Source organism: Prionailurus viverrinus, chromosome B4 (assembly GCF_022837055.1).
Source record: "Prionailurus viverrinus isolate Anna chromosome B4, UM_Priviv_1.0, whole genome shotgun sequence".
Taxonomy (NCBI): Eukaryota; Metazoa; Chordata; class Mammalia; order Carnivora; family Felidae; genus Prionailurus; species Prionailurus viverrinus.
In genome coordinates this window covers 34,873,214-35,016,814 of record NC_062567.1, presented here as the reverse complement: position 1 = coordinate 35,016,814, position 143,601 = coordinate 34,873,214, and the positions used below count along the sequence as shown (strand labels likewise).

The 143,601-nt window shown below is 43.6% G+C and overlaps 5 protein-coding genes and 1 non-coding gene across 20 annotated transcripts in view; 3 read left to right on the top strand and 3 right to left on the bottom strand.

Annotated features, from left to right (window-relative positions):
• TEAD4 (TEA domain transcription factor 4) overlaps positions 1-37,095 on the bottom strand; it is a 69,917-nt gene extending 32,822 nt beyond the window's left edge. For 2 of the 8 annotated variants that reach the window (XM_047865922.1, XM_047865925.1), the window contains exons 1-2: positions 36,950-37,095; positions 9,508-9,762 (exon numbers count right to left, since the gene is read on the bottom strand). In XM_047865922.1, coding sequence (XP_047721878.1) covers positions 9,508-9,514 — 7 coding nt within the window. In that variant the 5' untranslated portion in view covers positions 9,515-9,762; positions 36,950-37,095. Of the gene's footprint in view, positions 1-9,507; positions 9,763-14,430; positions 14,560-32,945; positions 33,055-33,372; positions 33,578-36,146; positions 36,316-36,949 lie in introns of those variants that run through there. The other 6 variants (XM_047865927.1, XM_047865928.1, XM_047865926.1 and 3 more) reach the window with 6 other exon arrangements.
• Positions 37,096-48,548: 11,453 nt separating this feature from the next.
• On the top strand, positions 48,549-48,621 carry TRNAK-UUU (transfer RNA lysine (anticodon UUU)). The gene has a single exon. It is a non-coding gene; the product is annotated as a tRNA-Lys (tRNA).
• Positions 48,622-49,414: 793 nt separating this feature from the next.
• On the bottom strand, positions 49,415-114,791 carry TULP3 (TUB like protein 3). 3 transcript variants are annotated; one of them, XM_047868062.1, is made up of 11 exons: positions 114,661-114,791; positions 80,816-80,867; positions 71,415-71,574; positions 70,576-70,752; positions 57,618-57,745; positions 56,815-57,012; positions 54,344-54,456; positions 53,706-53,820; positions 51,072-51,170; positions 50,500-50,671; positions 49,415-49,582 (listed from the first exon to the last, which is right to left on the bottom strand). In XM_047868062.1, exons 1-11 carry the CDS (start codon positions 114,699-114,701, stop codon positions 49,449-49,451), a joined length of 1,389 nt encoding a protein of 462 aa, XP_047724018.1. In that variant the 5' UTR covers positions 114,702-114,791; the 3' UTR covers positions 49,415-49,448. The 3 variants fall into 3 exon arrangements, with proteins under 3 accessions (XP_047724018.1, XP_047724019.1, XP_047724020.1); XM_047868063.1 differs by having other exon boundaries at positions 71,478-71,574; XM_047868064.1 differs by lacking the exon at positions 56,815-57,012.
• Positions 114,792-115,893: 1,102 nt separating this feature from the next.
• On the bottom strand, positions 115,894-123,340 carry RHNO1 (RAD9-HUS1-RAD1 interacting nuclear orphan 1). Of its 2 annotated transcripts, none has more exons than XM_047867490.1 (3): positions 123,240-123,340; positions 118,507-118,758; positions 115,894-117,237 (listed from the first exon to the last, which is right to left on the bottom strand). In XM_047867490.1, the coding sequence occupies exons 2-3, from the start codon at positions 118,672-118,674 to the stop codon at positions 116,641-116,643; spliced, it is 765 nt and encodes a 254-aa protein (XP_047723446.1). In that variant the 5' UTR covers positions 118,675-118,758; positions 123,240-123,340; the 3' UTR covers positions 115,894-116,640. The 2 variants fall into 2 exon arrangements, with proteins under 2 accessions (XP_047723446.1, XP_047723447.1); XM_047867491.1 differs by having other exon boundaries at positions 118,507-118,778; positions 123,240-123,283.
• Positions 123,341-123,372: 32 nt separating this feature from the next.
• FOXM1 (forkhead box M1) lies at positions 123,373-135,693 on the top strand. Of its 4 annotated transcripts, none has more exons than XM_047867485.1 (9): positions 123,374-123,605; positions 125,635-126,183; positions 126,779-126,924; positions 128,259-128,450; positions 129,343-129,471; positions 130,148-130,192; positions 130,834-130,906; positions 131,054-131,229; positions 133,660-135,693. In XM_047867485.1, exons 2-9 carry the CDS (start codon positions 125,682-125,684, stop codon positions 134,683-134,685), a joined length of 2,289 nt encoding a protein of 762 aa, XP_047723441.1. In that variant the 5' UTR covers positions 123,374-123,605; positions 125,635-125,681; the 3' UTR covers positions 134,686-135,693. The 4 variants fall into 4 exon arrangements, with proteins under 4 accessions (XP_047723445.1, XP_047723441.1, XP_047723444.1 ...); XM_047867486.1 differs by having other exon boundaries at positions 123,375-123,605; positions 130,837-130,906; XM_047867489.1 differs by lacking the exon at positions 128,259-128,450 and having other exon boundaries at positions 123,373-123,605.
• A 613-nt stretch (positions 135,694-136,306) lies between these two features.
• Positions 136,307-143,079, top strand: TEX52 (testis expressed 52). 2 transcript variants are annotated; one of them, XM_047867492.1, is made up of 3 exons: positions 136,307-136,393; positions 137,470-138,017; positions 141,456-143,079. In XM_047867492.1, the coding sequence occupies exons 1-3, from the start codon at positions 136,322-136,324 to the stop codon at positions 141,748-141,750; spliced, it is 915 nt and encodes a 304-aa protein (XP_047723448.1). In that variant the 5' UTR covers positions 136,307-136,321; the 3' UTR covers positions 141,751-143,079. The 2 variants fall into 2 exon arrangements, 1 of the variants encoding a protein (XP_047723448.1); XR_007154085.1 differs by lacking the exons at positions 137,470-138,017; positions 141,456-143,079 and adding an exon at positions 137,159-137,264 and having other exon boundaries at positions 136,316-136,393.
• Positions 143,080-143,601: the final 522 nt, after the last annotated feature.

The following is a 143,601-nucleotide window of genomic DNA, read 5'->3' as shown; positions in this document are numbered from 1 at the left end:
CTCTCTCTCTCACCCTCAAAAATGAATAAACGTTAGGGGCGCCTGGGTGGCGCAGTCGGTTAAGCGTCCGACTTCAGCCAGGTCACGATCTCGCGGTCCGTGAGTTCGAGCCCCGCGTCAGGCTCTGGGCTGATGGCTCAGAGCCTGGAGCCTGTTTCCGATTCTGTGTCTCCCTCTCTCTCTGCCCCTCCCCCGTTCATGCTCTGTCTCTCTCTGTCCCAAAAATAAATAAAAAATGTTGAAAAAAATTTAAAAAAAAAATGAATAAACGTTAAAAAAAGAATAATAAAAGGTTTAGGGACACCACATTACTAGTGATGGTCTTGAAGCGTTAGCCCCATCAACTTCACGGTAAACCTCCCTACTGCCTGTAGAAAGGACAGCAATTACACCTATTACCAAAGGAGAAAACTGAAGTCAGAAAATCTCACCCAGATTGTCTACCAGCAGATCTAGGACCAGCTGCCTGGGTTTGAGCACTGGTGCAGCCACTGTGGGCGGTACAGTGAACACCTGGCACCAAGAAGGTGCTGCTCAGTTAATGGGAACTCGCCTCCAACACCGGGCCAGCGTCCTGGCCCTTTACGCAGCGGCACATCCTCTACAGTACATGTCAAGCAGCAGCAGCAGCTAGGGAGGAGGCCTGTGTCCTCCATTGGCCAAGACCCTTACTCCAGACATTATAGATGGCTCGCCTCCTGTCAGAGCCCCAGGTCACGAAGACAGAGCCCCTCCTAGCCCCACAACTGCCTCTGCCCTCGTCTACAGAGTTCAGGAACGAGACAGGCCATCCTGGCCCTGGGCTAAGCAGTGGGGGCCATGGGAGCCAAACCCAAGGGGTCTGGGCTGGCTCAGCTGTCTTTTACCAACTTGTGCATCTTCCCTCTCTTTCTGTGGAACAGCATCCTCCCCTCCCTTACCAGCCCATCTCAGACCATTATTCCACCCAGCCTTGTTCTGCTTATCAGAGGCAATGCCAGGAGTCGAGAGCACTCCCTGGGTGGGAGTGAAGTGCTGGGCTTCTGTGGGTGTGTTGAGCCAAGAGGGGTCAAACAGCTTCCTTCCTGCCACTGGGGTGCTTTGGAGGTCACCCTGGCCATTCTGCCTCCAGGCCAGCTGGCATCTAATCCAGGCTCTACACATACATGGAGAGTTTCTACAGCTTCTTTCCCTCTTGTAACAAGAGCTACGATAATGAACATTTATTTACTGAGCACTTATATGAGCTAGTACCTGTGCAAATACATGATGTGTACTGGGAGTTTTATTTGCATGCTCCTTGTCAATCCTCATGTCAACTCTATGCAGCTGCTACTACTGTCACATTTAACAGACAGGGAAATCGAGGTACAGAGAGGTTTGGAAAGCTGTTCAGGGTCACAGGCCAACAGGTAGTTAAGACTGAAATCCATGCAATCTGGTTCTATAGTCTGTCTCTTCAGTATTGCACAGAATTACTTCTATTCACATGGGATTGAGGGCCGTCTCTCTGAAGGGTTGGACCTGGAGATCCCACAGGTCCAGTGTAGCCTAAGGAAGACAACTCTGTGGCCCAAGCAAGGGAAGTGATTTACTGAAAGTCACATAGTTTGTTAGTGTTCCAGGTGCCATGAGAACATACATTTCTAAGGCTTCATGACTATGATACAATGACTGCCCTCCCTTCGCCAAGCTGGGAGCTTCCTCTACAAGACCACTGTGCTCCTCCCTCTGGATTGATCCCCCGATTCTCTGGGGCTCTGCATGAAATAAGTCCTTGATGATGTCTGACTGCCCCTCACCTGACCCAGGTGCTGGAGGAAGAGCCGACTATTTGAACCCAAAAGCCTGCCCACCTGTTTTCATTCTCTTATGGACAGTGGTACCCACAGCTGATAGAAACCAATGTGCTTTGGGTGATGTAGACGTCAGGAAGCCACAGAGTCAAAGGCAGAAGAGGAGAGAAGTAGGGAGCATGTGTTCAGAGGCAGAGCCCTGAAACTATAGCCAAGGTCAGCAAAGAGCAAGGGCCGAAAGAAACTAGTACAAAATCCAGATGAGTTAGTGGGAGAGAAAGAGACCTGCATCCTTGTCCCAGCTCTGCCACTTGCTGCTAAAACCCAGGCCTTTCTTCTCCCCTCCAGTTCAGAGACCACATGCTGGGGCAGCGGGAGGCCAGCCTGGAACTCGGTGGGGGCAGCTGGGCATTACAGTGTGGCAGGTGGCCTTGGCCAACCCAAGAGAGGGCCTGGGTGGGGCTGGAAAGGACACCTCCGCCAGACTGTGGCCCATCTGTCAGGGGACATGTGTCCAACAGCCCCCACCTCATGTCCACAGCCCCATCCCACCAGGGGTGAGGACAGCCGATGGACAAAGGTCAGCCTTGGCCTAACTACAGGCTGAGGGTGGGGCGTTCTCGATGCAGGGTCCACATATCACCACCACTTCCTCCCAACCCCACATACCAGGTCACACGTACCTGCCAGCCACCCCAGGCTTTTCCTTGAACACACACTACCACTGAAATCGTTATCCCGTTTGCACAACCCTGTATGGAACAGGCCATTTCTGCATCTCATTTCCTCTGTATTGCCTCCTCTCTCTGCACCAGCCCTCTGTCTGGGTCATAAGGGTATTAAATGGCACAAAGGAAGTGAAGCACCTACCACCTAGCAGAAGGTCAGTAAGGTCAGCTGTTGTTGTTCAGGTTGTTCATAAGGCCCATTATACTGAAAGCTATTAGTTTTCAAAATTGGAAAAGTTGAGAACCTGGGCAAAGAGCCTCCCACCCAAGAGGAGACAGATCTGCACGTGTAGTGTTTTGGTTCACCAGAGGCCTCTCAAGGGAGGGAGCCTCTTATGAGCTCTCCATTTCACCCTGGCAGCTTGGGACTGGCGGGGGGGAGGGGGGGGGGGGGCGGGGAGGCCAACCTTCCTCCACAACCAGCCCTAATCCCGATGGCCTGGGGGCCTCTCTGTCCAGGGATCGGCTGAAGCTATAAACACCTGCAGCTGGAGGAGGAGGCTATTTGTGGAGAAGAAACTTCTGCCCGAAGCCTGGAAGCCTGAGAAGGCAGTGATTAGGCCTGACATCGGAGCTATTACCACCGTTGTCCCTGGAGGGCTCTGAGGCTTCTGGTGAAATCCTACTCGGCCTTCAAGGCTGCCGCCCCAAGAAGCCTTCCCTGATCCTCACCCAAGTGGGTGTGCCCACTCCCACCTCCAAGTCCGGGTGCACAGGGGTCTGTGCCTTTCTCTAAAGTCACTGGAGCGCCTGTCTTCCTCCCTCACTAACATCCAAGCTCCTTGAGGACAGAGAACATGTACCATTCAGCTCTACACCCCACTGCTGCTCTCTGGGCACCTCCATGGGCTCCCATCCCTGCGGTAACACTAAAAGGTGATGTCTTCTTCCAAAGAGCACACGAAAAGATGCTCAACATCACTAATCATTAGGGAAATGTAAATTAGAACAAGATGCCATTTCACACCCACAAGGATGACCATTAAAAAAACAAACAAACGGAAAGTAACAAGTGTTGGCAAAGACGTGAAGAAATTGGAGACCCTGTGTACCACTGGAACGACATAAAATGGTGCAGCCACTGGAAGACAGTTTGGCGCTTCCTCAACAAGTGACCTCCAATTACCATTCAATCCAGCAATTCCATCTCTAGGTCTATACCCACAAGAATTGCAAGTAGGGACTCAGATACCTGCACACCCATGTTCAGAGCAGCACTACTCACAACAGCTGAAAGGTGGAAACAACTTACTGTCCATCAAGAGGTAAATGGATATATAAAATGTGGTGTATCTGTGCAACGGAGTATCATTCAGCTATAAAAAAAATAATAGAGCTATGACACAGGCTACAACAAGGGTGAACCCTAAAGACACTGTGCTAAGCAGAATATGCCAGTCACAACAGGACAAATATTGTATGATTGATTCTACTTCCATGAGGTACCAAGAATAGGCAAATTCATATGGACAGAAAACAGAACAGAGGTTACCTACGGCTGGGGGAGGGGGTTGGGGAGTTAGTGTTTAATGGCTATAGTTTCAGTTTGGGATGGATGAGAAGGTTCTAGAGACAGATGACAGGGATGGCAGCAACAATGTGAACGAATTTAATGCCACTGAACTGTACCTTAAAATGATCACAATGGTAAATTTTATGTGATGTATATCTTCCCACAATAAAATAAATGAATGTAACCAAAACCAAACAAAAAGGTGGCTTTACTGTCATCACTCCTCGGTTGTACAAAATGAAGAACTGAGGCTGAGAAAGGTTAGACCACCAGTCCAAGGCCACACCAGTGCAAGTTTGAACTGAGGGTCATGTCATCAGGCCTCCAAAAGCATGAAGTTAGCATTGTAAACCAGAGGTGGGGGGGGGGGGGGGGGGGCGGGGAACACATGGAAGGAGCCAGAAACCACAGAGCAACAGAGCAAAGGGCAGTGGAGGATCCAAGGAAATGGTGGTGGCAGGGGGCAGAAGCTCGGATGAGGGCACTGACTGCTGTCCCATCACCTCAGTGACCAGAGCCTTGACCTGGGCCTAGTCCCTACTCTGCCTCTCCTTAGCTGTGTGAGTTATCCAAAACAGGGTCTCTTCACCTCTGACAGTGGTCATCGCAGCACCTGCCTACAACGCCCATTAAAACCACCACACAGAGTCCCTCCTCTGGGTGGGTGCTCATTGTCTTCCCCCTTCCCTGAGCACCTCCCTCCTCTACCCTGCTCACGCTACACTTCCTTCCAGAAAACTTCTAAGATAGCCTAGCCCCCTGAGTAACACTATACACAACATAAGTGCCATGAGATTACTTTCTAAAGATGTTTCTCCTGACCCTCCACTGTCCCATACAGTTGTGGACAACAGAGGCTGCAGCCCTCAGCCCAGGCCTGGCTCAGGGCAGTGGGAGCTTGTTCAAGAGGAGATGCCCAGGTAGTAACAAGAACAAGAAGCCTGGGCCACAGGGCACCCAGTGAGACAATGGAGAAAGCAAGGAGAGGAGAAGCAGAAAGAGGGAAGAGAGGCCAGGAGAGCTCGGAGATTCAAGAGCATGGTGGGCAGGAAGGAATGGACACACAGAGAAGACACAGCTGGCAAGCCAGCCCTCTTGCAGGCAAGGCAGAGACGGCAAGACAGCGGGGACCAAGGCAGAGCTGCGAGGGGGGAAAGACAGAGTGTGCGGGCAGATGGGGATGACAAGTTGCCCCACGCTCACCTCCCCACCACCTGCCCACGGGGCCAGAGGCCAGGCTGGCCAAAGGAGGTCAGAGTGACCAGCATGGGGATGCCAGGGCGAGGGTCACACAGTGACGGGGCACAAATGAAGGCAGTCATGAGCGAAGATGGCTAGCGGCCCCGGGAGCCTGTCTGCAAATGTGGGAGGCTCAGCTCAGAAGTCACAGGCGCTAATCTGTGCTGCAGCTCTGCATGCTATCCACATGTCTGCCTGGCCCTCTTCTGTGTCCTGCTCGGCTGCACTGGGGCCAGAGCTGGGAGCAGGCCTAATTCCTGTCCTCAGAGCCTCCAGCTCTAGATTCCTCCTCTGGGCGCCCTGGAATCACTCTGATGATCCTCAGCTCCCACCCTGTGCCCCACTGGGCTGGCCCACCTGGAAAACAACTGATGGCCTCTGAATGTGGGAAGCGGGGTGTGTATGCAGTGGGGCTCTCAGGGGCTCAGGCACTGGGGGATGGCAAGAGAGGGTCCCCAAGGGAAGATGAGAAGATGCAGGAGAGCAGCCAGAGTAAGGTGACGTCTGAATCAGCTTAGCAGCCTGTCCCTCTTCCTCCACCTCCCGGGTCCCATCACACACACACACACACACACACACACACACACACACACACACACACACACGGGGCTGAGCTCAGAGCTATATATACCTCCCAGCTGGACGGCAGCCCCTGCTGAGTGAGGGCCCCTTCATCGACTCCCTGCGAGGTCCTGCCCTGGCTCAGCCCCCATGCCTGGTAAGAGGAGATGTGGATAAGCCAGCATCTGGACCCCAGCAGGATCTGTAGTCAGGGAGGACAGGTGCTGTGGGGGCTGAGTGAGTCATCAGATTCATAGTGCCCCTGCCCAGGGCCTGACCCACCTGGAGCCCGGGCCAAGTAGAAGGGGGAGGTGGTGCAGGGAGGAGAGGAGCAGGCGGGGCAGGCTTCACAGAGCACACAAAGGCCGTTCAGGGTGATGGGGGAGCACTACGCTTGGGGGTAGGGGAACTGGTTCTACCCGTGGCTCTCGCACTTACTACCTGAGAGACTCTGGGAGAAACTCTTGGCCTCTCTGAGGTTCTATCTATCTCTGCATCTGCAACCAGAGATTATAATTCCTCCCTCCTCTCCTTGAAAAGATTGAAGCGATAAAGGGTATCAGAGACCACTGAGAGCCTCTATCTTCCTTGGCACAACTAAGAGGCTCTGGGACCCTGCACCCCTCCCCTCCCTCCCTCCCAGGTCCTCCCCTGTGTGATCCCCCTCCTGGTCTCTCTGCACAGGAGGAAAACCACAAAAGGGACACCAACATGGCCAGGGCAGTTTGCCAAACACCATTTTCAGCCTGTTTCCCCACCACTTAACAGCTCCCCTCCAGCCAAACAATTCCAACCCAAGGCCTGCCAGAGGCCCGCAGGCTTGCACTTCCCAAACTGGCTCAGTCACACAATCTCAGGCTTGCACTTCCCAAACTGGCTCAGTTACAATCATCTGCTGACTGATAACAAAGTTTCTTAACCCAATTCCTTTACATGTGAAATGGGGAGAGAAATATCTACCCACAACCACTAAATAAAACTAAGCATCCCTCCCCAGACATCCACCACCAAGTGAACAGATAAACGAACTGTGGTCTATCCATACGGTGGAACGTTATCTGGCCTTGAAAAGGAAGTTCTGACATAGGCTGCAACGTGGAGGAGCCTTGAGGACATTACGCTGACTGAACTAAGGCAGTCACAAAAGGGCAAACAAACAACACCATATGATTCCACTTCTCAGAGGTGCCCAGAGCAGTAACATCCATAGAGACAGAGAGCAGAATGGTGGTTGTCAGGGGCTGGGGGGAGGAAGGGATGGGATGTAGTGTTTAGTGGGTACGAAGCTTCAGTTAGGAAGATGAAGTTCTGGGGATGGATGGGGCTGGTGGCCGCACCACAATGTGAATCCACTTTCTGCCACTGAACTGTACACTTACAAATGGTTAAAAGAATATACTTTATGTTATATATATTTTACCATACATGCACACACACACACACACACAAAGAAACATCTCAGCATTCAAAGTCTGGTCCACAGTGGCCCCCAAATAAATGTCTGCTGATTCTTCCACATTCTGCCATCTCCACAGGTACCCTCAGCTCTTGCCCTTTCCTGAATGCCTCTTAGCCGCTTGTGTTTGCCAGAAAACTTGTGCTTGTCCCGGGCACACATCACGGCTTCCCCACAAGAGACCCTGACAACTCTCAAGCTAAACAGTTTGCCCTCCCCTTCCCCCCAACCCCTTCATACCTTCACACCTCAGCTCTTGATCAATACCCATCCCATTCTCCACTAAAGTAGTAGAAAGAGCCTAGAACATCAGTTCTCCATTCCTCTCCAGCTCTATGGGAAGAAACTATGTAAAGTGCTTGATCCCACATCTAGCACCCAACAGGTGTTCCATACACATCCACCGTCTTCTCCATGAGGCTTCCCAAGGGGCCAAAAATAAGAAGCAACTACTAGAGCAGAAAGTGGTTACAGCAGGGGTGGTACGGGGTGTGGGGAGGATGATGCAGGGCATGGACACCTACAGAGAAGTAAGACAGACTCTGTAGGGATCCAGCAAAGCCACAGCGGTGGGGCTGGTGAGGAGAGATGAGCAGTTAGAACTTGTAACTGGTGCCCGAGGACAAGATCCAGGGTCCACCTTGCCCACCTTGCTTTCCCAACAAGTTAAAGAAAGAGAGGAATCACTCTGGCTTTGTAGGTAAAGCTGCAGGTAAAGAGTGAGTACCAGGTGCTGTGAGAGCCCTATACTCCCCAAGGCAGTAACACACAGGACCCATGTTCAGTCCAGTTGAGCTCAGTTGAATAGTGTCCCCCCAGAATTCTTGTTCACCCAGAACCTCAGAATGTGACCTTATTTGGAAACAGGATCTTTACAGATGTACTAAGATGTACACTGGATTAGGTGTGACTAGTATCCTTACAAGAGGTCAGGACACACAGGGAAGACAGTCGTGGGACAACAGAGTCACGGACTGGAGTGATGCAGCTACAAGCTAAGGAAGGCCATGGATTGTGAGCAACCCAGGAGCTAAGAGAGAGGCTGGAACAGATCCTGCCTCAGAGCCTCCAAGAGGAACCAACCCTACAGACACCTTGACTTCAGACCTCTGGACCCCGTAACTGTGAGAGAATACATTTCTGCTGTGTTAAACCACCAATTTGTGGTCACTTTTCACAGCAGCCCTCTGAGGTGAATACAGCTAGCTCCCACGAACCCCTCACAGAGCGCCCTTTACTGTGTTGGAGGGAGGGGCACCAGCGTTGGATGGGGGAGAGAGAACCTGAATGTAAACTTCTGGGGGTGGGTACCTGGCCTGGAACCATTTTGTTGGGAGCCAGGGCAGGGCCCTCTGTTGTCAAGGGTGCCAACCAGTTACAGAAATCCTCCCACCACCTGCCCAAGACCAGTGTTTCAAGCTGGGGGTCCTGGGAGACTTTCCACTGGGAATGAAAGCCTGACCTGGGCCTTCCAACAGCTATTCAGTTTTTGGTTTTGTTTTACTTTTCCACATAACCTCTCTTCCATCCAAAAGTCAGCACAGCCCCAGGCAGACTGCTTGGTCCTTCCCACAGGGCTACTGGACATAAAGTATCTCTGAATGTTCTGAATCCTCAGCCACTCACAAAGATCAAGCCTTTCCAGATCACTCTGAGCTCAATGGGACCTTTCCTGAGGGAAAGGTCTACAGCACTCTGCTTGACTCTCTCCTGGAACACTCCACATCTGTCGTGTTGCACAGACATGTGTGTGCTCACCTCACCTACCCCCACCATATTGTGAGCAGGGTCCAGATCTTCCCCACTTAGGCTTGACACACAGAAGCCTCACGACTGAGTGCATGAATGAGGGAATGAGTGAGTCCAGTAACCACCTTCCTAACCTCCCTTCACAGTCAAGGTAGGGAGCTGGGAGCTCATGAAGCATTTGCCTGGGGAACAGCTTATGGGATTTTCCCAGCCTGCTCTGGCGGGAGGGGGTTATTCTTCTCCTTTCCCAAGCCTTCTACCACAGCTTCCCTCCCACTCTAAGGCTTCTTCTCACACACCCTCCCACACTTTGGGAACCCAGGTCAGTGGAAGCAGCGTCCACCTGATAAATGCCCTAGCGGTCATTCCCCCGTGCATTACTTGAAGAACCCCAAGGTTGCTGTGCCTGGGCCCTTGCCGGGCCCTGTTTCCAGAGCTGGATCACGAGGGCAGGGGACCACCACCCCACCCCAACAGGCTCCTTACCGTACATCTTGCCCTCATCCGAGAGGATGATTTTGCGGCGGCCGCAAGGCGGGTAGATGGCCAGGGCCTCCTGGAAGCTCTGCTCGATGTCCGGACTCCATACACCCTCCGCATCATTGTCGATGGGCTTGTCCAATGCCTGGCTGCCCCCAGAGACGTTGCTCCCCTCAGGGGAGTTAGGAGGGCTCCACTCGTTGGAGGTAATGGTGCCGGCCTTGCCCTCCAAGGCTCCGCTTGGAGGAGCGCCCGTTGGACCTGTTTAGGCAGAAACCTCCGCTTTGGTGGAAGAACACATGTCCGTGGGATGGGGCACCCAGGGGAGTGCCAAGCCCCAGGATCAGTTGCCCTTCCTTGCTTGGCCACCCACAGCACAGGAGCTCAGAGGGAATAAGGCCAGGGACCCAGGGGATAAGGAATGAACTGAAAGATCTGGGAGCATCGAGAGACCTGGAATCTGGGGCAGGTCATGTCCCCTCTGTAGACCTAACCTTCCCACCCTGTTAAGCGAGCACAAACATCCCAGGCACCTGGGATGACCTGACAGATACAGGGAGGTTGGAACTCAGAACTAAATCTCAATCTTCAGCAAAAAGACAGAATACTGACAAAATATGACAAGACTGTCTGTCTGCCTAAACCCTAGGTTAAAAAGACAGTCTTAACCCACACTGCAGAAAATTCCCAAAGATAAAATCTTGCTAAAGAGGTTCTCAAAATCTAAAATTACAACATAGAAGAAAGAGGAAACAATCTACCATGATCAAAATTCAATAGAATTAGAGCCCCAAGAACTAGAGATAACTGGACTATCAGATAAAAACTATTATATAATGGTATTTCAAATAATTATCGACTTAAATAAGGAATTGGAAACATGAGAAAGAATTAGACACTATCAAAAAACACAAAGCAGACTGGAAAAAGAACCAAATAAATATTTTAGTCACTGAAGTTAAAACTCAATCGTTTGGGGCACCAGGATGGCTCAGTCGATTAATTGTCCTGCTACGGCTCAGGTCATGGTCTCACAGTTCGTAAGTTCAAGCCCCGCGTCAGGCTCTGTGCTGACAGCTCAGAGCCTGGATCCTGCTTTGGATTCTGTGCACCGCCCCCCGCCCCTTCCCCACTCATGTCTGTCTCAGTCTGTCTCTCAAAAATAAATAAATGTTAAAAAATATATATTAAAAAAACTCAATGGTTTAACTGAGATTAACAGCACATTAGATACAGCCGGAGAAAGAAGAACCTGGAAAAAATATCTTAAGATATTACTGGGAAATGTATTTTTGTAATGATGATAAAGAGCAAAGGAGAACAAAATAAGGCACTTCAACATACCTCCAATTAGCATTCCAGAAAGAGAGAATACAGAAAGTGAGGTAGAACAACATTTGAAAAGATAATGGCAAGAAAATTTTTCAGAAATAATGAAATACATGAATCCTCCAATTAAGGAACCATACTGAATCCTAACCAGGATAAATTAAAATAAAATGAACACATACTGTAAGGACACTGCAGAATACCAAAAACAAAGAATAGATCTTAAAAGCATCCAGAGTGAAAAAAGACAAATCACCTACAAAGGAAGGACTATGATGTTAATTGTATATACAGATAGTGGACTTCTCAACAGTAGCACAGGAGGACCCAAGTTAATGTCTCTAAACTGTTGACAGAAAAATAACTGTTAACCCAGAATTAAAAGCCCAACCAAAATATCATTCGAGAGTAAACATTTAAAAAAAAAAAAGCATTTTTAGACAAAGATGGAGAGAATTTACTACTAACAGACCCTCACTTTAAAAAAAAAAAAAAAAACAGTAAAGGAGGTATTTTTTTAAAGGGAGCTTCTAGGAAAAGAAGGCATGACACACATGGAAGAGGTGAGCAAAGTTATGGTAAAATAAAAATGAATCTAAACAATATTAACTATATAAAAACAATAACAATGACGGTGGCTACATTTGGTCATGCAATACACACACGTGTATACATGTACATGCAAGAAAAACCATGTTTCTGAACCATACATTCTGAAGATGCATTTGCTAAAATTCCAGACCCAGTCACAATAAAAAATACTTATTAGCAAACTCTATAAACAAGGAAACTTCCTTAAATGTGACAAATGGCACCTTCCAAAACCCTACTGTGATGTTGTGATTTATAATAAGAAATGTGTATCTGGTCTTTGTCCCAGTTTCTAGCACAGAGCTTCTAAAACCCCTGGAATTTCCAAAGAGATGAGAATGATAAAGGTGTCTTATTATGTGAATGTGGTGACTTTTGGAATGCATCTATCTAAGAATGAAGGCTGGTGGTCAGGAGAACTAACCATGTAATTAGAGGGTTGGAACCTTCAGTCCCACACCACCACCCCTTTTGCAAAGTACAGGGAAGGGAAAGGGACTAGAGGTTGTATTAATTGCCAATGGCCAATAATTTAATCAATTGTGCCTATGTAATGAAGCCTCCATAAAAACAAAAAAGGAGGGGCTTCCGAGAGTTTGAGTTGGTGAACACATGGAGATTTGGGGAGAATGGCACATACTGTAGAGGTTATGGAAGTTCTATGCCTTCCCCCCGACCTTGCCCTATGTATCTGTTTCACTTGACTCTTCCTGAGTTACATATTTTTTGTAATAAACCAGTAATCTAGTAAGTAAAGTGTTTCTCTGAATTCTATGAGCCACGCTAGCAAATCAGTTGAACTCAAGGAGGGGTTACTAGAACTTCCAATGTATAACTAGTGATAACCTGGGCTTGCCACTGGTATCTGGGGTTGGGGGGGCAGTCTTATGAGATAAGCCATTAACCTGTGGGATATGATGCTACCTCCAGGTAGACAGTGTCAGAATTGAATTGTAGGACACCCAACTGGTGCTAGAGACTTGTTGATTAGTGTAGGAATGTCCTCACCCCCCAACCCCACTCACACACATGCACATTGGAACTGGTGACCAGAACTTTAACGTGCACAACACTTACTGATTAAACACTAGAAGCATTACCTTAAATTCAGAAATAAGATATCACTTTCAACATTTATACTCACACTGTACTAGAGTCCTAGCCAACACAGTAGGACAAGACAGATCTCAAGATTGGAAAAAAGGAAGTAAACTGTCGTTATTATAAGGAATTACAATAGAAGACTGAAGGGATTTCACAAATTACAATTACATTCTTTGATACCAGAAGTAAGATGGCATATCTTACTAATTTCTAAAAATATTCCGTCTAGAGGGGAGCCTGGGTGGCTCAGTCGGTTAAGCGTCTGACTTTGGCTCAGGTCATGATCTCACAGTTCGTGAGTTCAAGCCCCACATGGGGCTCTGTGCTGACAGCTCAGAGCCCAGAGCCTGCTTTGGATTCTGTGTATGTCTCGCTCTCTGCCCCTCCCCAGCTTGTACTCTGTCTCTCTCTCTCTCTCTCTCAAAAATAATTTTAAAATTTTTTTAAGAAAAATAAATAAATATTCCATTTAGAAACCAAAGTAGTAATTTACCTACTGATAAATCTAACAATAGGTGAGACAAAGGAAATCATAATGGTTTTGAAAGACATAAAATGCCTAAATAAATGGAGAGGAAAATTGTGCTCCTGGATGGGAAAATATCATAAAGATGTTGAATCTTTACCAAAAAAATAATTTCAATGAAATTATGATTAAAAATTCCACAAGGTCTCAGGGCACCTGGGTGGCTCAGTCGGTTGAGCATCCGACTTCAGCTCAGGTCATGATCTCACAGCTCGTGGGTTCAAGCCCCGTGTCGGGCTCTGTACTGACAGCTCAGAACCAGAGGCTTGCTTCGGATTCTGTGTCTCCCTCTCTCTTTACCCCTCCCCGCTTGTACTCTGCCTCTCTCTCTCTCTCTCTCTCAAAAGCAAATAAAACATTAAAAAAAAAAAAAATTCCACAAGGTCTTCCACAAAACTTAACAAGCTGATCTCAAAATACATGGAAGAACAAAGACCATTCTCAAGTTGTCTTAACTCACTGTCTTCACCCTTCCTTTCTTCTCTTTGGTCTCATATTTTGCCAGACCCATTCCCTACATGTTTTCCTCAGGGTTCTAACCTGACCTCTCCTTTCAAAACCCCATACATACCCCCCTGGGGGATCCCCACCCACAGCTTACATTCCCACTGTATATTTTTGATTCCCAAATCTGTACGTCCTTCCTGAGTTTGGGCATATATGGTAACTGCTTACCAGGCAGTCCTAATCAGCCTTCTCTGAAGCTCCTCAAACTCAGCATGTCCAAAACCAAATTTTCAGCTTGCCAGTGAGTCCTGGTCCTCCTCCTCCTCCTCCTCTGTGTCTCTCAAGAAATGACACCGCCATCCACCCAGAGGCCAGAAATCTAAGAATGTATTGACTTTTCCCTCTTATCTCCATAAATAATTAACAACCACATCCTATCTCCTAAAAGTCTTCTTGAAGCCACATCTCTTTCTATCTCAAGCCCTAATCCAAGCTTCCGCTAGTGCTCACCTGGATGACTGTGCCAACCCCATGTAGACTCCATAATCCGTCACTGCAGCCACAGTGATTTTTCTACAATACAAATCTGATCATGTGATTCCTCTACTTAAAATCTTTCAATGGCTTTCCCATAATCTTACATAAAATGATATGTTCCACAATAGGATTTTATAAGGCCCTTCATCAACTGATTCCTGCTCTCCTGCCATACCTTCCATGCACCTACACGGTCCTCTATACTCTCTTCTTTGCACCCAGCCCTAACCCCCACACTCAATTAACATAATAAGCTCTTTATACCTGGAAGGGCTGCCTGCAGCCTTCCTCCCCATCCCTCCCTCACCTAACTCCTCCGCATCTTTAAGGTCCAGCGAAAATGTCATTTCCTCTGGGAGGATGACCCAGACCTCAAGTCTGGATTAGGCACCCACCTCTGAGCTCCAACAGGTCCCCGTGCTTTACATATCTGACCCCTCCATCTCCCATGAATGATCGGCCTCCACCATACGTCAGACTCCACGAGGGTGGGGATGGTTGTCTTTCTCTAAGTCCTCAGCACACTGCACAATGCGGAGAACAAAACAATGAATAAATGAGTAGAGATTTGCTAAGTGTTTTTTGTGAAGTAATGATTTCCCTGTGGGGAAAATGAACTGTTCTGTGTTTAGTGTCAGGAAACCAAAAAAATATCAGTAAATGTCCGGACTTTGGCACACCAGGGGGAGAGCTTCAGTTGTAGGTTAATCCCTTTGGGATTTATTTTGGAGGTTTGTAAAATGAAAGTGTGATGTCTGGGCATCAAGAGACTGGTTCTAGTTCCAGTGTTATAAGCAACCGTGAGACCATTGTCAAATTCGTCCATTTCTTAGATTGGGATCTAAGGTCCTTTCTGTCCTACAGTGCCTGTGGCTCACATTCACTGCCCAGGTCCTCCACTTCTTCTGGGACTGCTCCTACCATGCAGACTTTCACCTGTGGCTTTGCTCAGAGAAGGCTGGAGAACTGACCTGCCACGGAGAGATATCCCATATGCTGGTCAACAAGATCTGATGCTAACTAGCATGGGGCATGACGTAGAGTCAGTGCTCAGTAAGAGCTATATTAATTGTCACCATCATTATCTAAGCTACAAATAATGCCTTACGTGGAAGGTCTAAAGTCCTAAATGGACCTAACAGATACATATACCTTCAGCTAGTATTGATTAATGTTAATAAATAAATAATATTAATACTTAAAGTCTTGTATGTCCTAACTTCAGCCTGGATTCTCTTCTGGGACCTGGCACTAAACCCAAATGGTTACCCCAAGCCAGATGGAGGGTGCTATGAAGTCCAGAAAGGAGAGAAGGAAGGGAGGGAGGCCCAATCTCCCTGATACTATGTAAACCTTTCTGAGGAGTAGAGACCAGGGTCTCTGGGCCCTCTTTCACCACAGCTGAGCTAGACCAGCCAGGTGAAGTAAGCACGTTCAGCCCCTATATTAGTTGGGCCCAGGGCAGCCCAGTGGACCACCAGACCTGGGGAAAACCAGAGAGTCCTGTCAGATACTGCCCCACAAGTGAGGTTTCTGAGGACCTGCGCTTTGTGTTCCCAAGATTGGATCCATCCCAGGGGAAGCAAGGCAAGGGGTCACCCAAAGCCCCAAGCCCCGGGATTTGTGACTGAAATGGAGTTGCTCCCAGCCCTGTGTGGCCCTGCTGCCCCCAGGCCATAGCTCTCACTGGCTGGCCTCTCCCAGCCTCACCGCCCACAGCCCCAGGCCTGGCAGCTGCCTTCCCTCACCAGGCAAACCTCCCACACAGCCTAGGCCCTGCAGCTAGTAGAATGGAGGGTAAGCCAACACCAGTCCAGAGAAGGAGCCCCACTCCCCCTCCTTCCCCAAACCCTCCACAATGACCCCATGGGCCTGCCAGGACGAGAGCAGGAGGGGAGGACAGATGGCACAGTTATGCCTGGGCCATGTGCCATGAACAGAGGAATAAAAATAATCCTTGGCTTAGCTTCCAGGGCCCGGCCTGGAGGCCTCTGGTTCTGCCCCCAGCCCCACCCAAAAGCCCACCAGATGGCCCACCCAATGCCAGCTCCAGGCCCAAACAACACTCAGCTCCACCCTAGGGACCACAGATGCCAGTTACACAGGAATTTTCAGGAGAATTATAACTCACAGGCTTTTATTAAGATCTTTTTAATAATGAGAAGAATAAACTCCCCAAAAACACTTTCAGGAGAAGAAGGGGATCAGGATCCCCAGGTTATAAATGGAGAAACGAAGCCTCAGGGAGGGCAAATGGCTTGCCCTGAGAAAGTTGAAGAACCGGACCTCATCCCCTTTGGTCCTGTCCCCTGCCTGCTCCAGGGCCATATCCTCAATCAAAATCTCCATCTCCTGCTCAAAAGCCCACCCCTTCAGTACCCTTCCATGGCCATCAGGGACCACTAAGCTCTACCCTTCTCCCCCTAGCCTGCAGAACCCCCAAGATGCAACTCAACACAGGACAGTGCCTGATCTGTGTTCACCTACTTCCCCACTGGTCTGTGAGCTACCTGAGCACATAATTATTTCTTATACGTTAGCACCTCCCCCAACTCTCCTGGCTCAGTGTTGGGAATTTAGATAGATGTCACCCTACTTTAGGTAGTACCAGTTATCCCACTGATTCCCTTTCCTCAGTCAAGAACAAATCTCCCACTCATTTCCTTTTATCATAGTATCTCTAACTTGTTGAGGGTCAATGCATGTTATAACCTCCTCCCTGTGCTCCCGACCCCAAATCGGAAGTAATGGAGACTGAAACTCAAAGTTTATGACACTTGCCTGGTATCATCCAGAGTAAAGGAGAAACAATTCAGATGGCCCCTGAGTTCCCTGCCCAATTATGAGGGTAGAAACGGTTCTCTCTGCCCCTTGTCTCCCGACTCAGATTCCAAGAGCTCTGGGATCCAGGCTAACGGCTCCAGCTCCATCAGGGTCCTCATGACCCGTGGGCCCTGACATCCAGCACACCTGCCTCAGCTCTTACTCTGATGCTCTCCTGGGGCCCCTGGAAAGAATGGCCACCTTTATCCCAATGACTCTTTAAATAAGCTGAGAGGAAAGAGAAAATGGGATTTCTTTCCAGGAGAACCATCCCATCTCCCACTATATGAGTCTCAGAAGTATAAAGTTAGAGTAAGCAGAGGGAGCTGCTAAAGTAGTTAGCAGCTTCTGCCTCAATCTGAGAGCATGAGACCTTCTGCAGGCTGGTGGGCTTATCTGCAAGGCTTGGTAACCGAGGCCAGTGGAGTTATGTCTCTGAACCTCAGGTGCTTTGTTCAATCCACCATAGTTGTGGTTATAGAACATCTACGTTGGATGCAGTGTGGATCCTTTGTATCAATACATTTCAGAGCAGAGACAAGAATGAGCCCTCCCATCATTACGTTGGCTATTCCCACTGGACTAGACTCTGGAGACTGGGCCCAACCGTACGAGTGCCAAACAGTGCTACACACACTGAACCACAAGTACAAGATGCAGAGCTCTGTGCAAGCTCCCTGATTTGGGGGGTTGCAGTAGATCTCTAAGTCTTCACTGCCCTGACCTCATTTCTTAGTAAGAACAGGAAGGGAAATCAGGAACAGCGGATGCCAGACTCATCCCCTCTCTCCCCTCTAGCCCCCTTGGTCTCCTCAGCAACCCCTGAACCCCAAGTTTACTCACAATGACTTCCTGCTTAGGGTGGGCCTCCTTCCTGACACCAGTCCATTAACAACCATCTGCTGAGGGTAGAAGTGGGGGGAGGTGGTTCAACTACAAGCTGAATAAGGTCTGAGGATCTAGTGTAGAATGGAGTGAATACTGCCTATAACACTGTATCGTATCATTGAAAATTGCTGAGAATACAGCTTAAATGTTCTCACCAAAAAGAAAGACATGAGGTGACAGATGTGATAATTAAGCAGATGAGGGGGGATCCTTTCACAATGTGTATGAATGTCAGGTCACCACAATGCACACTTAACATATCTTACAATTTTAAGTCACTTATACCTCAACAAAGGTGAATTTTTTAAAAAGAAAAATACATTTTTTAAAAACCACCTGCGTACCTATTTTGGGGACTCAACTCTGGAGAAATGGGTTCGGGCCCTCAGGGAACTTAGATGGGGGAGGGAGGCTGAGTGCTACAGAGGGTGAGTGGCTTCGGAGGAATCAGGTACAAGGCACACAGCTCAAGCCAGGGCCTGCCTTGGCCCCGGGCCCCACCCACAAAGTAGTTCAGGTCCGAACTACTCACTGGGCCTCCTCAGAGGTCTCTGTCCTGATTCTAGTTGATGTCTTCTTTACCAGTCAGCGATGTCTGAGGAGCAGGGCAAATTTACAGCCCCCAAGGTGCCTAGAAGACTGGCTGCTTAGTTGTAACTGCAGAGGCTGAGAGATGGAAGAAGAGAGAACCCAGCCTCCAGGCAGGGCTAGGCCATAGCGGGGAGGCCCACTTCCCCAACACACAATGCTGCCTCCTCCCCTAGTGCACGGCCCCCATGCACTGAGCAGATAAACTGCAGGACAGGTTCAGGTGGCCCAACACTCGTGGCAGAGAGGGCAAGCAGTCAAGGAAGCACCGGGACACTGAGGGACTGACATTCTGCTCACCGAAGAGAGAATTATTTTCATATTAAGACTAGAAGGTACCATTTTTACATACCCATTTTGTGCTTGGCACGGGGCTAAGCACTTGACTATAATATCTCCTCCAATCTTCCCAACACCCCTTTGAGGAGGCTAGTACTGCTCATTTCAGATGATGATGCTGGGGCCCCCCAGGTGCAGTGCTATGCCCAAACCCCAAAGCTCCAAGTGGCAAGGCTCAGTCCCTTCCTCTCAGCAAACTGCCTCTTGCCCACTGCAATGCTGCTTGAACCTCTTTGCCAACAGTTCTGTGAACAACGGGATGCTGATTCTACACCATGCGGGATTTAAGTTAGTTGTAAAGCGTAACAGGGACAGGTACCAGCTCCAGGACTGACCAGGTAAGGGGAGCTGGAGGCATACGGGCCCCACAGCCCCCACAGCCTCTGGCAAAGGTCCCAGGTGGGAGATGCAGGCATCCCAAGGTTTGTGTGTGTGAGAAAAACCCCAAAAGAGAAAGTTGCCCTCCATCTTACAGATTCAGGGACTAAGGCCCTACGAGGTAAAACAACTTGCCAAAAGGCCCCATGGCTCATTAAAACCGGGACTAGAACCAAGCCTCAGCCCCATGCTTTCTTGCCACACAAGTAAAACTGCCATGCCCATCATCTGGATGCCTCTCAAAGAGGAGAGAAAGTTGGTTCCTAGGAAGGAGGGCAGCAGGTGACCCACATGTGGATAAGCAGGTTCCCCAGCCAAAAAGATCATTCCCTCCTATTTTCATGCCCAACACCTCCCCATAAGGGATTTAGTCCTTTGAGTCTTTCATTCATTCATTTAAAACTATATATTGAACAACTACTATATGCCAGGCCTTGAGTACAAGGTCACAACTGACATGGTCCTGCCCTCGACATCCTTCAGCCTAGTGGGTGCAGGGGCCCAGAGTTCCCTGTGAAGCTCCTGATTATTCACAGAACATTCACAAATTCTGTATTGCAAATCCACCTACCTACTAAAATCTATAACTCCTACATCAATACTTGCAGCGCTTCTGTGGTTACTTGGAGAAATGTACACACTCTGCACAGCCAAAAATGTGAGTTACCATCATGCACACTCCCACCTGAGGTCGACCAAGGCTGTACTGTGCTTTCCGGCTCCAGCTCTCACAGTGTACTCAAGTGTCCTTTTCAACATCTATTCAGTGCCACTTTTTTCGCAATTTTATGCTTTTTGTTACTGATTTCGCAGTTTAAAATGGCCCCAAGAGCAGTGCTGCAGCACTGGCTAGCGTTCCTATGTACAAGAAGGCTGCCATGTGCCCTACGGAGAAGACATGTGAGTCTGATAAGCTTCGTTCAGGTTGACTAATAATGCTGTTGGCTGTGACTTCAATGGTAGTAAATTGGTAACATATATTTTTTTATTGTTTATTTATTTTTGAGAAAGACAGCATGAGAAGGAGAGGGGCAGAAAGAAAGGGACACACAGAATCTGAAGCAGGCTCCAGCTCTGAGCTGTCAGTACAGAGCCCGACACCAGGCTCAAACTCACGAACCATGAGATCATGACCTGGGCTAAAGTCAGACACTTAACTGACTGAGCCACCCAGGCATCCCAAATCAGTGACACATATTCAATAAGGTGTCTTTGAACAGAAACACACATAAAACAAGGGTTATGAATTCATCAGTTGAAAACATTGCACTAGATGCTCATAGGGACCTAATAAGAATCAGGTGTACCCATGGAGGGTAACAGATTAAACAATTATAGATGAATATCTTAGGGGGTGGGGATAGGATTTTAATAGATGCTGAGCTCAAGGCCTTGGGAATACCACATCTAGTGGAGACAGAAACATCAAAAGGTAGAAACCACCCAAATGAGCATCAAAAGACAAAGGGACAAACAAAATGTGGCATATCCATACAATGGAATATTATTCAGCCTAAAAAGAGGAATGAAGTACTGACACAGGCTACAACATGGATGAACCCTGACATTATGTTAAGTCAAATAAGCCAGTCACAGAATGACAATTCTACGCTTCCACTGATTTTACAACAATCCTTTTAAGCGCACCAGGAGACAGAAGGGAAAAAGATGAGGACAGGGAAGGGGATCAGGAGACACTTCAGGAGACGTGGGCCTAAAATATAGGAAACACAGGAAAAGGGCCTAGTTATAGCTAGAAATGAAAGAGACAAAGACAGCAGTGTTTGGGTCATGGGTGGGGAGTCCCTGCGGATGAAAAGAAGGAGAAGGAACAGAAGAGGAGAAAACAATCCAGTGGACAAATGGGCCTACATGGCCTGAACTGAGCCATATACTCAGCTGAAAAAAACTGGCCCCAATGTGACTTTAGAAGGCTGGCTAGGGCTTACTGGATGTCCGAAGTAATACATACATATAATATTTTTATCATAATATTTTAATATTAATTTTAATTTTAATATTAATAATAAAATAATATTTTTATCATAAAAATAATAAAACTGCACAAAACCTGGGTGTCCCAATTGCACCCCAGGAGCAGCCTCCCTAGCTCTAAGGAGTTCCTCTTCCTCTGCTGACACACACAAGCATGACACGAGCCTGGTCCACTGTGAGCAGCTTCAGAGTGGTACAAGCTGAATGAAAATCCTACCAGCTGTGCAGCCGATCAGGAACTTCTTTAACCTCCCCAAAGCTTCTGTTTCCTGATCTCTCAAACAGGGATGAGAAGACTGGCCTGGCAGAGATGAAGGACTGAGACATAACAGGTAAAGAAGCTGAAACACAGCACACTGTGTGTGAACCACCACCACCCCCACTGACCTTTCAGTGTGAAGCTAACTGATCACACCTTGTTCCCTGACAGGACAGGAGTGGGGAGAGGTGAGAAAAAGGACAAAGGAGGACCCCACCACCCCAGCAGTGTAAGCATGCATCGGAAGGAACCAGTCACTGAGAGCCAACCCACCAGGCCAGGAGAGGGGTGCCTGCTTGGGCTCTGGAGTCAGAGGCCCAGCTCAGATCCTGGCTGGGCCTTGAGCAGGCTACTCAACCTCTCTGAGTCCGTCCCCCTGAATACATGCCAGAGGTAATAATGTCATCTCCTCATGGGACTGTTGTGAGGATTAAGTTCAATTATATCCACAATGTGCAGGCACAGAATTTGCTCTCGACAGGGCTCCTCAAACATTCGGGGTTCTTGGCAGGATGGTGGAGGGGGGCAAGAACCAGGGAGAAGGAATTTTCTCTGGGACACAGTGGACAGGAGAGAAGCAGGAGGAATGAGGGGTACAAGAAGAGGTAAGGGTGAAGAGAGAGCAGGTCGGTGGGAGGAGCCTCAACAGGGAGGGGCAGCAGTAAATATACGGATGTAGCCCCAAGCCATCAGCCCCACTGGGCAGCACAGAGTCTGTGCTCAGAACCCTCAACCTCAGGAGGGGCAAGCAGGGTAAATGAGAACACGGATCCAGCTTCCCAGGAACTCAACCTGGGACATTGCCCCATCCATCCCTTCCAAGCAGCCAGGAACATGGGTGTCTATGGACCTGGCCCTAACACATCCACATCACAGCAAGTGGGTGTCCACGGCCCTCCACTCCCCACCCCACTCCACCCCAGCGCTGGCCCCAGAGCCACTAAAGACTCTGATGATGCGGTGATGGGGCTTTCGGTCCCGGCAACAGTGCCTGCACAGAAGGCCCTCCCGCCAAACAGGTCTCAAAGGAAGGTAAACCAACCTCGCTCCGAGCTCAGCCTTGCCACAGATTCGCTTCCCCTATCTGGACCTCGGTGTCCCCACTCACACAAAGAAAAGGTGGGGAAAGAAAGTGGAATATCATTCAGCGATAAAAAGAAATGAACTATCAAGTGACTAAAAGACATGGAGGAACCTTAAAGGCGTATTGCTAAGCAAAAGTCAATCTGAAAAGGCTACACACATACTGCATGATCACAACCACATGACATTCTGGAAAAGGCAACACTGAGGGATATGCAGAGCACTGAAGTTTTTAGGGCAGTGAAACTCTTCTGTAGAATTCTATAATAGTGGAGAGAGGACATTCACCTGTCAAAACCCAGAGAAAGTACAACACAAACAGTGAGCCCCAATGTAAACTATGGACTTGAGTTAATAATAACATATCAGTACCGGTTCATCAATGTAAAAAATATGTTGCACCAGTGCAAGATGTCAATAATAGGAGTAAGTAGGCGAGAAGGGAAGAAACTGTACTTTCTGCTCAATTTTTCTGTAATCCTGAAACTGCTCAAAAAAAAAAAAAAAAATACAGGGGCGCCTGTGTGGCTCAGTCGGTTGAGCATCTGACTCTTGGTTTCAGTTCATGTTATGATCTTGTCATTGGCAAGTTCAAGCTCCGCACTGGGCTCTGTGCTGACAGCATGGAGCCTGCTTGGGATTCTCTCTCTCTGCCCCTCCCCTACTCTCTCTCTCTCTCTCAAAATAAATAAACTTAAAAATTTTTTTAAATAATAATAATAATACTAATAAAGGAATGGGAGAGGTCAGGCTATTAATTTATTTTTTATTGTTTTCAGTATATTTATTTGAGAGAGAGAGAACGAGCAAGCAGAAGTGGGGCACACAGAGAGAGGGAGAGAGAGAATCCCAAGCAGGCTCAGCGCGGAGCCTGACAAAGGGCTCAAACTCTCACAAACCATAAGATCGTGACCTGAGCCAAAATTAGGTTGGACCCTTAACCAACTGAGCCACCCAGGCACCCCCCCCCCCCTTTTTTTTTTTTAAAGATAAGGAGAGTAAGGCTTGCACTTTTTTCTCCTTGGGGCCTTTCTTCAGGATTTTTTTTTTTTTTTAACGTTTATTTATTATTAAGAGACAGAGAAAGTCAGAGCATGAGCATGGGAGGGGCAGAGAGAGGAGGAGACACAGAATCCGAAGCGGGCTCCAGGCTCCAAGCTGTCAGCCCAGAGCCCGACACGGGGCTCAAACTCACAAACCGCGAGATCATGACCTGAACCGTTAAGTGGGACGCTTAACTGACTGAGCCACCCAGGCACCCCTTCTGGATTCTAAAATAAAGCAAAGGTTATGAAAGTTCTGGAGAGGCAAAAGTACTGAACCAAACTAGCTGACTTCACCTTAGATAGGCCTACGAAAATTCAGATCAGGGTGCCTGGGTGGCTCAGTCGGTTAAGGGTCCAGCTTCAGCTTAGGTCATGATCTCGCAGTTCATGAGTTTGAGCCCCGCGTTGGGCTCTGTGCTGACTGACAGCTCAGAGTCTGGAGCCTGCTTCAGATTCTGTGTCTCCCTCTCTCTCTGCCCCTCCTCTGTTCATGCCCTATCTTTTTCTCTCTTTCTCTCTCAAAAATAAGTAAACAAGAAAGAAAGAAAGAAAGAAAGAAAGAAAGAAAGAAAGAAAGAAAGAAAGGAAGGAAGGAAGGAAGGATAGATTCAGATCTCAAAGTAGATCCCAGAGCTGGAGAGTCTTTGCCTAACAGACTGGCCACTGAATCCCATCAAACAGTGACTCTCCCTGGGCACCGACAGAACCAATGTCTTTACATGAGCCCAGTGTGCTGCTCAACAAATGCTTGCTTTCCCCAGCTTTGGGTGGGTTTGCCCCAATCAGCTGCTTTGCCAAAGACAGACATGCCATACCTCACCCTGCCAGGACGCGAGGGTATGCCCACACTGGGCCCCCAAGCAGCACAAGGCACCATGGGTGGGGGCTCTAGGTGCACACCCCGCCCACGCAGGAGCTCTCAGTGCTGAGGAACAGCCCTCCAAGGTCCAGAGCATCAGGGAGCCACGGGGAGCCTATAGGGCCATAGACGTAACCAGGCAGCCAGCCTTAGCAGCCGCAAGAAAGCAGGACCCATCTTCAGCTCTGCCCCATTCTCCACCTGTAGGCCTCTGGAAAAGGCCTACCCCTGGGAAGAATGAAGGCTCTAGCATCTGGACAGTGCCATAGCTGCCAAGACACAAGAGCAGGGGACATGCTGGACTGGACTTGGCCAAGAGGCAGGAGGCAGCACCTATGCTACCATTGGTCATCTTTCACAGAAATGTTGTTCTGTCCCAGAGCTACCCCGCCTGGACAGGGACAGAGATGACAATCACAATGCTCTGGAGATTCTAATGGCCCAAAGCCCTCAGATCTTAGGCTCAGGTCACCATCACTGAGGACCCAGACTGACCCAGAAAACTCACTGCACTGATTCTCTCTTGCACCAGCCACACAGCTACCCAGTGGCTTATCCCTGCAGGCCCAACAATCATTCCACCTCCCATTCCAGAATGCAGTGGTCATCCAGTTTGGAAACAAGGCCATGTAAATGGTTGGTACCCAGACTGGGCACAAGCAGTTGTTGTTCTGGATGGGGCCGGCCCAGCTTGAGCCAGGGGCAATGAGGAGTAGACCAGGCATAGCAGCCAGTCAGGGAAGGTCCTAGCAAACTAAGAAGCTACATGCACCTCCTATTCAAAGTATACTCTACTGCAGGTGCTAAGCCAGGAACAGAACTTCATAGAAGGCCCTGTTCCTTCCTCCTTTCCTCTTCCTAAGTCATTCTGTAGGTGTTCCCCGCCCTCTATCCCCCTGGGCCCACCTTTGCCTCTGAAGAAAGGCCAAGGCTCAGGGCACCAAACTCTTTCCTTGCTTTCAGAGCCCCTAACACCCACCATCTTCTTTTGGAGATTCTCTCCTTAAATGAATTTTCTCCAAAAATTTGTAAGTCACACATCTGACAAGGGACTTGTATCCAAAATATTAAAGAACTCTCAAAACATAACCATCAAGAGGAAAAATAGGCAAAAGATTTGGTAGACGTTTCATCAAAGAAGTTACATAAATGGCAAATTAAAAACACAAAAAAAGTTCAACATCATTAGTTATTAAGGAAATGCAAATTGAAACCATGCTGAGCTACTACCACTACACCTATCAGAATGTCAAAAAGACAAAAACAAAAAGAAAGCCAACAAGACCAAACGCTGTTGAAGATACAGAGAAACAGAACTCTCCTGCTTTGCTGATAGAAATGCAAAGGGTATATACACTTTGGCAGTTTGCCAGTTTCTTAAACCACTGCATGTATACTACCACGTGACCCAACAATCCCACTCCTAGGTGTTTAAGAAAGAGAAATGAAAGCCTGTGTTCACACAAAAACCTGTATAGAAATGTTGACAACAGCTTTACTCAAAATCAACAAAGGCTGGAAACAACAGAAAAGTCCTTCTGCCAGTGAATGGATAAACACACTGCAGTGTAGCTATAAAATGGAATACTACACAGCAATAAAAAGGAACAAACTATTGATACACACAACCGGATGAATCAAGGCATTATGCTGAGTGAAAGAAACAGACCCCAAAGCTCCATACTGTCTGGTTATCCATCTGATATTCTTGAAAAGGCACAATGACAGGAGTGGACAGATCCATGTTCTCAAGGGATGGGCATGGCGGGGGAGGGGGAGACAGATGGACAGCCCACAAAGGGTGGTAGCATGAGGGCATCTTTTGGAGATGGAGCCCTTCTGTATCTTGACTGTGGTGGGGAATCCCATGCCTTGCATTTGTCAAAACCCACAGAACTGTATACCATGAAGAGTAAATTTTGCTGTATGTGAATTTAAAAATAAATTTTTAAAAAGTCCTCCTTACTCTGCCCAGAGGACCTGGCTCAAACCCACCTCACTTATAAAGCTCCACTGTCTCCTCTCCTCTGATTATTTCATGACCATGACCCTGAAATCACTACTTTTCCTGTCCTCTCACCTATATTTCTCCCTCTGTCCCTGTTTCTCTCTCTCTCTCTCACACACACACAGCGTGCAACCCTACCCATCCTTCAAAGTCAGCTCAAGTGCCTCCTCCTCTGAGAAGCCTTCCCTGACTCCTCCCAGCCCCATCAGAATGAATCACCTTTAAGACACCCCCTCAGTGCTAGTCTGTGCTTCTAACTAGCCCTTCTTTAATCTTGCAGGTGTTCAGTGTTTGCTATGCAGTCCGTCTCCCATGCAGGATTGCAAGCCCCTTGAGGACACAGACCAGGTCTTCCATTCCACATTTCCCCCACTGCCTCTGGCACAGTGCCAGGCACACTGTGGGTGCTCTGTGACCACTGCGGGCTGGCTGGGGGCAGGTGCAGGCAGAGGGGGCTGATGCCAAGAGAGGCAAGCAGGCAGTGTTGGGGCTGGCAGAGTCCTGAGGAGGGTATCGGAAGCCACTAATACAGCTCTGCTTCCTCTCTTGCATAAGCAGCAAGACTACTGCTTCAACCTCCAAGTGCTGGAAGTGACCTCACCCCCCATTCCAACATGAGGTCACGCAATCTACAACGAAGCATTTCGGAGGATCCTTCTGTTTCTTCCATGTCACGCAGCACATTTCCAAGCCCCAAGCAGGACAGCTGCTCGGGACATACCTGTCAAAGGATTGGAGCCTATCTTATACGGGTGCTGCCATTTCTTCTCACTTCCAGAAGGCGGGCCCTCTCTTCAGCAATAGTAGATTAGGTCCATCTGATCTGAAGGCATTTCATTTTGTAGAACTACCAGATATAGGCACAGCCTACCAGTAACGTACAGGGACTCTCCACGACTGGGTTTTTCCCAGCGTATCACAGGCCTCTCCCTCCAGAGTTTAAGGACCATTTATGGGTCATTTATTTGATAAACACTTAGATGGTGTTTAGTATATGCCAGGCAAAAAAACTAAGTATATTACAAATATTAACTAATGTAATCTTCCCGTCAGCAAGAGGTTGGTCCTATTAATATTATTTTCCTCATTTTGCAGAAGAGGAGAATAAGCTACTGTGTAGTTAGATAACTTGTCCAAGGCCACATAGCTTGATAAGTGGCAGAAAAGGGATTCAAACCCAGGTAGGCTGGCTGTAATGCTATACTGTCTAAACACGAACCACTAGCCACACATGGCCATTCAGCACTTGAACAGCAGCTAGTCCAAATTGAGATGCGCTATTAAGTGTAAAATGCATGCTGGAATCCAAACAGTTTGTATGAAAAAAATGTGAACTTCTCATGAACATTTTTTCACTATTGATGGTACATTTAAGCGATAGTATTTTAGATACAGCTGTTTAAATTTTTTTTTTTAATTAATGTTTATTTTTGAGAGAGAGAGACTGAGTGCAAGTAGGGGAGAACACAGAGAGGGAGACACAGAATCGGAAGCAGGCTGCAGGCTGAGCTGTCAGCACAGAGCCCGACACGGCACTCAAACCCACACACCATGAGATCATGACCTGAGCCAAAGTTGAGCACTTAACCAACTAAACCACCCAGCTGCCCCTAGACACAATTGTTTAATAAAATATATTATTAAAATTCATTTTACCAATTTCTTTTTACTTTGTAAAAGTGGCTCTAAGAGAACATAAAATGACATATCTGGCTTACATTGTATTTCTATCAGGCAGGATGGGTCTGGAGTCTGTGCTTATAGCCACTACCCCATGCTGTGCTCATCTTCCCCTGCCCCAGCCTCAGGGGTGCAGCCTGTCCCTAACACCTGCTCATTCAGCTTGTCCAAAGGTGATGGGGAGCCACGCAATAACTCCCACATCTCCTCATTTGGTCTCCTCAAACTGCTGGGACTGGACATTCCCACCTCACATTTCTCAGCCTTGCTTCCAGCTTTGGAGACAGCTTATCTTTACCTCCCTCCAGCAGGGATCCCAGAAGGTCAAGGTGGGAAAATATCTCCTTCATCGCCAGGGCAATCCCCACCTGCTGCATGCAGAGAAACTGACGCCCAGGACCACATGGAGGAAACAGAAGCCCTAGAGGTCATCTGGTGCAATCTCCCACCCACTGGAGAAACTTCCTCCAAAGAAGCCCTAGCAAGTTCTACCTACGTCGTTCTACATTATAAAACTCCACATAGGTCTATGTAGTACTAGAGTGAAACCGACTTCCGATCCCTTGGACCTGATCTGCTATTACTGCAAAGAGGGACTAACTTCTGGCAATGAGAAATGACAGCATGCTGAGGACTGCACAGGTTCCAACCCCCCCTTCACCAAGACACTCACAATATCTACAAGCTCAACACTGAATAGATCGGGGTGTATCTACCCTCCAAAACCAGACATGGCTCTCAGTGTGACCAGAGCATCACAGAGCCTAGCAGACTATGGTTTTCCTTGATGCAGAGCCCCCGACCCCACTAGCCCACAGGCTCAGGGTTTAACGGGTGACAGGAAGAGTCAGGCTGACCTGGGTTCAAACTCCAACCCCAGCATTAATCTCTGGGTAACTTTTCTCTTTTGTTAAAGCAAAGGTAAAAAAAAAAAAAAAAAACCACGGGGCACCTGGGTGGCTCAGTCGGTTATGGGTCCGACTCTTGATTGTTGCTTAAATCATCATCTGACAGTTCATGAGTTCGAACCCCACCTCGGGCTCCAAGCTAACAATGTACAGCCTGCTTGGGATTCTCTCTCTTGCTCTCTCTCTCTGCCCCTCCCCTGCTCACGCTCTTTCTCTCTCTCTCTCAAAAATAAATAAACATTAAAAAAAAAACAGGGGCGCCTGGGTGGCTCAGTCGGTTAAGCGTCTGACTTCAGCTCAGGTCACGATCTCGCGGTCCATGAGTTCGAGCCCCACGTCGGGCTCTGGGCTGATGGCTCAGAGCCTGGAGCCTGCTTCCGATTCTGTGTCTCCCTCTCTCTCTGTCCCTCCCCCGTTCATGCTCTGTCTCTCTCTGTCTCAAAAATAAATAAAACGTTAAAAAAAATTAAAAAAAACAAACAAAAAAACAAAATGGGGCACTTGGTTGGCTCAGTCAGTAGAGCCTGTGATTCTTGATCTCGGTGTTGTGAGTTCAAGCCTCATGTTGGGTGTAGAGATTACTTAAAAATAAAAATTTAAAAATTTAAAAAAAAAAAACAAAAACAAATCAGCAAACCCTATCTCACAGGGCTGCCATGAAAATTAAATGAAGTGATGTAGACAGAAATGTCTAGAACAAAGCTTGGCACCTGGTAGGCACTTAATAAATGCTCGTATCCCGGGGCACCTGGATGATTCAGTCGGTTAAGCATCCAACTTTGGCTCAGGTCATGATCTCACGGTGCGTGGGTTCAAGCTTCATGTTGGGCTCTGTGTTGACAGCTCAGAGCCTGGAGCCTGGAGCCTGCTTTGGCTTCTGTCTCCCTCTTTGCCCCTCCCCTGCTCGCTATCGGTCTCTCACTCAAAAATAAACATTAAAAAATTCTTTTTTTAACTTGTCAGAATGGCTAACATTAACAACTCAGGCAACGACAGATGTTGGCGAGAATGCAGAGAAAAAGGATCTCTTTTGCCCTGCTGGTGGGAATGCAAACTGGTGCAACCATTCTGGAAAACAGTAGGGAGGTTCCTCAAAAAATTAAAAATAGAACTACTCTACGACCCAACAATTGCACTACTAGGTATTTATCCAAGGGATACAGGTGTGCTGTTTCAAAGGGACACATGCACCCCAACGTTGATAGCAGCACTATCAACAATAGCCAAAGTATGGCAAGAGCCCAAATGTCCATCGATGGATGAATGGATAAAGAAGATGTGGTATATATGTATACAATGGACTATTATTCGGCAATCAAAAAGAATGAAATCTTGCCATTTGCAACTACGTGGATAGAACTAGAGGGTATTATGCTAAGCAAAATTAGAGAAAGACAAATATCATAGGACTTCACTCATATGAGGGCTTTAAGATACAAAACAGATGAACATAAGGGAAGAGAAGCAAAAATAATAAAAAACAGGGAGGGAAACAAAAACATAAGAGACTCTTAAATATGGAGAATAAACAGAGGGTTACTGGAGGGATTGTGGGAGGGGGGATGGGCTAAATGGGTAAAGGGCACTAAGGAATCTACTCCTGAAATCACTGTTGCACTATACACTAACTAACTTGGATGTAAATTTAAAAAATCAATTAAATCAAAATTTAAAACAAAAAAAAATATTATTTTTAAAATTTTTTAAATCTTTATTTATTTTTGAGAGAGAGAGAGAGAAAGAGAGAGTACAAGCGGGGGGAGGAACAGAGAGAGAGGGAAACACAATCTGAAGCAGGCTCCAGGCTTCTCTGAGCTGTCAGCACAGAGCCCAACACGGGGCACAAACCCACAAACTGTGAGATCATGACCCCAGCCGAAGTCGGACACCCAACCAACTGAGCCGTCCAGGCGCCCCTAAACAAAAAAATTTTTAATAAATAAAATAAATGCTCATTTTCCTTCCCCTGCTTCATCAACCAAAACCCCAAGTTTTTTTTCACAAGAATTGACAGTAAATTCCTATTCTATATATATATTATATATACATACATAATATATATATATATATATATATATATATATATATATAGAATTGATGCTCTGACCTTAAATGCAGGATTTTACATTTATATCTATTAGAGTTCATCTTGAGATAAATGTACCTATTTAACATCACTCAACGTCAAGTAATTTTTAATGGCTAAAAATTGAACACAATTTTTAAAAATGTTCAGGAGTGTGCAGTTAAAGAAATTAAAGTGTATTCATATGAGGTAATATTATCCAGATCCTTACAATTATAGCTTTAAATTATTTATGATAGGGGATATTACTCACTACATAGTATTCAGTAGGAAAAAAACCAGGATAGAGTATAACTGTAATTATGTTAAAATACACAGATTTATTTGCATGAACACAAATTTGAAGGGACATATACCAAAATATTACCTGTGCTCACCTGAGTTGTGGCATTATGTACCAGTTTTTCTTGTTTAATTTATAAAAGTTGTCTACAATGAGTATGTATTAATTTTAACAGAAAAAAACATGGTTCTTCATTTCCTATTTCTGCTTAATCTCAGCATTTAATTAAGATGACTTTGAATCCTGGTTCTGTCATCCAATACTCTTGCTATCCTAGACACGCACAGAACTGACAGGGGACAAAACCAAAACAAGAGCTCTGTGGCATATCACTAGAGACTGCCCACTCCATGGTGACAAGAGCTCAGTATGAGTAGCCTGGACAGCCTTTCAACCAGTTACAAATCCATCTTACTGCTGCATCAACCAGATCCTATTTATTTCTCTTGAACCCAAGAAACCTCATTAGACTCAAAGTCCTTACTAAATGTTCTTCCACCTAAACTAGATTGTTTTCCAAGACTTGGTAGGGTGACCCATGTGGGCTAGTAGTTATCTCAATGTCATTTTTGAAGGCCCCACATCAATAAGAAGCTTACCGGCCTGCCATTTCCTGGATCCCCATCTTGCCACATTGAAGAAATAAAACAGGACAACATTTATTATGTTGCTACTCTTACCTCCCCGCTCCCATTTGTCAGGGCTCCTCCCAGATCCTAGAGTGATTCTGTGGTCACTCCTGAAGCTGCTATCAGGACCCCAAAACCTGATCTGTAAGAACCTGGCCACCTGAATTCACAAAAGGCAACTCAGTGCAGTCTCTCACTTCTCCCAAAGCCTGCCTTAGCCCTCTTGCCAACTCTGTTCTTCCTTTACAGAGATAAAGGCAAGATAAGTGTGTTGTGCCTCCAAGAACATTCCACCACCTGCTTCAAGCAGAAATCTCCCCCTGCCTGTCCTGGTTGTCTTCTTGCACTGAAGATGGCTTAAAAAAAAAAAAAAAAAAAAAAAAAATCCCTTTATGTTGTCCAGCTGACCCAGGCCTGTTGCCTCCCCACCCAGAGCTCTGCCTACTGAACAAATTGCCTCCCTCGTCGACTATTACTCAAGGCTCAAAGCCAAGATGGAGACCAGCCAGGAAGAAACAAAACTAGCCTTTTATTCAAGCCAGGACAATTCACGCAGACCTCTGAAGGGCTTGAAGGGAAGGGGAATTCATGGTTCTGGCAGGGGTCAGCTTGGCATGAGCTGACACTGGCAGACACCACAATACCTTTGCTGGTAAGACACAAAGCAGACGGCTCCATCAAATAATGGGCTCTAAGCAGCTCAGGTTTCACTCTGAGTCAAGGGCCCCCTTGGAAGGAGAGGCCCACCCTATGTGTCATCGGCCCTACCCAGTGCCCTCTGCACTGCCCCCAACACCCTGCCTTTCCTTTCGGCCGGATATGCAACCCCATCCTGCAGGAGGGTCACCCTGCCTTAGCACAGCTCCTATTTCCTGCCCCTGGTGACTCCTCTGAAGTCCATTGTTCCCATGAAGTTTGGGTCAAAGGAAGCTGGGTCCCCACCCATGGGGGCCCGCCTACCCTCAGCTCAGCGAGGGCGCTGGCCCACACCACAGGGAGCCAGGACCCATCCTCGGGCCTTTCCAAGGGCCTGTATTATAGATAGGAGGGCACGGTACCTATCTTAGGGACTGGAGTTCCAGTGGAAATGTTCCCAAAGATCCAGTGCTAGCAGCTGAAGGCTCCAGGACCGTATCACCCAGGAGGTGACTCGAATCTCCCTAATATCTAAATGGAAAAACCAAAAGCAAGGGAAGAACTGTCATTTCAGAAGAGTTCAGGAAAAGCTCCAGAGTTGGAGACCGCACTGCCCAGTGACAAAGCCCTGCCCCCACCTCCACCTGGGCCCCTGAACTGGTTAAACCCCCGGGGGGGGGGGGGGGGGAAGGGGGGGGCAGGAGAGCAGCTGTTCAGCTCCAATTTCAGAGCTTTAAAGGGAGCTGTCCTCCGAACCCCTGCCAACAAAGGGTCATGGGGGGCAAAGCAAGACAGACAAGGTAAAGCCACCCTCACAAGCCCTGAATTTCCCACTGCCCCCAGACTGACCTCAACTACAGGAAAGGCAATGGAGCAGAGCTGGTGACCCGTGTCCTCCACTTCCACTGAGAAGGAGGAGAGGAGCCACGGATTAGGCAACAGGTATTGCTGTGTGACAGTCACCAGTACAAGACTCCAGAATGGAGGCAGAGGGAAGTTGCGACACTTGCATCCCAGAAGATCTAGAAAGATAAGAAGACCCTTCTCCACCTGGCTGAGTAATGTACAGACCAGAGAGGAAAAAGGAGGGTGCATTTAAAGACCCTCTGAGGGTCCCTTCCAAAGTTGGCATTCTCAGATTCTACAGTTCTGTGCTTTCTGCTGGGAAGGAGGGGAGAATTTCTGCTTCCTATCTGAGCCACAGGATGGGAGACATTGCCAAGCCAGACTGTTCCAGCCTCCACACCTGTTAGATGAAGTGGCTAGGGGGTCTGAGCATTGGGAGCCACAGAGCAGGAGACAAAATGCAAAGTGGAAACAAAATGGACTCTAGTCCCAGCTCTGTGACTCACCAGTTGTGCAATCTTAGGCAAGTTACTGTCCCACTAGGGGCCTCGGTTTCCCCATCTTTAAAATGAGGGAGTTAGAAGCTAACACTAGAGTATCCAATAATGTTCAGCAGATTCACCCTGAGGTCAAGGCAAAACTGAAATTAGAACAAAGGTGTTGGAGGACTGCCTGGGTAGCTCAGCTGGTTAAGCATCTGACTTCTGCTCAGGTCATGATCTCACAGTTCATGAGTTCGAGCCCTGCATCAGGACCTACACTGACAACTCCGAGCCTGGAGCTGCTTCAGAGTCTGTGTCTCCCTCTCTCTCTGCCCCTCCTCCCCCTTCTCAAAAATAAATAAACATCAAAAAAAAAAAAAAAAGAACAAAGGAGTTGGAGACCCTGTGCCCCTGTGACAAAGCCCTGCCCCCACCTCCACCTGGGCCACTAGCTACCTTGGTTCCTAAGGATGACGAACATCACACAGGGCCTGGTCTATGGTAAATGCTCAGTTCATGTTTGCTGAGTAAACACAAATGAACAGGGCAAGGTTTGTCAAAGGGTATTCAGAGAAGTTCTTGGGAAAAAAGAGGTTCCATGCTGAAATAAGCTTAGGAAACACTGGAGTCTGCAATATGCCATGCACTGTGCTAGATACTTGGCAAACAATGAATTTTCACAACAAACGTTTTAGATAGATATTAATTAACCCACCCTCCCATATTACTCATCAGGAAACTAAGCCCGAGGGCCTTAACAGTTGTGACTGTCGGGATTTGCACCCAGGTATGTCCAGCCCCAAGTCTGTACCCTTTCTATTCCATCAATGCTACCTTTAGACCCGGGGCCCTCAAAGCCCCAATCACACACCTCGTCAGGTGAGAGGGTGAGGTGGCTCCCACCAAAACATCTGCATCCTCAAGGTGCATGGAGGAGCAGCAACCAGCCCCCACCCTTCTAAGAGGATCTTGTTCCTTCCTTCCAAGAAATCCTCAACATTATGCCCCCCATCACCTTGTTGTAGGAATGAAGAAAGAACTCCGATTCCAGGTCTGCCTGTGCCCCCCCTCCCAACACCATCACATGCTGTGTCACTTCTGCCAATCTCCCGGACATCTGTGGCTCCCTCCCCACCCAGCTCCCACCTCTAAGATATTTCAAATGGGTAAATCCCAACTGGAGTTGGGGGGGGGGGGGGAAGCAAAGCATAAAAGAAGGGGTGGGGAAACTGAGACACCCAGAAGGGTCTTCCCTAGCAAGTCAACTAGCAAGTCAGAGGCAGCCCTTCCCTCCCGGGTTGGTACCAAAGCATGCCTGCAGTTACCCCTCTCCCTTCCCACAGCCAAGTGCAGAGTGGTCTAGCAAGTTGTAAAGAACTAGGATTCTTCCATCTGACTGCTGGGGAGCTCCAAGGAGAGCTGGACCAGCAGAAAGTAGTTCAGGCTGGTATACATCCATTCTTCTTTGTCCTTGGGGCCAACTTGAAAAGCAGGGGCTACACACCCTTCAAGATTCAAAAGGGTTTCCTCTGGGGGCGGGGGGGAAATCCTCCCCCACGAACATCCCCAGTTCTGTCAACAACCTGTCCCATCAGGGAAAGACAAATATCTCCACTTCCTTTAGCCTTCTACCATCTTGCTCTGTGAAGTGTTTCAGGCAAGAACAGCACCCACTTTCCCTCAGAAAGACAGCTGCCTGGAAGAGGCGGGTGTGCACAGCTTCCTTCCAGCTCTGCCCAGTCCAGGGCGCATGCAGCCCGCGGACCGCACTCCCGAGCACCACGGTCCAATTATCCCTGCACACCTCACCAGAGACAAACTCTCTTGCCCACGGCCATGCAGGGAGGAAGAACAGTCATGCCCAGAACCAACATCCTCGCAGAAAAATACACACGCAGAGACGTAGCATTGCACAAGGGCTCAGAGACACTCAGACTTCCAAATAGGCAGCACTGCTCTCAAGTGTAAATACACTCACGTTCAACACAAACAAGGTGAGTCACATGTGAACAGATATCACCCTCACCTACACCCAAACCTAGGGAGACGGGACAGTCAGGCGGTCACATGAAATCATCCGACAGCCACCGTGTGTGCCCGGAATCCCCTCTCCACACGTGTGCACGGAGGCCGTGTCCCTGGGAAACGTGCGCTTCGGGTCTGGGAGCTCTCCTCCCTGGAGCTAGTCCCCACCACAGAATACAACAAGCTTCTCAAGTCCCGGGGAGCTGGGGACCCTGCGGAGGGCTCTCCTCTTTCGCAAAGCCTCAGCACTTAAACCAGCCAATACACTACCTCCAGGGCTCGCTCTTCCAAGTCGGAAAAGGGCCCGGCAGAAAAGAGGCATGGGTGCTGGGTCTCTCCGACCGCCGCTGCTCTCGGTTCTGCTTCTGGGCCTTTCGGCTTCCGGGACCCCCTTCCCGCGAGCCCCGAGCATCCACCCCCGGCCCGGCCCGAGGTCCGCGCCGCCTCCACGTGCCGGGAGAGCTCCTCACGCACCGCCGACGCCGGCCCTCGGGCGAGGTCCTGGAGTCCCCGCGCCGCGCCGCAGCCTTACCGGTCCCAAGGTGCGGGGGGGGGGGGGGGGCGGAGGCGCTAAGCTGGCTCCACGGGGTCCGCAGCGCGCGCCAACTCCTCGCCGAGGTCCCGAGGGCGGCGACGGCGCTGCGGGACGACAGGGGTCAGCGCGCGCGGCCCCGCGGCGGCCCGGGCCACCGGCCGGGCAGGGAGGAGGGCGGGCGGCGGTCGGAGCCCACCCCGCGCCGGCCCGCACGCGCTTCGCCGCCGCCGGGGGGCTGGCGCGCCGAGCCGAGCTGAGCCGCGGAGCGCGCCGAGGGAGGAGTTTTCCCAGAATGGGACTGACGGGAAAGCACGGGAGCTCCCTATTCCTGGAGGAGTGAGTCAACGGGAGAGAGGAAGGCAGCTCGGGGGCCGGCGGCGGAAGGGAGGGCAGCGGGGGCGCGGGCCGGGCCGGGAGGTCCGGGGCGGGAAGGGCGAGGGGGGGAAGAAAAGAGCGGCGGCGCACGCGGCCGAGGGGGCCGGTGGGGCGGAGGGGTGGGGGCGCGCGGCGGGGCGGCAGCGGGGCGGGCGCCACTCACCTGGGGGACGCGGCCGCGGGCGGCGGGAGCCGGGAGCTCGGGCCCTGCCCGCCCCCTGGCCTGGAGTTTGAAAGGAGGAAGCCTGGAATGTGCGGAATGAGGGCTGGTATGAGATGCGCGCAGCTGAGGGAGGGAGGGACCCGGAGGGAGGGGCGGCCCTGCCCCCGGCCCCTCGGGGAGGAGACTGGGGGGGGGGAGGGGGGAGCCGGGCGGGGGCGGGGCCGGCGGAGGAGGGGAGGGGCGCGCGCGGCGGGTCGGCGGGGCGGCTGCGGCGCGGACCCCTCCGCTGGGACACGGCTTCCGCCGCACTCCGGCACCCAGACTTTCCCTTGGATCTCTCCGCTGCGACTCTGCTCCTCCTCCCCGAGCCCCCCGGTTCCTGCCTTTCCTGGCCGAGTCTCCGACTGCCTTTCCCAGGAGCTGAAAACCTTCCCCGTAACCGGGATGGGGGGTCCTGTAGGTGGCCCCGCCACTCTCGGCGTCCCCGGTTGCCGGCTGGCGCCTCTCCGCACAAGTCCCTGGGAGGCCGGGGGAGGGGCGGGCGCCCGACGCGCAGGAAGGGCTGCTCCCTTCCCCGCGGCTCCCACCAAAGGACACTCGCTCCGGGGAACCAGGAAGCAGGAACTCCCGGGCTGTAGTCCCAGATCCGCCGCCAGTGCCTCCACGCGCGCTCTCCCTTGCATTGGTCCTTTCGGCCGTTGTCCCGTGGCCCTGGCAGATCTGTCACTACCAAGAGCAAAGCACGTGGGGAGAGGATATTCGATGTGAAGTATGTGTGGCGCGGGGAGCCACCTTTTGGGCTCAGTAACTGAATGAATCTTTATCCAACATGTATTATGTGGCCACCAGATGCTGTGAGAACAAAAATGAAAATACGACTTAAGCACCTGCCCTCGAAGAGCTTATAATTTAGCTGAGAAGACTCCATATATAGAAGAGCATTACCACAAAGTGGGAGTCTGGGTTTGAAACAAACATGCCAAATAGTCTCTTGTTGGGGAGAGGGGTACTGGAGACGAGTTGGGCTCCTGTTTGGCATTGGTTTAAGGCAGTGTGTTATCACATACCTCTGTCACTCACCTTGTTGGAAGGTTGAAACCAAAGGACTTTTGGCTTTTTCCAAAAATCAGATCCAACCTCTGGGGAACATTATCACTTAAGCTTGTATTGCAGTGTTTGCCCAGATCTTATCTCCCTTACCAAACAGAAACTTCTTTGAAGACAGAGTGAATGTCTGATTTATCTTATCTTTCACCCAGCACCAGTTTGGTGCCTGGGATAGATAAGCACATAATAAATGTTTAATAAGTGGAAACAAACAAAAAGCTACCACGGGGGAGATTGAAAAGAAAGTGCTACAAATGCCGAAGTTGTTTCCAAGAGAGGTGTTCCAGAGGTGTTTTGAACAATGAAAGCATGGCAGGACTAAGTATCCAGCCTCACAGGATGAAGACTTTGAAGGAAGCAGCTAAGCAGCTCTCATTTGGTTCCATAAATTCTGGTATGCTTATTAAGTAATGAGTCAAATCACGGCTTGGTCACACCTCATATGTTTAAAAGGACTGCCATACAAGACAATATTAGGCACCAAGGGAAGTACAAACTGTAAACACTGGCTCTCTAATGGAATAATTATTTGTTGAATGTCTATTGACTTTGAGCACCATGCTAAGTGCAGATTCAGGTCCCTGCCCTCAAGAAGTTCACAGTACAGGTAAGAAGGCAATTATACAGAGCTCAATGGAAGCCCAAGGGAAGGAACAGTGAATTCCAAGTTACAGGTGTTACATTTGCTCCAGCTCTTAAAGGGTAAATGAGAACATACCAACTTGAGGGTGGAAAACCCACAAAGGTATAGGAGCATGTACACACGGGGTGTTTAGGAAAACTGGTGTGCTGGAAGAAGAGGTTACAAATAAGTGGGTGTCAGGTTGTGAAGATCATTATATACCATGCTGAAGAGTTTGGGCATCAGAAAGGCCCTTTAGACAAAGGTGTGACACGATCAGTACCATTAGAAAGACCCCTCTGGCAACAATGTCCGGCTGGATTGGAGAGTCAGGATACCCTAAACTCAGGCAATGCTCCAGAGTTTAAGGATGAGGGAAAGGCTCTTAGAAACAGCCCAGAGGCAAAATCAACAAGAATTGGTAACTAGGCTGGCTGTGAGGGTGAGAGAGGAAACCAGAATCACTAAGCTTTGTCAACTGAACAATTGGTGGTGCCATTCACCGAGATAACAATTCAAACACAAGAAGAAATAGGTTAGTTGGGAGCTGAGTCCAGCCAAGGTTCAGAGGGTTTAGAGGAAGACAGGACAGAGTCCAGAATGGAGACAATAAAGCAACCTTGGAGTATCACATCCAACCCAGATTGCTGAGAGGAAATTCAGAGCTCAGACTGGCTTATTCCCCCCAAATCTTAACTATCCAAGACCCTAAGTGATCCAGGCTGGAATAGTGTGCCTTCAGGACCTCAGCCTCCTGGTCCACACCCTTACAGGCTAGGGAGCTCTGTGTCTTCAGGAATCCCACTTCCCAAGCTTTTGTGGTCCCTTTAGGTAGAAGAAAGTTCTCAGACATGGAAATTCCAAAGATTCAAGACTAGCAGTGATTTTACATACATGCCCTGCCCTTACCAAGGGTATGTACATTTCTTAAGGGACAGGACTTCTTTAGATGACCCTCAGGAATGAATCTGTTGGTGGAAGTATTGCATCTGTCTGGATCAAGCTAGAAGAGATGCATGTGACTCCCCTCAAACGACACCATATAATCCACAGCTCACCTCACTTCTTAGCAATCCAGGCCACTCTACCTGGTCCTACAAATGGCTCTCACCCAGGGCTTGATGTTCAGTAGCGCAGAAAGAGGAGGGCAGGGGTGTGGTCAGAGCTGGTTTTCATGTGGGAAGGCTATTTGTGTTGTCTGTACTCCAAAATTATAGTAAAAAATTTTATTAATTACTATTATCACATGTTGTTTGGTATTATTTCCACTCCTTTAATAATTTTTGTTTTTCCAACCCACATGGTCATGGTTAAACAAATTATCTATTGTGTTAAACAAATTCAACCACATCTATGTGATGGAATTCTTTTCAGTTATTAATAACAAGATTTTTAAAAATAATCCAGACAAACATTGGTCATGATATAATGAATGGAAACATGGATTCTAAGAGCAGTATATGTGGGATGATCCTGTCTTTGAAAACTAAATTGAAAAGTGTTGGAGAATGACAGGTTAAAGATAAACAGGATCTTTTTTTAATTTTCTCATTTTTATTCTTTATTTTTTTTACTGAAGAAGACTTGACACACAATGTTACATTAGTTTCAAGCATTTTTTATTTTCTTCTTTATTCTTCTATATTTTATTTTCTTTATTCTTCTTTCTTCTATATACAACAAATTTTATAATCAGGGAGAAAAATGTGACTAGAACCCTTCCCTAACTTCTCCACATCTTTTTTTTTTTAAACACCCACTACTGGATTTAATGGCCTCATAAGAAGTTGACCACGAAAAGATTGTTCCCGCGCCTTTAGGTAAGAGGCATCTCTACTGTTTTTCAGATATCTTCAAAGCATACCCTCACCCCCCTTCAACACTATCACGTGGCTGACCCCTACCGTGGTTGTGGTATCCATGACTCAGTTTCCTTTTCTTTTTTCACTTCTCCATACTACACCTCTATTTGCTTTCCCTGAAGAAGACTTTTCATTCCATATCAGCTGAACTGCATCTTGTGTTTTGGAGAACAAAGCAGACCTTTAGCAAAGGTGTTTGGAGTCTTTCTCTTTCAATAGAATAAAAGTAGCCTATAATTTGATAAACATAATATCCGTTGCTATCTCTTGTCAAAGAGAAATGTGGAAGAGAATGGACTCTGGGTCTATCTAGGAAACAATGTACACTTATGGGCTGAATTGTGCCTCCCCCAGATTCACATGTTGAAGCCCTAATCCCCAGGATTCAAAATGTGAGTGGTTTGGAGATAATGTCTTTAAAGAGGTGATTAAGTTAAAAAAGAAGTCTTTAGGGTGGGCCCTAATCCCATCTGACTGGTGTCCTTATGAGAAGAGAGATTAGGAAGGACACAGACAAAGCACGAGGGGGACCACGTGCAGACACAAGATGAAGATAGCCAACTGTAGGCCAAGGGCAGAGGCCTCAGGAAAAACCAAACATGCCAACCCCTTGATCTTTGTCTCCTAGCCTCCCTCCCAAACCTCAAGGAATAAATTTCTGTTTAAGCCACCCAGTCTGTGGTATTTTGCTATGGCAGTCTTGGCAAACCAATACAGTGTATTTACAGACCAAAACAAACCATTGGTTCCCAGAGACCAGAGGTTGGGGCCTTCCCCACCCAATTCTCAAGTGAGAGAGTTTCTCTGAGGTTCCCAAGGGATCTTTAGGATCAGATATACAAAACTTCCAGGAAAAAAAAAATCAAAAGGAAATAAAAGCTTTCTCCAGTGTTATTCAGCTAAAATTTTCATTTTTGGTAGCTATTGATTCAGTAACTTGAAATGAAAGTTAACATAAGTCATGTCTTATAACCTTACCCAGGGAGCTAAATAATCTGGGTTCAACAGCTGAGGCACATCCTGATTGTGACCTTGGGCATACTTAGACCAGGAGCCTCGGTGTCCTCGTCACTCATGTTTTCACTCCACATTTATTGAACATGGATGATGTCCTTGGCACTGTGCTAGGTAAGCACTAAGGAGAAACAGAGGAAAGTTCATCATCCCTCCAGATGCTGACAGTCTAACGAGGGAGGTACAAGAGGAGCAACTTCCACATGGCAGAAGGGTAGAGAGTGACCTTCAGACCTGAGGTTGAGATTTCTGTGCACCCGTGCTCCCCAACAGAACTTTCTACAACAGTGAAGTGTTCTGTATGTGCCCTGTCTGATGGGGTGGTCACTAGCCACTTGCGGCCACTGAGAACTTGAAATGTAGCTAGTCTGACCAAAGAACTTTTATTTTGATTATGTTAAATTTGAATAACTGAACAGGACAAGTGGCTATGGTGTTGGCCAGCATAGCCATGGACCACCCTCAAGGAGATGCTCAGCAAGCAGTCAGGGGACACTTGCAGAGCAAAGGGGAGAATTCAGGGCTGTGGGAGGCACCAAGTGTAAAGGGGTAACGTTGTGGTAGTTACTGAGTATGGAGAGTGAAAAAGAAGAAGATTACAATAGGTAACATGGTCCCTGGAACACTGCTTATATTCAAAACACGTTGATAAAATTTCTTTTTTCACCTCCTCCCCTGATAAAATTTCTTAATGTGCAAATTGTCCATGTATAGGGGATTAGTTGAAAACACTGTGGTACTTCCCACAGTGAAATACTGTGGTGCACAAACAAGTATAAGGCCTGCATTTACTGATCTGGAATTATCTCCAGGGTTAAGTAAAAAAAAGCAAGCTATCGAACTGAGTATATAGTATGCTACCTTTTGTGCACAAAGATTGGGGAATTACACATGCGGGGTTTTAAAAAAATTTTTTTAATGTTCATTTATTTTTGGGAGAGAGAGACAGAGCATGAGCAGTGAATGGGCAGAGAGAGAGAGGGAGACACAGAATCTGAAGCAGGCTCCAGCTCTGAGCTGTCAGCACAGAGCCTGACACAGGGCTTGAACTCATGAGCTGTGAGATCAGGACTTGAGCGGAAGTTGGATGCTTAACCAACTGAGCCACCCAGGCACCCACAAATGCATTTATTTTTGCATAAAGATACACTAGAGGGAAATTAAAAATAGTTAACTACAGGAGGAAGGCAGGGCAAGGGAAAAAGGGGACAGATATGGGAAGAGGCTTTAATTGTAATTTTTATTTTTTTTAACTATAGTGTTTAAAGTTTCTTTTGGACCATATGAAATTATTAATATTTAAAATTTGTGTCTCTATATATCTGATATAGAACATAAAATTGACTAAAGACAAGATCAGGACATATTTTTTAAGGTCCTATTTCTATCATATGTATGTATTTTGTCCTTAAGTGTATTTGTGCCCTAGAAATTGCATATTCACCTCATTTTTCTTAATTTTATTTTTAATTTTTTTAAATTTACATCCAAATTAGTTAGTATATAGTGCAACAATGATTTCAGGAGTAGATTCCTTAGTACCCCTTACCCATTTAGCCCGTCCCCCCTCGTATAACCCCTCCCATAACCCTCAGTTTGTTCTCCATATTTATGAGTCTCTTCTGTTTTGTCCCCCTCCCTGTTTTTATATTATTTTTGTTTCCCTTCCCTTACGTTCATGTTTTCTCTCTTAAAGTCCTCATATGAGTGAAGTCATATGATTTTTGTCTTTCTCTGACTAATTTCACTTAGCATAATACCCTCCACTTCCATCCATGTAGTTGCGAATGGCAAGATTACATTCTTTTTGATTGCCGAGTAATACTCCATTGTATGTATATACCACATCTTCTTTATCCATTCATCCCTCGATGGACATTTGGGCTCTTGCCATACTTTGGCTATTGTGGATAGTGCTGCTATAAACATGGGGGTGCATGTGTCCCTTCGAAACAGCACACCTGTATCCCGTGGATAAATGCCTAGTAGTGCAATTGCTGGGTCGTAGGCTAGTTCTATTTTTGATTTCTTGAGGAACCTACATACTGTTTTCCAGAGTGGCTGCACCAGCTTGCATTCCCATCACCTCATTTTTAAAATCTTAATCTAAATCCTAGCCCTCCTCTACCTGCCACTCTCTCTCGGACCATTCTTCCTCCCTAGTCTTACTGTCCCCAGACTACAGAATAAAGATAACTACTGGATTATTCTTTGAATCTTAGAAAATCATGATAAGGGACAGAATCTAGGTAGATAGTAAGTACTTAACTAGATGTTAACACTCTGAGGCTTGAAAACCACTATATTAAACGAAAATGTTTGATAAAAGGTGGTAATAGGCCAGAAAAAAACCCACTCCCACATGGGCCCCCTCCACCTTTGCGCTTTCTGGGGCTTATTCTTTTCTTGCCCTCCAGATGCCTGGGCCATAGCCCTAGAAGGTAACATGCAAAGGAGCTTGGGCCCAATGGACCAAAAGACTAGGCAGAGCTGTAAAAAACGTTGGAGGCCCATTTCATATTTGAAGTGTTTCCAAAATTTCCATTAACATCAGGGTTTTTTGTTTGTTTGTTTGTTTGTTTGTTTGCCTAGGCTGTTCCTTCAAGTAGAAATGGAGAGATGGGTACAAAGAAAGGAATGTAAGGTAGGATCAGAGCTGAGACTTGAACCTGGATGTTTAGTTTCCCAGTTAAACCGTGTTTTTCTTTCCTCTCCTCATAGTCCCTAGAAAACCATCTATAGTCTATGATGCATAGACTATATGCAATCTATGAGTGCATATAAACCATTTTGTATAACTGCATGGCTAGCAGAATTATCTGGAATGTATTACTCCACTTTGAAAGGATATTAATAGAAGTGATATTGATACTTATGTGCCAAATCCTGGGCATTAAAAAAAAAATTTTTTTACACTTATTCATTTTTGAGAGACAAAGAGAGACAGAGCACAAGCAGGGGAGGGGCAGAGAGAGAGGGAGACACAGAATCTGAAGCAGGCTCCAGGTTCTGAGCTGTCAGCACAGAGCCTGACATGGGGCTCAAACTCACAAACCGCGAGATCATGACCTGAGCTTAAGTCAGACGCTTAACTGACTGAGCCACCCAGGCACCGGCCCACCCGCCCCACCCCGCTCCTGGGCATTTTACCTGGAATACCTCTACGGCTTCTAAACTCCGGAAATATTACTGTTCTCAAACCTTTAAAAGACTCACACCGTATCACAAGGGTGCTTAGTAAATATGTGGTAATAGGGACTAGTCGTTACAGTCACTGAACCCTTTGTAACTTCCTCTTCTGGATTACAGAATCAGTTTTAGTCAGTCATTTTAATGTACTTGTAATGTACATCCTTGGTCAGTAGGTGGTGCCATGAACCCATCTGTGGTTTAAGGCTTGCCTAAGTTCTGAGCATCAATGGCAAATCCTCCATTTGTTGTGGTTTCCCTGGCTTTTGGTGGATGAGAAGAGTGTGTGAGACTTTTAAGGAATGTACATTGACCAGGATAGCTAGGTGAAAAGCGGGAAGAAGAGGCAAAACAATCCATTATGCAATTGGTCAAGAAATGTGTCTGAGGGGGTGGGACAGGATCTGGCCAGTCCTTGGCAAGCCCCTAGCTGGGAAGATGAAAGGAGGGCTATAGATGGGAGTAAAGCAGCTATTAGACATATGGCATGAGTACACAGGCAGGAGCCATTCTATCTAGAGGGGGATCTGGAGGCTGAGGGAAAGGGCAACTTGCAACACCCCAGGTTTTCTCAGTGGAGCAAGATGTCTCCAGTGGTTAGGGAAAAGCAGTTCTGAGGTTTTGCACTTCCTTAGCACCCGACCCTGTCTCTCCCACATCATGTACCCCTGCCATTTCAGAATCTCTCACCAAAGACACATTGAGAATCTCCCCTCTCCAGTTCCTTAGTTTGAGCATCCATGGTCCTTTCCTGGGGTATCTGGCACTCCTCTCAGAAGTATCATCAGCTACGAAAGGCATAAAGCTGTCCAGGAGGTAACCAGAGTTCAATTCAAAACACAAGTAGATGGACCTCCACACTGTTGCCAGATGAGTGGGGGGAACCATACGCAAGAATTGAAGATCATATCAAAATCTCTCAATCTATAGATGAGGAAAGGGGCACATGGCAAATCATTGGCAGAAAGGGGGTCAGAACCCTGGGATTTGGCCTCAATCAAACCATCCCTTCATTTCTGTACCTGTAATGAATGCTATCTAAAGGAAGTGAATTGATGCTAGTTGTGTGATCTACTAAACTTCTGATTAAAAAGAACCTTTTGGGGGCACCTGGGTGGCTCAGTCAGTTAAGTGTCCAACTTCAGCTCAGTCAGGTCATGATCTCATGGTTTGTGAGTTTGAGCCCTGCTTTGGGCCCTGTGCTGACAGTGCGGACCCTGCTTGGGATTCTCTCTCTCTTCCTCTCTCTCTCTCTAAATAAATACAACTTAAGAAAAAAGAACCTTTTAAAGGCCTGTTTTAGAGTTTTAAAAAACACTTGCTAATATCTTTCATGTCAGTGACCATTGATATTATTCCTGGTCACTGAAAAGTACACAAAATTGTGTCACAAATGATGTTTAGCTAGCCACGCACTTTAACCAAAAAGAACCACGTGAAAAGAAAAACCAAGCTCTAAGAATTAAATTCTGACTCCAGCTCTCCTCCTAATTTTTAGGCACTTCCTGCTTCCTTCCACATGACTCATTTTCACTATGACACTGATAAGAGCAGGAAGGCCTGGTAAAGATTTGTGAGCACATTTTTTTTTCAAATTGTCTCTATAAGGTGGCTCTAAAATGTGAACATGCAGAGGCAAGAGATAGGGTCTATTTCGGTTTTAGATATTTAATTTGTTTTGCTGCTGAATCAGTAAGCAGTACCAATGAAGAAGATCCAGGAGGCCGACTGGTGCAGGTTATCTACAACAATATAAAATCCCACCCTTCTGTGGCCCCCTCTTTGTTCAGTTCTTGGCTCCATCATCTATCTAGAAAATTCTTGGTGTCACGAATATGATGAGTCTAGACAATCTCTAGAATACAAACTTCTGAGTCTGCAGACTCCTGCTGTCCTGGGATGAGCTGATTTACATGATGAAAACGATTATTACAGGGGCCCCTGGGTGGTTCAGTTTGTTAAGCATCCAAATCTTGATCTCGGCTCAGGTCACGATCTCATGGTTTGTGGGATCGAGCTCCACATCAGGTTCTGGGCTGAGTGTGGAACCTGCTTGGGAATCTCTGTCTCCCTCGCTCTCTGCCCCTCCCCCACCCATGCCTTCTCTCTCAAAATAAATAAACTTAAAAAAAAGAAAATGATCATTATAGAACATGACTGCAAGAACTCTGTAAGGGATAGGACTTTGCAAAGAAGACGATGGCACATTTTTATATAAATTATCTTTATTTCTGTAGCATACAAAAGGTATAAATATGATTTATGTAAAACCAATCAGCTGCACGCTTAAGCAGAAAGTACAAGGAGCTGGGGGATAGATGTCTCTGAGCTGAACAGAGAGGAGGAAGCAGGATTAGATCCAGTAGTCCCATCAGGCTCCCTTTCCCCAGACACTGTCATATACGCAACTGGAGAGAAGTGAACAGCTTTCTGTTTTCAACAAGGGTTGATCGGATAGTCCATCAGGACGGTGGTGCCAGAAGCCTGAAGGGCTTTAGGGCACTTCTATGAATGAGGCACTTGATAGGAAGCATGCCTGAGATGGAAACCAGCCATGTCAAAACCAAGCAGATAGGATTTGCCAGCGGGGGATGAGTAAAGAGTCTTTTCATCTCCCACATCTCTTTCCTTCCCATTGCTATTTGATGTGGAGAAAGGAACAACGGGAAGCGGGGACGAAAAGGAAGTCCACAGAAAGGAAATATGATGGACCGACAGCCACTGATCACTTGCCCCACGCTGGCCAACAGCTCAGTGCACACTGGGAGTTGAACAATGCTGAATGTAGAACTCACAAAGTTCTTGGATTCTCAAGATTCAGATGCATTCTGAGACTGGTGAACTGGTAGCAAGCAGAGTCATATGGTTTGTTGGGAGGTGCTAACAATCTGAAAGACTTGGCAAAACTCTTATGATCTGTGAGGAAAAGTGACAGGAGTGTGATCTCTACCAATGAGCCAGGCTTTAGGGAGCTGATAATATTTAGGTTAAGAAGAGAGGCCCAAAGCTCCACCTAACAAGGTCCACAGAGCTCAGAGTCAGCTAGCTGGTCCTCACCAAAGCCTCCCTGCCACCTCTCTGCACAATGACAACAAGTTTCGAGATATAATGTTCTCTTACCTCTTACATGGTCTATAGGTGTGTGTGTGTCCCTTTATACTAATGGCTCCATGTAATAGAGCTGTAGGAAGCACTCCTGGATTGGAAATGAAGGCAACTGTCAAACACCCTGTCTTAACTAGACTAAGTCACCCCTAGACTTTATGCTTTCAGCCTAAACTGAAATTAAGACAACTGCATACGTTTCTCACATCCCTGATCACAACAAGTTTGGCCACAGCCACTTTGAGATTGCTGCTGGCCGACCTACTCTGAGGGAAGAAAGGAAAGAGGGGGACTGTGACATCAGTGCCTTCCAAGCCCCAGGGGGAAAGTAAGCTAGCCCCACCAAAGAAATACCACACTCCCTCTGATAAAGGCAGTGCAATGCCCGATTTATTTCCTAGTGAGCAGAACACTTCTTCCCATAGGGAGGGTAAAGTGGCTGGCACTGGCTTCCCCCATGGGTACTTCAGGTAGGACAGCAGAATTAAGCCACCTGTGTGGACTCAAAATGATCACTGATGGGGGGTTTTCCCAGTTCTGAGGGTAAATGATGCTCTGGAAACCACTGTCACCAAAACAAGGTAAAAGCAAGGCTTACTTAATAACAACAACAAAAGGTAAAATAAAAAAATTTTTAAGTCCCACGTTGGGCATAATACTTATTTGAAAAAAAAATTTTTTAAATAAATTTTTAAGGGGTACCTGGCTGGCTTAGTCGGTAGAGCATGTGACTTTTGATCTCAGGGTCATGAGTTTGAGCCTCACGTTGGGCGTAAAACTTACTTAAAAAATAAAAAATAGAAAAATAAAAAACAGGTAAAAGCTATATGGATGTAGCCTTTTCAGATCCGATTTATGGGACCATTGCTTCCCAGAGATATGCATTTCCCACTCATATGGCGTCATGACCACGGGCCCATTCTGGAAGATGCCCAGGTAACTTACAGAAATATACCTGGAGCAGGGGTCAGCAAACTATGGCCCACAGGCCAAATCTGGCCTGCTGCCTGTTTTTGTTAATGATGTTTCAGTGGAACACAGCTGCACTCATTCGTTTATGAGCTGGCCATGGCTGTGTTTGCAATACAACAACAGAACTGAGCAGCTGTGAGAGCCTCTCTGACCATTTACAAAAACAGTTTGCAGACTGAAGACTGAAGGCAATTTAGGGAACTATCCCACTCAGGAAAGGTCTTCAAGAAAAAAGACCCAAGTATTTACTCATTAGAACCTGATTCTAGCTGTACATTTCCAAGCACAGGAAATCGGACTCTTGAGGGCACAGAATCTGTTGGGCAATAACTTCCGGAGTCACCAATGTGCCCTGAACAAGAAGCTCTCTGTGCTTTGAACAGTCTGTCCCCCACGTTAAGCTGTGATCCCTGACCAGGTCCGTGAAACCCAGAGAAGTTGGGTGCATGTGTACATATACGCATGTGTATGCACATGTACCTATGTACACATGCACACGTGTATGTACACATACATACATACAGGGATTACTCCCAAAGGGGCAGGCAGTCACTCTTCAGTCCTGGGGCAAAAGCAAAGGAAGTGACTCAAAGCTGTGAGTGAGAAAACTCAGCCCTTTTTCTTTCTCTTATTCACATGCTAGCTTGCTGTCAAAGCTGGAAAGTCCAATGGCAAAGGCCTGAAGTGCACACAGTGGGTAGTTGTAGTCCAGGGTGAACACATCGTCTGCCACACGTCCAAACTGCATGACTATGTAGTCAGCTAGGAAAAGAAAGAAATTAGGACATTAGAAAATAGTGGGGCTGTACTGGGGAAAAGCCTATGAAAGATACAGGGAAAAAAATCCTTCAAATCGATAAGTTAATCACCAAGTCTCTTTAAAATGGGAAACTTTGAGAAGGATGGAAAGAGGCATTGACAAGAGTATCTGCTAACCATGAGCCAAGCTTCTATTACTATTCCTCTCAAATACAGAGAGCAGGAGACCACTCATGACTAGCATGACAGGACAAGAGGAGGGAACAGTACAAGCTCCACGGACCAGAGTTTGAATGAGGGTCATTTGCATCTGCTTCCCAAACAGTGGTTCAGAAGTTTTACTCTAAAGGGCTGCCTGGGTGGCTCCATCGGTTAAGCATCTGTTGATTTCAGCTCGGGTCATGACCTCAAGGTTCATGAGATTGAGCCCCACATAGGACTCCAAGCTGTCAGCACACAGAGCCTGCTTGAGATTCTCTCTTGTGTGCTCTCTCTCAAAAATAAACTTTTTTTTTTTTAAAAATAAGTTTTATTTTAAACTACACTTCAATCTTTCCAAAGAAATCATTTCTTTCTTAAATAATTTTCCCCTGGGGGTGGGTGGGGGGGGCACCTGGGTGGCTCAGGCGGTTGAGCAACCAACTTTAGCTGAAGTTATGATCTCATGGGTTGTGAGTTTGAGCCCTGCATCAGGCTTGCTGCTGTCAGCACGGAGCCCACTTCAGATCCTCTGTCTCCCCTCTCTCTCTGCCCCTCCCCAGCTCATGCTATCTCTCTCAAAAATAAATAAACATTTAACTAATAATAACAATAATTCTCCCCTGGGCAGAACTTCCTGTCAATGATAGGAAGTGCTCATTTCCCCACTGTGTAAGAGCATCTTTCCTCCTATTCCCACCCAACCCTTCCTGCAGGCTCACGGTCATTCCCGTGGACTATCTGAAAGTTCTTCACAGATGCCTGAGTGACCCGGCCGTGGAAGTTCAGGACATAAGACTGTGTGTCGTCATTCCAGACTGGGGACTTGTTGTGCAGTTCAATCAAGTTTTCCATGGTTTTGTTCTGCCATTTGGAAAGCAAGCTCTCGTGGTCCTGTTTGAAGAGAAAAATCACTGCTTTGTACTGAGAACCACAGGAAATCATTCACTTTCAGCTCTGTGAAGTAGAAGGTAGAGTAGGAGAGTATTTCCTCCATTGCAGAAAGGGTACAACAGAAACAAAGAAAGCCCACAGTGAAGGCAGCTTTTAAAAATTGTGGTAGATTATCTAGCATTGCTCTTGGCAGACCAAGCGGTTTCAAGTCAACCACTTTGGCAATTCTGCTGCAACGGCCCTCATCCTGAGGTTCGGGACTGATCACTCTCGTGAAGAACGGTATGAGCCACACTCCACTTTGGGATTCTTTAAGAATCAATACTTTTTGTATTGATCTCATCTGTACTGTATTCTTGTCTTTGAGGTTCCTTTGTTGATTAAATACGTTCTTACTTACATTTCGTGGCCGAAATGGGATCCGTTCATGATTCATATTCATTCCTGGAATGATCACAGACATTTTCCTAGGACCTTTAAATCCAAGTACATTTGTTTCCTGGAAGACAGAATAAGGCAGGAATTTGAAAACGGAAAGGAAAAACACATGACTTTCTTGGGCATGTAAAATGTCCAGTGATGATGTCAAAAACACTAAAAACTATTTTATTACTTTACTGTAGGTGAACAAAGAGACAGAGTCAAAACAAGGAAGGTAATACTGTACTTCCTTTTAAACCTAATTTGAACACTTGAATTTAAAACAGATTCTATTGGCTTGAAACTTTATTCTCTTTACTCTTAAGTGAAACTTGAGACAACTGTGAGCACTTTCCAATTTTGTCCTCAACACAGGGGCGCCTGGGTGGCTCAGTCAGTTAAATGTCTGACTCTTGATTTCAGCTCCGCTTATAATCTCACAGTAGTGAGATCCAGTGCAGAGCCAGCTAGGGATTCTCTCTCTCCCTCTCTCTCTGCCCCTCCCTCATTCATGAGTACATGCACTCTCTCAAAATAAATAAATAAACTTAAAAAAACTAATTTTGCGGGCGCCTGAGTGGCTCAGTCAGTTAAGCATCCGGCCCTTGGTTTCAGCTAAGGTCATGATGTCACAGTTGTGAGTTCAGGCCCCACATCAAGCTCTGTGCTGACAGTACAGAGCCTGTTTGGAATTCTCTCTCTCTGCCCCTAACCCACTTGCTCTCTCTCTCAAAATAAATAAATAAACTAAAAAATATTTTATTTTTTAATTTTGTCATCATCAATAAATATTTATTTCCCAATGAGGACATATGATATACAATGAGAATTACAGCTTAAATTATATAGGGAATGTACCAGGAAGTAAAAACTTCAAATGCCTGTATCCACATTAGGAATATAATCAGTGGTATTGTAATAGCCATATATTCAGGACAGATGGTAGCCACATTTGTTGTGAACATAGCATAATGTATAAACTTGTCAATCACTAAGTTGTATACCTGAAATTAATGTAACATTATGTGTCACCTATATAAATAAAAAATAATGATCATAATACTATACTTGCAAGTATATTTGCAAGTTGCTAAGAGAGTAGATCTTAAAAGTTCTTATAAGAAAAACAGCTGTAACCATGCGTGGTGATGGATATTAACTAAACTTAATAACTAAACTTATTAACTGAATGTGATGATCATTTTGCAATATATACATATATATAAAATCATTACATTATACATATGAAACTAATATGCCAATTACACCTCAATTAAAAAAAAACAATAAACTTAGGAGCACCTGGGTGGCTGAGGGTACAGCCTGCTTGGGATTCTTTCTCTCTCCCTCTAACTCTCTCTCCCACTCTCTCTCTAAACACATACTTTCTCTCTAAAATAAATAAAACGAAAACTAAAAATGAAAAAAAAAAAAACTTAAAAAACCTTAAATGCCTGTCAGGCCAGGCAGATTATATATGAATAAAATAAGCACATTAAAAAGGTAAATATACACGTTTGTATGTATACCTATACATATATACATGTACACGTGTACATACATATATTTGGAAGTTATGCATAGTTAAAACATGTAATGGAGAAATGAAGCTAGGAGAAAAAAACACTATACATTATAAAAATATTAAGTTAGCCATTTAATTTCACAACATTTCATGGGAAATTATGAGATTAATTCCAATTTATGAAAAAGTTGTGACTTTGGGATCAAAGCAACAGGTTAAGTCAGGTTAATTGCTTCTTATTTTCTTTCACTCAATGACTTTTGAGTGCTTACCATGCACTGGGCCCTGTGCTAGTGGGGATGTAGCAGAGAATAAGAGTTTACAAGAGAAGGTTCGTGTGGCACAAGCAGTAACAAGTATAACGTGTAAGTTACTAGAGGAAGCACAGGGGCCATGGGGATGTATACATACAAAGGTCAACTCTATCAAATGGTCAGAAAAGACTTCTCCGATGGCATCAGTTGGTTAGACAAAGGACAAGGAGGGGGAAAGGAGAGGCTCTCGGGTAAGGAAAGATCACATGGTGCACCAAGGCAATGAGGGGGCTGTTATGTCTCCCATTATGGGAACAGGACAGGGCCAGGGCCGTTAGAAGAGTCTGGAGGAAAGGCCAAAGCATTAGGGCTTTATTCTGTATGCAGTGGGTAGTCACTAAATGCTGTGAAGCAAAAGAACCACAGGATTTACTGGCACTGTGTTTTAGAAAGATCCATCTGGCAGCAGTATAGAGTGAATCAGGGAAACACTAAAAGTAAGGAGAGATCAGTTTCTACTTTGTTGTAACCTCTGGCCAGTGGGTAAGAGATAATAAAGGACTGAGTTAATACAATGGCATTAGGAAATAAAAGAGCAGACAAGAAATGTTTTTAAAAAATTAAAAACAACCAAACTTGGCAATTCATAAATAATTAAAATGAATACACAGAAAAAACGATACCAGCAACAGAAAAGGGGGATCATAGAGATAGAAACAAGCTTGGGAGGGAAGATAGTGAGTTCAGTATTGGTTAGGTTTAAAGGGCCAGCAGGACACCCAGGAGATTAAGGAAAAGACTCAGGATAAGAGTGCGTTCCGAGACTGGCACATACGTAACAGATGGCTGCCAGCTCCTGCCGGGTATAGGCCTTCTCTACCAGACCCTGGGCCTTGGCTGGGCTGACACCGTGATCGTAAACTGTAAACTTGGTCCCCATGAGGTTGGATCTAGAATCAAGAGGAAAAAGTCGCCATTAATGATCTATATTTTTGTTCCTACACAAATACAAATCTAGGACAGGTATGTAACAGAGTGGAAGTCCATTTGCCTGTTCTCCAAATGTTCATCACTACTTTTTCAAAGATCACTCATTAAATAAGGAAGGGACTTAGATTTTCTGTTAACTTCTATGTTTTTTTAAGATTACAACATCAGTACATGCTCATTGCAAAGAAGATATGGATTGTTTTGGGTCACCTGGGTGGCTCAGTCTCTTGAGTGTCCGACTTCGGCTCATGTCACAATCTCACAGTTCATTGAGTTCGAGCCCTGCATCAGGCTCTCTGCTGTCAGCTCAGAGCCTGCTTGGGATCCTCTGTCCCCTCTCTCTCTGCCCCTCCCCTGCTCATACTCTCTCTCTCAAAAATGAATAAACATTAAAAAAAAAAAAAAGAAAAAAAGAAATTGTTCTAAAACAATAGGAATAAAAGTATCAGAAAGAATAGATCAGTAAAACAAGGCTGCACTCACCTGAGTTTGCCAATGTAACTTTCCCCTTCACGAGATAAATCTGTTGGATCAGTGGAGATAAGATAGTTGGATGTTTTGCTCTTTTTCCGCTTTCTACCTGCAAGAATAAATATCTGGAAAAAGAAAAAAATGTCAGTCAAAAATGTCAAGAGAACCACCGTGGCTTATTCCTTTTTTTTTTTTTTTTTAAGTTTATTTATTTTTGAGAGAGAGACAACATGAGTGGGGAAGGGGCAGGGAGAGAGGGAGACAGAGGATTCCAAGCAGGCTCCTCGTTGTCAGCACCAAACCTGATGCAGGGCTCGAGCTCATGAACCATGAGATCCTGACCTGGGCTGAAGTCAGGCACTTAACCGACTGAGCCACCCAGGTGCCCCATCCCATCCTTCCAATTCTTTACTGCAGCTGCTTTCCTCATATTCCTTTTTGTATCTTCAGTGATATGAATACTGTCGTATTTATGCATCCTTCCTAAATCCCACTAGACTTGGACAATGACAGGGAAGCAGGAGAATGGCAGTAGTTAAGGAAGGGACTTTGAAATCAAACACAGGTTTGAGTCTGGCTCTGCCACGTATTAGTGTGACTTGAGGCGGGTATGTCACCCTCTATGCCCCAGTTACTCATCTATGAAGCAGGGATAAGAAATCCTATCTCACAAGATTGTGATAAGGATTATAGGAGATATTATATACATGAAGCATTTAGCACATGCCTGGTACAGCATAAACAATAAATAGTGGTTATAACAACAATGATATAAATCATCATCTCATTTCTGTGCTGTTAAAATCATCCACTTAGACCTGGCAGCAGCAATACAAAATACATTGTTCATTAGCAAGTATTAAATTGCCTCAAATTTGTATTTAAAGTAAATTAGAATTCCTAAAGTGAGAAATAAGACATTTCACTTGCATGCTGTTCTGTATTTCCACTTCCTCCTATCCCCTAAAGCTTGCTCTTTCTTCCACAATGTCATGTTCTACCATAATAAAAATAAAAACCAAAGAGCACACAGTAACACCCTCCCCCTGCCAAAAAGTTGGATAGAGGTGCAAATAATTACATTCAAATATTCTCCTCTACTTTCTTATATTCTGGATAAAACTTTTTTCTTTGGGGTGGAACAGATTTTGCCTATGAGACTATGAGCTCTTTCTTTGAAGACAGAACACAGCACCTAGGAGTTAGGAAGTACAATCTGCTTCCAGATGACTTAGTCTGTTACCAGTGCTGTTCCTCTATCCTAAGGCCCTTCAACAATCTATTCCCACAACATTCTTCCCCTCTATTTCAAGGTTTGTCTTAAGAATCAATTCTTAGGGTGGCTAAAATGAACAAATCAGGGACTATAGATGCTGGAGGATGTGAAGAAATGGGAACCCTCTTGCACTGTTGGTGGGAATGCAAACTGGAAAACAGTGTGGAGGTTCCTCAAAAAATTAAAAATAGACCTACCCTATGACCCAGCAATAGCACTGCTAGGAATTTACCCAAGGGATATAGGAGTCCTGATGCATAGGGGCACATGTACCCCAATGTTTATAGCAGCACTCTCAACAATAGCCAAATTATGGAAAGAGCCTAAATGTCCATCAACTGATGAATGGATAAAGAAATTATGGTTTATATACACAATGGAATACTACCTGGCAATGAGAAAGAATGAAATATGGCCTTTTGTAGCAACATGGATGGAACTGGAGAGTGTTATGCTAAGTGAAATAAGTCATACAGAGAAAGACAGATACCATACGTTTTCACTCTTATGTGGATCCTGAGAAACTTAACAGAAGACCATGGGGGAGAGGAAGGAAAAAAAAATTAGAGAGGGAGGGAGGCAAACCATAAGAGACTCTTAAAAACTGAGAATAAACAGGGTTGATGGAGGGTGGGAGGGAGGGGAAAGTGAGTGATGGGCATTGAGGAGAGCACCTGTTGGGATGAGCACTGGGTGTTGTATGGAAACCAATTTGACAATAAATTTCATATTTAAAAAACAAAGAATCAATTCTCAGGGTGCCCAGGTGGCTAAGTAGTTTGAGCGTCCAGCTCTTGGTTTTGGCTCAGGTCATGATCCTGGAGTCGTGGGATTGAGCCCATGTCAGGCTCTGTGCTGAGTGTGGAGTCTGCTTGGGATTCTCTCTCTCTCTGTCTCTCTCTCTCTCACTCTCCCCCCTGTCCCTCTCTCCCACACTCACTCTCCCAAATAAATAAAAGAAAAATATTTAAAAAAATGTTTTTAGTGTTTTATTTATTTTTTGAGACAGCGTGAGTGGGGGAGGGGCAGAAAGAGAGGGGGACAGAGGATCCAAAGTGGGCTCCATGCTGACAGGCTGACAGCACCAAGTCTAATGCGGAACTCTGAGATCAGGACCTGAGCCAAAGTCATTCACTTAACCAACTAAGCCACCCAGGCACCCCTAAACAAAAAAAAAAATTTTTTTTTAAAGAATCATTTCTCATACCTTCCGATTTTCATCTTTTTCCAAGTGCATATAGTAGGTGGGGAAGAGACCCCGATCCATTCCTTTTTTATCCCTGGTTATCCGACACTTTACTGTAATACCCCGAGGGGCAGGACTATATGCAAAGTCCTCCAAATTCTCCACTTCTCCCAGCTGGTTATCACTTTGTTGGGCTGCAGTACCATAAGCTCCTGTATCCTGAAAGAACAGCCACACGTGAGCGATAGAGGTTGGATCAGAAAACTTGTTATTCTTGTCAAGAAACAACATACAAAATAATTGAGTGACTTATCCCTATGTCTCTAGTCTTCTGACAAAATAAAGGGAAACTCTGAGAAGTGAAATAGGCATATGAATATTGGGAATAATGAAGGAGCCAAGTACAAAAGTGGGATATAACTTCACAATAGCTGGCTTGAGACACAAGAAATTTAGGGGGGGGGGGTCATGAACTTTAAGACTAAATTTGAGCTTAAATCTTTTGAAAGAGGGGCACCTGGGTGGCTCAGTTGGTTAAACATCTGACAGGCTCAGGTCATGATCTCATGGTTCATAAGTTCAAGCCCCGCATCAGGCTCTCCACTCTTAGCACAGAGCCCACTTTGAGTCCTCTGTCCCTCCCCTTCTCTGCCCATTTCCTACACGCGCATGTGCATGCACTCTCTCCTTCTCTCTCTCAAAAATAAAACATTTTTAAAAATCTTTTGAAGGAACCCTCATTCAGTAATCCTGTTTAAATATTAGAGATGCATTTGGGAAATAGTTAAATAAGTTCCAAAGGAAGAAGTTTCAGAACTACGTACTGTGGTTGATTTCTGGCTGGATGCAGAATTGGGTCTCTCTGCATCTGAATATGGCGAATGACATAATTTCTTTCCTTCTTCTTCCCCATCAGTCTCCTCTTCATCAAAGTTCAAACTACCTGAGATACCTGGAAGAAAGGAAGAACTGTCAAAACTGCCAACACTGGTTTAAAAACTAAATCTTCAAATCAAAATAATTTTAATTTTCTTGCTTAAAACATCCCAGCTATTCTGACTTAAAATGTAGCTATTTTATCCAAATTTTGACAGCTCTTTCTTCATATTCTCACTCAGATCTATCCCTTGTTTTCCGTTTCCACTGTTGTCATGTATCTGATACAGAATTAATATCCAGAATACATAAAGCACTCCTACAACAATAGCAAAACAAACAACCCAATTCAGAAATAGGTAAAGAACATGAATAGACATTTCTTCAAAGAAGATATGTAAGTGGCCAATAAGCCCATGAAAAGATGCTCACTGCTAAGTGAAATATGCCAGTCACAAAAGGACAAATATTAAAAAAAAAAAAGGACAAATATTTTATGATTCCACTTATATGAGAAATCTAGAGTAGTCAAACTCATAGAGACAGAAAGTAGAATAGTGGTTACCTGGGATGCAGGGCATAGAAGAATGGGGAGTTATTATTTAATGATATAGAGTGTTTTTTTTTTTTTTAACGTTTATTTATTTTTGAGACAGAGAGAGACACAGCATGAACGGGGGAGGGGCAGAGAGAGAGGGAGACACAGAATTGGAAGCAGGCTCCAGGCTCTGAGCCATCAGCCCAGAGCCCGACGCGGGGCTCGAACTCGCGGACCGCGAGATCCTGACCTGAGACGAAGTCGGACGCTCAACCGACTGAGCCACCCAGGCGCCCCATAATGATATAGAGTTTTATGGGAAGATGAAAAAGTTCTGGAGATGGATGGTGGTGATAGTTGCACAACAATGTGACTGTACTTAATGTCACTGACCTGTACACTTAAAAATGGGTAAAATAATAAATTTTACGTTATGTGTATTTTACCACAGTTTTAAAAATTCAATGATCTAGGGGCACCTGTGTGGCTCAGTTGGTTAAGCGTCCGACTTCAGCTCTGGTCATGATCTGGCAGTTTGTGAGTTCAAGCCCTGTGTTGGGCTCTGTGCTGACAGCTCAGAGCCTGGAGCCTGCTTCAGATTCTGTGTATCCCTCTCTCTCTGCCCCTCCCCTGCTCATGCTCTGTCTCTCAATAATAAATAAACGTTAAAAAGTAAATAAAAGAGGGGCGTCTGGGCGGCTCAGTCAGTTAAGCGTCCGACTTCGGCTCAAGTCATGATCTCGCAGTCCGTGGGTTCAAGCCCCATGTTGGGCTCTGTGCTGACAGCTGAGAGCCTGGAGCCTGTTTCAGGTTCTGTGTCTCCCTCTCTCCCTGCCCCTCTCCCGCTTGCCCTCTGTCTCTCTCTCAAAAATAAATAAACTTAAAAAAATTAAAATATAAATTTAAAAATACATAAATAATCTATTGTTCTCTACTACACCAGTTACTTTTTCGTTTTCCAGAATTTTGTTCATCTCTAAGTCTAGTTAACTAATTTGAGTTGGGAATGTTTGAAATGCCTTAGATTTATGAAGCATCTTTTTTTAATTTTAATTTTTTAATTTAATTTTATTTTTTAAGATGAAATTTATTGTCAAATTGGTTTCCATACAACACTCAGTGCTCATCCCAACAGGTGCCCTCCTCAATACCCCTCACCCACCCTCCCCTCCCTCCCACCCCCCCATCAACCCTCAGTTTTTCTCTGTTTTTAAGAGTGTCTTATGTTTTGGCTCCCTCCCTCTCTAACTTTTTTTTTTTCTTCCTCTCCCCCATGGTCTTCAGTTAAGTTTCTCAGGATCCACATAAGAGTGAAAACACATGGTATCTGTCTTTCTCTGTATGACTTATTTCACTTAGCATAACACTCTCCAGTTCCATCCATGTTGCTACAAAAGGCCATATTTCATTCTTTCTCTTTGCCACGTAGTATTCCATTTATTTTTATTTTTTTATGAAGCATCTTTTATGAAAAATTAAAAACTATTTGATTAAAAACTATTTTCTCATTTTATCCTCACATTTATATGAGTTCAAAGAGGAGGTACTGGTAGTCTTTCTTGTTTTGTTTCTTGTTTATGGATCATATCTAGGGAGGAACACAGACATAAAATAAAGTGTGATGTGTGTTGTAACAGAAGTATAGTACTCAATTTATATGTGATAATATCAGGCTGAGGAAGAATCATTTGCCCAAGAGAAAGACGCAGAGCCAAGACTGAAACTAAATTCCCTTTTCTCTTTAGGATAAAGTTATCCCTCATATCCAAATTATGAATTTATAAGTAGACTTAAAAATAAGCAGTGTGGCTTTTTTCTCAAACCATTTCTGCTTACATTCAACCATCTCAGAGGACGGACAACTACGATCTATTCAGTTCGCATTATGACTTTCAGTGGCATGTTGAATAAAAGTGGTGAGAGTGGATATCCTTGTCTTGTTCCTGACCTTAGGGGAAAAGCTCTCAGTTTTTCCCCATTAAAGATGATGTTAGGTATAGGTTTTTCATATATGGCCTTTATTATGTTTAGGTATGTTCCCTCTAAACCTACTTTGTTGAGAGTTTTTATCATGTTGAGAGTTTTCTGCATCTATTGAAATGATCATATGGTTCTTATTGTTTCTCTTATTGATGTGATGTGGATTGATTTGCAAATATTGAGCCACCCTTGCAACCTAGGAATAAATTCCACTTGATTGTGGTGGATAATTTTTTAAGGTGTTGTTGGATTTGGTTTGCTAGTATTTTGTTGAGGATCTTTGCACCCATGTTCATTGGAGATACTGGCTTGTAGTTTTCTTTTTTTGTGATATCTTTATCTGGTTTTGGAACCAGGGTAATGCTGGTCTCATAGAATGAATTTGTAAGTTTTCCTTCCTCTTCTATTTTTTGGAATAGTTCGAGAAGAATAGGCATTAACTCTTCTTTAAATGTTTGGTAGAATTCGCTTCTGAAACCATCTGGTCCTGCACTTTTGTTTGTTGGGGAGTTTTTTTAAATTACTGATTCTATTTATTTTCTGGTAACCAATCTGTTCAAATTTTCTATTTCTTCCTGTTTCAGTTTTGGTAGGTTATATGTTTCTAGGAATGTACCCACTTTTCTGTCCAATTAGTTGGCATATAGTTTTTCATAATATTCTAATTGTATTTCTGTGGGGTTGGTTGCTATTTCTCCTCTCATTTATTTGAATTCTTTGTCTTTTATTTCTTGATAAGTCTGGCTAGAGGTTTATCAATTTTATTGACTTTTTTCAAAGAACCAGCTCCTGGTTTCATTGATCTGTTCTATTATTTTTTTTAGTTTCTGTATCATTTATTTCTGCTCTAATCTTTATTATTTCTTTCCTTGTGATGGTTATTAGGCTTTGTTTGTTGTTCTTTTTCTAGCTCCTTTAGGTATAAGGTTAGGTTATTTGATACTTTTCTTGCTTCTTGAGGTAGTCCTGTATTGCTATATACTTCTCTCTTGGAATGGTTTTTGCTGCATCCCAAAGGTTTTGAACCTCTCCCTCTCTAAAAAAAAGAAATGCAGGGTATGACTTCAATCTTTTTGAATTTGTTGGGGTTTGTTTTGTGGCCTAATATGTGATCTATTCTGGAGAATATTCTATGTACACTTGAAAAGAATGTGTATTCTGCTGTTTTAGGATGGAATGTTTTGAATACATCTGTGAAACCCATCTGGTACATTGTGTCATTCAAAGTCATTGTTTCCTTATTGATTTTGTTTGGATGATCTGTCTATTGATGATCTGTCTATTGATATAGTATTGTATTACTATTGATTAGTTCCTCTATGTTTGTTGTTAACTGTTTTATATATTTGGGTACTCCAATATGGGTGCATATTTACAATTGTTATATCCTTTTTTTTTTTTTTTTTTTTTTTTTTTTATTTTACAGAGAGGGAGCACAAGCAGGGGACAGGGGGAGAGGGAGACAGAATCTTAAGCAGGCTCTACGCTCAGCATGGAGCCCAACATAGGGCTCAATCACACGACCCTAGGATCATGACCTAAGCTGAAATCAAGAGTTGGACACTCAACTGACTGAGCCACCCAGGCACCCCTACAATTGTTATTATTTTCTTGTTGTACTGTCCCCTTTATGATTATATAGTGTCCTTCTTTCGTCTTGTTACAGTCTTTTTTTTAAGGATTTTTAAAAAATGTATTTATTTGAGAGAGCACATATGAGTGGGGGAGGGACAGAGACAGAAAGAGGGAGAGTGAGAGAGGGAGAATGAATCCCAAGCAGGCTCTGCACTGTTAGCACAAAGCTTGATGCAGCACTCGATCTCATGAAAAGTGAGGTCATGACCTGGGCTGAAATCAAGATTCAGGGGCACCTGGGTGGCGCAGTCGGTTAAGCCTCCGACTTCAGCCAGGTCACGATCTCGCGGTCCATGAGTTCGAGCCCCGCGTCAGGCTCTGGGCTGATGGCTCAGAGCCTGGAGCCTGTTTCCGATTCTGTGTCTCCCTCTCTCTCTGCCCCTCCCCCGTTCATGCTCTGTCTCTCTCTGTCCCAAAAATAAATAAACATTGAAAAAAAAAAATTTAAAAAAAAAAAAAAAGATTCAGATGCTTAACCAACTGAGCCACCCAGGCCCTATAGCCTTTATTTTGTCTAAATAAGTATTGCTACTCTGGCTTTCTTTTGACATCCATTTGCATGATAAATGTTTCTCCATTCCCTCACTTTCAATCTGCAGGTACCTTTAGGTATAAAACGAGTCTCTTTAAACAGCATATGGATAGGCCTTTTTTTTTTTTTAATCTATTCTGTCACCCTGTCTTTTGATTGGAGTGTTTACTATTTATATTCGAAGTATTGATAGATTTGTCTTCATTGCCATTTTATTACTTGCTGTGTGGTTGTTTCTGAAGATTTTCTCTGATCCTTTCTTGTCTTTCTTTCATGGTGCTGGGGTTTTTAATAATATATTTGGATTTCTTTCTCTTTATTCTTTGCATATTTATTAGTGGTTTTTGATTTGTGGTTAGTATTAGGTTTGCATATAACCTCTTCTGCATGTAGCAGCCTATATAGTCTATATTAAGTTGATGATCATTTAAGTTTGAACCCATTCCTTACTCCTCTCTTCCCCACTCTAGGTATATGATGTTATATTTTACATCATTTTATTTTGTGAGTTCCTTGACTGATTTTTTACAGAAAAATTCATTTTTACTGCTTTTAAATGTTTCCTACCTTAATATTGTCATTTTTGGTCTTTCCTTTCCATTCAAGGAGTCCTCTTTAATATTTCTTGCATGGCTGGTTTAGTGGTCATGAGCTACTTTAGTTTTTGTTTTTCTGGGAAACTCTATCTCTCCTTCTATTCTGAATGATAGCCTTGCTGGATAGAGTATTCTTGGCTGTAGGTTTTTCCCATTCATGCCACTCTTTTCTGGCTTGGAAAGTTTCTGCTGAAAACTTCACTGAATATCCTTATGGGGTTTCCTTTGTATGCAACTGTTTTTGTCTTGTGGCTTTTAACATATTTTTGTTATCACTATATTTGCCATTTTTTTATTAAAAAAAATTTTTTTTTAACGTTTATTTATTTTTGAGACAGAGAGAGACAGAGCACGAACAGGGGAGGAGCAGAGAGAGAGGGAGACACAGAATCTGACACAGGCTCCAGGCTCTGAGCTGTCAGCACAGAGCCCGACGCGGGGCTCAAACTCACGGACCATGAGATCATGACCTGAGCCGAAGTCGGACGCTTAACCAACCAAGCCACCCAGGCGCCCCAATATATTTGCCATTTTAATTACAACATATCTTGGTGTGGATCTGCTTTTTGTTGGGGGATCTGTGTGCTTCCTGGGTCTAGATATTTGTTTCCTTCCCCAGATTAAGGAAGTTTTCAGCCATTATTTCTTCAGATAAATTCTCTGCCCCTTTGCCTCTTTCTTCTTCTTCTGGGACTCCTATAATACAAATGTTATTATGTTTGATGGAGTCACTGAGTTCTCAAGTCTATTCTCATTCTGCATAATTCTTTTTTCTCTCTTTTGTTTATTCTGTCTTCTAGGTCATTAATTTGTTCCTCTGCTTCTTCTAGCCTGCTTTTCATTCCAACAAGCATGTTTCTTATTTCATTTATTGAGCCCTTTATATCTGCTATGCTATTCCTTATCTCTGTGTTAATGGTCTCACTGATGTCCTCCACTCTTTTCTCAAGTCCAGTGAATATTCTTATGATCATTGCTTTAAATTCTCCATCAGGCATGCTACTTACACCTATTTCACTTAGATCTCTTGCTTGGCCTTGTTCTGTTCTTTCATTTGGGACAAATTCCTGTCTTCTCATTTTGTCTAAATCTCTGTGCCTGTTTCTCTGTGTTAGGAAAGTCATCGATGTCTCCTGTTCTTGAAGGTAATGGCTTTATGAAGAAGAGATCCTCTAGTGCCCTGCAGTGTACTGCCCCCTCTTCCCCAGGGCCTGGTGCCTCTAGGAGTGTCTCAAATGTGTCCTACATGTGCCCCACTGTTGTGTCTTAGCCATTTTATCCTCTGGCCAGTCCTCTGAAGGGGCTCCTGTTGTGGGCAGTGTTTGGTCCCTGGCCTGAACGAGATGCGTCTTAACTAGATATGCTCTGGTCTGCTTGTGAAATGAGTCCTGTTGCCACCACTACTGGAATCGAAGCCTCACCAAACTTCTGGTGAGGGAGATATGGTGTGGGCAGGGTTTGGGTTGGTCTTCTGGGGGAGGAGACTTGTCATGCCAGGACTGAGGCATGCATGACTGAGAAAGGCAATTCCACCCAAGCATGGGGGCAGGTGGGGCTTAGTGTAAGCAAGTTAGGTAGTGAGTGTCAGCGCTGCACTGGTTCCTGCAGGTGGCTGTGTGCTTTTGCTGAGGGATGAGGGAGAGAATTGGTGCCTGCCAGTTCCTTTGTTCCTGGAGGGGGTCTCTCTGTGAATGCTGTCTCTCTGGGGCATGCTCCAAGATGAGCAACTAACCTCCCCACTGTGTGTCCTAGGCTCTCTTCAGATCACTGCTTCCATACTCTATGTCCACAGGTTGTTTGCCTGCCTTCTCTCCAAGAGCAGTGCAGTGCCCTCTGGGCTCTCCCTGAGCCAAGCCCGCTGACATTTAGAACTCTAGGCTTTAAGCCCCACTGGTTGCAAAAACACGCAATTCAGCCCCTCTCACTTTCTAAATCAATCACTATGGGGATTTATTTTCTCCATGCGCTTCCCTCTGTGTTAGTCTGTCTCTCACCCTTCTCTGCAACTGCAGCTCCCTCCCCACTGTAGCAGCCATGATTCATTTCCTTCCCAAACTTTATCTCCATACTTCCTAACTTCTTCAATATGGCCTCTTCTCTACCTTAGGTTGTGAAGTATGTTCTGCCAGTCTTCAGGTCCATTTCTGGAGTATTCAGGATGATTTCATAGTTATCTAGTTGTGTTCAAAGGGCGAAGTGAGCCTAGGGTACTCCAAATCCACTGCCATCTTCCCCCTCCATACCCACTGTTCACTTTAAATGGGTCAATAGTATGGCATGTTAAGTATATCTCAATAAGGCTATTATTTAAAAAATTCTTCAGTTTGTGAAGGGGATTTTTTCTTTTGTTTTCTAAAATGTTAACCCTTTTTCTCTTTTGTAGCAAAAAGGCGTAAAACTCTTCAGATCTCACCATCCTATGGATGTCTTCCGTTAGTACTATGTTTGCAAATTCCATTTTTATAGAAAGAACTCAGCTTATATGAACATAAGTCTGGTCTATATGATCAGAGCCCACTTACCCCTCCTCCAGGCTCACCTCTCTAATCCCTCTGCCCACATCTTATCCCCTCATACTCTGCTCTAGCCATTCTGAACTGGCCAGTACCTCTTCCTGCATCATGCTCTAGCTTGGACATCATCTTCTCTGGGAAGCTTTCCAAACCTTCAGCTCTGGGTTAGGTACCCCTCTCAATGCTCCGTTGGCTATTTATGTACATGATGCCTCAATTAGAATACAAACTTCAGGAGGACAGGAACCTTGTTTACTATTGTAGCCCAAGTGTCTAGAACAATGCCTAATATATAGTATATACTCAATACATGTTTCTTAGATGAGTATGTGAATTTGTTTGCGTGTACATCTGTTCTACTACTGTGTGGTAGGATCTCCTGCTTCACACATCCCAGGACCTACGATGTCCATTTATTACAAAGTAGGGACCTGATAAACATGTATTCATACCGATTTCAGTCTTCTTAGCAGAAAAAAGGACACTTAATTCCTTCCACTATAAAATTATTTTTCTAAGAAGGAAAATAAACTACAAGAGATCTCCAAAATGTATGGGAATATCCATGGAAATGATAACTCCAACTAGCAGAAAGTAGCCTCTAGTAAAAGTATTAGCTCTAGTAAAGTATTAGCTTAAGGATATTTTGATACAATTTGTATTTCTGCTCAGCTGTTACTTGTTTTTCCCCTTATCACTAGATCAATATAAACTGAAATGGAGGCCAAGTAGGGGTGCTGAGTGGCAACTTTGTCAAAAGAAGGGAGTGGGAACTACAAATAAAATGTCATGTTGCCTGGCTGGCTCAGTCAGTAGAGCATGCAATTCTTGATCTCGGGGTTGTGAGTTCGAGCCCAACACTGGGTGTAGAGATTACTTAAAAAGAATATCTTAAAGGGAGCCTGGGTGGCTCAGCTGGCTAAGTGTCCAGCTTCAGCTCAGGTCATGATCTTGCAGTTCGTGGGCTCAAGTCCTGCATCCGGCTCTGTGTTGACAGCTCAGAGCCTTGATCCTGCTTCGGATTCTGTGTGTGTGTGTGTGTGTGTGTGTGTGTGTGTGTGTGTGTGTCTGCCCCTCTCCCACTCATATTCTGTCTCTCTCTTTCAAAAATAAATATTTAAAAAAAATTTAAAAGGGGCACCTGGGTGGCTCAGTTGGTTAAGTGTCCGACTTCAGCTCAGGTCATGATCCTACGGTTTGTGGGTTCAAGCCCTGTGTAGGGCTCTGTGCTGACAGCTCAGAGCCTGAAGCCTGCTTCAGATTCTGTGTCTCCTTCTCTCTCTGCCCCTCCCCCGCTCACACTCTGTCTCTCAAAAATAAATAAACGAAAAAAAATTCCACACTTCCAAAACTCAAACAGGAATAAATAGAAAATTTGAACAGACCCATAACTAGTGAAGAAATCGAATCAGTTATCAAAAATCTCCCAACAAATAAGAGTCCAGGACCAGATGGCTTCCCTGGGGAATTCTACCAGACATTTAAAGCAAAGATAATACCTATCCTTCTCAAGCTGTTCCAAAAAATAGAAAGGGAATGAAAACTTCCAGACTCATTCTATGAAGCCAGCATTACTTTGATTCCCAAACCAGAGACCCAGCAAAAAAAGAGAGCTACAGGCCAATCTCCCTGATGAATATGAATGCAAAAATTCTCAACAAGATACTAGCAAATCGAATTCAACACATGTAAGAATTATTCACCATGATCAAATGGGATTCATTCCTGGGCTGCAGGGCTGGTTCAACATTCGCAAATCAATCAATGTGATACATCACATGAATAAAACAAAAGAACCATATGATCCTGTCAATTGATACAGAAAAAACATTTAACAAAATACAGCATCCTTTCTTTTTTTTTTAAATTTTTTTTTTCGGGGCACCTGGGTGGCGCAGTCGGTTAAGCGTCTGACTTCAGCCAGGTCACGATCTCGCGGTCCGTGAGTTCGAGCCCCGCGTCGGGCTCTGGGCTGATGGCTCGGAGCCTGGAGCCTGTTTCCGATTCTGTGTCTCCCTCTCTCTCTGCCCCTCTCCCGTTCATGCTCTGTCTCTCTCTCTCCCCAAAAAAATAAATAAATGTTGAAAAAAAAATTTAAAAAAATAAAAAAAAAAATAAAAAATAAATTTTTTTTTCAACGTTTATTTATTTTTGGGACAGAGAGAGACAGAGCATGAACGGGGGAGGGGCAGAGAGAGAGGGAGACACAGAATCGGAAACAGGCTCCAGGCTCCGAGCCATCAGCCCAGAGCCCGACGCGGGGCTCAAACTCACGGACCGCGAGATCGTGACCTGGCTGAAGTCGGAGGCTTAACCGACTGCGCCACCCAGGCGCCCCCAGCATCCTTTCTTAATAAAGACCCTCAAGAAAGTCGGGATAGAAGGAACATACTTAAACATCATAAAAGCCATTTATGAAAAGCCCACAGCTAATATCATCCTCAATGGGGAAAAACTGAGAGCTTTCCCCCTGAGATCAGGAACACGACAGGGATGTCCACTCTCACCACTGTTGTTTAACATAGTGTTGGAAGTTCTAGCATCAGCAATCAGACAACAAAATGAAATCAAAGGCATCAAAATTGGCAAAGATGAAGTCAAGCTTTCACTTTTTGCAGATGACATGATACTATGCATGGAAAACCCGATAGACTCCACCAAAAGTCTGCTAGAACTGATACATGAATTCAGCAAAGTCGCAGGATACAAAATTAATGTACAGAAATCAGTTGCATTTTTATACACTGATAATGAAGCAACAGAAAGGCAAATAAAGAAACTGATCCCATTCACAACTGCACCAGAAATCATAAAATATCTAGGAATAAACCTAACCAAAGATGTAAAAGATCTGTATGCTGAAAACTATAGAAAGCTTATGAAGGAAATTGAAAAAGATACAAAGAAATGGAAAAATATTCCATACTCATGGATTGGAAGAATAAATATTGTTAAAATGTCAATACTACCCAAAGCAATCTACACATTCAATGCAATCCCAATCAAAATTGCACTGGCATTCTTCTCGAAGCTAGAACAAGCAATCCTAAAATTTGTATGGAACCACAAAAGACCCCGAATAGCCAAAGTAATATTTAAAAAGAAAATGAAAGCAGGAGGCATCACAAGCCCAGCCTTTAGCCTCTACTACAAAGCTGTAATCATCAAGACAGTATGGTTTTGACACAAAGACAGACACATAGACCAATGGAATAGAATAGAGACTCCAGAATTGGACCTACAAATGTATGGCCAACTAATGTTTGACAAAGCAGGAAAGAATATCCAATGGAAAAAAGACAGCCTCTTTAACAAATGGTGCTGGGAGAACTTGACAGCAACATGCAGAAGAGTGAAACTAGACCACTTTCTTACACCATACACAAAAATAAACTCAAAATGGATGAAGGACCTGAATGTGAGACAGGAAACCATCAAAACCCTAGAGGAGAAAGCAGGAAAAAACCTCTGTGACCTCAGCCACATCAATTTCTTACTCGACACATCTCCAAAGGCAAGGGAATTAAAAGCAAAAATGAACTATTGGGATCTCATCAAGACAAAAAGCTTCTGCACTACAAAGGAAACAATCAACAAAAATAAAAGGCAACTGATGGAATGGGAAAAGATACTTGCAAATGACATAACAGATAAAGGGTTATTATCCAAAATCTATAAAGAACTCACCAAACTCCACACCCAAAAAACAATCCAGTGAAGAAATGGGCAGAAGACATGAATAGACACTTTTCTAAAGAAGACATCCAGATGGCCAACGGGCTCATGAAAAGATGCTCAACGTCACTACTCATCAGGGAAATACAAATCAAAACCATAATGAGATACCACCTCACACCCGTCAGAGTGGTTGAAATGAACAAATCAGGAGACTGAAGAGGATGTGGAGAAATGGGAACCCTCTTGTACTGTTGGTGGGAATAGAAACTGGTGCAGCCATTCTGGAAAACAATGTGGAGGTTCCTCAAAAAATTAAAAATAGATCTACCCTATGACCCCGCAATAGCACTGCTAGGAATTTACCCAAGGGATACAAGAGTGCTGATGCATAGGGGCACTTGTACCCCAATGTTTATAGCAGCACTTTCAACAATAGCCAAATTATGGAAAGAGCCTAAATGTCCATCAACTGATGAATGGATAAAGAAGATGTGGTTTATATATATAATGGAATACTACTTGGCAATGAGAAAGAATGAAATCTGGCCATTTGTAGCAATGTGGATGGAACTGGAGAGTATTATGCTAAGTGAAATAAGTCAGGCAGAGAAAGATTTAACATAAGTTTTCACTCTTATGTGGATCCTGAGAAATTTAACAGAAGACCATGGGGGAGGGGGGAGGGGAAGGGAAGGGAGAAAAAATAGTTACAGAGAGGGAAGGAGGCAATCCATAAGAGACTCTTAAATACTGAGAACAAACTGAGGGTTAATGAGGGGTGGGGGAGAGGGGAAAGTGGGTGATGGGCATTGAGGAGGGCACCTGTTGGGTGTTGTATGGAAACCAACACTGGGTGTTGCATGGAAACCAATTTGACAATAAATTATACATGAAAAAAAAATTTTTTTAATAAATTTTTGTTGCTACTCTAAAAGTAAATAAAATCTTAAAAATAAAATATCAAAAAGAAATAGTCACATATAGTAGCTAATGCTTCTAATATATATTTAATTATTTTATTTTTCTCAAGCAACAGGATAAATACTATGGTTGACAATGGTCAGTTCTCAGATATTACCTCTGTAAAGCCAGAAGCCACATTCCAAGCAATTTGGGTTTTTGTTTTTTAAAAAAATGTTTATTTATTTATTTTGAGAGAGAGAGTGAGCGAGCATAAGCAGGGGAGGGGCAGAAAGGATCCCAAGCAGGCTGATGACCATCAGCACAGAGCCCAACGTGGGGCTTGATCCCATGGCCCTGGGATCATGACCTGAGCTGAAATCAAGAGTCAGACACTTAACCAACTGAGCCACCCATTCGCCCCCCAAGCAGTTTTGAATCATGTAGATTGTTAACCAACAATGAAAAAAAAGAAAGGAAAAGTTATACGTGGCTAAGGTGATTGACTACCTTACAATCATTACCAATCCTCACCATGTTTTTGGAGAATCTCCTGGAGATCTGGCTTAGGCGCAGTATCCATAGTGCTTTCCCCATCAACACTTCCTTCGGTATCCTCTTCTGTAGCAGAAGAGCCTACTGAAAGAACATGAAGTTTGGTTTCCAAATCTTGAGCATCTGGCTTCAAAAAGGCAGCTGGACCATCAATGCCTATGGTCCAAAAGAAAGGAAAAAAGAGGAAAATATTATCCATTATTCAGCTGGTGGTTTTGGTGTATGTGATCGAATTAAGAACCACCAAACCATTTCGCTTCTCCTTCCTTAACATTCACACAGATATTTGTTAATAAAGTAACTCAGGACTGGTGTTTAAGTTATTAACATTGTGACTGTCACTAAATAAAATGTACTTGGTTGTATGCTTTAGAAACTAAAGAATGAGACCATGAAAACAAAGTAGGTCCTCCAAAGTTCAGATCCTGTCCAAGTCAATAGCTCACCATCTCACATGGTCTGTTGAGTCCTATCTGTTGGAAGAATGGATGGTCTCTACTACTCCTGGCTTCATGGTTAACTCTGTCATGATGCAAAAATCAAGACAATCCCTTCCTCAAATAGGCCATTCTGGACTAATTCATTTGGCAATGAAAGCAACAGTTCTAGGGTGGACACGAACTTCAACGTATCTTCCACTGATTAATCTATGGCTTTTATTTTAACTCAAAGATCCAGAATGTAATTAAAAGATTTATGAAGGTACCTAGTAACGATGCTAATAATTGTCCCTCTGGTCCATCTGAAAATCCTCCTGCCTTCTCCTAGGTTTGTGAAAACTATACCCTAGTGGGAAGAGGTGCTGCCTAAACACACACCATGTAGGATGACATCATTCTGTGGGGTATGAGGTTCCACCAAAGGAGTTTGCTCCTCGCTACCTCTTGGCTTTGATCGACGTAGCCTTGCTTCTGGATTTGGCTGTACCATGAGTGGCTCAAGGCGCTTTTTTCTCTGCTTCTTCTCCAGCAGTGCTCTCTAGGAAAAAATTGTGAGATTATAGCCAGAAGAGTTATGACAGGACCTAGCTGCTTCGAACATTTACAGTTTTTCACTAATCCTCACAAACCTCTTGTGAATTAATTTCTCCTGCTTGAGACATGGCAACACTGAGGCACAGAGAAGGACAATGAGTCACTCATTTTGTTTACTATATATATATTTACCAAACACCTTTAAAGATCTATTTAAAATGATACAAATGCATTTCTAGCCAAGCTGAGGCGGTGATCCAAGTCTATTTAAAATATTTATAGTAATTATGGGGCACCTGGGTGACAGTTGGTTGAGCATCCGACTTCGGCTCAGGTCATGATCTCACAGTTTGTGGGTTCGAGCCCCGCATCAGGCTCTGTGCTGACCACTTGCTCAGAGCCCGGAGCCTACTTCAGATTCTGTGTCTCCATCTCTCTCTGCCCCTCCCCCGCTCATGCTTTGTCTCACTCTGTTTCTCAAAAATAAATAAATATAAAATATTTATAGTAATTATCATATTATTATCAAAGCACGATCACAAGTTTAAAATACATAAATGTGCATAGGAGAAAAGATAAAGAAACATAGTAATGGTGATTTCTTTGGGTGGTAGATTATGGATTTTTTTTCCTTTTTCTAGTTTTTGTATTTTCTAAATTTTCTAACTTTTATAATTGAAAAAACATAAAACTTCGTATCCTCTAAACTTCAAATTATTTCCATATTTTAATCAACTACGGAGCAGTGGCTTTTCCTTTCTTGCTCATTTTTACATAATTAGAAATAAAACAAATCAGAACCAAGGATAAAGAGGGGGAAGAAAACTTTCAGTCGGGACATTCTAAATAGAAAGCAATCAATTTTATGGATAAAAGTGATAGAGAATATGGTAGCAAGGAAAGTCAGGAAAAAAGTACGAGAAACTCTGAGAAAAAACCCCAACATGATGAAAAGGAAGATACTAGCACATATATTATTTTTAAGCTTTGACAAATAAGAGATTATAATACCTGGAAATTATTATGGATCTGGGATATCTCAGAATAGGAAAGTGCTAAGCCCCAAGCTAAAAAAACTAAACCATGATTTTAAAGCAAAGATATTATAACCTACTTTATTGTTTCTTAGACAGAAAGCTATTTACTTTTTTTCACTGATACTGCTTTTAAAAAGTGCCATGAGAAGAAGAGTTACTCCACGGGGTGAGACAATCAGTAGAAAAGGATGTATGTTTTCCCTCAACTGGGCTGATGAAAGCTTGTAGATAAATTCAGAGGACACAGAAGAAACAGAACTACTCTTTACCCAACCCCATGAATAAGAAAAAAGACTAGGGAGTGAAGATAATGTGCCAAAATGGACTATTCCATCAAGAATGAATAAAGGTTAGAGCAGGCTGGGAAGGAATAACTGAAGTTTCTCAGTTTATTTTGAGACTCATGAATTGATATGAATAGATGGACCTTAATGTAAAAGGAACACTAAATACATAAGAGGCCCTAATGAGCTGCTTCTAGCAACTGAGAAGTCTTACGTAGTGGATCGGAAGTAAGCCGGCTGAAGAAATGGGACATGAAACATAACAGACATGAGAAACTGCTGCATCTATGTGGCCACAGTTATCTAGTCTCATATAGTCTCATAACTGGCAACAATTGATGAAGCAAAGATGCAAGCCACAGCCAATCCATTCTGTTAACATATGTAAAGAAAAAATGCTCTACAGGAAAGGGGTATTCTGCTGGTGGTCCAGAAAAGAGCAGCCAAAGACCAAGAATTTGAAAGAGGTTATCCAACCTGTCCCAAGAGAGAGAAATGTTGAATCTGGTAGACAAGAGTATCCAATTTCCTGGGAGACCTTAGTCTGTTTGTGGACAGGAAACCATATAAGGGCTTCTTCATGGCCTTGATGAAATGTCCCTTGGGACTACTAATTTCATTTCCTCAAATTCCCTTCTTACCAACCAGCATTCTAATTTTCAATTAATTTCTTAGGTATCATGATCCCAGAGCAGGGAAGCATGAGCAGCAGAGATGAATATACACTGGAAGAGCTGGAGTTCCCATTGTATATTAATAAATTGGTGTCTGGTTTCATACCTGACTGTCACAAGTTTGACCAGTGTGAGTGTGTGCCAAAGGACCTGGTTATATTAGGTTCACTGACAAAACCCAGTTTTTAGACCTGTAAAGGGCAGACCAGACTCCTGGCCACAGTGATCCTATCAGTGTATCTGGTGAAGCCTTTCTCTATCAACTTCAACACAAGTCACACTTATTTAGATCAGCAACTTGAGGGAAATACACCAACTGTAGATTGTAGTAGCCACCACTACTACATTATAGCACTGAATATAACCTACTATTGTCCAAATTTTTAGTATATGTGCTGCCAAAGAGAGCACTTGTCCAAATTTTTAAACGAGAAAAAAATCATAAAATATTGGCGGGCAAATTGCTATTTTGGTGAAAAGTGTCTCCTGATTTAGCATTCTAATCATCCTCACACAGTTTGGAGGAGGGAGATAGGTGTTAATTGAGCTTCAATGCAACAATGTCAACTCATATTTCATTTGTTTTACCTTCCCTAAAAAGCTGTAAATGAGGCTGCATAAACAAAGGATTCTTTACAATATTAAAAGAAGGATGGGTAGTCAGGAAGAGAGCCACAGGTGACTGATTGATACCCTATATGCAATTAAAATACGTTGCTTTCAGGACCTTCAGTGTCACATAAGCCAAACCTTTAAATTTCCCAATTCCCTTGGAAACTGAAGAATAACTCAAAGAATCCATCTTTTCCAGAATGCAGTGGTATGCCTATTATCACTCCCCAGGAGCAAAATATTGGATGGTAATTCCAAAATAAATGAGGAAATAAAGGAGATTAGATGGAGGGGGGATTCCATCAAATGGCTTCATGCAATAAAATAATAAAGCTCAGGCAAGCCTCAAATTAGTAAGAGTCTGACTTCACTGATGCTCAATTTTCCAGAAAGACTCCCTAGAAGTGATGGGCTGGTTACAGTATGACACTTCTGGAACAGACCGGCTGACCACAAGGGGCAACCAGCAATATCAGAATGGTTGCCTGCAATCTAACAGTTTGGCTAAACATAACTAATCTCCCTAGCACACAAAGTGAGATCAAAAGAAGACGAGACTAAAATTTTTAAATCACACTTCTTTCTTTTTTTTATTTTAAAGAGAGAGAGAGAGAGAGAGAGAGAGAGAGAGAGAGAGAGAGTAGGGCTAAGGGGGAGAGTGAAAGAATCCTAAGAAGGCTGCATGCTCAGCACAGAGCCCAATGCAGAACTAAATCCCACGACCCTGGGATCATGACCTGAGCCAAAATCAAGAGTCAGGTGCTCAACCAACTGAGCCACCCAGGAATCCCTAAATCACACTTCTTAAAATACAATTCAGGGGCGCCTGGGTGGCGCAGTCGGTTAAGTGTCCGACTTCAGCCAGGTCACGATCTCGCGGTCCGTGAGTTCGAGCCCCGCGTCGCGCTCTGGGCTGATGGCTCAGAGCCTGGAGCCTGTTTCCGATTCTGTGTCTCCCTCTCTCTCTGCCCCTCCCCCGTTCATGCTCTGTCTCTCTCTGTCCCAAAAATAAATAAACATTGGGAAAAAAAAAGTTTAAAAAAAAATATCAATTCAGTGTGCGAATGACCACCTCTGTTATAATGATAGGAAAAAACAGATGAGCAACCTGACCAAAAGGGACTATGTTGTACTTCAATCCCTTGTCCACCAGATGGCATAAATGTTCTCCACCTAGTGTGCATCAGTGGCTGAGTAACATCCCTGGAAGAATCTAAAAATCTTTACAATCTGTAGCCAGCTAAGGAGTTCACATACCCTGAAAAAAAAAAGTGAGTACCTTAGAGAAACAAGTAAAAATAAAAACAAAATATACTCAATGAGAAAGAATACCTTTTCAATAAATGGTACTGGGACAACTGGATATCCACATTTAAAAGAATAAAGTTGGACTCTCATCTTACACCATATATAAAAATTATCTCAAAGCAAATCATAGGAAGTGTAAGACTCTTAGAAGAAAACATAGGAGCAAATCTTGGTAATCTTGGGTAAGCAATGGTTTCTTAGATATGACACCAAAAGTGCAAGAGACAGGAGAAAAAATAAATGAAAAGTTTATGCTGAAACCAATACCATTAAGAAAGTAAAAACTGCAGAAAGTATTCACAAGTGATACTTCTGATAAAGAACTTGGATCTAGACTATATAAAGAACTCTTATAATTTCACAACAAAAAGACAATAACCCAATTTAAAAATGGGTTTTCTCCATTTCTCCATGTCTCCAAAGAGGACATACAAAAAGCCACTAAAGTACATTTTAATGCTCAACATCATTAGTCATTAGGGAAATGCAACTCAAATGGCTGTAATCAAAGACAGAAAATAATAAGTGCTGACAAGGATGTGGAGATGCTGGAGGCCCCAGACATTGCTGGTGGGAATGTGTAAAATGGTTCAGTGACTTTTGAAGACAGTCTGGCAGTTCCTTAACATGTTAAACAGAGTTACCATATGACCCAGGAATTCTCTCACTCCTATTACCTGAGGTATATCAGACAAGAGAGATGAAAGTATGTCTGTACAGAAACTTAGACACAGGTTCAGAGCAGCATTATTTGTAATAGCCCAAGAGTGAAAATAATGCAAATGTCCATCATCTGATGAATAGATAAATGAAATGTGGAGTATCCACAACTAGGAATGTTATTCAACAATAAAAAGGACTGCAGCAGTGATACATGTGACAACATGGATGAACATTTTCCTAAGTAAAGGGGCCAGACACAAATGACTACATATTATATGATTCCATTTTATATGAGGTCTAAAAATCATTTGTACACTTTTTTCTCAAAGTTTATTTATTTTGAGAGAGAGAGGGTGTGTGTGAGTGGGGGAAGGGCAGAGAGAGCAGGAGAGAAAGAGAACCCAAGCAGCTCCATACCACCAGCACAGAGCTCGACACGGGGCTTGAACCCACAAACCGTGAGCTCATGACCTGAGCCAAGATCAAGAGCCAGATGATCAACTGAGCCACCCAGGCAACCTTCATGTGTACACTTTAACTGGGTGTATATTTACCATGTGTGAATTAGACCTCAATAAAGCTGTTCAAAAACCTATATAGGACAAAAACAGCCATGTGTAAATTATCTGTGAATCTAGGATTTTCAAACATTAAATACTAAGATTATACTATCAGGGAAAAAAGACAGATATGAAAGAAGCAAACCTGCTCAGTACTGCTGAAACATGGATGATGAAAGAATGAGTTAAGAGAAGGAAAATGGTCAGTGTGGAAATAAGGTAGGATAAAACTTAGAGCAAGAGTTACCTTGTATCTCTCGTACTATACAAGGCAGCGAGTGGCCTGGCCAGATAGTCACATATCTCATTCTGTTGGCAGGTGTATCCCTTTAGTAGAGATGAATTAATTATACCTTCACACAATGATGTTTACTGTAGATATCATTTTACAGACTCCACTTGCTCTGATTTCAAACTTACCAGGCCACTTTAATAATTGCAAACCTCCCACAGATAGGAATGTGATGACCAGCTGATTCTGGTATATAGTTCATTAGAAATTAATAAATTAATCCCCTGGCTTAGGTTCATCACTTATGAAATTGGTTAGTATGAACCAATCCTCATGAGACTTATGACCTCTGGCTGCTCTTATCAAACTAGCTCTCATCCTACAAAATTCATGACCAATGACTCAACCATGGGAACATTCCCAAAGCAGGACTCCTAAGAGGTTAATCTACTGTATACTTCAGGCAGGCTCTCCCACCTCCACTGATAATCACTGCCACAGTAAGCCACTGTCATGGATGGGAGCACATGGTACACCTCAGGTAGGTTGGCAGGCCCTGGACTGTGAGCCATCAAGATCCTACCAGCCTGTGAGGCCCAGACCGAGCAGCAACCTAGCCTTCCTCAATGTACTTCCATCTCAGCTCTAACTTAGTCTAAGATCCTATCTAACATTCTGTTATCCAGTCTGACCCCACTCTACAGATAAAATAGTGGGCCCCAGAGTTTAAGAATCTTACCTAAAATCAGGAGCACCTGGGTGGCTCAGTCGGTTAAGGGTCCGACTTCAGCTCAGGTCATGATCTCACAGTTCGTGAGTTTGAGCCCCGTGTCAAGCTCTGTGCTGACGGCTCAGAGCCTGGAGCCTCCTTCAGATTCTGTGTCTCCCTCTTTCTGCCCCTCCCCTGCTCATGCTCTGTTTCTCTCTTTCTCTCTCTCAAAAATAAACACTAAAAAAGTATTAAAAAGAATCTTCTCTAAGATCACATAGCTAATTAATGGCAGACTAAAAACTAGAACCAAAGGCTTCTGATTCCCAGCCCTATGTTTTATTCATTCTGTAGTGCTGCCTTTGTTACAGGCCATTTGAATACTCAGTTTGCATTTGTGGAAATTCCCTTGCCCCCTGCTGAGCAACCTCCTTCTTATGCCCAAGGCAGCATTTCAGGCCCCTTACGGTATTCTCGCACACTATTTAACTAACACCATTTGTACATCAGGCCTGGACATTTTTTGAATTTTAAAATACTCCTACAAAATTTTATGTCTTGATATTCATTGACCACCTCTGGAAAGATACATTAGAAGTTAGTGACAGCCTCTGGTAAAGAACTAATCCATACAGAGAGGGAGAGACTGTTCATGAAATATCTTTTCTGTATTACCGGAATCCATATTTTTAAAATAAAAGAAAATATATCTCTATACAAAATTCAAAAACTTCAAAATTCAAAAACTTACACCTACTATGTTATTTCATAGGTGACCATAGATTTTAGATGCTAGCACAGTATGTACCAGTTAGCCTTATAAAAATAAATCAAACAAAGATCTACAATTTTATGGGCACATCTCCCTAAATAGAGTTTGCTACGCAATGGAATATAGAAAATAAAGGGCCCATCTCAAGTATTTCAATCTCTTTTGTGTGTGGTGGGGAGGTAAGTATAAGTAGAAATATATATATATAATCAGAATTTTCCCCATGATCCCAGTTAGATTAGTTTCCTTCCTAGTTTTAGTTTATGTTTTCCCAGTATTTGAAAGGATTGTTTATTTCACACCCTTTACCCGGCAACTTTACAGATGTGTGCACAACACTAGATGGGTCTCTGTTTAGAGGCAGCCTGCCTCGCAAAGGAAAATGCTGAGACAACCACCTGTAATTGCTGAGAAGTTTTTTTTGCCATTTTCCTGCTTGGCTGTGCAACACTAGACTTGCTTAAGATGTCCCTGTGTCTCTTTAAAGGAAGCAGGTTGGAGGGAGGATACAGCTGGTATATTAACCTCAGCAGTGGTTTCAAGGAAGCCTACTTATAAAAAGTGCTACAGCCAGGCTCCCCCAGGACAGGTCACTCATGTTGGGGTCCCCAGCCTTCCAAGCCCACGTGCCCTGGGGATCCCTAAGCCCCAAAGTGGATTTCACCGACACATGCCAAGATACAGGTGCCAGGCTGTTGGGGTTCACTTGGCCCTCCCCATGTGGAGGGTGGGCTCTGAATATCAGGCTGCACAAGCACTCCCACAATGGCCCAGGGACAGGCAAGCTCTGTCGTGTGTTCACCTGGGTGCAGGAAGAGCCCAGGACAGCTGGGGCCCAGAGCGCTAGGCCCAGTGGTACTTGTCCCTGCCAGCCAGCCCTCTGGGGCTCTTGCCAGGGGTGGAGAAGCTGTGGTTGTCCTGTGCCTAGCCAGGTGGCTCCAGACAGGCCTCTGTTGCTATTTAGACCTTGAAGGTGACAGAACTAGATGGGTGGAGCCACAGCCGGGCCACCCTGTCCAAGAACCGTGGCTGCTCCTCTCTGCATACTTCACGATGCAGCATGTGAAGAGGGCTAGGGCCTAAGCAGGATGATGGCACAGCTGATGATGGAGGCCACCACGGCCACTTAGAAGCCAAATGTCTCCTATGGTGGCACAGGCTTGCATACAGGGGGTCTCTGAAGACCACTGGGCAACATTTCCCTTCCAGGTGCACGTGAGGAGACTAGACCCCAACATTTGGTGACTTGAGTGTCAGTGGAATGTGATGACAGTTTCTGCCATCACCATGAAAGACTCAGAAGGTGCCATTCAGGGGTGGCCACACATGAGCACAAGCACCAGTGCCGTTCCTGGGGCCAGCGTGGCGTTCCAACCCACAGGGGCCTTGCCCTATGGAGAGTAGGCCTGCACATCCCCACATGCCCCAAAGAGACCTCTTCCCCAGTTTTTAATGAGTCCACCTTTAAAGCAACTTATTACACTAGAAGTCCCATTATTAATTCCAACATTAACATAAATAGGCAAAACTTTAGAGGTATGTTTAGTCACCTAGAGTCTAGACACTACATGGGAAGACTAGAGCTATAGAATGTCCTAAATTAGAAAACATGCTCAAATGAAAGCAAAATATGTTGGGCATAGGTTCTAAGCTGACTAACAATGATGATCATAGCATATAACGACACACAAGTGTCCATTTATTCCTTCCTTCCTTCAAATATTTAACGAAGGATTATTATGTGCCCAGCCCTATGCTGGGAACTTCTGGTCATCATAAACAGACTTGACTCCTATTCTCATGGAGCTTAGCCTAGTGGAGGAAACAAAAACAAACATAAATCAAATCACTGAAGAAAAGAATGAATGTGTAACTGAACATTGGGACCAGTGCTGTGAAGAAAACTGTGCTGTAAGCAATCGGGGTTTTAAGCAAGCACAGCAGCATGCTCAGATCTGTATTTGAGAATGAGAAAAACATTGTAGTTCAATGAAATTGAATAAAATTCCGTGAAATTGTAGTTCATTCTTGTAGTTCAATGAAAGTACAATGTAGAGACATATTTAAGGCAGCGGGACCAAATTACTATACAGAAATACAATGTTAACATTCTTCTAATTCTTAGGAAAGGTGCCAAGGAATTTCCAGTGACTATAAATCCAAGGCCAGTTTTATCACTGTGCTCCTGAAGGCAGTTGGGTCTTGCCAGAGCCCAGGGCCTTGGTTCAGCACTGCTTAGTTACAACATCAGAACCTTTCCCTTTCCTGTCTTCTTTCCATGACCCTGCCAAGACTTCAGAGTTCAAGACTCTGCATCAGCAGGTGCATCATCATCATGGTCAGTATAGCTGTTCACTTATTTCAAAACAGGAGGGAGACTCCTGATTTGCTCACCTGATTATCTAGTTTCAGCTGTCGAAGCTTCATTGTCTCATCTTCAAAGGCACTATTTAAAAAGGAAAAAAAAAAGCATGTAAAGAGAAAATTCTGTTAAAAACATGTCAATTTCGTATTCTCCATGTATCTACTCCCCTGGGCTATTTTCAGCCAAATGATTCTGCCTTAGGGAAAGTTTCTAGATGTTACCTGACACTGGCTTCAGGAGGACTTGCCACGCTTATTCTATGGAAAACCTCAGGAAACTGAAGTACCCAAAGAGTAAAAAGAAAAAAAAAAAAAGATGTAGAACATAGACTCACATGCATGCAGGAATTTTTTTTTAAACCGTATGTTGGGTACTAACTATAGCCCAGACACAGTGCTAAGTATCTGACATGCATTATTTTATTTATTCCTCAAAACAATCCTACAAATTAGGCACTATTATTCTTCACACTTTGAACATGGAGAAACAGACTTAGAGGGCTATGCATAAGGTTAAACAGCAGAAACAGACTCTAATCCAGGTCTCTTTCCAGAGTTTAAATTCCACCTAAAAATCCAATATATTTTTCTTCTTTTTTGGAGCTAGTTCTAGAAAATAGAGAATTAGACTAGATGGGGATTGTGGCAGGCTGCCCCCAAATACGTCAAAGTAGCACAGTGATAATTCTGAATTAAAGTTTACTTGAGAAACAGCCAATGCAAGCACATTCTGACACTCCTTTCTGTCCCCCAGAAGCAGGAAGTCAATTTCCCATGTGAAAGGTACTCTTCCTGTACCAGGAGGTAAAAAAACATTTATCACCAGAGATAGAGAATTCAAGGCCTAGAAGTCAATGTACACAAATTCTGCTTAAGTTCTTCACTAATTAGTAGCCAAGACTAAGGTTCTTTGTCTTGTCATTTCTTCACAAATTTATTGTTTCTTTCTCTAAAAGGTATATAAACTGCCTGCTTTGGTCATTTCTTAGGTTCCATATCTATGAGACCTCCATATGTACAAAATTAATTTTTCTTCCCATTAATCTATTTTGGGTCATTTTAATTGTTAGGCCAGCCCAAAGAACCAAGATTAGTAGGGGGAATTTTCCCCCACCCCCAACAACTGTGTATAGCATCTGACTACAGCCTACTGATTTCCTTAAGATCTAGGCAAGTTGGGCACCTGGGTGGCTCAGCTGGTTGAGTGTCCGACTTTGGCACAGGTCATGATCTCATGGTTCGTAAGTTCAAGCCCCACATTGAGCCCTGCATTGGGCTCCTCCAGGCTCACTGCTATTAGAGCAGAGCCCACTTCGGATCCTCTGTCCGCACCCCCCCCCCCGCCCCCGCCACCCCTTCCCAGCTTGCACTCTTTCTTACTCAAAAATAAAAATAAACATAAAAAGATTTAGGCAAGTCATTTAACTCACTTTGCAAGTTTGCCATTAATAAAATATGATGCCAGTCATGGAAGGAGACTATAAGTAGAGTTGAACAGACAAGACTTAACACCACTAGGAGACAGATTTGTTTGATGGAAGAAAACAACAACAAAAATGGAATCCAATGACTGTTTTTAACTGATAAACCAAATGCTTTTGAACTTTAAAAAAAACTCTCTGAAGCCATTTCTATTTTTGAAAATTTTCTAACTTAAGATTTTATTTTGTGACTCAGAATTCTTGGAAACAGAATGAAACAAGGCAGAAATGGTTCTCAGTTATTATTATTTATAATAATAGTAATTATTATTTAATTATAATTTTTTCTGGAGCTACTATCAGAATCTATTTGAGAAGATAAATTCCATGGTTACCAAGGGAAGCATGGCTTTTCCTGCATTTGAGGTAAAAATACCAAAGCATCTACCCACACCTTAGTGGTTTACCACTACCTTCACACATTTTAGAAGGTTTCATGCATTTTAATAATGCATAACAACTTGGAATTTGTGTACTATCTCCAAGACTCCTCCTGCCTACTAACCTGTAAGCAGATTTTTTTAAATGTTTATTTTTGAGAGAGAAAGAGAGAGAGCACATGCGTGAGCAGGGAAGGGGCAGAGACAGAAGGAGACAGAGGATCTCAAGCAGGCTCTGTGCTGACGCAGGGCTCCAGCCCAACAGTGAGATCACGACCTGAGCTGAAGCCGGACACTTAATCGACTGAGCCACCCAAGCTTACAGCCTGAACCTGTAAGCATATTTCATAACCCCTTAGATATAGATGACATCCTGGTTCTCTGACAGTTTCCCTCTATTAATTTCCTTCTAAACTATATGCTTAAAAACCTGTTGGGTATTTAAAATAAATCATCTCCTTTATCCCAGTTCAAAAGAGGGAGGGACAAGCAAACAAACAAAAATGTCAGATATGATGTATTCAGGCCTTGACTTTGTAGGTTCCTAACAGTTCTCCTAGACATGTTCCTGTTTTCCTTAATATTTTTAATATTCATTCACATATGTTTAAATCCTAGCTTTATGAGTACAGTACTAGAATATTATTAGTATTTAGTGGATATTAGTATAAATTTGAAAAACTCTATAAAGCAACTAAGACAAAAAATTAAGAATATTAGGATATATAGGGAAAAAAGTATGAATACACAGGAACAGGTAACATGGTAAAAAAAAATGCACTGTTACGTGCTGGTATTTTCAACAGCTACTGCTATGAATCCTGCTTCTCCTCTAACTCAGTTTGCCTTCAACACTAAACTAGAATTGCAAAACCCCCTGGCATAGAAAATAAATCATCCTATCCCACCCCCAACCCCACCTCTACACACACACACACACACACACACACACACACACACACACACACAGCTAAAATCTCACTCATGCTAAATTCTCACACACATCTAAAGTCCTCAAACACTTCTGTTAAAGACGCTAAGAGTGAGGAAACCAGGTGTATCTTCAATGCCAATCTCGACACCACGTAATTCCTTTCATCAAGCCTGAGCAAGCTGAACAGGTTTTGTTTTGACCTTAACAAAAGAAGCACTAAAAATATGCTATATAATTATAACATTTAGATACCTCCTATACATCAAGAGCTATGCTTCCTTTGAGCTCTAGTTTTAAATTGTAATTTACCAGAAATAACATATGTTATATACTTACATTAATCTGAACTAGAATTTCTGGTCTAAACTGGAACATAATCTTACTAAATTTGCATTTTTCCTTCAATACTCTTGCCTTCCTTTAAAACAAAGTTGTTTAATGGCAGGCCTAACCAAGCCTGGTTCATAAATCAACATAAAACAAGAAGAATTCCTACAGTGTAAAAGAAATGGAATTACGTACTATATTTCCTCCCATTTTTCTCATGGAAAATTTCCTATTTACTGGATACAAACAGGGAAAACCCTAAATATACATCTTATAAAAACAACATAGATCCAACATTGAAGTGCAATATAGAATAACACCCACAGAACGCCATTCTCTTGAACTACTCTCCATTATATATATGTGCATTATACACACACACACACGCACGCACACACACACAATGCTCACCACAATAAGTGTAGTTACCATATCTGTCACCTTGAAACATGATTACAATATTATTGACTATACTCCCTGTGCCATACTTTTCATCCTCATGACTTATTTTATAACTGGAAGCTTAATGCCCCTTAATGCCCTTCACCTATTCACCCTATTATTTCTTTAATTGAAAGGATTTTTGAGATAATATATGTGTTACAAGAAGATTGCTGGTAACAAACTCTTTTTGTATGATTTTTTTCTTTCTAGTTTTTTTCTTCATTGGTTGTAAAATCTTATAGATTTTGTAAAAATTTATAAAGAAAAAGAAAGTCTCTTCATAATCCTACCATCATGAGATAATAATCCCTGCTAACAAGAAAATATCTTTACAAATATTTCTAGTAATTTTTATATATTTGAAATAAAATTTATGATTTTTATATCATTTTAACTCAAGATTATATCATAAGCATCTTTTATGTTATATAGGTTTTTGAAATATAATATTAAATGGCTAGTATTCTAAAATATGGACATTCCATAAATTTTTTATTGTGGTAAAAACATGTATCATAAAATGTAATACCCTAACCATTTTTAAGTGGACAGTTCAGCAGTGTTAAGTATATTTACATGGCTGTTTGCATACAATTTTTTATAGCAGCATTATTCACAAGGGCCCAAAAGTAGAAACATCTCAAGGGTCCATCAACTAATAAATAGGTAAACAAAATCTGATTTATCTATACAATGGGATTTATTCCGCCATAAGTAGAAGAGCTTGAAAGCATTGTGCTACATGAAAGAAGCCAATCAACAAAAGACCACATATTATATAATGCTGTTTTTATGAAATGTCCAGAATAGGCAAATGCATAGAGGCAGAAAGTACGTAAGTGATCGCTTAGGGCCTTGTGGGGATCAAAGTTGAGGGATGATAGCTAAAGGGCATGGGATGAAAACGTCCTAAAATTCACTGTGGTGATGACTGCACATTTCTATGAATATACCAATAAGCACTGAAGTGTGTATAATTTAAATGGCTGTATTGTATGGTATATGAATTATATTTCATTCAATAAAGCTGTTATTATTAAAAAATTCATGAGTCTATACTAATTCTAAATAAATGGCACAACAAAGATCTTTACAGAATAACCAACTAATAAATATAGAATGAGTAATGGAAGTAGAATGTCACCATTTTATAACCACCATATTAATAATTGACTCTTGCAAGAAACATTGATGGATCCTACAACCATTGAGTAAAATAAGATATTCAACACAATCTCAAGTATCTCCCCACAGATTATATTAGTTACAAAGAGGGAAAGTTAACCTTACAATGAGAAAATCTAGCAGATATCACCTTAACCAAATGAACAGATTCAGCAATGATGGGACAGACTGACATAAGGTATTTCCTGATGTGATGTATCGAGAAGAAAACAATATCATGTATGCAATATTCCTGCCAACAATGTTTGTCCTAAATCTATTCAAGAGGAAACAAACCAAATGGAGGGAAATTCTGCAAGACAACTCTCAGAATTCTTGAGAAAAACATCCTTATTAAGAGAGACCAAAAAAAATTTTTTTCTAGATTAAAGTGGAGAGACTTAAGAGATTTCTGGCAAGAAAATATAACACATAATCTTTGAATATTAATCATAACATACACACAGTAAAGACTATTATGGGTGCACTAAGGATATTTGACTCTGAACTGTGCTTTAAATAAGAGTATTAGCATATTAATGTGATAATAGTATTGTGGCCATGTAGGCGTGGGAATAAGGTGGAAATAATAATGGAACAGGGTAGTATGGATGGGGGGAGCCACATTTCTCTGAGTATCCATGAGTCCACAATGATATGAATCAATGAATGAATGAATAAATAAATGAAGAAGGTACACCTCTTCCTTACAGAAAAAAAATCCAATTAAAAAAGATAAAAGGGAGGCACCTGGGTGGCTCAGTGGGTTAAGCATCCGACTTCAGCTCAGGTCATGATCTCCTGGTTTGTGAGTTCGAGCCCTGCGTCAGGCTCTGTGCTGACAGCTCAGAGCCTGGAGCCTGCTTCGGATTCTGTGTCTCCTTCTCTCTCTGCCCCTCCCATGCTCATGCTCTGTCTCTCTCTGTCTCTCAATAATAAATAGATGTTAAAAAATTTTTCTAATAAAAAAAGATAAAAGGAATGATGGAAATAGAAAGTCACCAAAGGCAAACACAGTAATAACCATTGCAGACAAGAACCATAAATGGACACTAAAATTAGTAGGTGTAAGTATGATGGGAACTAGATATTTGCATAGTCTCAAAGTATCTGTCCACAGGATAATTACTGATTGCAAAGGGAAAAAGAGTAACTTTATAATGGAGAAACCTGGAAGACAGCACATTAACTAAATGATTAAGATTAACATCACCAGTAAGAAGACACAGCAACATCACGCTCCTCCTGATATGATGTGCTGAGAAAGGTACAGCATCATTTTTTTGTGGCACTCTCGCCAGAAGTGCACAGCCTTAATTTAATCATGAGGAAACAACAGAGGAGCCCAAACTGAGAAACACACTACAAAATAAAAGGCCAGTACTCTTCGAAACTGTCAAGATCAGAAGGGATGAAGGAGAATGGGAGGTTCGAGCTTCCAATTATGTGATGAATAAGTCACAAAGATAAAAGGTACAGCATAGGGCATGTAGTCAATGATACTAGAATAGCCTTGTATGCCAACATATGGTAGGTACACTTATGGTGAGCATGGCATAAAGTATAGACTTGCTGAATCACTATGTTGAACACCTGAAACTAATGTAACACTGTATGTCAACTATACTTTGATTTTTAAAAAAGGAAAGGCAAAGGGGCACCTGGGTGGCTCAGTCAGTTGAGTGTTTGACTCTTGATTTCAGCTCAGGTCATGATCTTGCAGTTCATGGGATGAAGTCCCACGTCGGGGCTCCACTGTCAGTGCAGATCCTGCTTGAGATTCTCTCTCCCTCTTTCTCTGCCCCACCCCCACTCACTTGCTTACCATCTCTTTCTCAAAATAAATAAACATTAAAAAAAAAAAAAAAGGAAAGGCAAAGAAAGACTGAGATACTAAGTAAGTTGGAGAACACTAAAGAGATATGATGACTAAGTAGACTACAGGATCCTGGATTTGGATCCCAAATCATTAAGAGACATTAGTGGGAAAACTGGTAAAACTCCAAGAAGACCTGTGGATTAGCTAATGGTACTGAATCAGTATTAATGTCCTGGTTTTGATAATTTACTATGATTATGTAAGATATTAACATTACGGGAAGCTCAGCCAGGGAATTCTCTTACGTTTTTACAACTGTTTTTTAAGTCTCATTCAAAAGATTTTTAAAAGTGAGATATTAAGAGATAATGTTAGTAAGTAATGACTCTAGGTGAAAGTCATAGGTTATCGGTTTATTTTCCTTGCTTGATTTCAGTATATTAAAATTTTTTCAAAATAAGAAACTTGAGGGGAAAAAAAAAACCCAGACATTTTCCTAAATGTGTACACTTAAAAATCCACATGCCCCGGGGCACGTGGTGGCTCAGCCAGTTGAGTGTCTGACTCTTGATTTCAGCTCAGGTTAGGATCTCATCATGGTTTGTGAGTTTGAGCCCCACATTGAGCCCCGCATTGGCCTCCATGCTGACAGTGAGGAGCTTGCTTGGGATTCTCTCTCCCTCTGTCTCTGCCCCTCCTCCTCCCTCAAAATAATTTAAAAAAAAAATCCACATGCCCCTTAGTCGAGGGTCTAATTTACATGCACAGTATTTCTAAGGAATGGAGATGGTATGAACAATAAAGAAATTTGCCCAGGATCAAATATCTGAGACACTCAAGAGCCCACCTTAAAATGTTATTCACTGAATTGCTAGTCTAGAGCTGTACCCAACAGACCATGTTGCCAAATAGTTTGAAGCATTTAATAATGTATCAATGACATGCTAGATTCTATGATTACACTTTTAGCATTCCTGTCAAGTTCTCTACGCATACAAAAAAAAAAAAAGGATAATTTTTTCTAACACAAAATCCATTGCTGCGATACAGTCAGGGAGTGCTTCTTGCCGCCTCCTACACGGTGCCAGATAATGAGGATGCTGTAATCAGCACTTCGCTGCAATTTGGCCAGGGATGCAGGTGGCTAAACAGCTCCTTCTGTGGTGCCAGAGGGAGTAAACACCATTCTTGCCAGGAGCACAGCAGGCTGAGACTTGCAAAAATGAAGGCTATGAACAGTTCACGGCTCTTCTAATAGTAACTTGAGTGAGTACTTCCTTTACTGATTGCAATATTGCTTCATAACATCACAAATGATCGTTTTTAGTCTCAGGAATTAGTTAAGAAACAAGGAAAGGCTTACCCTGCTTTATTACATAAATTCAATAAATGCCAATGGGGATTGATAAAGGAGACAACTTCGAAGGCAATTTATTCATTTTAGTTAGAGGAATTCATAATTGTAAATTGTTAGTAATTAGCTGCCTGTGTGAAGTTACAATAAAGCAATTTATGAAAATCTGGTTCAACTCAATCAGAAATAAATGTACTATGTGTGACAACGAACTGTTAGATGATATTACAGGAAAAATGAAGGAAAAAAGGTTTACCTGAAGACAAATAACTACATAAAGCAATGTAATTTTTTAATTCTTAAATCTAGTCCATTATTCATGCTTAATAAAAGATCTGACTCCTACTTCTGGGAGAAAAACTGTACATTTTTATTATGCCTTTCACTTAAATACACATACTAAAAATCAATAAAATCAACAAATTAGACTTCATCAAAAAGAAACTTTTAGGGGCGCCTGGGTGGCTCAGTCGGTTAAGCGTTTGACTTCGGTTCAGGTCATGATCTCACGGTTTGTGAGTTCGAGCCCCGCACTGGGTGCTGTGCTGACAGCTGAGAGCCTGGAGCCTGCTTCGGATTCTGTGTCTCCCTCTCTCTCTGCTCCTCCCCCACTTGTGCTCTGTCTCTCTCTCTAAAATAAATAAAATGCAAAAAAATATATATTTTTTAAAAGGAAACTTTTAGAGAGAGTACATCAAACTAAAAAGTTTCTGCACAGAAAGGAAACTATAAACCAAATCAACAGGTTACCTACTAAATGGGAGAAAATATTTGCAAATCATATATCTGATAAGGCGTTAAAACCCAAAATATATAAAGAACTCATACAAATCAATAGCAACCTCCCCCCAACAATCCAATTTGAAAATAGGCAGAGGATCTGAATAGACACTTTTCCAAAGACAGACAGATGACCAACAGATACATAAAAAGGTGCTCAATATCACTAACCATCAGGGAAATGCAAATCAAAACCACAATATCACCTCACATCTGTCAGAATGGCTATTATAAAAAAAAAAAAACTAGTGTCGTTGAGGATGTGGAGAAAAGGGAACCTGTACACTGTTAGTGAGAATGTAAATTGGTACAGCCACTATGGAAGACAGTATGGAGGTTCCTCAAAAAAATTAAAAATAGAGCTTCCATATGATCCAGTAAGTCTATTTCTAGCATTTATCTGAAGAAAACGAAAACCCTAACTTGAAAAGATATCTGCACCCCCATGTTCACTGCAGCATTATTTACAACAGCCAAGACATGGAAGTAACATAAGTGTCCATCAATGGATGAATGAATAAAGATGTAATATGGAATATTATCCAACCATAAAAAGAATGAAATCTTGCCACTTGCAACAACATAGATGAACCTTGAGGGCATTATGCTAAGTGAAGTAAATCAGAGAAAAGACAAATATTGTATCTCACTTATCTGTGGAACCAAGCTTACAGATTGGTGGTCACCAGAAGCAGGTGGGGGCTAGGCAAAATGGGTGAAGGAGGTCAAAAGGTTATAAAATAAACCAGTTACAAAATAAGTGATGGAGATTTCGGGTATAGTTAATAATAAAGTATTGAATATTTGAAAGTTGCCAAGAGAGATCGTTAAAGCTTTCATCACAAGAAAAAACAAATTTTACAACTATAAATAGTTATGAACATTAACTAGATTCACTGTGGTGTTCATTTCACAATATATACAAATATTGAATCATTATGTTGTACACCTGAAACTAATATAATGTTATATGTCAATTATACTTCAATAAAAAATATGTTCTCCTCATCTGTGGCTTTTGTTGTACAAAAAGATATTGTTATGAAAATTAAAGGACAAGGCTCAGATGAGGAGAAAATTTTTGCAAAATACATATCCAACAAAGGATTTATATTTAAAATCAAAGGTAGTCTTACCAGTTTACTCAGAAGACAACCCAATTAAAAATTGGACAAATGTTTCAACATTCATTTCATAAAATAAGATCTATAAATGGTCAATAAGTATTTGGAAAGATGATCACTATGAATAGTCATTAGGAAAATGCATATTCAAACCACAATGAGATTGGGGCGCCTGGGTGGTTCAGTTGGTTAAGTCCCCAACTCTTGGTTTCAGCTTGGGTCATGATCTTGTGATCTCACGGTTCATGAGCTGGAGGCCCACAATGGGCTTCGCACTGACAGCATGGAGCCTGCTTGGGATTCTCTCTCTCCCTCTCTCTTTCTGTTCCTCTGCTGCTCACTCTCACTGTCTCTCTCTCAGAAATAAACTTAAAAAAAAAAACCAAAATGAGATATCAATACATAACCACTGGAAAAGCTAAAAATTAAAAGACAGACCATACCACGCATTGATGAAGACGTAGAGCACCTTGAACTCACATTGCTGGTCAACCAGTATTTGTGTGCAAAATGTGCAACCACTTCCAGGTAATTTTTTAAAACATCAAACGTCAAACTGGGTGGCTCAGTCGGTTAAGTATTCGACTTCGGCTCAGGTCCTGATATCCTGGCTCGTGAGTTCAAGCCCCATATCAGGCTCTATGCTATCAGCACAGAATCTGCTTCGGATCCTCTGTCCCCCTCTCTCTCTGTCCTTCTCCTGCTTGCACTCTCTCTTTCTCTCTCAAAAATAAATAAACATTAAAAACAAAAGTCAAATTATACCAACTATTTAATCCAACCACTCCACTCTGAAATCTACCTAAGAAATGAAAGCATATGTCCACAAAAAAATCTACATATGCATGTTCATAGCAGCTTTATTTGCAATAGCCAAAAAGTGTAAACAACCCAAATGTCCCTCATCAGATGAATAGATACACAAATTTAATGTGGGATGCCGTTTGGAAATAAATAGGAAAAAGCTATTGACACACAAACAAAATGGATGAATATCAACATCATTCTGCTAAGTACAAAAAAGAGAATATACTATAAGATGACATTTACATAAAATTCTAAAAGATACTAAATCAGTAGTGACAAAAAGGAGTGGGTTTCTGAGAGTGAGAAGAATTGGATTATAATAGGGCAAAAGGAAACTTTTGGGGTTCATTATCTTGACTGTAGTGATGGTTTCACAGGTGTATACATATGTCAAAACTCATCAACACATACAGTTTAAATGTGGGGTTTGACGTATATCAATTATACCTCAATAAAGCTATTTTTTAAATCCACCTACAAAGGGAATTAAACAAGTAAATAATTCACAATCCAGTTCCAACTACAGTATGAGTATCAATAGAGTGTTAAATCAATGCAAACCATATATTTTAAGCTTTTGCAAACTATCATGATGAAAAATCTCCAACATATTAAATATATCTCCAATATATTAAATGTGTTCCCATGCACATACTTCAGACATTTTATAAATATTTGGACATAAAGATCTAAGGTCAGGCTTGCCACAAAAATTCACACAATAAATAAGCATGTAAATTGGAGGCGCGCCTGGCTGGCTCAGTTGGAAAAGCAAGCAATTCTTGATTTCAGGGTCAGGAATCGAAGCCCCACGTTGGGTGTAGAGATTACTTAAATAAATAAACTTAAAAAAAATTTTTTTTTAAAGCATGTAAGTTGGAGAATGAAACATACCATGTGAATTAGGTTTCAGCCATTCTGTTATTCTTCTCCCAAGAGGGCCCAAGGGCCACATAGCTCCTCTTTACTTAGGTGAGGTAACAATTTGAGAAGCAAATTTTCATCATCTTCTCCAACCTTACTCATAAAAACACACTCTCTCTTCCTATCACAGAGGAAGATGTTCTTCTCTCTAAAGTGAACTCTGATACTGGTGAATTGATTCTGTCCTGTTTCCCCAGAATTAACAATGCATATTGCTCCTGTATCCTCCGTCTTTTGATCTCTAGTAGTGCCTTTCCTCAGCTCACAATCTTTCTTTAAAAAGATACCTTCCTAGACCTTATCTATCTATAAAGCTATGAATCTATCTCCACTTCCCATCATCATTAAATAACTTCAGGATTATCAACACTCACTGTCACTTTTTTAACTATAATTCACTTCTCAACTTGCTGCAGCCTGGCTCTATTCTCTCATTTTCCTGAAACTCTTTCTCTGATTGCCAAAAATAACACTTTGTTTTCACCCTTCATTCCTCCTTGATTTGCCTAAAGTATTTGACAAAAATAACCACAGGCTCCTTACTGAAACACGTTCCTCCCTTGTTTTCTTGAAAACTCCTTGGTTCCACCCTTACCCAGCTGCTGCTTAGTCTCCTTTCATTAAATTCAGTCAGCAAATATTAAGCATGTCCTATGTATCAGGCACTGAGAGGTAGGCACTAAGGATACAGGAATGAACAAGGAATTCACCTCAGCCTTCACAATACTTTCACACCCGTATTTTTCGTCCTCTTCCACTGACCATTATTGTAGTCAGGATTACATGCTGATCTACACCAATCTATTCTCCATTGTTGGATACTTATGTTGTTTTAAATTTAATAACAATAAGTGTTACAGGTATGTATCCAGGAGAAATTAGCAGATACGTCCTCAAAACAACCTATACATGAATGTTCATAAAGCCAAAAACTAGAATCATATATCTATGAAAGGAGAACAAATAAGCAAATTGTAGCATATTCATTTAATGGAACACTACTCAGCAATAAAAAGAACAAACTGGTAATATACACAACAACATCGTTAAATCTCAAAAACGTTATGGCTGATTGAAAACAGCCCTGCACAAAAGAGTATACACTGCATGGTTTCACTTATATTAAGTTCAAGAACCAGCAAAAGCATATATGGTGATAGAAGTCAGAGCAGTGGTTACCATTGTGGGGTGACAGGTAGAGTATAACCAGAAAGAGGGCAAAGGAAACTTTCTGGGTGACAGAAATGTTCTATATCTACATAGGTAAAATAGTCATTGAGCTGTACACTTAAAATGTGTATTTTACTGTATATAGATTATACTTCAATAATAAATAAATAAATAAATAAATAAAATGTACAGTTTATATCTGCATTTCAAAATTTCTTTCTCCTTTTTTAAGTAGGCTTCATGCCCAAAACAGAGCCCAAGGCAGGGCTTGAACTCACAACCTTGAGATCAAGACCTGAGCTGAGACCAAGAGTCGGATGCTCAACCGACTGAGCCACCCAGGCACCCCTCAAGGTTTCTTCTTCTTTTTTTTTCTTCCTCAAGGTTTTTTCTTGACACAGATTCCCAGAAATAGGCTTACTAAATTACAGGGTGGATCTAAATCCTTTGTGGAATGAGAAGACTGGTCAAAAGCTATGACTAGTTTTATTGCCAAATAGCTTCCCAAACAAACTACACCAATTCACACTCCACCAGCAGTGCACTGCAGATCACACATAAAGTGAATATTATCTTTCTTGGTAGTCCACATTTAGATAACCTGTTTACAGGTATAAAAAAAAAATACCTTGACCATATGTATCCTAACACCATAGATATTTTAACTTTACCTTTAAAAATAGTTTTAAATTTACTTAGCCATCTGGTTCTTATTAAGTCTACTATAACTTCACAATTCTCCTTAAAATAAAAGTAAAAAAAAAAACAACTGTCTATAATTTTAACCAATGCCCAACCAATGCCAAGTATAACAAAAGCCTATCAACAACAGAAATACAATAATAATAATCACATGTCACTGGGGTAAAGGGTAAGACAGAGGTTTTACTATTTGCTAGGGAGAGTGCTAAGGGGCTTTATACATATAAACCTTATTTACTATTCATCTGAACCATGAAGGTTGATATTATTTTATAGGTGAAAAAACGGTGGCCCAGGAGATTAAGTTACTCACTAAGCCAAGCTTAAGGTCATATAAATTAGAAAAAACAAAGCAAATTTTAATGCAAATATGTCAGACACCAAATTCCATGTTCTTTCCATCACCCTGCTTTTCAAAAACAGGCACACATCAATAAAGTAAAAAAAAAAAAAAAATTGATGTATAAAAAGCATTTGACAAAATTCAAGATCCTTTCAAGATAAAAACACTCAACAGAATAAAATAGAAGGAAACTACCTCCGTATACTAAAAGCCATACATGAAAATCTACAGCAAACAATACACAATGGTGAAAGCATTTCCTCTAAGATCTGGGACAAGGCAAGGACGCCCCTTTCATCACTTTTATTCAACATGGTACTGAAAGTTCTAACCAAAGCAATTAGGCAAGAAAAAGAAATAAAAGGCATCCAAACTGTAATGAAATAAGTAAAATTATTTCTGTTTGCAGATGATATGATCTTAAACACCGAGTATTCTAAAGACCTCACACAAAAGAGACCCTGTTAGACCTAATAAGTGAACTCAGCAAAGTAGCAGGATACAAAGTCAACATACACAAATCAATTACATTTCTATACACAAACAATAAGCAACCTAAAAGGAAATTATAAAAATAATTCCATTTACAACAGCATCAAAAAGAATAAAATATTTAGGAATTAACTTAACCAAAGAGGTGAAAGATTTGTACAAATAAAACTACAAAACACTGCTGAAAGAAATTAAAGGAGACATAAATAAATGGAAATGCATCCCATGTTCATTGATTGGAAGACAGTATAGTTCAAATGTCAATATTACCCAAAGTAATCCCTGTCAAAATCACAATGATGTTTTTTGCAGAAATAGAAAAACCCATTCTAAAATTCATAAAGAATCTCAAGAGGCTCTGAATAGTCAAAATAATCCTGAAAAAGAAGAACAAAACTGGAGGATTCACATTTCCTGATTTCAAAACTTCCTACACAAAGCTAACTAGTGTGGTATTGCTAGAAGACACATACAGACCAAAGGAATAGAATAGAGACCCCAGAAATAAACCCTCAAATATATAGTCAAATGATTTTGACAAGGGTGTCAAGACCATTCTAGTGGAGAAAGGATAGTCTTTCAACAAATGGTGCTGGAAAACTTAATATCCAAATGCAAATAATAATAATAATAATAATAATAATAAATTTGGACCTTACCTAACACCACATACAAATATTAACTTAAAAAGATCAAGAGCCTAAACATAAGACCTAAAACAATAATTCTTAGAACAGGACAAAATCTTCACAACATTGGACTTGGCAATGATTCCTAGGATGTGACACCAAGGGCACAGGTAACAAAAGAATAGACAAAATGGACTTCACGACAAATTTTTTAATTTGTATATCAAAAGAGACTATACACAGAATAAAAAGGCATCCCACAGAATAGGAGATAACATTGGCAAATTATATATCTGATAAGGGATTAATACCAAAAATATATAGAGAACTCCTAAATGTCAACAATTACCAACAACAACTCAACAGTCTAATTCAAAAATGGGCAAGACATTTCTCCAAAGATATACAAATGGCCAATAAGCACATGAAAAGATCTTCAACAGCATAGATCATTAGGGAAATTCAAATCAAAACTACAATGAGATACCACTTCCTACATATGAGGAGGACTACTATCCAAAAAGCAGAAAACAAAAGTTGGCAAGGATGTGAAAAACTCAGAACCCTTGTACACCACTTGTAGAAATGTAAAATGGTACAGCCATGGTGGAAAACAGTACAGACATTCCTCAAAACATTAAAAACAGAATTACCATGTAAACCAGCAATTCCACTTCTCAGTATTTACCCTAAAGAAGCAGGGTCTTAAAGAGATATTTGTACATTCATGTTCACAGCAGTATTATTCACAATAGCTAAAGTGCAGATGCAACCCAAGTGGCCATCAACATTCGAACAGATAAGCAAAATGTGGCATATACAAACAGTGGGATATTATACAGCCTTAAAAAGGAAGGAAATTCTGACACATGCTACACAAAGTTATAGAAAGACAAATACTATATGACTCCATTTATAGCAGTTATCTAGAATAGTCTAAATTATAGAGACAGAAAGAATAGTGGTTGCCAGGGGCTGGGGGTGGGGTGTGGGGGGGGGGAGGGGAGAATGAGAAGGTACTGTCTTACAGGTAGAGTTTCATTCAGTTTTACAAGATGAACAGAGTTCTGGTGATGGAGGGCGGCTGGGGGTGGTTGCACAAGAACGTGAATGAATATAATTCCAGTGAACAGCACACTTAAAAATGGTTAATGGCAAAAAAAGAGAAAAGCTTAATGGTAAATTTTATGCTATGTATATATTAACACAATAAAAAAAGAAAAAAACACTAAACATAAATTTGAAAAAATATAGGCTAATGTTTTTATAGTGTGAACTATAGAAAAGTCACAGCAAGACATAAAGCCCAGAAAGTATCAAGGAAACAACTGATAGATTTTATTACATAAAAATTTTAAACCTGAATGCTAAAAATTAGTAAATAAAATAAAAGCCAAGGACTACTGTAGGGGGAAAAAATGTAACAGGTACAACCAGCAGCTCTTTAAAGTGTCATTATTTTCTCATTTTTAAAATAATACTGCATTGCTTTTTAATTCAAGCAATGCTCCATGACACCACAATGGCCAAATAGCCCAGATTATCCAAAATAATCCTGATGCTTTCCACATCTTATATTTGAGGAGAATAAAAATCAATGGTTTTGAAGGATAATAGTAGTAGTAAAAGCTTAGTGTTTGAAGTCTGAAAATCTGGGTTCAAATTCTGATTCTGGTACTTCCTCACTGTTTAATCTTCAACAATCAGTTCATACACCTAAGCCCTAGTTGCCTCAATTATGAAATGTGGACAGTAATATCTACCTCACGTTGTTTGTAAGTATCAGATAGTTATGTGTGAAAGTATATGCAGACATACATAAAAGTGCTTTGGAAATTGGCTGCTAAAGCATCCACTTTGTTCACTGCTCCGAAGGTAGGCCACAGGCCAGTACAGTGAATTCACTCTTTAATTCTGACAATACTGAGCATAATATAAAAAAGACCATAGAGTACCCTAGTGATACAGAGGAAAGAAGACCAGTGAGTCTGGTGAGACCAGTCTACTGAGTACTGACTAGTCAAAGTCTGATGAGAGTACCAAATATAGTTGGATGGTTGCAATACCCTGTGAAAAATACATTAACATAGGTACAATCTACCCAGTAGAAGTTTAGCGGCATTTCCTCCCCTTAGGCGATTAGACAGGCATCCTCAACTTTGGAACATCTATACATACAAATGACAAAATCATTCTCAGAGTAGGTAATCCTAGATGCGTAATGTAAAAAATGAACAATATGCCTTTATCTACCATGATCTAAGTCAATTATAGAACAATTTTCTCCATAAAAATTCTCAAAAAAAATTTTTTTTAATGTTTATTTATTTTTGAGAGAGATAGACAGACAGAGAATCCAAAGCAGACTCCAGGTTCCAAGCTGTCAGCACAGAGCCGATGCAGGGCCCGAACCCAGGAACCATGAGATCATGACCTGAGCTGAAGTTGGGCACTTAACCGACTGAGCCACTCAGGTGCCCCTCCATAAACATTCTTATAATTAATGTTTAGGTTTCCAGTCAAGCTCAGAAAGGCCTCAAACCATGGTAAATAAATAATCAATTGGGTTTTTAAGTTTATTTATTTATTTCGAGAGAGACAGAGCAAGTGGGGAAAGAGGAGAGAGAGAGGGAGACAGAGAATCCCAAGCAGGCTCCGTGCTGCCAGCACAGAGCCTGATGTGGGGCTTGAACCCACAGAACCATGAGATCATGACCTGAGCTGAAACCAAGAGTCAAAAGCTTAACCAACTGAGCCACCCAGGTGCCCCAATCACATAATTGTTTCATAAACTTGAGTTGAGTTATATTTACTTTTATGTATTGCTCTGGAAATCCAATTTCATTTGAAAGATTTTTCTACAGGAAAACATCCTAAATGCCAAACAACCAATTCATACTAACATTTGGAACATAAATACGGCTATAAATTGGGGAACTATCCGTATATCCTTTTTTATTTTTTAATTAATTTATTTATTTTGAGAGAGACGGAGAGAACATGAGCAGGGGAGAGACAGAGAGAGAGAGAATCCCAAGCAGGCTCTGCAGGGTCAGCACAAAGCCCAATGCAGGACTTGAACGTGTGAAACTGTGAGATCATGACCTGAGCCGAAATCAAAAGTCGAATGCTTAACCAACTGAGTCACCCAGACAACCCTACCCGTGTATCTTTATAAACTCACCTGAAGTACCAAAGTTCGTGCTTAAAAAAAGTACCAGAAGCTACAATGGCAATACAGTCCACTCCAGACAGCATCAGCATTTACAGCAAGGACAGGGTGTTAATCTAACAGTAACAGTAATTCTAATGGATGTGACAACAGAATAGTGAGTAGAGAGAAGAGAGAGAAGAGAGCCTCTTTTCTACTCTGCTATTGACAAAGTGAGTTATTTCCCACAATCTTTCAAAACCTCCATCTTACTAATAAAAGAAACACAAAAATATGGATTTCTTATTTAACTAGCTAAGAATATATGAAAATAAATTTTAAAGGTGGCAAATTGTTGTGGTAGCCTCAAAAGATCATCAAGTTTACTACTTCCCATATGGAAAAGTGAAGAGAACGCAGGAAAAAGAGGAGATATTAGAATTGGGAGTAACCTTTCCTTTTTTCTTGTTCTTCTGTTATATTGGGGAGGGGGCGAATATTAGAAAAAGGAAGTTTACAACTTCCTATATATCCTGTGATACATATGTGAGGATTTTGCTAGGAAGCCTAATGTTAGTATCACCACTTGCTGGTGATATGGAGCCTCGCTAACCAACAGTATAAGGCATTGTGTAGCCCTGCCAACTAGGAAATCACCATAGAAAAGCAGAGGCCAGGAGAGGTGAAAAATAATGCCAACTGAGAGAAAATATTTACAAAACACATATCTGATAAAGGAGTCATATCCAAAATATACAGAGAACTCTTAAAATTCATCAATAAGAAAACAACCCAATTAAAAAATGGGCAAATGATCTAAACAGACTCCTTGCCGAAGAAGATATACAGATGTCAAATAAGCATATGAAAAGATGTTCCACATCTTATGCCGTTAGGGAATGGCATATTAACAAAAACAAAACAATGAGTTGCCACTGCATCCCTATTTTGTAATGGCTAAAATCCAAAACACTGACAACACCAAATGCTGGCAAAGATGTGGGGCAATGAGAAATCTCGTTTATTGCTGGTGGGCATACGAAATGGCACAGCAGCGTTGGAAGACAGTTTGGTAGTTTCTAACAAAACTAAACCTACTCTCATCATACAATCCAGCAATTGTGCTCTTAGTATTTACCCAAATGAGTGGTAAACTTTTGTCCACACAAAAACTTGCACATGAATATTTTCATTGTGGTTACAGTAGCTTTATTCATAATTGCCAAAAACTGGAAGCAACCAAGATGTCCTTCAATAGGTGAATGGACAAACTGTGGTATATCCACACAACAGATTATTATTCAGTGATAAAAGGAAATGAGCTATCAAGCCACAGAAAAAAAAAGACATGGAGGTCTAGTGATAAGTGAAAGACACCAATATTTTTTTTGTTATTACATTTCTTTATTTTTGAGAGGCACAGAGAGATAGAGAGCAAGCAGGGGAGGGGTAGAGAGAGATGGAAACACAGAATCCAAAGCAGGCTCCAGGCTCTGAGCTGTCAGCACAGAGCCCAACACGGGGTTCGAACCCACAAACTGTGAGATCATGCCTGAGCTGAAGTCGGATGCTTAACCAACTGAGCCACCCAGGCACCGCTAAAAGACACCAATCTAAAAAAAAACTGTATATACTTTATGATTCCAACCACATGAAATTCTGGAAAAGGCAACACTACAGAGATAGTAAAAACAGACCTAGAGGGTATAACGCTAAGTGAAGTCAGCCAGAGAAAGACAAATACCATATGATCCCATTCTTATGTGGAATTTAAGAATCAAAACAAATGAACAACAACAACAACAAAAGAAACAAACAAAAAAAACAGACTCTTAAATGCAGAGAACCAACTGGTGGTTGCCAGAGGGGAGGTGAGTAGGGGTATGGATGAAAAAAAATAAGATTAAGTATACACATCTTGATGAGCACTGAGAAATGTATAGAATTGTTGAATCAGTATATTGTATATCTGAAACTAATACAACACTGTATGTTAACTATACTTGAATTTTAAAAAATAAAATAAATAACAAAAAGATCAGTGGAGAGATGAATAAGTAGAGTACAGAGGATTTTTAGGGCAGTGAAACTATTCTTATGATACTGTAATGGTAGATACATGCCATTATACGTTTGTCAAAACTCACAGGATGCACAATACAAAGAGTGAACCCTAATGTAAACTACAGACTTTAGTTAATAATAACATATCAATATTGGCTCATCAATTATAAAAAATGTATCACACTAATGCAAAATGTTAATAACAGTGGAAATGGGGTGAGTGGGTGAAGGGCTATATGGGAACTCTCTGTACTTCCATTTATTTTTCTATAAACATAAAACTGCACTAAAAAGTAAAATCTATTAATTAAAAAAAATGATAGTATCAATACTGTGCTTTTAAGTTCCTGCCTTGCCCAAAATAATCCCCTATTTCTGACAAGACTGGACGTCTGGAACATGTTTATACGGCTTATTATTCTGTATAGGCCTGTTTCCATGGCCATAAACTGACAGACTGGAATACACACCTGATAAAGGCTGAAGTAATCAGACTCTCCTGGGATTTTTAATTGGCTCTGAGAGATCTGAGATCTGAGTTCAGTATAGGCTATTTTGTTGTAATTCAACCTTTCAAAAAGTAATTCAACCTTTATTTTACAGTTGGAGAAACTGAGGCACAGCTAAATTATGTGGTCCCACAATCAGTAAATGAGAGTGCCAGGATCCAAACCCAGGAAGCCTAGTTCCAAAGCTTATGCTCTCAACCCTTATATGAAAGAATATTTTACTTTACATTTTATTTGTAACCAAGAATACTAGGAGACCTAAAACTGGATCTGACACAAATTGATAGGTCAGTTACAACTGCCATCTCTAATTCAAACTTTCTTTTAGAAAGGACACAGAATTGAGATCTAAGAAAAAAATATGGATATATATAAACATTCATAAACAGGTAATTTTCTTTAGGAGAATTGATACTGCCTTTTACCCTCTTGGCATTACCTTCAATGATACCATCAACCAATGCAAAGTAAGGTTTTGTACTCCATATTTTTATTTTTCAACTTTTTTTTTTTTTTTTGGGGGGGGACAGAGAGAGACAGAGCATGAACGGGGGAGGGGCAGAGAGAGAGGGAGACACAGAATCGGAAACAGGCTCCAGGCTCTGAGCCATCAGCCCAGAGCCTGATGTGGGGCTCGAACTCACCGACAGCGAGATCGTGACCTGGCTGAAGTCGGACGCTTAACCGACTGCGCCACCCAGGCGCCCCTGTACTCCATATTTTTAGACCCTTTCAAAATACAATTCTCTCTAAAATTTTTTTCCTTTAGAACTCCTTTGAAAAGTCTAAATTTCCCATATGCCTTTCAAATGAAAGCACCTGATATTTTAATACATTTATTCCCAATCACTGAGTCATAATACTTTGTCATATTGTGACATCCTTCGCTTCCTTATTTCCCACTGCCAAGGAATTTTGGCATGTGTACCTGTGAGATTATACACAGCATTTGTAACAGAGAAATCAGAATAATTTTAATGAACTATATATAAGTTATTTTCATTGTTTTATATGCACATGATAAACATTTTTAAATGTGAATATGGATGTGAATTGATAAACTTCTGAAAAGATGTAGATGAATCAGGGACTAGGAAAGTCAATGAAAAGGGAACAAGGAAGCATTCCCTCCCCGCTGCCGTATCCACCCCCAAGTCCCCATTTTACCCACATCCCTAGAGTTGCTCCGCAAACATTTACTTTAATAAATATCAGACCTTTACTAACACCAATGAAGAGATCCCTTTTTCCCTCAAATGTAGTGCCTGGTCTTTGTTTCTTGAGGCTTCCTTCTCTTTTTTCCTGACCAATTCTTTCTTTCTTTTTTTTTTTTTTTTAATTTTTATGTTTATTTATTTTTGAGAGACAGACAGCGCGGGGGAGGGGCAGAGAGAGGGACGGAGGGTGGGGAGACACATAGAATCTGAAGGCTCCAGGCTCTGAGATGCCAGCACAGAGCCCAATGTGGGGCTCGAACTCACCAACCACTGCGATCATGACCTGAGCCAAAGTCAGACGTTTAACTGACTGAGCCACCCAGGTGCCCCTTGACCAATTCTTTCAATGATCAACATCATACTGAATTTTACCCCTTTGTATGGGACATCAAATGACAAAATACCAAAGAGAAAGGGCATTTCAAGACTGCAATATATTTACAAGAATCCCAAAGTTGAATTTAAAAACCAGTGAAATTCACAGACCATAATTCTCATGACTCCTGGAAAGTTCCTTCTGGAACTGTCATGGAAACATAAAACAATTCCTCTCTACAGAGCAGAGCGAATGATCATTTCTTGTTTCCTGCTACCTCAATTCTATTATATTTTTAAGCCACACACCCTTCCTTGTGAATTGTTTTGTTAGTGTAAATATAAAAAAGCTTCTTAGTTGACAGATAAACAGAAAGGACAAGAACAATCTGTTTAAACATATAAATTGCTGTCTTAGCCATAGTCAAACCAGTGATTGCTCAACAGCTATGCTATTCAAAGTCCAGGAGGAAAAACCTATCATCTTCTCCCTAGGATCTTTACCTATCAATACTCTTTTTTTTTTTTTTTTGAACATTTATTTATTTTTGAGATACAAGGAGACAGAGCACGAGCAGAGAAGGGGCACAAAGAGACAGGGAGGCACAGAATCCGAAGCAGGCCCCAGGCTCTGAGGTGTCAGCTGAGCCTAACGTGGGGTTTGAACTCAGAACTGTGACATCATGACCTGAGTCGAAGTCAGATGCTCAACCAGATGCTCAACTAACTGAGCCACCCAGGCGCCCCACCTATCAATACTCTTAAATTGAAAGCACTAACCTTAGGCCTTCCATAAACATGGAAGCAAACAATCTTACTCTTCTACATTTTCCTTCCCTAATAAAAGGGATAATAATAACGATCTCATAAAACATTTAAGAATGAAAGTAAAGTCAGTCAGCTTTACAGAAGAATACACTAAGGACAGGCTCTGGATCCAGACTCCAGATTCCCTGGCTTTTTAATATCATGGCTCCTTACTACCTCTGATGTTATTTCACCTCTGCCCACCTCATGCACACCATAAGGAGAATAATAATTTTTATCTCATATGACTACATAAAATTTAGACAAAATAATAAATAGAAAATGATTAGAATAGTGTCAGGTACATAGGAAGCACGCATTAAATCTGTATTATTTTCTGAATCTCTAACTTGCCTATGTGTTTTGTTAAGAGTTAAAGATATAGTTAGTGACACTAACATTATTAAATGTTAAAGAAAATTTTTGTGTTAAAATGGCCTACTACTTATAAAAGAATAATGGGCACTCAATAAATTCAAGCAGCTACAAATAAAATGTGTGGCCTCTGTTAATATAATGCATCAAAGAGGGAGCAGTGATTTTTACTCTGAACCTTCCATAAGGTATTATCATAGTGTCAATGAAGTAATTTTTTTTAATGTTTATTTATTTTTGAGACAGAGAGACACAGAGCATGAATGGGGGAGGGTCAGAGAGAGAGGGAGACACAGAATCTGAAGCAGGCTCCAGGCTCTGAGCCTCAGCACAGAGCCCGACGCGGGGCTCGAACACACAGACCACGAGATCATGACCTGAGCCAAAGTCGGACGCTCAACGACTGAGCTACCCCGGTGCCCCTAGTGTCAATGAAGTAAGAAAAAAAAAGTAACAGACACAAGTTCCACTCTTTCCCTCCCCCCACTTGAACCTTCCAATAGCTCCCACAGTTCCATTATTTCTTTAACAAATAAGCTCAACAAATAAGCTCAGCTGTGGATAATGATTACATATTTGTTCTAACATTAGTTTTTGAAATATTAAAAAATATGTTGGTATGAAATGTAAAATTTCTGATCACTAATGAATTCAACTTATACTCTTAGAGAAACTCATCTTTAGGGAAATATATGCTCCTTATTAACTTATTATTTCCCAACTTTAGCCAACTGTCCAGTATGATTATAAACTTTACATGACTTTGCAGCACTATTTGTAACAGCAAAAGATAGCACAATATAATGTTCATCTGTAGGGACTAATTAGATAAAGTATACCATATCCATACAATCAATACCATGCAGCTGTTTAAAAAAAAAAAAAGCATTGATATAAATAAAATATGGAAATATATAGAAACATAGGGATACTAACTTGGAACAATTTCCAAGAATGTTTTATTAATTGAAAAAGGCAAAGTGCAGAAAATTGGGGAGTATTTACCATCATTTATGAAAGAAAAATATATATACAGATATTTCATCTGAAATGCAGAAAATATCTGTGGAAGGATACACAGTAAGCTGGTTTCGGTGTTGCCTTCAGGGAGGAAAACTAAATAGGTAGGGGATGGGAAGTATTCTTGCTTTTCATTATATGCTCTTTTCCTCCTTTTGAATTTTGTACCTGTGAAGGGCAGATCACCTGGTAAGAAGCTTGGAAAGATCAAGCCCTGATAAGAAGCTTGAAATTTTCAGCTCGGCTACTCATTCTCTTGAAGAGGAAGGCTGAGAATGGAATTCATGACTGATAATGCCTATCTGATGAAGCCTCCATTAAATTCCACAAGTAGAGAGTTTGGAGAGCTTCCAGGTTGGCAAACACATCCACACTGGGAGGGTGATATACCCCAACTCCATGGGGACAGAAGTTCCTGCGCTTGGGACCCTCCCAGGCCTTGCCCTACGTATCTCTTGATCTGGCTGTTCTTCCACATCCTTTATCATATCCTTTAATAAGCCGGTAAATGTTAAGTGTTTCCCTGAGTTCTGTGAGCTGTTCTAGAAAATTAATTGAACCCAAGGAAGAGGTCTTTGGAACATACAGTCTACAGCCAGTTGGTCAGAAGCACAGGTGATAACCGGGGCTTGTGAATGACATCTGAAACTAGGGGTGGGGGGGACAGTCTTGTGGGACCCAGCCCTTAAATCTGTGGGAGCAGACACTACCTTGGGTAGACAGTGTCAGAATTTAGTTGAATTGTAGGGAACCCACCTGGTATCACAGGGAAATTGCTTGTTGTACGGACAAAACCCCCCACATTTGGGGATCAGAAATGTCAGAAGTGTTCTGTGTGAGTAGCTGAGGAGACACAACAGGGAAGAAACACACAGTAGGAAAGGACTGGGTTTTCCCCTACCTGGAAAGGAAAAAGCTGAATTTTTCTGTAACAGTACCATGTAAAGGCATTTTAAAAATATATATTAAGTCAACTTTTTTTTTTTAATGTTTATTTACTTTTGAGAGAGCACGTGTATGCACAAGCGAGGAAGATGCAGAGAAAGAGGCGGACACAGGATCTGAAGCAAGTTCTGTACTAACAGCAGAGAGCCTGACGCAGGGCTTGAACTCACAAATGGTGAGATCACAACCTGACTGAGCCACCGAGGTAACCCTATTAAGTCAACTTCTTAGCTCATTAGGTGTAACTAAGAATAAAACAATTTGAAACTATAAATGGTTGAAATTAATATAGGATCCAGCAATGTTCTGCTATGTATTACTCAACCCCATGTCTCAATTATAAGCACACTGGTCTGATCTCCACTAATTGCTACATGTGTTCACTCAAAATATGCTTGAAGGCTCTTAAATGGCTGCATTTTAAAATGAAAAAAAAAAGACTGTAAATGTTATTTATTTTTATTTTTTAAGTAATCTCTACATTCAATGTGGGTCTTAAATTCACAACCCCAAGATAAAGAGTTGCATGCTGGGGCGCCTGGGTGGCGCAGTCGGTTAAGCGTCCGACTTCAGCCAGGTCATGATCTCGCTGTCGGTGAGTTCGAGCCCCGCGTCGGGCTCTGGGCTGATGGCTCAGAGCCTGGAGCCTGTTTCCGATTCTGTGTCTCCCTCTCTCTCTGCCCCTCCCCTGTTCATGCTCTGTCTCTCTCTGTCCCAAAAATAAATAAATGTTGAAAAAAAAATTAAAAAAAAAAAAGAGTTGCATGCTTTACTGACTGAGCCAGCCAGTCAGCCCTAATTTTTTTTTTAAGTAAGCTCTATGCCCAATGTGGGACTTGAACTCATGACCTTGAGAATTTTTGTTGATTATTTTTCAACTAGAAATCAAAACTGATGCCATTATCCCAGTTAGCAACATGAACCCCCAGAACAACCACAGGAGCACCGTGCTGTGTTAGCAATACAGTTGACGCTTTTAGGAGAGATCTGTTAAGGGAATGTGTGCATACTTCTGGTTCAAGTGCAAGCTTGTGAGTACTGAAGCTAAATTTATCCACATCAGTGTCAATTATAGGGTGTTTATGCTATGGCTGTGCTGTCAGGAGACGCACTCTACACTTCCCTGGGAATTCTCTTGTTTTCACCACAACAGAGCAACTGCCAAAACAGTGCCTCTGCTAAGCTAAGTGACACCCACAGTAATTTCTTTTATGACTTTTGAGAGACCACTTCGAACACTCAAAAGAAAAGCAAAATTACAAAAGAAACTTAATGAACACCAGTACTTTCTAACATTACTCAACATTGGCAATGGCACATGATGTCTAGAACATGGAAGGCGTGAAACAGATGTTTATAAATAAATTAATTTTAAAGTTAGATGAAAAAACTCCTTTTAAGTATGCCTTAAAGAAATATTCTAATTCATTATCTCTTACTTTTGGACTTTCCAAAGTAGGTAAAAATTAGATACTACTGTCCCCATTTTAGAGTTGTATGGCTATGGAAAATAATTAAGAAACTGAGAAAGGATCGCTAAGTTACTCTGCCTAACCATGAGAAATATTCTGAACAGAAGTTACTGTAAACTTAAAATCATTTTTAATGAAAAAAAAACCTTTATTTTTAGTTTAAAACTGTGTATGAACTTTTCACAGACTTAATAAAATAGTACCTACCCTATTGGCTTTACACATTACCAGAGATGATAAAGACTTCTGCTCTATTCTTTGGTTCTCTCATTTAAATTTCCTCTTAGTTATGTGCTTAAATGGGACAATATGTCTAGCACATAGCAGACCAAGATTACTCAGTCTGAGATCATTATTCTATATCAGAAAAGCTGGAAGCAGTTATTTAAATTTTTTAAAAATCTTTTATTTCTGAGGGAGGGAGAGAGACAGACAGAGAGAGAGAGAGAGAGACAGAGCATGAGTGGGGGAGGGGCAGAGAAAGAGGGAGAATGAGAATCTAAAGCAGGATCCAGGCTCCGAGCTGTCAGCACAGAGCCTGATGCGGGGCTTGAACTCACGAACTGTGACACCACGACCTGGGCCGAAGTCAGATGCTTAACTGACTGAGCCACCCAGGCGCCCCTAAAAAATTGTTTTAAAAAAGAAAGTGAAAAGGCAATCCACTGACCAAGAGGTAATATCTGTAAATCATTTATTTGATAGGGAATCACATCCAGAATACATATAAAGAACTCTTACAACTAAGTAATAAAAAGACAACCCAATTTAAAAGTTTACAAAGTAAATGAACAGATATTTCTCTAAAAATATAGGAATGACCAATAAGCACACGAAAAAATGCTCAACATTATTCATCATTAGAGAAATGCAAATCCAAAAAAGCACAATGAGATGCTACTTCACATCCACTAGGATAGCTATAATCAAAAAGATAGCAATAACAAGTAATGCTGAGGATATAGAGACATTGGAACCCTAACACACTGCTGGTAGGAATGTAAAATCTTGCAGCCTTTTGGGAAAACAAGTCTGATAGCCCCTCAAGTTATAGAACATAGAGTTACCATATAACCCAATAACTCGACTTAGGTATATATGCAGAAGAAATAAAAATATATGTCCACACAAAGACTTGGACGCTAATGTTCATAGCAGTATTATTCAAAATGGTTAAAAAGTGGAACAACTCAGCATGCTAACCCACACCCCGGCCACATACACTCAAACGGTCAGCAGAGTCTGGAATTTCACTACCATGGTATTTCAATAAGTCTGCCAAGAATCTTTTCAGTCAAAATGCCAGTTCATTTGAATTGTTAGGTAGCAGAATTTCCAACCCAGTGTATGCACGCTGAAGAAACCCATGGGAGGAATGGATTATAGTATATACAAGTGAAAAAGAGTCATCAGATTTCACGGTCTGAACTGATTACGGTGACAGGTAGTTGGGGCAAGAGCTATCAATAAAGTAATTTTCTCTAAGTCAACTGACAAATAGATTCGCCTTGTCCAAATCCCAAATGTTAATATTGGAAGGCCATATTTTCACATGTACTGAGACACCAAGAATATCTCTGGCTCTAACAAAACATTGCTTCCGGGGAAAGGTATGTAAAGGTCAAATTAGAACTGCTAGAAAAGACTCCTTTGAAAGCTATCCTTCCTCCTCTGAGGACGAATGTTAGTATTCTAGTCTCAGCTGTCTTCTACTTGAATGACTGCCACAATCTGGAACTAACTTAATTGAACCTAGGGAATGAAAATCCATTTCCTAAGAGGCCCATTGAGTGGGGCCCATTTCTTTCCTTCAGAAAGAAGGGGGAATTGTTTGGGGATAGAGGCAACGAGAAGGAAAAGTTGGCAGCTGATTAAATCATCAGTTTGTCTCCAAATAATGCAGCAAGGAAAATTACTTCAGAATGAACCCTCTCTGTTTGCATGTTCCACAGAACAAAAGCAACAACATTCTTTCGAGTGAACCAATCAGAAAGGTTATTTTAAATGCATAATTTGATTCAGAAGTCAAAAAACTTCATTTCTTCTTTCTAGATTTAAAAAGGCATGTTACTCAGAATCTAAGTTCATTCTACCTTTTGCCTGATTCTCCTTTCCTCGGGGGTTACATTTCTCTCTTCAGGAATGTTACTTATTTCCCTTCTATTTCTTGGGTAGAGATGAAAGTGCATTCGTGTGTGTGTGTGTGTGTGTGTGTGTGTGTGTGTGTGTGTCTAACAATACCAAAGAAGTATTTCTATTCCCTTTACAATGGATGAAATTAATACTCATTTGTACTTCACTAAAACATCTGATTTCAACTATTCATCCTAAAAATAATCAGAATGTAATCAGTATCTGTTGTTATCATTTATATGTAAAAATGGCATCCAGAATATCTGGAATAGATATTTTGAAAAGTGGTGGGGGATGGAGGGTGGGGAGGGAAGAGGAGACTTCCCTCAGGGGCACCTGGGTGGCTCAGATTGAGTGGCTGACTTCAGCTCAAGTCATGATCTCACAGTTCATGGGTTCCAGCCCTGCATCAGGCTTGCTGCTGTCAGCACAGAGCCTGCTTCTGATCCTTTCTCCCCCTCTCTCTGTCCCTTCCATGCTTGCTCTCTCTCAAAAATAAATTAAAATATTAAAAAAAAAGAAGAAGAAATCAAAAGCCTGGATTTTACTTCTGAATTTTACCTTTGACTACATCATTTACTGGTCATGTGACCTTAGGTACATCACATCCTTTCTGAGCCTAAACTTCCCCATCTATAAAATGAAGATAACGACAGCCCTGCTTTCTTCAGGGCTATGAAGCTCAAAAGAGATCAAATGAGTGAAACACTATGAAGGCTGCAAAAGCTACCCAAATGTAAGCCCTTATTACTGATAATTTTATCTTGACAGATCTTCCCTTAATGCACAGCTTAAGAACTTTACTCAGCCAAAACACTCTTTTCTACTTTGTCTCTGGCTCATATGGCATTGCTGTAACAAAATTAAACTGTTAGAATAAGGAAACAGGTCAATCCTCTATTAAATTTGTTTCATTCTAAAACCTAAAATCAAAGGTAAACTGCAGATTTATTGAAGTTTCTTCCTGAAAAGCTGAATAGCAATGATTTATTCTTCCTGAAGACTGAAAAATAATCTTTGTTTTCTTCTTACAGTTCTATTTTCCATACTTTAATTACTACAGGAAAAAAATTAAAACTTGCAGTAACTATATAGTTCATATTCTTTTTTTTTTAATGTGGTCATTTTTTAAAATTTTATTTTAGTGTTTTCATTTATTTATTTTGAGAGAGAGAGAGAGAGAGAGAGAGAGAGTGTGTGTGTGTGTGTGTGTGTGTGTGTGTGTGTGTGTGTGTGCAAGCAGGGGAGGGGCAGAGAGAGAGGGAGAGAGAATTCCAAGCAGGCTCCACCAACTCGGGGCTCAGTCCCACAAACTGTGAGATCATGACCTGAGCTGAAATCAAGAATCAGATGCTTAACCAACTGAGCTACCCAGGTGCCCTGCTATAGTTCATATTCTAAAAATACATCTTGCCCATGATGAAAGTAGAAATCTGAGTTTAGTTAATTATATTTTACCCTAAAACTCAAAATCATCCAGTATTAGCAGTGGGGAAAGAATATTTGAAGATTTTTTAATATAATATCTTTGAAAGGTCCCATAAGACGCCCATCAATGAACTAGGTGACATGAAGACAATAAGAAAAGACACATTTTTCACTGAAAATCATTTTGCACCTTTTGAAATTTGAGCCATGTGCTGTTAAATATATATATATTTGCTATTTATTAATTCGTTATAAATCACTTAGGGCATCCAAGGAAGCCCTCATTTTCCAGAGGAGAAAACTGAAGCCAAAGAAGGAGATGTGCGGCTCAACATCACACTGCTAGAGAGGGAAAAGGCTGGGATTAGAACTCAGGAACACAGAGGAAGTTTCCAGTGCCTCCCACAATACCATGCGGTCAAACAGCAAATGCCATCTTATAAAAAATAAAAGCATTACTCTAACCCTCTTCAGAACTGTGGTCTTCCAGGGGGTTCTGGTGACGCATATGACACAATGCTAATCATTCCTGTTTTCACAGAAGTTCTAAGGCAGAGACAGACATGGCAATCTTCATTATCAAGCCTCATACCAGGTATTAAAGTAAGTGAATAAAGACAGCACATCAATCGGCATGTGGATAGGGCGTCTTTTCTCAAGCATAAGTGGATTTAAGTTGTAACCAGGCCAGGAAAATTTTGCAGCTTTCATTATTACTAACAGTAAGGATGTCTGATGAGGCAGAACAGATTCAGTAGAACAAAGAGCTTATTTCTAGTGAATTGATTCAGAGAAAATAAAGTAAAAGCAGACTGCAAGAAATTCTAGTTTTAAAGAAGCCATAATAATTCCACTATTCTCAAACAGGAGATCTAGGGGAATTATCAAGTCCCCTTCTAGTCCTAAAATCCTCAAGCAAGCAACTTCAACTCCTCCTCTGAGTAATTTCAAGCATACTTTTCCCCTTAGTAAGCAGAAACGTTACCATTTTCTTTCAACAGGCACAAACGCAGGGAAAACAGCAGAGTTTCCATAGGAAAAAATAAGAGAAATCAGAAATAAAAACTATTCCAAAAACTGTCTGAATTGTCTGCTTGGAACAGAAGGATCTTAGAAAAAAGAGAATTTACTGCAGGGATTATTCTCTCCTTTCTAAGTCTGTATTTAGCTTTCACATTTGGAAAAATACATTCATGATTGATATTGGGAGCTTTTAATATTTACCAAACATATACTGCAGTCCTGTATTAGATAATCTGAGTATCTTCAAGCCCTGAGTAAGTCTCTTTATTTGTCAACAAGTAGTTGATCCGATGAAACATTTAAAAAAGAAAGAACATGAGAGAGGATACCAAGCCTGGATGATACATAACCTCCAGCTACTACTGTTCATATTTCTAAAGAGAAAGCATGGCGTGTGGATAAACCACAGATGACTTTCTAAATCAACAGGGCAGCAAGGTCACATCACACCAAGAAATCTCTCGCCATACCTTCAATTATATATCAGGAATAAATGGCCAGAAAGAGCTCAAGTTCTAGCACCAACCAACCACAAGCATCTCCAAGGAATCTAGACTATAAAATGCCTAGCTTCACCAAAGGTCCTGAGTGTTGTTTCAAATTCCATCTCCAATTTTCACTAAATATTTCAGAAATAGGAAATATCTGGGGTTAGTAATTTTTCCATTTTGTTGAAAAGAAATCTTTAAAAAATTTTAAAAATAAAAGAGGGGGGGGCCTGGGTGGCTTGGTTAGTTGGGCATCCAACTTCAGCTCAGGTCATGATCTCACAGCTCGTGGGTTCCAGCCCTGCATTGGGCTCTGTGCTAACAGCTTGGAGCCTGGAGCGTGCTTCAGATTCTGTGTCTCCCTGTCTCTCTGCTCCTCCCCTGCTCACACTGTGTGTCTCTCTCTCTTTTCAAAAATAAATGAACATTAAAAAAAATTAGAAAAAAAAAAAAGAAATCTGTTTCATGGGAAAACAGTCACATAATTCAAAGAAAAAAAAACACAGGAAACTTAAAAGTCAGATGTTATACTTCACACTGAAATGTGTTAATACCAAAAACTCATTGAAACCATTAAACACACAACCTGAAGCCAAAATAGAAGAGATGTTCCACTCCCTCTCAGCAACAACTGAGTTAAGTAGTGATAGAAACTGCACTTAAAATTACCTAGGGCAGGAGACACATTTGGTGACTCACTCTCCTTTGATGTCTGCTTTTAAATTAAAGAGCTGTTTTCTTTGGGAAGAAAAAGGAGGGAAACTTTAAAATTATCCCTTTAAACTTCAGGTCCAATAAATTAAAAACCATTTTGCCTCATGGTCTCGGTTTCTAAGTCAATTCCTTTTTTCCCCCCAAAATCATGAGTCATATATCAACATCTGGTACCCATGAAATTTACTTCCGTAAATTCATTTGATTAATTTATTGAATGCCCACAAGTGAACAAATACCATCTGAATTCGACGAAGACGCTGATTTTTAGCTCTACCTCCTCCTAGCACTTCCATATTTACGTCGGAAAACGTGGGTTATTTTTCTCTCATCTTGAAAAAAAGAAAGCGTAGCAAAGAAATTTCTCAGAGAGCAGCTATCACGTAAATAAAAAGATAAAAGAGGAAAATGGGCGTTCTCTATCCCCAACGCCTCCTTCGTGACTTTTTAAATGATTTAGAATTGCTTAAATATCTACTAATCTAAACATCAGACTAAATCATTACACGCTACATCTTTATTTGCTTTGGTAATGGAATAAAAAGCAGGGAATACAGTTGGCGTGTATGATTTCAATCCTCAGACAATACCAAAGTTTGAAGCCAATGATTTCATGCCGCTCCCTGTTAACTTTTCATTAACCTAGCAAACAAGAAATTGACAGACTGAGATTTCAGATTGTTGTATTTCCCAGGCTCTCCCTCTGGCGGAGGCAGGAAAAAAGGGCACCGCAGGGAAAAAGAAGCACAAACAAGGGGTATGGTAGATGACAAATAAGACGAACAATCCTAAATAAGAATTACTGTAAAGCAGATAGATAGAAGCTAAAGAACAGTTTTGCACTTTCAGTTCTCGGACTCTGTTCTAGAATTCAGCACCGCCTGCCAAAAACAATGGCATTAGAGCAAATGATTAAATATCACCCACAGCCTTCCCCTGCGACACCCCGAGAAAAGACTTCATCCACTTCAATTATGATGACACTGCTCGGCAGTGCGTGAGAAGCAATACCGAACATTTTGAGTAAGCGAGGCCCACAGAGAGCAAGGCGAGCTCGTAACCAAAACTCCAAGAGTTTCCCAAGCAGGGACCAGAACACAAAGTCTTTGCTCTCAGTACCGGCTGCAGAACCGCTGCCTCCTACCGCCCACCGATAAAAAGGGGATCCTCCACCGTCGAGTAGGGGATAGGGGATTCGCCTCCTGCCGCCAAATCTGTCCCTACCTCCCCAACCCAAGCCCACCGCCTTCTCTCTTCAGAGCTCCCAGAGAGGAGCGCCACAGTCTCACTCCATTCTTCCGCCCCGCTCGAGACGAAACCAGCTACCACCCCTCTCGGACCTGTCCCCGCGGGGTCCGAGTCGGCAGCGCGACGCCTCCATCCCCGCAGCTCAGGAAGTGGCGACCACGTCCACAATCCCCGACTCCGCTGCTAGGGTGGCAAGCCTGGCAGGCATCCGGGCCCCGCCCCCTGGCAACCACACTCTGCACTGTCGCCACCAGCTATTGGCCCTCGTGTCCACCGCTCTTCTCTCATTGGCTATTGCTGCTGCCCCAAGATGCGGGAGGGTTTCTAAGGGGCGGAGGCGCTAGGAGTTAAAGACGCCTGCGCGAGAGCTCTGGTGACGCGCCAGTAGGGCTGGGTCCATGGACCACGCCACGGGGAAGGGGCAGAGGGCGGAGGGATGTGTTCGCTTCAGCAGTATTGGCTTCCAGCTGCGAAGTCACTTCGTCGGAGGAGCGGCCCATCCCCCTAACCGCCACCCACGGAGCGGCTTCCCCACATCCCAGCAGTGTCTACCCAAAGACCACCCAGAGCGCTTCCAGAGGTCTATGTAATGTTAGGACTCATAGACCTCCGCCGACTCCGTTACAGTCCGGCCCCTCCCAGAAACCAGAGCCTTCCGGGAACCACACTTGTACCCACTACGGCAGTCATTCCCGGGTAAATGCATCTTTCATAGTTACCTGGTCTCTCACTCCAATTGAACAAAACTTCAGCCCCCCTTCCTCCAGCCCAAACTTTTAGAGCATTGCTAGACCGACTCTACAGACTCTAGTAACCTTTCCCATTTATCTTTCTCTACAGCCTATGAACGATCTTCAAACATTCACATCCCGTGAGATCCGCTATCTAAATATGTACTCTCGTTTCCAATAAACGTTGTCGCCAACCGTCACCTCCTTCTCACCACCAACTTATACATATCATTATAGCCTCTACAAAATATCCTGGCAAAAGTTATCGCATTTTATAGCATTGCAAGGTCAGCTGTTTCCACATCGGGTTCGCTTAAGAGGCACCGGACTTGGCACAAGCCGGGAGAGCAGAGCATCGCCTTGATGTGTCAGCCTCCACTCACTGTGTGACCCTAAACACAATTCATTATCTAGGCTTCAGATCCCCATCTATAAAATAAAACGAAATAATCCCTGCTTGTTTAGCTCGGGCTGAACAGAGTAGGTTCTTAAAGCTGAATGGCTGCAGTTGAACGAGACGCTATCTGTGTTGGCGAAAGGGCAATGGAGGCAGTTTTTGACTGGGTAGTTTCGCATTAGTTATGGTAAGCAGTCTTCTCTGAAAAGTTTCCATATTTAATTACATATTTTAAACAATCATTACAAGAAATCATTTTCCCACCCTGTGTGGTATTTTCAGATTTGTTTGAATGGAAATATAACCAAAACACAGCAAGCTTAAGTAACATCTCTGTCCCCTTTTTTGGCCCCTGATCCCACTGTATTCACTAACACAGGGCTTGGCACCTTTCCTCATCCTGACTTTTTAGCAGATGAGCAAGGTTGCAGAGGTCTAAAAAGGTTGCTCAGCTCTAAAAAGGTTGCTTTGATTTTTCCATCCACTATGCCACAAAGGAAGCTGCCGCTGAGCCTGACACAAGATTTGGTACTCAAAAATGTGGAATGAATTAGGTTGAATGGGGTGATTAGGGGATTAATTAGTGGCTTAAAAAACAATGAAGACCTTTTGTGGAGAAGGCAGTATTGCTGCATGATCAGTAATCAGGAGCAGGGTTCTCTAAAACCTTTCTGCAACCATTTATTTACAAACATTTTAAACAGTTACTATAAGATCCTTTAAAATTTTAAACAGTTAATAGCATAAAAATTTGAAGTGAACTGTTTATGACACTAAAAACTTTTTAGGAAAAGACATTTTAAAAAGCAAAGCTGGGAATCAAATTCCCTTATGACTCCAAGTCTCTAGTTAAACTATCTTTTTTCTGTTGATGTTATTGGCAGTATTTGCATTTTATTCTTCTGACATACACTTCTGTGAGCCAGAAAAGTAATTTAGCAACTCTATGAAAATTTCTTGAGATTGCTGCTGTCTGAGAAATCCAGTGAACTTTTCACAAGGAATTGGTTTTTATTCAGCTTCCCTCTCTCCCTGAGGTAAGTAAACAATTGGCGTCGTCTCCTCCATGTGACCTTGATCCCATACTTCTCCTCAGGAGTGTCTTTAACTAGAACAGGCCCAGGCCCTGGGGTCTTGGGAGTACTGGTGTGAAAGGAGCCACTTGGAAGGCTATCTTCCCTCTGATCTGGGGGAATGGGCCCCTCCTTCACAAACGAAGACTCTGGGGTCTGAATATCAGGTGGAATGAACACGTAAGGTAAGTTTTGAAGTGTATGTGTGGACAGCTCCCCACAGCTTTGAGGACTGAGCACTGGAACTACAGGCCTTCCAGAAATGTACTTTTCTGACTGATTGGCGCACTCCCTGGTTAAGGGGATCCCAAGTGTGGCTGAACTGGAAGACGGGGGGCTCTCAAATGTTAGATGTGGAAACTTGGAGGTGATGGATTTTCGACTTGAAAGTCTTGCCTGGTTTCGGCGATGGTGTTTCTGGTTCATTGGGAACCAGCTTTCTCCTGTTGTATCAAACTGAGGTGAAACCTAAGTAAGAATCAAAAACAAAAACCAAAAAGAAGTGAGGAGGGCTAGGTACCAGGTATGAACCTGAAGGAGGAAACTACATCCAAAGACCAGAATCTAAATGGGGGCCCATTATAGTAATGGACACAAAACAAAACATCTGTCTAATGGGACATTAAGAGAAAGGGATAGGAGCTGTGGGCAAGTTACTCAATCTGGTTTTCCATTTCCTCATGTGTAAGAAAGGGGACAATGCCACCTTCACGTTATCACACCACATGGCTGCAATTTGCTTAATTATCTTTAAACCTTGAGGGCAGAGACGGGCAGTGCTCTTCGCCTTTGATCCCCAGCACCCAGCAGAGTGCCTGGCACCAAGAAGGCCCCCAGGAAAGTGAATGGATGGATGCAAGAATAGGGAGATCACATATGGACAGCAACTGGCCTAAGACCTGGCACGTGATCAGTTCTCAATAAATGCTCACTCCTCTTCTCATCCACAGGATTCTAGCATTTCAGTTTCTTCTACAATTCCGAAGCAAGTATTATGGTTCTTCCTAGCAATCCTGAACAAGTTTTATTAATCAAGCACTCTTACGTGGAGATTTTTGCTTTTGTCTGGCCCTTGGCTATACCACCTCCCTGAAATATAGTAGTTCTGTTCTCTTCCCAGCACTTCGAAACTGTCAAAACACAACATGCCATGGTGCACCTGGGTGGCTCAGTTGGTTGAGCATCCAACTTTGGGTCAGGATAGGATTTCACAGTTTGTGAGTCTGAGCCCCAATCAGGCTCACTGCTGTCAGCACAGTGCCGGCTTCAGATTCTCTGTCCCCTTCTCTCTGCCCCCCCCACTCATACTCTCTCTCTCTCTCAAAAATAAACAAATATTTAAAAACAAAAAATAGGACATGCCATTTTCTATGAAACAGTAAACATAGTGCCTAGCTAAATATTTTACCTCTCACATGAAGCTCAGGGAATAATCTCATTGTTTACTCATTCTGCCATTTGTCTGGCTTTTTCACCCAGCTACTGGTTAATGAAACTTTTATACTGAACTCTTTAAGAAGAATGTGGGGGGAAAGACTCCAATTCCAACCAGCCCTCAGCTTGAACTTAGAAAAGATATATACCAGAGAAGATGGCTGATGACAAAAAGAGTACATTGCCTCCTTGTCCCTGCCCCATAAATCTTATTCTTTGGAGGCCCTGGTTCAAGGGGCAGAAGAGTCAGCATCCTGAGAAGCCTAAATGAGCAAAAGTCAAAGTTAGAATCCCATGGCCTACCCAGGAAGTGATGGTGTTGTGGTCAATGGGCTTGCTGGCCACCTGTCTAGTGTGAGTGATGGGAAGCTGTGCAGATCCATAGTGGTGTTTGGGGCCCTCCAGTGGTGGTTGTTGGAATAGCAGCTGGGCTTTCTGGAACCCTTGGCGGCGTTTTTTTCTGGGAGGCATCAATAGGTGAATGAAGAGCGGTTAATAACCACATCATGCTAGCTGTAGTCAGGTCGGGGTACAGGCTCCGATTCCAACCCATGCCTGCAGAGAAGAAACAAAAGCTGGGAAAAAATAATTCCGATGATTCCGTCCCCAGCTCTTCCTCATACTCTGCCAGCCAGTTCTATCAACCACCATTCCTACCTCAATACTTTGGGGGGCACAGCTTCCTATTCCTACACCAAGTAAAAACACGGTAGTTCACATTCAACAACATTCAGTCAATGAACAATTGACCAAGCACATGTTGAGTGCCATGCTGGGTGCTGGGAATTTAAAGATGAAGAACCATTGATTCTACAAGCACTTATCAAGTGCCAAGTACTTGTAGGGACTCATAGGTGAGACTGTCCCTTTCTTCAATGAGCTGAGAGTCCAGCAGGGGGAGAGAGACAATTACAATAATGAGGAGAATGCTTCCACTCATCCCAGAGGAGGCTTTTAGACTTTCTAGAGAGGATGATATCTGACCTAGTATGAAAGGGCTACAGAAAGCCAAAAAGCAGAGAGGGCAAGGCCCTCTGGGCTGCGGAGCAGCACATACAAAGGCCCAGAGACTTGAAAGGGCACTGTGAATTCAGGGTATTGCAGACTATGTAGCCAGACACAGGGTATGAAAAGATGAATATAGGAACTGAGAGGCTAGACCTGGTGTCAGGGTCAGATAAGAAAAGCCAGGAGTGCCACAGGAGTTTGGACATTAGCCTAAGGAATCACCGGAGATTTTCAAGCAGAAGGATGTGATCACACCTGGATTTTTTTCTTTAACTTTTTACTCCAGATAATTCTGAACATACACAAAAGCAGAATGAATAATATAATGAGCCTCCAACAACCATTAACCCATAGCCAATCTGGATGCATCCACACCCTTTATCCACCTCCCTACACCTGTATTATTTTGAAGAAAATATGACATTCCCAGTCTTTGTACCATTCCCATGAATAAACCTTACATATATGTATTCTTTAACATTATTACATATCCAGACATGTTCAATTTTTTCAGCAGTTTCATAAATGTCACAGTTGGTTGTTGTCTTTTAGACAGATCATCCTGGCAACTGTGGGAAAGGAGAGAAGTACTCTGGAAACAGGGACCAGTTTAGGAGGTTTTGCTATGTTACTTAAGTGAGAAACGATGAGGCCTGAATCTGGGCTGTGTCAGTGGAGATGGGAGGCTAGAGACAGAGGCAGGATCAAGGATCAAGAGGACCCACAGAGTAATAAAAAGTCTAAAAAAAGTGTCCACGGACTCTAGTAACCAGATCAACTTTAATAAGAACTTCATCAGTGGAAGAGTGGGAAAGATGTTTGAATTCAACAGAGCAGTGAATGGGAGGAACAGCCGGGCATCCTAGAAAGTCTGGCAATAGGGCAGACTGGCCATTCGTGATGCATTCATACAGCCAACAATCCAAAGTAACCTGCTCTGATTTATGTCACTAGGCCGTGGAAATATAGGGAAAGAAAAAAGGAAGGACAAACTCTCTACCTCAGCAGCTAAACATTTTTAGGGAGAACACAGGTAATACACACATCTACTTGTTCATTCATTCAGCCACTCAACAAATATTTACTGAGTACCAACAGTGCTCCTGGTGCTGGAAATATATGCCAGAGAACAAAATGAAATCCTGCCCTCATGGTGCTTACATCCTAGTTGGGAAGTGACTATGGAGAAAAGTCAAACAGGATAAGGGGTTGAGCCTACTTAGTGCTCCTTATAGACAGGGTTGTCAGGGAAGGTAACTGAAAAGGTGATATTTGAGAGGTGCCTGGGTGGCTCAGTCAGTTAAGCGTCCAACTCTTGGTTTCAGCTCAGGTCATGACCTCACAGCTTAGTGAGTTCAAGCCCTGCATCGGGTTCTGTGGTGACGGTGCGGAACCTGCTTAGGATTCTCTCTCTCCCCATCTCTCTCTGTCCCTCCCCTATTTGCACTGTCTGTTTCTCTCAAAATAAATAAACTTTAAAAAAAAAAAAAAAAAGGTGATATTTGAGCAAATGCCTGAAATGAAAAAAGGAGAATAAGCAATCAATAGAAAGGCAGAGTGAAGAATACTGCAGGCTTCGAGAACAGTAAATCCAAAAATCACAAGGTGAGAATATGTCTGATTTGTTCAAGAAACAGTAAGGTCAGCATGGCTGAACTGGAGAGCAGTAACAGATGTGAATGGGTTCACAGGCAAGGTTAATGACTCCAGATTGAATTATTCCTAGAGTGATAGGAAGCCACCACAAGGCCCTGGACAGGTAAGGGACATAATGTGATTTATACTTTTCAAAGATAATGTGAGGTGGTTTGTGAGAAAAGGTGTGTTGGGGAGTGCGGGCATGGGGAAAGGCAGCAGGACAACCTAAAGAGTTGCTACAGGAGTTCAGGGGAGAGTTGACAGCAATAGCAATGGCTCCAGTCAAAAGTGGTAACATTAGCCAGCCTGCAATGGACACTACGGTGCTCAACAGCAACCCTATTATGTTTCCTTCATCAGCTCATTATCCGCAATGATTATCCTAAGATGTTTCCACTTTCAGGGGCACTTAGGTGGCTCAGTCGGTTGAGCATCCTACTTTGGCTCAGGTCATGATCTCGCAGTCTGTGAGTTCGAGCCCCGCGTCAGGCTCTGTGCTAACAGCTTGGAGCCTGGAGCCTGCTTCGGATTCTGTGTCTCCCTCTCTCTCTGCCCCTCCCCTGCTCATGCTCTGTCTTTCTCTGTTAAAAATTAAAATAAACATTAAAAAAAAAAAAAGATGTTTCCACTTTCTTAAAACTTCAGAACTCCCATTCTCTTTTAAAAAAAAAAATGCTTATTTATTTTGAGAGAGAGAGCACGAGAGGGGGTAGGGGCAGAGAGAGAGGAGAGAGAGAGTCCTCAAGGAGGCTCTGCACTCAAGGGCCCCATCAGGGGGTTTAATCCCAGGAACCATGAGATCATGACCTGAGCCAAAATCAAGAGTTGGGTGCTTAACTGAGCCACCCAAGTGGCATTTCCCTTCTCTCTTAACAAATGACCTTACTTCCTACTTCCAAGGAAGCCAGGAGACACCAAGAAAATATTCTCACTTTCCAGAAACCAAACATACAAACCTATATAGATCTGTATCTATCCTCTTTATGTGACAATCACAGATCAGTCCCTTCACTATCTAACACCTTGCCCTCTGGCTGTGCCTCAGAGCATTCCTTACTCTACACCTTTCTTAGGCAATCGGTTCACACCTAAAAGTAGGTGACTTAAGTATTTATATATTCAGCCTAGAGTTCTCCACGCTCAGGACCCATATACCTGCTGCCTACTTGACAGCAACCAGAGGACTCAAATGCACCTCAAAACCCAATACGTTTAAAACTGAATTCGTGATCATTTCCCCTGCACCCGCTCCACAGGTGATTACCTTCCAAGGCCCTTGCTCAGGGAATGGTATCACCGTTCATGTAGTGATGCAGCCAGAAACCTTGACATTTCCCTCCTGTCTCCCCATCCAACAGCACCAAGCCCTGACGATTTTACCTCTTAAGTAGGTCTTCAATTAATGCCCCTTTCTCCCCTGTCACTCTCTTTCTCTCCCCACCACCCTTCAATTCCAACAATTCTGATCCGGAGTATTGTAATAGCCTAAGTGGTCTACCCTAATCCACTCCAAAATGCCCTGAAAATGCATCATCTGATCTTGACTCACTTCTGCTTAAAATGTTTGATTTCTGGATAAGGACCAAATTCCCCTAGTTACAGCTAAGGTCCTACTTCCTGTGGCTTCAGCTTCATCTCACACCACACTCCACTCAGGCCTCTTAGCTCAGACTCCTCAGATGGTCTTCAGCCTTTGTACCTACCAATCTTCCTCCCACCACCTCCTTGCACACCTTAATCCTTTTGCTTTGAGGGTTTCACTCCTGTCTTTGCACAAAGACATCAGATCTCCCAACAAGCTTCAGTTCGGAAAAGCCTTTCCTGACCTACCTAAGGTAAGATCTTATTGTAGATACTCAGTTATCAGTGACCTCTAATTTATCCCTTCACAGTTGTAATTCTCCTTTTGGTTATTTGATTCTTCAAAACCGTCTGTTCTGTCCTCTCTTCCCATTACAGGTACCCAGGGTAAGAAAAGAATCTCCGCGGCCACTGTATCCTAGCAGGTCCTGGCACATAGTAGGTGCTCAACAAAATTTCTTGACTACTTTAGTCAAAGAGCTTTATGGTGTGGAATTTAAGATGTTGGAAGCTGAAACGAGATGATAGGCTAGGCGACTAGTCGAGATAGCTAGCCGATCGTTAGGTGAATGGAGTACGGTGTCCCCTGACGGGGAAGCCAAGGCCTCAGAGATTTTGGAAAAGGCCAGAGGGAGGCGGGAGGAGCGGCGTCGGGGGCGGGATCAGGGTAGGGACCGGGAACACGCGAGGGAGCGCAGGCCGAGGGCCCCGGCCGTCCCCGCCCGCCCCCCGCCGCGGGAGCCCCCCTGAGCCCTCCGGGCCGCCCACGGCCGCTCCCTCCCCACGAGCCGGTAGCCGGCCCGCCTTACCCGCCCGGCGGCTTCCCGGCCTCAGCTCCCCTCCGCCGCCGCGACGTTCGAGCCCGGAACGCGGAGACAAGAGCGGCCGCCGATTGGCGACGCTCCGTCACGTGACCGCAACGCTCCGCCGGCGCCAATTTCAAACAGCGGAACAAACTGAAAGCTCCGGTGCCCGACCCCACCCCCGGCCCCCTGGCCCGGGACCCCTCCCCTCCCGGGATCCCCCGGGATTCCCCACCCCTCCCGCACCGCCGGGGACCCGGCCGGCCTGGCGCGAGTCCCTGTCCGGGCCCCTGGCTCGGCCCCCAGGTTGGAGGAGCCCGGAGCCCGCCCTTGGAGCCACAGCCCAGCAGCGGCGGCGGCTGCAGTCGGGAGGTGAGCGGGGGGCGGAGGAATGGAGTCTGAGGCCCGGCCCGGGCAGAGGCACGGAGCCCGGGCCCGGGCGCCGAGGTCAGGGGGTCTAGTAGCAGGGCACGCGACCCGAGTGGAGGTTTGGGGCCACACGGAAACCAGGGCTGAGAAAGGGTGCAAACTTTTTCTGCATCCAACCTCCTGGCCTAGTCCTCACTCCTTTCTCAAAGCACCTTTTGGCCTTCCCTGGAAGTTTGACCTCTGCACCCTGCCCACAACCTTGAGAGGGCTGCTGGGGTGGCCTACCTTTCTAGGCAGACTGGCTGGGATGAAGACTGGCTTTATTCTGCATTAAGTCAAAGACAAACCTGTCCACACCCTCCCCTGCTCCCAGGCGCTCTCACCACTAAGCAACACTGCCTCCGCTCCACCCTTTTCCAGGGCCCTTCTCCTGGATCCTGAGAACCTGCAAGATTTCTCTGGTCCGGATGGGCAGTGGTGTCGGATGGGTCACTCTGGAAGTCCCCTAGGTTAGATAAAGTGTTGGCAATGATAAGAAAACACTGGTCAGAGAGTAGGAGGCAAAATTAAGCCTTAGACCAGGAAGATATCTTTTGGGGATGGGGAAGGAATAATAGTATCTACTGTTTGGCAGGGGGAAGAGGGAGGCCTGAAGAGATAGGAGGTAGAAGTAAAACTGAGATTTTAAAGTAGAGGAAACCTGGTTATAAAGGAAAGGGAGGGGGGCAGAGCGGAGAGGGCCTATGAGCTCTAAGCAGACAGCAAATGTCATAGGGGTGTCACAGTCATTTTCAGGGAGATATATGTCCTAAAACAACCCATTCCTCTGTCAAAGTGCCTGTAAATAGGATTGCACAATGTTACATGATAGCAGAGTATCCTGTGTATCTATCTATTTTCCTTAACATTGCAAAATCACCTTAGCATATTGATGATAGCGCATTCTATCAGTCAGGAGATAATGGATTATAGTCTTAGTTCTGGAAGAGAAATTAAGCAATACAGTAACATGCTTAGAAAGTTAAAATATGAATAAGCACATGCAAGTACTAAAATGTCACTATATAAATAATTTGTAAATTGGTACAACATGGTGGTTATATACTTAATAATACTATATTGTATATTTGAAAGTTGCTAAGAGAGTAGACCTTAAAATTTCTCATCACAAGAAAAAAAAATTGTAACTGTGTGTGGTGATGGATGTTAACTAGACTTACTGTGGTGATCATTTCAGAATACACACAAATATCGAATCATTATGTTGTGCACCTGAAACTAATATGTGTCAATTCTATCTCAATAAAAAATAGAAGTACAATAAATAAATAAATAAATAAATTGTAAATTGTGAAAGAAAGATGAACTTTTTATAAATGCAAGGATAATGGCCTGGGAAATGAATAACACCATGGGCCTTGAATAGAGCAGTTTCGTCTTGAGGTTTTGTGAAGGAGGTGATGGCATGAGAGCAAGATTACAATCTGCCTTTCTCTCCCCTCCCCTCCCCTCGCTTCCCCTCCTTTCCTCTATGGGCACTGATCCTTTTATTTATAACTAAGGTACTATAAACACACACCGGCTTTATCAACCCTAAAATAGATTATGGGAGCAGAGTTTTGTCAGGACTCCTAAAGTTGCCAATGTCCTCCTATTCCAGCATTCCTGTCCCTACAGCCGCTACAAGTGATCTGTATTATAGGAGGCAGTGATAGAAACTTCCACATTTTTGTAACTGTCCCACTTGTTTCTGTAGCCAAACATTCTTAAGCTTCCAGAAGACTTTTGGCCATGTTGACCTACATTCAACCCAATCCCACTTTCCCCTTTTGAAATGCTTCAGTTTTAGCCTTGTTTTGTCGTACAACTCATCTCCTCGTTGTCTGAGGTCTTTATGAGGCCCAGAGATCATTAACCTGGGCACATGGGCTCATGTTTTTCATCATGGAAAGAGGAAAACACCTTTCTCTAACAGAACCTCCTTCTCAGCCTAACAAATCTCTGACATCCTGCTGTTCCTTGCACTTTCCAGGGTCTATACTTGTGATTCTCAATGGAGAGTGAAAGCACAGATTCATAATGAAAACCAGCCCCCGTCGGCCACTGATTCTGAAAAGACGGAGGCTGCCCCTTCCTGTTCAGAATGCCCCAGGTGAAACATCAGGAGAGGAACCTAAGAGGCCCCCTGCCCAGCAAGAGCCTGGTCAAGCACAGGCCTCCAAGGGGGCGGCAGACTCCAACTCTTGCAAGTTTCCAGCTGGGATCAAGATTATTAACCACCCCACCATGCCCAACACCCAAGTGGTGGCCATCCCTAACAATGCCAATATCCAGAGCATCATCACAGCATTGACCGCCAAAGGAAAAGAGAGTGGCAGCAGTGGGCCCAACAAATTCATCCTCATCAGCTTTGGGGGAGCCCCCACGCACCCTTCAGGACACCAGCCTCAAGCCCAAACCAGCAATGATCCCAGGAGGACAGAAGTGGTCACTGAGACCCTGGGACCAAAGCCTGCAACTAGGGATGTGAATCTACCTAGACCACCTGGAGCCCTACCTGGGCAGAGATGGGAGAGCTGTGGTACGTGGCCTGCAAGGCAAAGGAGTGAGGAGCCCAGCCTTTCCTTTCTGGTAGCAAGGACCGCAGTCCGTCACATTGATACCTAACAGGCACCTAGCCTGAACCAGGGGAACGTCTTGTCTTTCTTCATCTCGAATCCTTGACCCAGATCCTTTGGGCGCCATCGAAAGTGCCCCAAGTATAATTTAGCATTTCTACTACTTTCTTCATATTAGAAAAGGATGTTTATTTTTTCTAGTTATCTTTCCCATTGACCATATAAGGAAATAAGAATCTTTCTCCATTTTAATAAAGGAGAAAACTGAAGCATGAGGAGGAAAAGTGACTTTCTTTGTGCCAATACCCAGTAACTCTTTTGTAAGGTTACCTTGACTGATCGTAAGGCTCACTGAAATGCAGCTGGAGCAATGCTCCTGAATTTCTCCTGAAATCCATAATGGGGCAGAGTATCTGAGGGCCACATTAAATTGAGCATGTGTTCCCTGTCCCTAAGGGTAGAGGTCTTAGAGAGCTGCTCCCTAACCACCGATTTCAGTGGGCCTGCCAGGCAGTGGACCGGGCAGCTAAGTGGCATCTCGGATTGTTTCCCCTCTAGCTGGCGGTGAGGCAGCAGGCTGCACTCTTGACAACAGCTTGACCAACATCCAGTGGCTCAGAAAGGTGAGTTCTGATGGACTGGGCTCCAGCAGCATCAAGCAAGAGACGGAGGAAAAGGAGAATCGTCACCTGGAGCAGAGTCAGGTAAAGGTGAACAGTTCTGTCACTCACTAGGGAAGTCAGGGCCAGTGCAGGAAATTTCTAAGAAGGGAAATGGATCAAGTGGCCTGTGGAGGAGAATTTCCAGGTTCCGGTATTAGCACTTCACTTACTGTGATTCTGCATAACTTTTGAGCTATCTACCTTTCTGCCTGGAATCTTTTTTTTTTTTGCCCGGTCTCTGAAATTTCCTTGAGGGCAGATTCCCCTGGCTCACTCTGTATTCCATTAACACGAAGTTTAGTACTCTGCCCTTAGCAGGTACTTAGTAGGTATTCAGGAAATGATGAAGAGATCTTAGTGTGGAAAGCCACTTGAACTTTATTATTTTTTTTTTTCAACATTTATTTATTTTTTGGGGGGACAGAGAGAGACAGAGCATGAACGGGGGAGGGGCAGAGAGAGAAGGAGACACAGAATCGGAAACAGGCTCCAGGCTCTGAGCCATCAGCCCAGAGCCTGACGCGGGGCTCGAACTCACGGACCGTGAGATCGTGACCTGGCTGAAGTCGGATGCTTAACCGACTACGCCACCCAGGCGCCCCAGCCACTTGAACTTTAAAGAGACACCCCCAACAGCATGAAAGGAATGGAGCATTTTTAACAAGATAGATTTATTAGAAGATACAGTAAATAGCAAATAAAGTGACTGAGGTGTGAATTTTAAATACTTCCCCAGCAATCAAATTTGATTTGGCCCAGGCTTGTTTTTCACAGTTACCACATTGTTGCATACATCCTTAAATCATTCATTCAACAACCTTTATGAAAGTGAAAATTTGCATGGATGTGTGCATAAGTAAAAACTCAGCTGTTTGCTTCAAACTTGTGCACTTTCTAAAGTTAGAGCTCCGTTTTTTAAAATGTAAATGATCAGCTCTTTGCCTAAGACTTAGCCAGATGTGTGTTTTGCAGACGTTTGTCTGTCCCATGCTCTTGGGAATATGTCTCTCATAGAAACACTGAAAAGAGACAGTTTTATTCACATCACATTAGTAGAATGCAGACGAAGACCTTGGTCTCCTGACCCCCCAGGTCTGAAAGGTGGGTACTGGGCTTCCACTTATTATTGGACAGCATATTCGACAAAATGAACAGTGACAGAGAAATGGCTCCACATTGTCTAGGGACATCGCTACCGTTCCTAATCCTAAAATTTGATTCTATGCAATAGTGGTCTCAGATGAGTTGGTTTCTAGTATAATTCTTCAGGTTAAAGTTTTCTCTAGGGAATGTTCTTAAGGGGCCCCGGGGAGGTCTTATGAACTCTTCCATGTCATTCCTTTTTCTCCTTGCCTTTGGCTTCTCATAACCCTCAGGTTGAGGAGCCCCCGGGAGCATCAACTTCCTGGCAGGACTCTGTGTCTGAGCGGCCACCGTATTCTTACATGGCCATGATACAATTCGCCATCAATAGCACCGAGAGGAAACGCATGACCTTGAAAGACATCTATACTTGGATTGAGGACCACTTCCCCTATTTTAAGCACATTGCCAAGCCAGGCTGGAAGGTACATAACAACCCATGACAACCCATAGCAACCAAAGTCAAGGTCACTCTGACCCCGCAGTTTGTCTACACAGATGTGCAGCAGTTCTGTGTCTGGTACTCTGAGGAAGCAGTTAAATGCAAAGGAAGCTGGAATTATAAACAATTGCATCTTTTAGACTGTGACTTGATCCTGCTGAATCCAGGCAAAAAATGGTCAACAACAGCTCTGCAAAGCACTTCATTGGTCCCTACCTAAATGGAGTCTCTCCAGTGTAACACTAAGCCTACTTTTGCTCTACATTGAAAGGCAGCTGGAGTGACTAAGTAGCAATGAAAAAATGCTGTCTTTGAGCCTCGTGACCTGAGATTCACCTCCTATAATGTCACATGTCATCTCCAGAAGGCAGGGACTTTCTCTTCATTGTACTTGTGGGAACACTGAGGTCCTTTGGAGTTGTTGTAGCTCACTCCACACTGTCAGAGCTACAGTGTTGATTTTCTGACAGGTGGGCAACTCCAAGCAAGGGTTTTTTGTTTTGTTTCCTCCACAGTAGAATTTTTAACTGCACTGTCTTACCTCAAAGAAATTTCCTAGTTTCTTAGTTGCTTTACTTACCTATCTTGCTACTGATTGCTTCATAGCCTCCGTACCCTTTCCTTGCTGCTGACAGCCATCCAGTTCTTTCCTTTATCACCAGCTGATGGCTTTATGGACTGATGGCTTGATGGCCCAGCTTGCCAGCTCTGCAGTGTGGAGCGGCAGGGGAGAGAGTCGCCAATAGGCGAGATCATGAGGATCCTGCTGGCCACAGTGGGGGAGGCCTGAGGCTGCTTTCAGCCTCAGGAAACATCAAAGGTGATAATTCAGAAGCTGAAGTAGCTGGTAACCAGTTGCCTTTCTCTCCTTCCAGAATTCCATCCGCCACAACCTTTCTCTCCATGACATGTTTGTTCGGGAGACATCTGCCAATGGCAAAGTCTCCTTTTGGACTATCCACCCCAGTGCCAATCGCTATTTGACGTTGGACCAGGTATTTAAGGTGAGTGTCCTGGCTTCATCTCAATAGGGCCAGAGTTGGTCATCATAATATCCATCTCAAAAGGAAACAAGTCCTCCTTGTGATGATCTTACCCGGCCAGGGCCGAGTTAAAAGCCAGCCAGCCCAGAGATGAGCTGTATAAAACTAGCTGAATTCAGTACAGTTGACAGATACCAAATGACACACTTCTGTGCCAGACAAGGCCGTGGAGGAGACTGCTTTGATCCAAACAGAGGACTACTCTGGGCAGTGTTTCCCTAATTGCCTTGCAGATAAGAATTGCCTGCCGCCTGTTAAAAAACATACAGCTTCCCAGGTCCCTCCCTGGAGGCTTCTGACTCAGTGGGTCTGGAACGGGGCCAGGAATACATATTTTTAACAGGCATCTTGGGTGATTCTTACAGAGAAAGTCTGGAAAACCATTTTAAAAGAGCCCTTCTTTAGCCTGGAGACCAGAAATTGAGCCATCAGAACCTCTTTTCAGAAATGATTGTTTGGGGATTTCAGGGTGCCCATAAGGCCGCTATCAGCTGTAACTGTTCTCCTGGGAGGGGAAGTTGTCCCGGGTGGCCCTCAGCATCAAACAGAAATAGCTGTTTTTCCCGACCTGGTCAGATTGGCCACGCTGGTGGTAACTTCATTTCATTTCTTTCCCACAATGCCTGACCGCCACCAGCCACTGGACCCAGGGTCTCCACAATCGCCTGAGCACTTGGAATCAGTAAGATTCTTTTCCTCCTGGCTCGGGGCTTGGCCTTGTTTTCCTTTCACTGCTCAGCATGACTTTAGTGGACAGGGGAAGGGAGCCTGGGGCTGTGTGACTTCCAGCCCTGAAGGCAGAGCACCCCTGAGCTTCTGGGAGTAAGGAAATTTATACCGCCACCTCATTCCCCCACCAGCTTCTGCCCACTTCCCTCCCCTCCCCGTACTCCACATTTTGGGCATGACGAAGGTTCACTGAGCAGAGCGGGGTGTGGCAGCAGGACATGCCACGGGCTTCATGCGAGATGGCAACCACAAGTGCATGGCATGGGCCTGGCAGGTGGCAGTTTTCTCTCTTCCTTTTCTACCTAACTTTTCTTTGTCGCTCCTAGAACAACACGCGTTAGCATCCCCCGGGGGTGGTGAGGACACCCAGATGAGGTGGTAGGACTGTCCTGCCATCATAGATCTGTGTGCCGTCCACCTCTTCCCACTAACCAGGCTTTGGAGACAGTGCTCACCTGCATCTGCCCCAGACGGCCTTTTCTTTCTGGGCCATCGGTTAGCTCGGTGCACAGTCCCAGAGCAGCTGGTGGGTTCTCCTGCCTTCTCCCCCTGCCTTATTAACCCAGGTTTCTTTCTCTCCCCATCTGCCACAAGCAGCAGCAGAAACGACCCAATCCTGAGCTCCGCCGGAACGTGACCATCAAAACTGAACTCCCACTGGGCGCACGTTAGTATGGGAGAGTGGGCATCAGGCTAGTCCTTGCTCTGGGGGCGTGTTTTGAGTCTGAGCCCAGAGAAGGAGAGCAAAGCTCCTGGGATTGAGAAGGGGTTTATCCCTGGACCCCTGCTCCTGATCTCCCCTGTTTCCTCTTAGGGCGGAAGATGAAACCACTGCTGCCACGGGTCAGCTCATACCTGGTACCTATCCAGTTCCCGGTGAACCAGTCGCTGGTGTTGCAGCCCTCAGTAAAGGTGCCATTGCCCCTGGCAGCTTCACTCATGAGCTCAGAGCTTGCCCGCCATAGCAAGCGGGTCCGTATTGCCCCCAAGGTGAGTGGCTTCGGTTTTTCTCCAAGGAGAGACCGCAGTCAATTAAAAGTGTTGGACCTCTAGTTTGCAAAGCACTCTGCTAAGTGTTCCTTGAGAAGTTTATAAATCTATATGGGTAGACAAGGCATAAATACAAAGGAAAATTCAAGAGCATTAGAAGAGCTAAAAAAGAACTTGGATTACAATATGAGTGGTGTCAGAAGACCCATGAATACCTAATGAGTTTATAAGAATTCAGACCAGGGGGATGATGATAGATGGGCTGGGATGGGTAAGGAAGAGTTCACACAGGAAATAGGTTTTAGAAAGACGTACATTTGGATAAACAGGTGTAGCAAGAGCATTCTAATTGGCAGTGCCATGGAGGCAGGAGATGCCAGTTTATACCTAGTAACAGCAGAGTGATTGGGTCAGGTTTTCATCCTTGGTACTATTGACATTTAGGTATGGATCATTCTTTGTTGGGGGTGGACAGGCATGGTCCTGTGTGCTGAGGGATCTTTAGCAGCACCCCGTGTCTCTCCCCACTAAAATGTGTCTGGACATTGCCAAATATCCCATAGGGAGCGGAAGAGTGCAGATATGGCCCCTGGCTGAGCATCAGTGGTCTAGCTTGAGGAGAAGGTGAGGAGCCATATCTTGATGGGCTATCAAGTGTGGACATAGAGAAGGATTTGTGAGCAAGAGCTCTCCTTTAATAGAGCAGAAGAAAAGGCCCTCCCTGCCTCCTCCACTGAGATGGCAACAGCATGGGCTCTGGAGTTCAGAGAGACTTGGCTTTGCTTTAGTTTTGTTTTTGTTTTTTTATTTTTTTAAACTTTATTTTGAGAGAGAGAGAGAGAGAGAGAGAGAGAGAGAATGCATGTGCGAGCGTGGGAGGAACAGAGAGAGAGGGAGACTGAGGATCCCAAGCAGGCTCTGTGCTGTCAGTGTGGAGCCTGACTCAGGGCTTGATCTCACAAACCGTGAGATCGTGACCTGACCTGAAATCAAGAGTCAGACTCCACCAACTGAGCCACGCAGGTGCCCCTATTTTTTTTTTATTTAAAAAATACTTTTTAAATATACATAAAATTATACATACTACCATAAGTCATTTTACCTAAATGTATCCATATGACTGTAGCACATATAATGTTCTTGTTTTAATGCAGTCTTTTTTTCTTCACCCACATCCCCCCTGCTGACATCCCGCCCATTGAAAATTTAGTATGCTTGCTTTTATAATTTATCCGTGCTCTTAGTGTATCATACATACATCTTGCCATAGCCATTTTATATAGGCACATACAACACGCAGAACATTAAAAACGGGATCTCGTTGCACTTTTCTGCCACATGGAAATTCTTCCAATTCACTTGGCATTGGCTCTAATTCATTGTTTTTTAATGGCCACCTAACATTCCACTGTGTGGCTATGCCAAAAATTTTCCAGCCACTCCACTTTTATGGGTACATTTTGCTTCATTTTTTTTTTTGCCCTATGAACAACACTGCAGTAAATATCTTTGCAAGTATCTTTCTTACAAGTGCTTGTATTTCCATGGGATAGAAAACCAGGCACAAAATTCCTGAGTGGAAACGTGTTACCAATTTTATTAAATATTGCTAGATATTGGTTTCCAAAATCATATACAGTATTTTACATTTCTACCAGCAATATTATGACAAGACCTATATCTTTGCCAGCAGTCGGTATAGTCTTTTAAATATTTGCCCATCTGCTATATATAAATGATATCTCCTTGTTTCATTTTATCTTTCGTTGCTTATCGGTAAGTGTGAGTACCTTCTTATTATGTTGGGTCACTTGGAATTGTTCACTATCAGACACTTATTTATGGGCTTGGCCCATCTTTCTATGGGGTTTTGATAATATGTGAAAATTCTTTGTTATTAAAATACTAACTTCAGTCTTTTATGCTGAAGATACTTCTTTTACTTCTGTTGTTTGTTTCTTTGTTTATGGAATCTCTTGCCACAGTAAGATTTTAAGTTTTTTTGTAGTCAAATATATCTCTCTTCTCTTTTACAGCTTCTGGGTTTCCAGTCTTGCTTAAGAAGGTTGCACCCACCCTCAGATTGTACATGTAGTCTCCTAGATTCTCTTTCAGGATTTGTATGGTTTTATTTCTTCTATTTAAGTCTTTGTACATGGTATGAAACAGGCATCCAATTTTATTTTCTCTCCGATGGGTACTAATTATACCAGCACCATATTAAATGCACTTTTACTCCCCGGAATTGAACCACCGCCTTCATCCTATATTCTCCTATTTAATAGTCTGTAAAACTTTAAAAAGACAAAAAAGAGGAACAGCACCAGCATGTGGCTTGCTTTAGCCAGGATCTTGTGTCCCGCCTGGTGACCGGGTTGAATCTCAAGGCCTGGAGAGCTCTGTCTCACCGTATCCCTGCTTCGCTTGCAGGTGCTACTAGCTGATGATGGGGTGGCCCCTCTGCCCACCGCAGGGCCTGTGCAAGAGGACAAGTTCCTGCTTGGAGAAAGGCTGTCTCCTCTGCTTCCAGTTCAGTCCATCAAGGAGGAAGAAATCCAGCCCGGGGAGGAAATGCCACTTTTGGGGAGACCCATCAAAGTAGAGAGCCCGCCCTTGGAGGAGTGGCCTTCACCATGCCCATCTGTCAAAGAGGAACTGTCGCACTCCTGGGAGGGTTCATCCCACTCTCCCACCCCGAGGCCCAAGAAGTCCTACAGCGGGCTCAAGTCCCCAGCCCGGTGTGTCTCAGAAATGCTCGTGATCAAACGCAGGGAGGGACGGGAGATGAGTCGGTCTCGCAGAAAACAGCACCTCCTGCCTCCCTGTCTGGATGAGCCTGAGCTACTCTTCTCCGAGGGCCCCGGGGCTTCCCAGCGAGCCACAGAGCTCACTTTGCCCGCAGTGTCCTCCGAGCCCACCTCCCGGCTTGGCTCCTGCCAGGAGGAGGGAGGACCCTTTAAGACACCCATTAAGGAGACACCGCCCATCTCCTCCACCCCGAGCAAGTCTGCCCTCCCTGTGACCCCTGAATCCTGGAGGCTCACACCCCCAGCCAAAGTAGGGGGCCTGGATTTCAGTCCAGTACAAGCCCCCCAGGCTGCCTTTGGCCCCCTGCCTGATTCCCTGGGGCTAACGGATTTTAGCACCACCCCGCTGAAAAGTATCCCACTCTTTGACTCACCCCGAGAGCTCCTCAATTCAGAGCCCTTTGACCTCACCTCTGACCCCTTCAGCAGCCCTTCCCCCTCAGATATGGAAGTCCCCAAGCCGGGCTCCCCCGGGTCACAGGTTGCCAGCCTTTCAGCCAACCGTTCTCTGACGGAAGGCCTGGTTCTGGACACAATGAATGACAGCCTCAGCAAGGTCCTCCTGGACATCAGCTTCCCTGGCCTGGAGGAGGACCCTCTGGGCCCTGACAGCATCAACTGGGCTCAGTTCATTCCCGAGCTGCGGTAGAGGCCTGACCTTACCCTTGCTGCCCAAGCCCTCCGCACTTCCAGGAGCTCGTGCACCTGGGCCATCCAAGCCCTCTGAGTGAGGACAGCAGGCAGGGACCGTCCGCTCCTCTAGCTCCACTTTGCCTGCTTATGCCAAGGCAGATGTCACGCCGTGGCCGCCATTGGGCCCTCTGCAAGCCGCGAGGGCCTGGTGACTGGTCCCTGGGCCACCTGATGCTCCCCAAGAAAATCTGACTCCTCACTCCCTGCTAGGAGCTGAAGGGTGAGAACAGCAAAAGAAAGGGTGAAAGAGATTAGGAACCCCCCCCCCCAAACTGTGCCTGTGCCCAGCAGTCCCCCACCTTCCCTGCTCCTTGTAAATAGTGTATATTCTCCAAATTAACCTCTAATTATAAATATAAGCTTATTTCCTTAGATCATTATCTAGAGACTGCCAGAAGGTGGGTAAAGTGACAAGGGGTTTCAGTTTGCTTCTGTTCCTTGCTTTTAATTCCCAGAGAAGGGAGGACCTGCAGTGCATGGTTTCTTCCAGGCCTGGGGTACTTGCCTCAAGGGCTCTTTACTGTAGGCACCCAGACAAGCAGATCTGCTTCCTAGGGTCCCTCTTATTGCCCCTCCCTCCCACCTTCCCACATTTCCAAGTCAGCTTTCCTGCACAAAGAAATCCTGGTAAAAGGTAAAAAGGTCTCGTAATGGGTCAAGAGTTGAATTGGGGGTGGGGGAATGGATGCATCTGAAGCAGAGAATGGGTGTCCAGATGTGCTCCCAAGAGATGTTTCTCTGATAATATCCCTAATCATGCCAGAGAGACTAGCATTGCCAAGAACTTGGCCCAAGGCTTGAGAAGACTAAAAGGGCCCTGTCCTGCCCTGCCTAGCTTCCTTAGCTCATTCACACCTCAGCTTTGCAAAGAGCCACCCTAGGCCCCAGCTGACCACATGCATGTGAGCCAGCTCAAGAACACTACCATAACTCAATAAAATCCAGGGTGGAAGTGTGGTCTCTGGTGCATCGGTGTCTGGTCCCTGAGGCGTAAGGAGGGGTTGGAGAAGAACGTGAGAAATATTGGATATGGTGGTGACAAAGAAGAGGTAAGGCCTGAAGCTGAGAAGAAGCAGGTGAAGGAGAGTGCTAAGGGCTTTGGCCTGGACTGCCTCCCACACTGCACAGGCACACATTTTTAGCACAGAAACTGCCAGCTTTCTCTTTAGAACCCCTGAAACTGATGGTTAACTTAGGCCTTTTAGAGATCCCTGTAAGGGAAAGGCCTGCAGGATTAGGGAAGGATGAGCACAGTTTTAGATGCCTCATGGCCACCTCCACCCTAATCCAGGGCCTGGAAATCAGCCAGCTCTGCTTCTTTTCTCTTCCTGCCCTTCTAGGCAAGCCCTTCCCAGAAGCCCCTCTGGTTACCATCTTTTGCAATCAAAACTTAGGAGTCCTGTCCCATGCCTGTCTCGCCTGAAAGGCAGCCAGGGCCCAGGGGACTGATGAGTGCTCCCAGGGAGAGGTAAGGGCTCCTGCGACACCATCCAAGAAACATCACCATAGCAACCCCAACAGCAAACAATGCTGCCAGGAAAAAGTCTTCCCTTATCAAGCTGCTCCTCCTGGCAGTCAGGCCCAGAAGAGGAATGGCCAGTAGCCCACAGAGACAACCCAGAGGGCGGAATAATCCACTCCATGTCCAAGAACCTTTCTTGCAGGTAGGAGGTGGGGCCCCATCTCCACAGCCTATCTGTTTGCACCCTGCTGGACTAAGGCCTCCCCCTGGGATGGGCCATACTTTCCTCTGGTCAGTAGATTGGCCCAGAGCTCTCCACTTACTTCCTCTCTTAATCCTATACTACTGTGAACACAGAGCTCAGAACAGAGGAAAGGAGGTGCCTGGTTACTACACCTTCCAGCCCCACCTACTAGGGTGATGCTGTGGAAATGACAGAGGAGTGGGCCCAAGAGACAGGTGAGCTTTTAGGATCAATAAAGTCCTAGGGTGGAAAGGAGGGAGAAGCACTTTAGAAGAGCATATATGATAAGCAGTGCAGACAGATGGCTCAAGTCCCAGCTCTGCCACTTGGGTGAGCTATTTGCCCTCATTGTGTCTTGCTTTTTGCATCTTTGAGATAGGACAGTAACAACGCTTGCTCACAGGGTTATAGGGTTAACTGAGTTGTAGATGTATTTAGCACAGTGTCAATACATATTTGCTACTGTTTATTTCACGGGAGGTGGGACACAGAAAAGGGAAGGAGGCAGCCTTCTAGATGTTTTCCATACTTGCTTGCATTTGGATGAGAAGTGAGGGAAATGCACCAATGACAGTAACAGGTCAAGTCCGGGAGAGAAGAGCACCTGGGCTGCATTCTCCCGAGAAAGCTTTTCCTTCTATGCGCGTTGCCCGGTAATGGGCACTACCCCTCACTCCACCCCCCACCCCCACCCCCACCCCCACCCCCACCCCCACCCCTCAGTATCCCCAGGCTTAGGAGCACCAGCTCCAGGCAGGGGCGCGGGAGAGCCAGAGCGCGGAGGATGTGGAGTAAAGAGTGGAGAGGAGGGAAATCAAAACGCAACAGACGGAGAGAGAGCGAAAGCTGAGGAATCCTACAGAGCGGACATAACTTCTGACGGCAGGGCAGGCGCGGAGAGAAGGGTTCCGGCCAGGCCACCGTGTCCTGATGAGAGTCCGGGGTCCGAGGAGGCCGGCAGCTTGTTGTCTCTGCGGCTGCTCCTGGAAAGAGAGGCCGAGCGGTCCCCCCGGCACCCTTTTGTCTCTCCCTAGATGGCCCACGCCCGAGAGCCCCTCCTGACCCACCAACCGCTGGCCCGGCGTGAGTTCCTCCTCCCCAGTGAGCCCGGGGAGTGGCCCGGCTTCACCCGGCAGGCCTACCACCGGCTGGCCCTGAAGCCGCCGCCTTGCACCGAAACGAAATCCGAGGTGCGCCGCCGACTGATCCGCCCTTGGAAGGACGCGGCGCCGCACACGTGGGGCTTTCACACGTGGCTCGATGTGGGCCGTTTGCCGGCCACCTTTCCCACCAGGCCCGACAGGCCCTACGACAGCAACGTGTGGCGCTGGCTGACGGATTCCGGGGCCCACGGCCGCCCCCCAGCGGAGCCTCCCATCCCTCCTCCCTCCTGGATGGGTCCCAACAGCTTTCTGACCTTCATCTGCTGTACTCCCATCTTCGCGGACAACAGGAAGAACCAGGTGACCGTCAGGACGGTGCAGGAACTGAGGGAGCTGGAGAAACTCAAGCTGAGGAGTGAAGCAAGGGCACCTCCCCTCGACGCCAAGGGCAACATCCTGCCCTCGAAGAAGTTCAAGAAGTAAGAGGAGCTCCTTCCTCTCTCTGATTCCTGTTTTCTGATGACGCCTACCTTGGTACTCTGACCTTCATGCCTTTGGGCATCTGACAACTAAACTGTTTTGAGTGTAGCTGGAAGGAAGGTGTGGGAGCAAGAGAGGGGACAGCCAGGGGAGAGGTTTAACCGTTTAACTAGAATGCAGGGGATACAACTAGATGCTTAACACCTGCTAGGCCCTGGCAGTACAGAGAGATGTCATCCAGTCCCTTCCTGCAAGGAGCTTATGAAAGGCAGACACCTACCTACATGCATGGAAAGGCAGCTGACCGTTCAAGCCCACGTGTGCTACATGCCCAAAATGTGACACGGATAGGGAGTGTGGTAAGAACATCAATTACTAGTGGAAAGTCCTGAGATCTGGAGTCAGAGGTTTAGGTTAAAGTCCAGACTAGGCAAATTGTTTCGTTTTTCCAGACTCAATTCCATCCTTGATAAAATGGGGACAGTAAACACCATGTCTACCAACCTTGGTGAAGAGAAAATGAGTAATGAATATATGAGAGCACTATACAAAAAAACATGTTACTACAGAAATTCAGAAGAAGGAAGGGGTGCTGTGGGCTGGAGCATTCCCCCAGGAAGGCTTTATGGGGAAACCAGGTAAAGGCTGGAAGGGTAGAAAGCCCTCAGAAAGGTAAAAAGAAGGGGGTAGAGGGTTGACTGGTCTGAGAAGAGGCAGCAGTGTGGAAGGAGTTACTGGAGTACCCAACAGCCCTCCCTCCCTGCCACTGTGGGAGCACACACAAATCTCCAGTCTAGTCAAGGGGATAAGAGGCAGGAAATGGGGTGGGGAATAAGGACATAATATCTCAAATTCCAATCCTAAGGGCATTAACAGAAGCACTAAAGGGTTGGAGGGGAGGCTGTGGAGATTTTTGATTTTTTTTTTTAATGCCAACAGTTGGTGATTTTGAGAGAAGATTATTCAGGACCTTGGCTTCTCTCTGCAGCCCTCGCAGTACAGATTATTGGTTGCTAGTATGTGCTAACACTAGGGATACAAAGGTGATAAGACTTAGATCACTCCTCAAAAAATAAAAATAAACTTCAGTGAAATAATAGCGCCAGATGTTCTAATCACTTGAGTTATATTACTTATACCCTCCCACTACCCCAGATAGAAACTATTACTATCAACCCCATTTTACAGAGGGGGCATCTGAAACGGAAAGGTCACTTATTTCGCCCAAGTTCATATGGCCAGTAAGTGGCAGAGCTGGGACTGGAACCTAGAGAGCTCAGTTTCAGAACTGTGTTCTTAACCTCTGTGCTCCACTTCCCCTGCTGTCTACCTGGGGAATCAAACAAGTTCACAGCTACTCCTGATGTGATATAATGTTCTATAAAGACAGCATAAGAGAAATACAATTATCCATATAAAGAGCTTAGCACAATGCTCGGCAAACAGGAAACCTGTGTGTGATGGTGGAAGCCTTGTGGGTTCAAGAGCCAAACACATCTTAGGTTGCAGTCTCCCCAGCTCAATCCCAAACTTGCTATACAACAAAGAAACTTGACTTTCTTTAAGCCTGACTTCCTCAAGTCTGGATTGGAGATGTACCTGGTACCTTGCAGGGTTGTTAGAAGACAAAAAGGCACAGTGCCTGGTGTAGAGAAGGGGGCTCAGTAAATCGTGTCATTAGTACACTGTCCCCGTGAGAGAAGGATCCTTGTTTCCCTCTGTTTGCTGCTGGAGGCCCAGTCCCTGGAGCCAGGAATGAAAGAGTCCCAGGCAAGGTTTTGCTGTTCACGGAGGACGTGGTACCTGAGTTACGTGGACCTTGAAGAATGTGTACAAATTCACCAGGTGGGAACCAGACAGGATGGTGGGAAGAAAGGCCCATCCAGTCCTGTTATTCCTTTCGAGCAGTTCTCTAAGGCATTAAAATATAGTTAAAAATGTCTCTAGATCAGCGACCAAGCACATTTTGAACATGAGAGACCAGAAAGGACTTCAGACAGGTCTAAGCTTCAAGAAGTCCATGATATTGGTGAGAAATAGAACATTTATACATAAACTCATGATATTGCTGAGAAATAGAACATTTATACATAAACCCATGGTGTTGAGAAATAAAACATTTATACATAAATAGAACATTTGTACATATACATAAACCCATTTATACATACATCAACTCTGGTTGATGGTACATACAATCACCTGGGTCTTTTAAAAAAATGTGTGAGACCCACCCATGAGATTCTAATTTACTTGGCCTGGGGGGTGTGCAGCTTGAGCACCGGAATTTGCAAAAGGCTCCTAGGAGTGATTCTAATGTGCAGTCGGGCCTGAGAATGTCTGATGTAAACCAAAGACAGTAAACAGGAGGACATCTACTGGACGAGGTGCAAAGCATGTTGAAACAGGAAATTTGCCACTATTCAACTATGTTTTTTAAAAGGTCCATTTCTCTCGGTTGAACCTAACACTACAGGCCTGTAGAAGAGGGAGCCATCAGATCAGGTGTCATATGGCAGCAGGTCAGAGCAGGAAGGGCTCTGAGACATCATCAAGTTCACCAGATGAGGAGGGGCCCTTGAGTTTCATTCTCTCTTCTTCCTGCTGGCACTGTGTTAGCAGAGGAAGTGGGACTGAAAGACAGAATCTGGATAATGAGATACAATATGTAAAAAGGATAGGAGACTGACCATCTAAACAACATAATTTCATCATCTTAACACCAAACACACACACAGGGTGCATGCTATCTGGATAGGCCAATATCCAATCAGGAGGAGAGACAGAAGTGATTCCCTACAACCTGATCATTCGTTAGCTTGTGTTAGCTTAATAGAAACATATTGGCAAAACATGGCTTTATACCTCAGTCTCAGGATGCGCACGACAAATATACTTTCAGAATACAAATGCATTATTTTCTTGTGGCACTCACATCAATGACAACAGTTGGTCACCCTTTGCCACCATCAAAAATCTAACAGGATCCCAATGATGATTCTTTCTTATTTTGAATGATTTCAGTTTGGGATCATGATTGGTTAGCATTTTATCATTGTCATAAGTTGAAATGATTCAGATTTTTTAAAAAAGCCTACAGAATTTTTAAAAGTATTCTCTACATCCAGTGTAAGGCTCGAACTCACAACCCTGAGATCAAAAGTCGGATGCTCTACCGGCTGAGCCAGCCAGGCTTCCCAAGCCCATAGAATTTTTAAGCATGATTTGATATTTAATACTAAGGCTTTTCAAAAAAATTTTTTTTCAAGAGGAACATGAAGAATTATAAATTTGGGGGCTTACCTTTGTAACATTGTGAAAATAAACTTTGAGTAAGCTATGAAAAAAGCATCAAACTTTTCCTTCTTACTCCTTCCACCATGCCTGCATCCCTCTTTTGACCTCTTTGTTCTCTCCACACCCCTTTCCCCCAACAGGTACCGGCACATCTCAGCTGGTGGAAGATTTGAGCCTGGAGGCCTCCAGCTCATGCCCAACCCACTTCCCAATGATTTCGCCAGGGGCTGGCCCTGCCCAAACCCTCTGCCTCATTACCAGGAGAAGGCGCTAAAACTGGCCTTCCTGCCTAGTGCACCCCTGAGCCAGGACCTCCTGAGGAATTACCAAACCCTGATAGAGAACCGGATTGCCTTGCCCCTCTATCAACTCTCCAAGGCACAACCTGGTAAAACCTTAGTGAGGAAGACCAAGAGAAGACCTGGACAGAGCTAGAAAAGCCTCCAGCTGGGCAGGGACCACTGTGGGCTACAGCGTTCTCAACCAATGCACCTTCAACAAGAAGCTTCTGCAGAACAGAACCTCTGCACCATCCCTCCAGCTGCAGGCCACCTCTGTCCCCCAGGCTCCTAGAGACTCTACTTAAACTCTAAATGATTATCTGTCTTCCTTGGAGGATGCTCTCATAGCAGGTGGAAGGATTGAATCAGGTAGAGCAGAGAGAGCAGAGGAGGATACAGTTTTTAGGGACAGAATGAGGAGTGGGGAGGAAGAAGGTGTGTGTGTGTGTGTTGGGGTGGGGGGAAAGGCACTGTAAGAAATGTGAATAAGAAATTACCTTTACTCCCATAATCCATTTGGAACAAAACTGGGATTGGTTAGGGTACAGGAAGCTTCTTAGACAAAATAACCTCAATTCCACACCTCCCTAGACCATTTTAATGTTGGACAGAGACCAGAAGCAACTCTGCTGGGTTGCAGTTCCCATGCAGGGTCTGGGGGAGCAGAGCTCAGGCCAAGGCTGGTGCTGGAAGATGGAAAAGTCAGGTCTGAGGAAGGCTGACCAGGTCTCTGTGGATGAACAAGAGTACAACAAAGTGGAGATTCAAGGCAAAATAGTAGTCACCCCAGAGCATAATGTCAGGGCCTTGGGCCTATGTTGTGGTTGACCCCAAATGCCTCAGCTTTTGTCATGGGGGGCCAGAGACAAAAGGCCTAGAGTAGAGACAGGCAAATCGTGTTGGTCAGAAATGTGCTGACCCCAGCTGGGGTGGAGATTGGGTATGGGAAACCCAGTAGAAGGGGCAGCAGGGAGGTGGCTGGAAGGGGAGAAGTTGTATGGCGGGGGCCTACCTCACCTCCTCTTGCCCGTGTGACACCCCAAGTTGGTCGTCTTCCTTGGCTGGGATTCTCCTGGCCTTCTGGCCACTGCCCTCTCACCCACTTTTCTCGGGCCCCCTAGGTACCTGGGAATCAAAACCCCACCAGGGTTCTCGCCCTGGTTTAACCACTGACCAGCTATATGACCTCAGGCTTTCAGTTTCTTCCTTGGCACAGTGGGAGCCATGGCACAGTGGGAGCCACGAGGGTACAACTAAGGGGAATAAATAAAATAAGTGAAGCACCCGCGAAGTGTCTGAACATTGGAGGCCCTCCATAAACGAAGTTATCAACTAATCATTATTCATGGGATGAAAACAATGGATGGGCTATTATTCAGTCATAAAAAGGAATGAAGTACTGATACCTGCTACAGTGTAGATGAACCTCGACAATATCACACTGAGGGAAAGGAGCCAGACACAAAAGGCTGTATATGGTATGATTCTATTTACATGAAATATCTAGAATCAGCAAATCCATAAAGACAGAAGGTAAATTGCCAAGTGCTGGGGGTGGGGGAAATGGGGACTGACTGCTCAGTGGGTACAGGGTTTTCTTTTAGGGTGGTGAAAATATTTCAGAACTAAATAGAAGTGGTGGTTGCGCAACATCACAAATGAACAAAATGCCACTGGATTGTATACTTTAAAAATGGTAATTGCTTAGGGAGCCTGGGTGGCTCAGTCGGTTAAGCGTCCGACTTCTGCTCAGGTCATGATCTCACAGCTTCTGTGAGTTCGAGCCCCGTGTCAGGTTCTGTGCTGACAGCTCAGAACCTGGAGCCTGCTTCTGATTCTGTGTCTCCCTCTATCTCTGCCCCTCCCCCACTTGTACTCTCTCTCTCTCTTTCTCTCTCTCTCTCAAAAGTAAATAAATATTAAAAATAAAATTAAAATGATTACAATAAATAGGGTGTGATATAGTGAGTTTCCAAATTTTCTTCTAGTTCCAAATCTAAAGTTC

Bases quoted from the DNA above. Each gene is read 5' to 3' on its own strand.
- TULP3 (XM_047868062.1), bottom strand. From the start codon at position 114,701: ATGGAGGCGTCGCGCTGCCGACTCGGACCCCGCGGGGACAG. The intron at 71,575-80,815 runs GTGAGCAAATCA...ATTTTTTCCTAG, and splicing joins AGCTGAAACTAGATAATCAG to AGAGCACTGCTGGAGAAGAA. The intron at 70,753-71,414 runs GTGTGTGTTTAG...TTTGGACCATAG, and splicing joins GAATGATGTCATCCTACATG to GCATTGATGGTCCAGCTGCC.
- RHNO1 (XM_047867490.1), bottom strand. From the start codon at position 118,674: ATGCCTCCCAGAAAAAAACGCCGCCAAGGGTTCCAGAAAGCCCAGCTG. The intron at 117,238-118,506 runs GTAGGCCATGGG...ATTCTTACTTAG, and splicing joins ACAACACCATCACTTCCTGG to GTTTCACCTCAGTTTGATAC.
- FOXM1 (XM_047867485.1), top strand. From the start codon at position 125,682: ATGAAAACCAGCCCCCGTCGGCCACTGATTCTGAAAAGACGGAGGCTG. The intron at 128,451-129,342 runs GTACATAACAAC...CTCTCCTTCCAG, and splicing joins TTGCCAAGCCAGGCTGGAAG to AATTCCATCCGCCACAACCT. The intron at 130,193-130,833 runs GTAAGATTCTTT...ATCTGCCACAAG, and splicing joins CGCCTGAGCACTTGGAATCA to CAGCAGCAGAAACGACCCAA.
- TEX52 (XM_047867492.1), top strand. From the start codon at position 136,322: ATGGCCAGTAGCCCACAGAGACAACCCAGAGGGCGGAATAATCCACTC. The intron at 136,394-137,469 runs GTAGGAGGTGGG...GTCTCTCCCTAG, and splicing joins TCCAAGAACCTTTCTTGCAG to ATGGCCCACGCCCGAGAGCC. The intron at 138,018-141,455 runs GTAAGAGGAGCT...TTCCCCCAACAG, and splicing joins CCCTCGAAGAAGTTCAAGAA to GTACCGGCACATCTCAGCTG.